Source organism: Plecotus auritus (assembly GCF_963455305.1).
Source record: "Plecotus auritus genome assembly, chromosome: 8".
Lineage (NCBI taxonomy): Eukaryota > Metazoa > Chordata > Mammalia > Chiroptera > Vespertilionidae > Plecotus > Plecotus auritus.
In genome coordinates, this window is record NC_137782.1 from 104,906,383 (window position 1) to 105,050,561 (window position 144,179).

The following is a 144,179-nucleotide window of genomic DNA, read 5'->3' on the forward strand; positions in this document are numbered from 1 at the left end:
CCTAACCACTCCCCTGCCAGCCTGATTGATGCCTAACTGCTCCCCTGCCAACCTGTTTGCCCCTAACTGCCCCCCCCCTGCTGGCCTGGTCACCCCTAATTGCCCTCCCCTGCAGGCCTGGTCCCCCCCCCAACTGCTCTCCCCAGCAGGCCTGGTCCCTCCCAACTGCCCTCCCCTTCTGGCCATCTTATAGCATCCATCTTGTGTCCACATGGGGGCAGCCATCTTTGACCACATGGGGGAAGACATCTTGTGTGTTAGAGTGTTGTCAATTTGCACATTACTCTTTTATTAGGTAGGATAGAGGCCTGGTGCATGGGTGGGGGCTGGCTGCTTTGCCCTGAAGGGTGTCCTGGATCAGGGTGGGAGTTCCCCTGAGGCATGGGGCACCCTGGGAGAGGGGCTTGTGGTGGTTTGCAGGCTGACAACACCCCCTGGCGACCCAAGCGGAGGCCCTGGTATCTGGGATTTATTTATCTTCTATAATTGAAACTTTGTAGCCTTGAGTGGAGGCCTGGGCCTGCCAGGGTGTGCGGAAAGCTTGACTTCCTCCATTGCTGGGGAAACCGAAGCTTCTTGCTGCAGCCATCTTGGTTGGGTTAATTTGCATACTCACTCCTGATTGGCTGGTGGGCGTGGCTTGTGGGTGTAGTGGAGTGATTGTTAATTAGCATATTACTCTCTTATTGGATAGTGTGTGTGTGTGTGTGTGTGTGTGTGTGTGTGTGTATTAGAACTAGAGGCCGGGTGCACAAAATTCGTGTACTGGGGGGGGGGTGTCCCTTTCCCAGCCTGCACCCTCTCCAATCTGGGACCCCTCAGAGGATGTCTGACTGCCGGTTTAGGCCCCTGTGGGATTCAGCCTAAACCGACAGTCAGACATCCCTCTCACAATCTGGGATGCTGGCTCCTAACCGCTTACCTGCCTGCCTGCCTGATTGCCCCTAACCGCTTCTACCTGTCAGCCTTAACACCCCCTAACTGCTCCCCTGCCAGCCTGATTAACATCGAACTGCTCCCCTGCCGGCCTGGTTGCCCCCAACTGCCCTCCCCTGCCAGCCTGATCTCGCCCCCAACTGCCCTCCTCTGTTGGCCAACTTGGTTCTGATTGGTCTGTTTCTATGCCAGTCAGCGTCAAAAGCTCCACCTCCTAGGCAGCCATTGGCTCCTCACAGTTCACTCAGATTTGGTTCTGATTGGTCAGTTTCTATGCCAGTCAGTGTCTCTGGGCCTATCAATAGGGCCTGATTTGAAAGGCCAGCCCCAGTGGAAGTCTGCAGAGAAATGGAGGCGCAGCTGCTGGAGAGAAAGAGAGAGGTAAGTGCTGATCAACACCTGCTGTCGAGGCTATGAATCAGAGCCTGCTTCTCTCTTCAGGCCTTTCTCCATTGATTTTTAGAGAGCGTACAAGAGAGAGGGAAAGACAGAGAGAAACATCAATGTGAGAGGGACACTTTGATTGGTTGCCTCATGCATGATCCCTGACCTGTGCCCTGGCCAGGGAGGAGCCTGCAACCTAGGTGCATGCCCTTGACCAGAATTGGACCTGGACCCTGTGGTCGGCAGGCTGAGGCTTTATCCACTGAGCCAAATAAGCTACGGCAGGATATGACATTTCTTAGACCCTCCAGCAGTGAACCTTCATTTTTTCCTCCAGGAGTGAGGTGGAAAAACCCTAGATCACCTTCTTAGATTCTTATTAGGCAAGTTACCAAGAACACTGCAAGTGGCGTACTGGGAGCTTAGCCAATGCGCTGTCAGAAAAGGTGTTTCCTCTGCAGCTCATGTGCAGAGGTGGGACTGCTGGCAAGGGCCTGTCCTCGGCTGTGGCGGCTGCGAGCAGTTCCTCTCCCCACTCCCCTCCCCTCTCTCCCCTCTCCCCTCATTTCTCTCCTGTCCCCTCCTGGCCTGTGCTCGGCCACAGTGGCTGCGGACAGGTGTGGGTGGGCCTGACCTCTCCTCTCTGGGCCTGCACTCAGCCACGGAGGCTGCAGGTGGGTGAGGGTGGGCCTGCCCTCTCCTCTTCAGGCCTGCCCTCAGCCGTGGCGGCTGCAGGCGGTCCCACCCACTCCTCTCTGGGCCTGCCCTCGGCCATGATGGCTTGGGCAGGACCCCCTGTCACTGTCTCCATTTCCACTCCGGGCCTCACCTGCACACACAGCCTCCTCCTGACCAGTTGTGACTGTTATGGCATCCCCGCTAATTTTCATATTACCTCTTTATATATATATATAGATGAGTGAAACCATCTGGTTCTTAGCTTTTTCTGCCTGACTTATTTCACTTAGAATAATATTCTCAAGATCCATCCATGTTGTCACAAATGGTAGCGTTTCATCTTTTCTTATGGCTGAGTAGTATTCAATTGCGATTATGTACCACATCTTCTTTACCCAGTCTTCTACTGAAGGACACCTTGGTTGTGTCCATGTCTTGAGCACTGTGAATAATGCTTCAGTGAACATAGGGGTGTATATATCTTTGCAAATGTATGCTTTATGATAGTTCTATTCTTAAATTTTTGAGGAATCACCAGACTGTTTTTAATAGTGGCTGCACTAGTCTACATTTCCACCAACAGTGAATGGGGGTTCTCTTTTCTGCACAACCCCTCCAACATTTGTTATTACTTGTCTTGTTGATTATAGCCATTCTAACATTGTGAGGTGGTAACTCATTGTAGTTTTGATTTGTATTTCCCTAATAGCTAGTTAGGTTGAACATCTTCTCATACATCTGTTAGCTGTTCATATGTCTTCTTGGGAGAGTGTCTGGTCAGGTCCTCTTCCCACTTTTTAATTGGGTTGTTTGTTTTTTTGGCGTTGAATTTTATGAGTTCTTTATATATTTTGGATATTAAACCTTTGTGGAACTATTGTTTGCAAATATCTCCCATTCAGTCTTACGCCTCTTTGTTTTGTTGTTGGTTTCATTTTAGTTTTATAGTCCCATTCATTTATTTTTGCCTTTACTTCCCTTGCCTTTGGAGTCAATTTCATAAATGTTCTCTATGATCAAGGTCAATATGTTTATTACCCATGCTTTCTTCTATGTAATTTATTGTTTCAGATTTTATATTTATGTCTTTGATCCATTGAGTTAATTTTTGTACATGGGGACAAACTGCAATCAAGTTTCATTCTCTTCATGTGGCTTTCCAATTTTCCAAGCACAAATTATTTAAGAGGTTATCTTTAATCCATTGTACGTTTCTGGCTACTTTGTAAAAAATTACTTGTGTTTTTATGTATGTGCTCATAGTTCTGTTCCATTGGTTTGTGTGTCTGTTTTTCTGCCAATACCATGCTATTTTGATTATCATAGCTCTGTAATATAATTTGAAATCAGGTAGTGTGATACCTCAGGCTTCATTCTTTTTTCTCAAGATTGCTTTGGCCATTTGGGGTCTTTTGTGGTTCTATATAAACCTGATAAGTTTTTGTTCTATTTCTTTAAACAGTGAAATTGGTATTTTGATGGCAATTGCATTAAATCTGTATATTGTCTTGGGTAATACGACTATTTTAACTATGTTGATTCTTTCAATTCATGAACACAGGATATTTTTCCATGTTGTTATGTCTTTTTCAATTTCTTTTTATACTGGTTTGTATTTTTCAGTATATAGGTCTTTCATGTTCTTTGTTAAGTTTATTCCTATTTTATTTTTTGTTGCATTTGCAAAAAGAATTGCTTTTTTTTTTCATTTCTTTTTCTGAAGATTAATTAGTATACAGGAAGACAGTAAATTTTTGTAGATTAATTTTTTATCTTGAAACTTTACTGTATTTGTTTATTGTTTCTAATAGTTTTTTGTGGCATCTTTAGAGTTTTCCATGTACAGAATAATGTTGTCTGTAAAAAGTGACACTTTTACATCTTCCTTCCCAATTTAGATGCCTTTTATTTCTTTCTCTTGCCTTATTGCTCCCAGTAGGACTCCCAGCACGAAGTTGAATAAGAGTGGTGAGAGTGGGCATCTTCTCTTGTTTCTGATTGTAGAGAAAAAACTTTCCGTTTTTCACTATTGGATATATTAATTAAGGGCTTATCATATGTGGCCTTTATTATGTTGATGTATGTTCCTTCTATTCCTATTTTACTGAGTGTTTTGATCTTAAATGAATGCTCTATCTTATCAATTGCTTTTTCTGTGTCTATTGATACAGTCATATGATTTTTATTCTTTCTTTTGTTGATGTAGTGTATTATATTGACTGATTTGTGTTATTGAACCATCCTCATGCCACTGGCATGAACAACATTTGTTTGTGATGTATTATTATTTTTTGATGTATTTCTGTATTTAATTTGCTAACATATTGTTTAGGATCTTTGCATCTGTATTCATCAGAGATATTGGTCTGTAGTTTTCTTTTTTGTGTTATCCTTGCCAGGTTTTGGTATCAGGACTATGTTGGCCTCATAAAATGTATTAGGCAGTATTAATAACCTCTTCTTAAATTTTTTGGAAGAGTTGAGAAGAATAGGTTTTAAATCTTCTTTGAACATTTGGTAGAATTCACTGGTGAAGCCATCTGGTCCTGAACTTTTATTTTTGGGGAGGTTTTTGATGGTTGTTTCAATTTCCTCACTGCTTATTGATCTATTTAGATTTTTCATTTCTACTAGATTATTTAATTTGGTGGCATATAGTCTTTAATAGTATGATCCTTTGTATATGTGTGAATTTGTACTGACTTCTCCTCTTTCATTTATGATTTTGTTTATATGGGTCTTTTCTCTTTTTTCCTTAGGGAGTCTCACCAGGGTTTTGTCAATTGTATTAATCTTTTCAAGTACCAGCTCTGAGCTGTATTAGTTTTTTATATAGTCTTTTCATTATTTATTTCATTTAATTCTGCTTTAATTTTTATTTTATTTCTTCTTCTGCTGACTTTGGATTGCTTTTGTTCTTCCTTTTCTAGTACTTTAACATGTATTGTTAGGTTGTTTCCTTTGATTTGTCTTGTTTCTTGAGAAATAGGCCTGTAATAATATAAAGTTCCCTCTAATTACTGTTTTGTTTGTTTTTTTTTGTTTGTTTTGATTTTTTTGCATCCCAGAAGTTTTGATATGTTGTATTGTCATTCTCATTTGTCTCTATATATCTCTTAATCTGGACATTTATTTCTTCTCTGACCCAGTTTGTTTAATCTCCAAATATTTGTGGGTTTCTTTACTTTCTTTTTTTGCAGTTGATTTCTAATTTTAAGGCATTGTGATCAGAGAATATGCCTGGTATAATTTCAAACTTCTTTAATGTGTTGAGTCTAGTTTTTTGACCCAACACATGGTCTATCCATGAGAATGTTCTGTGTTCTGGAGAAGAATGTATAATCTGATGTTCTGGGATGAAAGGCTCTGTAAATGTCAACATCCATTTGGTCTAGTGTCATTTAAGGCTGATATTTCATTATTGATTTTACATTTGGTTCATCTGTCTAGAGCTGTCAATAGAGTGTTAAGGTCCCCAACTATGATTGTGTTTTGATATGTTTGTCCCTTTAGTTCTGTGAGTTATTATTTATATATTTTGGAGCTCCCTGATTGGATGCATATGTTATGAAGTGTTATGGCTTCTTGATTTAGTGTCCCTTTTATGATTATAAAATATCCATCTTTGTCTTTTATTATCTTCATTTTCTTGAACTCTATTTTGTCAGACATACGTATTGCTACACTTGCTTTTCTGTGGATGTTATTTGCTTGGAGAATCATTTTCCACCTTTAACTTTGAATCTATCTTTGTTTTTGTGGCTTAGATGTGTCTTTTGAAGTCAACATATGGTTGAGTTTTGTTGCTCTTGTTGTGTGTGTATTTAATCCACTCTGCTACTCTGTGCCTCTTTTTTTGGTGAATTCAGTCCATTTACACTTAGGGTAATAGTTGGTGTATGAGGATTTCCTATATGAGGATAGCCATTTTATCATTTGTTTTCTGGCAGCCTTGTGCATCCTTTGGTTCTTTTCCTTTGTTTTCTGTCTGTTGTTTTATTTGGTGGTATTCCATACTTTTTTTTCTCTCAGTTCTCTTTTTCTAGGCTATGTTACTTAATTGTGTGTGTGTGTGTGTGTGTGTGTGTGTGTGTGTGGTTACCATTAGGATTATTAAAAATAAAGTTGCATATAAATAGTAGTTGTTAATTTTCTTTTGAGTGCATCTGATTCCATCCTCTTTTGCCAGTTCAAACCTTTACCCTTTTAAGTTTTTGTTGTCACAAATTATGCCTGTTTATGCTCTAAGTTTTTGGTTATGTGATTCATAGTATTGTGACCTTATGCTCTTTGTTTTGGGTAGAATAACGCCCTTGAATATTTTCTGCAATGGAAGCTTTCTGGTGATAAAATCCCTCAGCTTCTGTATGTCTGGGCAAGTCTTTATTTCTCCTTCATATTTAAAGGATAATTTTTCTGGATATCTTATTCTAGGGTGGTACTTTCTATCAGTCATTTAAATATTTAGTCCCAGTCTCTTCTGGCTTATAGAGCTTCTACTGAGAAGTCAGATGATATTCCAATGTTTTTTGTTTTTTTTTGTAGGTCACTTCCTTCTTTTCCCTAGCTGCTATGAGAATTTTTTTTTGGTCATTAATTTTTGACAGCTTTAACACAATGAGCCTTGGAGAGGGCCTGTTTAGATTGAGGTAACTAGATGTTCTCTTTGTGACTTGGATTTAAGGATCTAGTTCTCACCATAGGTTTGGGAAGTTCTTATTCATTATTTGTTTGAATAGGCTCTCTATCCCTTTCTCCCTCTCTTCTTCTTCTGGTATGCCTATTTGTCTCATATTATTTTCAAAGAGTTCTTATAAAGCTCTTTCCCTTTTACATGTGCTCAGTTTTCTCTCTACTTCCCTCTCATCATTTCTACATTCCTATCTTCAATGTCTCTAATCCATTCCTCCATCTGGTCTGCTATTTCCTATGCTCAGTAGTTCACTCATAATCTCCTAACTGCATGCTTCATTTACAAGATTTCTGATTGGTTCTTTATTAAAGCTTCAATCACTTGTGTAAAGTACTCACTTTGTTTATTATTGTTTTCATTGAATTGCCTGTCTGTTTTTTCTCACATCTCTTTGGATATTTTCAGAATTGCAGTCTTGAATTCTCTGTCATTTATATCACATATTTCCATGTGTCCCAGCCTACTTTCTGGATATTTTTCACTTTCTGAGCTTTCTCATTATGTGGTTATTCATGGCATTTACTGGTCTCCTTTGTCTAGGCTTTCTCTGAAGAGGTCTTTCTACTATTTTCCAGTTGGTGGCACTGAATCACAAGGTTGTTACCTCTGCAACCTCCCAGAGCTGCCTCCGTCTGCTTCCCTCAGACAATACAGACGTGCTGCTTGCAGGTGGGGTTTATTTTGCCTTCACTGTAATGGTGACTCTGGACCTTCACCAGGTCCCCCTCATATGCCTGACCTGGGGATCAGTCACAGAGAGAAATAGCAACTCTGCTGCAATATCTCTCAATTTACAGATAATGTAGTCCTTGACCACACACCAAGGACAATAGGGAGTGAGTTTTGGGAGTCCAAGGGGTAGCACGGCTCTGTGGTTTTGTTTCCTTGTCTGAAATACCACTGTCCTACAGTGGACAGCCACTGCAGAGCTCCTGCACCGTGTCCTTGCCCAGGCATCTCTGCCAGCTTAACCGCCATTCACACCACTCACCCTCCTGAAGAACCTACTAAGACTCTCTGTTCCTCCCAGCCCATGGCAATGCCTGCTACTGCTGGCTTCCTCCCTTCTATGGGCTGAGCTGGTTGCCAGCTCCTGGCTGCAGGCCTGAGTCCATGGCCTTCTGGGCTCTCCTCCCTTCTCACCTTCCTGTTTATTCTTGGTTGACCGCCTTTAGATGCTTCAATGTGCAGGTCTTTCCAGTGTGCCTCTATACTGAGCAGGGAACCTTTTGTTGAGTCACAATTGAATAACTTGTTGAAGTTTCAGGGGGGAAAGGCCAAGGGGATTTCTCACACTGCCATTCCTCTACATTTGACTCTTAAACAACACTGGTTTACAGGTTTAAACTGTGCCAATCCAATTATCCATATATATTTTCCCATGAATGATGAAAATACATTTTCTCTTTCTTATTATTTTATTAATAACATTATATTTTATCTAGTTTACTTTATAGTAAGAATAGAGTATATAATACATATAACCTACAAAATATATATTAATTGACTGTTTATGTTATCAATAAGGCTTCCAGTCAATAGCAGGTTATTAGTTAAGTTTTAGGAGAGTCAAAAAAGTATACACGCTATTTTTCCTTGGGGACTGTGGCACACCTAACCCCCACATTGTTCCAGGATCAACTGTAGATTTCTAAGCAAAAGGAGCCAATCTGAATGTTTATATGTAGTATGATTTTGTTTAAATGACAGTCTTAACAGGTAAAACTCTAGAACCAGTAAAAAGATAAGTGGTTGCCAGGCTTTTGGTGGGATGGGGAGAGAGGATGGAATGAAAAAAACACAGGGTTTTGTATTGTTTTTGCTTTTTCCAAATCCAGTTACCTCATCAGAATGTTTCTCTTATACTCCTTAGTCCCACCACTTGCTGCAGGTGGACTGTCCCAGCACTTTTATTAAATTTCCTTCCCTTTTGAATTACTTGTGTACCTATGTTGAACATTAATTAATTTATGTCTATACTTGCAACAACATAGTGCAAGTATGTTGCATAGGTTTGTTTAGGGTTTTTGTTTGTTCTTACAATGAAATGATTCTGTATGATACTATAATTATGGATACATGACCCTGTGTTTTTGACAAAATCAATTGAACTTTATAGCACCAAGTGTGAACCATAATGTGTTCAAATAAAACAATTATTTAGGAAGTCAAAGGAGCCCCACAAAGATATGCAGAATGTGTGAAAGCAGTTTAACAGTATTACAGATGTATGGAGCTATTTCAGAGAATGAGGCAGGGGAAAAGGTTCTGACCGAAGTACCTTTAAAAGTGGTTCACTCCAGAAAAGAAACAAAACAAACAAACAAAAAAACAACAACAGGGAGTGTGTAGCAGTAAAGGAAATGAAGACACATAAGCACTGCATTCAGTAAGGCCATAGCCAGCGAAAATCAGAAACTTGCCAGAGGTTTGATTTACCAGTATTATATGAATATGGGTTTAACTGTAACAAATGTAATGCAAGATTGTGATACTAGAGACACTGAGTGTGGGGTACATGGGAATTCTCTGTACTATCGTCATAATTTTTCTGTATATCTAAGGCTCTCCTCCAAAATGCAGGGAGCTAAGTTGAGTTTGAATTTGGATGATGAGTCATTTTTAGTATAAGTGTGACCTACACAATATTTGGGATGGACTTATCCTGGAAATTGTTGTTTGTCTGAAGTTTGTATTTAACTGTATAAGAATACGCTGCACATAACAGGCTCTCTCCATAAATATCCGCTGAATAGATGAATGAACTGTAAATAGCACAGCTCTCATTAACCCATTGACAAAACTGTCAGTTACTGATTATTTTAGAATAACATATTTCTGCTTGTCCAGCATCTCATCTTCCTAGTTCGATGCTACATCAAGTGTCCAGTTTGTCTTTGCTTTCCTGTAGCAATGGGAGTGAACAGGGTTGTTATAACTTGGAGCAGTTCCCAAATTCCCATGTGGGAGAAGCATAGAAACAACAATGGGAGAGGGGTTACCTAAGGAAAAGTTCATTTAGAGAAACCTAAGAAAAGTGAGAATTACAGATGAAAGCATAATTGGGGATTATATTTTGAAAAGTGAAGTGACCTTCACATTACACTGAGTGAACAAGTATACAAGGCTTTTAGCTGACAGGGATATAGTAAACCAGGATTGTTGTGGGGACAGGGAGGAGGCTGGGTTAGGGCATGGAGTCAGGGGGCATGTGGATAATGTTTCCATTACAGGACTAATTTATTTTAGAGGGAGAACATTAAGAAGTCAATGAGTTTCTATCTGGTTTTTCTTAGTTTGGAAATCTTCTCAACCCATAACAGATTTTATCATGACCTTAGTATATTTTTAAGTTAGCACTTGATAGAAAATAAACTTATACTCTAAATATTTATAAAATATATTTTAAGTAGTGCTAGAACATTTCCTTTGTCAGAAGGACATCTTACCAATCTGCATAGAAATACTAAAATTCTTGTAGTTTTGTCCATTTTGTTGAGGTTTCTACCATCTGCATATTGAATTTTGGTTACTAAGGTTGAGCAGCTTTGTGGCCTGCTGAGATTGCCAACATCTGCCTTATTTCTTTTAATGCTTTCTCTTTTCCTAATATCCAGCATGAATTGACTTTTAATGGATGGGGCTGATGTTAACTTTGCCTTCTATTAAAAAATAAACTTTTCTTATGCATCTAAATCTTTTCCTCTTGCTCCAAACACTTGCTGGACAATAAGCATTTTGCAGAATGTAATTATTACAGAGGAGCAGAACTATTCTTTATGTAGTACAATTTACCTATTGCAGAGCACAGCATCCCGTTCTACAATGCACAGTAGTCATAATGGCCTCCATAGACCCTCTCGGCTAGCTCTATTTTTGCATGTGATTCATTTTAATTTCAGAAGCACAAAGGGGATTATGTTTCTATTGGAAGGTCTTGAGTAAGCCCTACAGCAGGAGACCTGCTATGTCATTTGTTCTATGAAAAGCATGCATTCATGTATTGTGGACTGTGTCTAAAATCTATATATATAAAAGCCTAAGTGACCAGCTGACTGGCCAACTGGCTGTTAGATATGATGCACACTGACCACCAGGGGGCAGATGCTCAGTGCAGCAGCTGCCAAGCAACAACAACTTTGCAGGGTGCCCTCTCGCACTCTGGGACCCCTAGGGGGATGCCGGACTGCCAGTTTTGGCCCAATCCCCACAGGCCATGCCAAGGGACCCCACCAGTGCATGGATCCGTGCACCGGGCCTCTAGTATAAATATAAGATACTGAAGGTTCTCTTACTGAGTAACCAGTCATATGCATTTTTTTTCCCAGTTTAAAATCAGGACACTTTACTGTGAAAAACATTTATTTCATAAGTTCCAGCAGTTTACTCTCAAATTGGAAACTGATTTAAAATCATCATCCCCAAATTGCTTCTTTAGATATCTGGTAGCCAATTTGGGACAAAGAGGACAAGACAGTCTGTAGTCTTTGTTATTTACTTGTTAAAATTAGGCTATAAATATAGTTACTGTGCACAATTTCTAAAGAATTTTCTCAGTTTTATTGAAATTTTTGCTATTTGCTTCAGAAATTTGGTTATTAAGATAGTGACTAATAAGATAAATTATTAAATCACAACAATGACATTGATGTTTATAATATAGATTAACTTGGTATGAAGTTAGAACCACTAGACACATCAGAAGATGTGACTTGAAGTTCTAAGTTCACCATGTCCTAGCTGGTAGTTAGTACTGACCATTTCATATTTGAACAATTCTATTACTTGTCTTTTAAAGAACTGAGATCTACAACTAATAGTAATTGATGGAATTAGAGATACTTGATAAGAAAATGAGAATATGTTTGCAAGGACTAAAATGATGCAAAAATACATACCACACAAAATTTTATCAAAATATAGCTGTCACATCAATACTTTTATCATAAGATTACAATTTACAGCCAAACAAATTAAACTCCCAATATAAAAAGCAGAAAAATAACATTACAAAATAAATTAACAAATTCACAGTCAACATGAGAGATTTTAAAGCAGCTCTATCAATAACTTGTGTATCAAGCAGACAAATAACTTATGATAGCATAAAATGCTTGAAAAGCAAAATTAAAAAGTGTGACCTAATAAATAACTTATATAAAGACAAACCTACAATCAATAAATGGAGAACTATGTAGTTCATAGAAGTCACATGAAACATTTACAGAAGGTTTATGGAATGTTTTTTTTTTAATGTTTAAATTTTAGGTCACAAAGTCTAAAAAATTTCAGAGAATTGATGCAATGCAAATCAAGTTTTCTGACTACAATGCAATTAAAGTATAAAGTAACAGCAACAACAATAATAAATCCATCATGGTAGCCAGCTTTAGGGTGACTGGTGATCCTTGACTTCTGGAATTCAACTTTTGTGTATTACCCTTCCGTGTGGTCATAGTTGATCTCCTCACCAATAAATTGTGATGTAAGTCATGTCATGTCTGCCTAAGACTAGGTGATAAAGGACATCAGAACTTCCTTCTTGCTATGTCTTGGATTGCTTGTTTGAGAGGAACAGGAAGAAGCTCTGCAAGGAAATCTGCAAGGGAAGGAGCTCAGGCCTCTGACAAAAGCCTGACGAATAATGGGGTCTCCATACAAGAGCCACATGAGTAAACCACCTTGGACTGGATCCCCCAACCTCCTACAACCTTCAGAAACCTGAAGGCTTGGCAACATTTCCACTGAAACCCCATGGGACCTGGAGTAAGAACCACGTAGCCACATCTCTATTAAATTTCTGGCATCGGAAACAAAAGGACATAATAAACATTTGTGGTTTTAAGCTACCAAGTTTCAGGGTAATTTGTTAGACAGCAATGGATAATTAATAAATTTATAAACCTGGAAAATAAATATTTTATTCCCAAATAATTCCTTGTTCTGATTATTTTTTACTTATTTTGTGGATATTTTCAATATTACACTAGAGCAATAAAAAGAATAGCATGAACCTCCATTTCTCATTAGTCATACTTTTTTCTTTTTTTTAGCTATTGCTTTGATGATTAAGGCTGCCTTTTTTCCTTTTTTATTTTATTTTTTATTGTCTAAAGTATTACATATGTCTCCTTTTTCCCTGATCGGCCCCTCCCTGGCCACGCCCACCTTCAGGAGAAGCCCCCACAGGTCCAGTGTTCATGTCCACTGGTTATGCTAATATACATGCATACAAATCCTTTGGTTGATCTCTCAACCCTCCCTCCTGCCCCACCTTCCCTCTGAGGTTGGATGGTCTGTTCAGTGTTTCTTTGTCTCTGGATCTATTTTTGTTCATCAATTTATGTTGTTCATTATATTCCACAATATGATATCATGTGATATTTATCTTTCTCCTACTGGCTTATTACATTTAGCATAATTCTTTCCAGGTCCATCCATGCTGTTGTGAATGGTAAAAGTTCCATCTTTTTTATAGCAGCATAGTATTCCATTGTGTAGATGTACCACCGTTTTTTAATCCACTCATCTGCTGATGGGCACTTAGGTTGTTTCCAAATCTTAGCTATGGTGAATTGTGCTGCTATGAACATAGGGGTGCATATATCCTTTCTGATTGGTGTTTCTGGTTTCTTGGGATATAGTCCTAGAAGTAGAATCACTGGGTCAAATGGGAGTTCCATTTTCAACTTTCTAAGTCTTCCACAGTGGCTGACCAGTCTGCATTCCCACCAGCAGTGCACGAGGGTTCCTTTTCTTCCATATCCTTGCCAGCACCTGTCATTTGCTGATTTGTTGATGGTAGCCATTCTGACAGGTATGAGATGGTACCTCATTGTCATTTTGATTTGCATCTCTCGGATGATTAGTGACTTTGAGCATTTTTTTCTCATATGTCTCTTGGCCTTCCTTATGTCTTCTTTTGAAAAGTATCTATTTAGGTCCGTTGCCCATTTTTTGATTGGGTTGTTTATCTTCCTTTTGTTAAGTTTTATGAGTTCCCTGTAAATGTTGGAGATTAAACCCTTATTGGAGATTACATTGGCTAATATGTTCTCCCATGCAGTGGGCTTTCTTGTTGTTTTGTTGATGATTTCTTTTGCTGTGCAGAAGCTTTTTATTTTGATGTAGTCCCATTTGTTTATTTTCTCCTTAGTTTCCATTGTCCTAGGAGCTGTATCGGTAAAGACATTGTTACGACATATGTCTGATATTTTGCTGCCTGTGGATTCTTCTAAGATTTTTATGGTTTCCCATCTTGCGTTTAAGTCCTTTATCCATTTTGAGTTTATTTTTGTGTATGGTGTAAGTTGGTGCTCTAGTTTCATTTTCTTGCATATATCTGTCCAATTTTCCCAGCACCATTTATTGAAGAGACTGTCTTGACTCCATTATATGCTCTTGCTTCCTTTGTCAAATATTAATTGAGCATAATGGCTTGGGTTGATTTCTGGATTCTCTGTTCCATTGGTCTACATGTTTGTTCTTGTACTAGTACCAGGCAGTTTTGAGAATAGTGGCTTTGTAATATAGCTTGATATCTGGTATTGTGATCCCTCCGATTTTGTTCTTCTTTCTCAGGATTGCTGCGGCTATTCGGGGCCTTTTTTAATTTCATACTAGAGCAGCCGTGGGCAAACTATGGCCCGCGGGCCGGATCCGGCTGTTCTATCTGGTTCTCTTGCTCTCCTCTCCGCTCCTTTACTTTGAATTTATATTAGTTCACACAAACACTCCATCCATGCTTTTGTTCCGGCCCTCCGGTCCAGTTTAAGAACCCATTGTGGCCCTCGAGTCAAAAAGTTTGCCCACCCCTGTACTAGAGGCCTTATGCACGAAATTCATGCAAGGGCCTTGGCCCACGCAGCCCCGGCTTCATTTGGAAGGTCATCCAGAAGGATGTTTGGAAGGTCGTTCAGCTATCTGGTCTAATTATTATTATAGATAAAATTTGGAGAGTTTGGTCTAAGATTGTGAATATGCCATTAGTATTTTAATGGGGATTGCATTGAATCTATAGATTGCTTTGGGTAGTATGGGGATTTTAATGATGCTGATTCTACCAATCCATGAACACAGTATATTCTTCCATTTGTTTATGTCTCCCTATCTCTTTTTACAATGTCCTTAGTTTTCCGAGTACAGGTCTTTTACCTTCTTATTTAAGATTATCCATAGGTATCTTAATATTTTTGTTGCAGTGGTAAATTGGGATTTTTTTGTTTTGTTTCTCTTTCTGTAAGTTCATTATTGATGTATAAAAAAAGCCATAGATTTCTGGTTGTTAATTTTGTATCCTGCTATGTTGCTTAATTCATTTATTAAGTCTAGTAGTTTTTTGATGGAATCTATGGGATTTTCTATGTACAATATCATGTCATCTGCAAATAATGACAGTTTTATATCTTCTTTTCCAATTTGGATGCCTTTTATTTCTTCTTCTTGTCTGATCTCTATGGCTAGCATTTCCAGTGCTATGTTGAACAGGAGTGGTGAAAGTGTCTGGTTCCTGTTCTTAGGGGAAATTGTTTTAGTTTTTGCCCATTGAGTATGATGTTGGCTGTAGGTTTGTTATATAAGGCTTTTATTATGTTGAGGTATGATCCCTCTGTTCCCACTTTGCTGAGGTTCTTATCAAGAAAAGGTGTTGGATTTTGTAAAATGCTTTTTCTGCATCAATTGATATGATTATGTGATTTTTTGTCTCTCAATTTGTGTGATGTATAACGTTTATTGATTTGCAGATATTGTACCATCCTTCCATCCCAGGAATAAATCCCACTTGGAAATGGTGTATGATCTTTCTAATGTAATGCTGGATCTGATTTGCTAGAATTTTGTTGAGGATTTTAGCATCTATGTTCATCAGGGATATCGGTCTGTAGTTCTCTTTCTTTGTGATGTCTTTATCTGGTTTTGGAATTAGGGTAATGCTGGCTTTATAGAAAGAGCTTGGATTTTTCTTCCTCTTGAATTTTTTGGAGTAGTCTGAGGAAGATAAGTTTTAGTTCCTCTTTGATTGTTTGCAAGAACGTCCCCTGTAAAGTTGCCTGGACCAGAGATTTTGTTTGTTGGAAGATTTTTGATTACTGATTCAATTCCATTGCTAGTTATTGGCCTATTTGGGATTTTTTTTATCCTTCCTGATTGGTTTTTTGAAGCTTGTATTTTTCTAAGAATATGTCCCTTTAGTCTAGGTTGTCCAGTTTGTTAGTGTTGTTCATAGTATTTTTTTTACAGTCCTTTGTATTTCTGTGGGGTCGGTTGTTACTTTACGTCTTTCATTTCTGATTTTGTTTTTTTGGGTCCTCTCCCTTTGTTTCTTGGTCAGCCTGGCTAAAGGTTCATCAATCTTGTTTATCCTTTCAAAGAACCAGCTTTTGGTGTTATTGATCTTTTGTATTGATTTTCAGTCCCTGTGTCTTCTATTTCCACTCTGATCTTTATTATTCCCTTCCTTCCACTTACTCTGGACTTTTCTTGTTGCTCAATTTCTAATTCTTTATGTTGTAGGGTTAGATAATTTATTACAATTTTTTTTGAGGTAGGTCTGTAGAACTCTCAACTTCCCTCTCAGGACTTCTTTCACTGTGTCCCATAGATTTTGGATTGTTGTTTCCATTGTCATTTGTTACCAGGATGCCTTTATTTCTTCTTTGATCTATTTGGTAACCAGTCATTCTTTCACAGCATGCTATTTAGTGTCCAAGTATTTGATTTTTTTCATTGTTTTTATTATAGTTGATTTCTAATTTTATGCTTCTGTGATCTGAGAAGATGCTTGGTATGATTAATATCTTCTGTGTCCTAATATGTGGTCTATCTTTGAAAATGTCTCATGTGCACTTAGAAGAATGTATATTCTGTAGCTTTGGAGCCAATTGTTCTGAAGATGTCAATTAAATCCATCTGATCTACTGAGTCATTTAGGATTGATGTTTCTTTGCTAATTTATTATTTAGAAGTTTTATCCGGTGGTGTCAATGGTATATTAAAGTCCCCTACAATGGTTGTATTAATGTAAATCTCACCCTTGATACCTTTTATAAGTTTTTTTTTATGTATTTGGGTGCTCCTCTATTGTGTGCTTATATGTTTATCAGAGTTATATCCTCTTGATGAATTGCTCCCTTTAGTGTTGTGAAGTGGCCTTCTTTATCTCTTGTTATGACCTTCACTTTGAGGTCTATGTTGTCAGATATAAGTATTGCTACCCCAGGTTCTTTTTTGTTGTTGTTTTTTTTTTTTTTCATTTCCATTTGCCTGAAATTTTTTTTCCCATCCTTTCACTATCAGTCTGTATGAGTCCTTTGTTCTGCCGTGGGTGTCTTTTAGACAGCAGATATATGGGTCATGATTTCCTATCCATTCAGCTACCCTATGTCTTTTGATTGGAGCATTTAATCCATTTACGTTTAAGGTTATTATTTACTAGAGGCCCCATGCAAGAAATTCATGCATGGGGGGGGGGTCCCCTCAGACCAGCCTGCACCCTTTCTAATCCGAGACCACTTGGGGGATATCTGACTGCTAAAGCGGCAGTCGGACAACCCTCTCACAATCCAGGACCACTGGCTCCTAACTGCTCACCTCTCTGCCTGCCTGATCACCCCTTACTGTCCCCCCTGCTGGCCTAGTCATCTCCCAATGCCTCCCCACCGGCTTGGTCACCCCCAACTGCCCCCCTGCTGGCCTGACCTCCCCCAACTGCCCCATCCACCAGCCTGTTTGCCCTCAACTGCCCCCCCCCCCCCCCGCCAGCCTGGTCGCCCCACAGAGACTGCTGTTCAGTCGTTTGGTCATCCCTCACTAACCCCCCTGCCTGCCTTGTTGCCCCATGTAGCTTGCTGGTCGGTTGTCCTTCAGGTTGTTTCAGTCATGACAGCCCCTGGCTTTTTTTTATATATTTTATTGATTTTTTACAGAAAGGAAGAGGGAGGGATAGAGAGTTAGAAACATCAATGAGAGAGAAACATCAATCAGCTGCCTCCTGCACACCCCCTACTGGGGATGTGCCTGCAACCAAGGTACATGCCATTGACCGGAATCGAACCTGGGTCCCTTCAGTCCTCAGGCCAATGCTCTATCCACTGAGCCAAACCAGTTAGGGCCAGCTCCTGGCTTTTTATATATTAGGATAGGTATTTGTTTGCCACTATTTTTATTCTTTATGCCTGTGTTCCTTCTTTCCATCCTATTTCTTCTTTTTTATAGAAGTTTCTTTAGCATTTCTTGTATTGCTGGCTTGGTGGTAATAAGGTCCATTAGCCCTTTTTTGTCTGTGAAGCTCCTGGTTTCACCTTCAATTTTGAATGATAGCCTTGCTGGGTATAGTATTTTTGGATTCAGTCCCTTGTTTTGCACCCCTTTGTTTATTTAATTCCATTCCCTTCTGGACTGATGTGTTCCTGTTGAGAAATCAGTTGATAGTCTAAAGGGAGATCCCTTATAGGTAACTTTCTGTCTCTCTGGAAGCCTTTAAGATTCTTACTTTGTCATTGATGTTTGCCCATTTACTAGGTGTACCAGTTAATAATGCAGATTTTGTAATCAAAGAAAATATGATAATTTCAAGAGAAACACCAAAAGTGCTTTATTCAAAGTAATATCCATTGCTAGCTACATATTTCCCCCATCTTTCAGGTAATTTGTGGATACTGTCCCAATACAATTTTTCTTGTTTTGAGGCAAACCATTCAGAGACCCAATTTTCCATTTCTTTGTATGTTTTGAACTGCTGCTCAGAAAGGGTGTGTGCCATCCATCAGAACAAGTGGTAATCTGAAGGAGCAAGGTCTGGTGAATACAGTGGGTGGGTTAATACCTCCCAGGCAAGATCTTTTAATTTGTCTTTGGTGTGTGTGATGGTGTAAAATCATGAAGCAAAATTATTTTGCCGTGTCTTCTGGCACATTCTGGTTGCTTCATGATCAAAGCATGGTTCAAATTGATTATTTTTTGTCAGTAGTGATCAGTTTTAGTGGTTTCACCTGGTTTTAGAAGCTCATAATATACCACAGCTTCCTGATCCCACCAAATGCAGAGCATTGTCTTCTTTCCGAAGCGATTTGGCCTTGCAGTTGATGTTGATGGTTGACCTGGATCAACCCATGATTTTGTGCATTTGGGATTCTCAAAATAAATCCACTTTTCATCGTCAGTCACAATTTGATGCAAAAAAGACTTCTGTGTTGTTGAAGCAACATTTTACTGATAACTTTTCGGTTTTCCATTTGTCTTTTGTTCAGTTGATGTGGCACCCATTTTCCTTCCTTCAAAATCTTTCCCATTGCTTGTAAACGATCAGAAATTGTTTGCTGAGCAATGTTTAATCTTTCTGCAAGTTGTTTTTGAGTTTGACACACATCTTCATCCAATAGTGCTTGTAATTATTGGTCTTCAAACTTTTTTGGTTGACCTGGATATTCTTTGTCTTTCACATCAAAATCATCATTTTTAAAGAGTTTAAACCAGTGTTCACAAGTATTTTGAGATGGAGCATGTTCACCATAAGCTTCCCGAAGTATACAATAACTTTTTCTTCAAAATAAAGTAATGAATTAAAACTTCCCACAAATGCTCTTTTTTTGGCATGAAATTCAACATTTTTAAGCGTAAAAATATCTATGATGTTAACACCTTCAGCAAATTTGACATATGAAGTTTTGAAGCTTGCTGTCAATACAACAATATAGCATACATATCAAATTGCATATATATCTACATATGTGTAACTCCATCTATTGAAAAAAATCCACATTATTAACCAGTACACCTAGTAATTATGATGTGTGTTGGTGTCAGTCTTTGGGTTGATCTTGTTTGGGACTTGTGTCTTCTTGGATTTGTGTGATTTTTTTCCTCCCAATATCAGGGTAGTCGTTATTTCAAACAGGTATTCTATAACTTGCTCAGTTTCCTTTCCTTCTGGCACCCCTATTATGTGTATGTTCTTTCTTTTCATGTTGTCCCAAAGCTCTCTTAGGCTCTCCTCTTGGTTTTTAAGTGTGTTTTTTTTTCCAGTTGCTGCTCTGCTTGGGTGTTTTTTCTACCTTGTCTTCTAGCTTGCTGATGCAGTCCTCAGCTTCTTCTAGTCTTCTGTTGATACTTTCCATTGTGTTTTTTATTGCAGCTATGTCATTCTTCATTTCCTCCTGGTTCTTCTTCATTTCCTCTTGATTCTTACACATGTTTTTAAATTTATCTTCCACCTTTTTCAGAGTCCTTATGACCATTGCTCTGAATTCTTTTTCTGACAAATTGCTTGCCTCCATTTTGTTTACTTCCTTGTCTGGTGATGTCTCCTTTTCTTTCATATGGTGTTTGTTAACTTTGTCTCCTCATTTTTGCTGTTCCTTTGTGGTTGTTTCTATGTATTAGATCAAACCTCTATGTCACCCAGAATTTTTTGAGTTTGTCTTATATAGTAGATGTTTTGTGGGACCCAGTGGTGCAATCTCTCAGGTCTTCTGTGCTGGGTATTCCAGGGATGCTCCTTGGGATATTTGGGTTGTCTTGGTGTATTTGGGTCTTGAGTGATATTTCCCATTTATGGATGGAGTCTCCTCTCAGGGTGTCTGGTTATGTGACTCACTTTCTACCACATTGACTGAAAAGCACAAAATACAAGTTGACAAGACACAACACAGAGGGAACAAAACACAAATGTATTCACAAAGCTAATAACCCCGATAAAAGTGATCACCAGAGAAAAGAGAATTAGGAGACAGAAAAGAGAGCAAAAATGATATTGAGGAATGGAAAAAAGATAAAGGGGAAAAGAAGGGGGAAATATACATATATGGGGAGAAAAGTTTACCAAACAAACAAATAAACCAAAAAATCCAAACAACAAACACTCAGAAAGGGGGGGGGGGGGCATAATCTGTGGAGGCAGAGCTTATTTCCAGAAAGTAAGGTAAAGGAATTGAATGAATAGGGGAATGGCCATGGTTCAGTATAGAGGATGTATAAAGAGAATGAGTGGATAAAAAGAAAAGTTAAAAACAAAATAATAAATAATAAAAAGATTTATTTTTTTATTTTATGTTTTTTAATTTATCTACCTACATATTCATCTATTTTTGGAAAAGGAGAATAGAGGAGAGAGCAGATAGGCTTGAGTTTAGTGAGTGAAACTAATTAAGCAATTAGGAGAAGAAGAGAGCAAGAGAGGAGAGGAAAAACAAAAGCATAAAAATTTTTCCTAGTGAAGAAATTGAAAAGAGAATGGTGCATGGGGTTGGAGCAGGGGAGATGAAATTAGATATATGAGTAAGTCAACAGAGACTACAATAATAATAACATGTCAATAAAGCAGATAAAGAAGATCAATTTTTAATAAGCGATAAAAAAAGGAGAGAGAAAAACAAAAGCAGGAACAGGAGAATAGAATCAGGATGAAAAAAGGAGATGTTAGGAAGAAAAGGGTGGCAAAGAATAAAAAAAATAAAATAAAGTTAAATAATGATAAAAAAAAAATAAAAATGCAATGAAGGAAAATAATCCAAAAAAGTAAAAGATTAAAAAAAAAGTAAAATAAAATTAAAAAACACAACTTTTTTCTTAAGTAAAGTATACTATATAATAAAACCCTAATATGCAAATCTACTGGCAGAACAACTGGTCACTCTGACACACACTGACCACCAGGGGGCAGATGCTCAATGCAGGACACTCCTGCATTGAGCTTCTGCCCCCCAAGAGGGAGGCCACTGGTGGTGGCAATTGGGGGGTGGGGCTGGCCAGTGGGTGGTGCCAGGCCACCAACCTAGTTTGGGTGCCAGCAGCGGCCCTCTGATCTCCCTGTCCAGTGATCACCCAGCAGATCAGCCCTGATCCCTGGCCAGGCCCAGGGACCCTACCCTATATATTGGAAACAGTCTCTTATATTTAAAAATTAAAACCTGGCAAGGCTACTCTAATACTGAAAAAACAGGATTATGCAGTGATGACATGCATGGACTCTGTCTTGCACATTTTGTGGTCAGCCCTGATTCTGACACATAACTGTGTGACAAAGCCAATTACTTCTCTCTGCTTCAGTTTTTCCACTGATAAGGTGGGGAAAATGGCACTACTGCCTCGGAAGGATCATGTTATGTACTACATTTTATAATCAGGGCAAAAAAATGTAGCTGCCCATACAATAGCAAGATGCCTTTCACCTGCATGAAAAGTATGGTCATGGTGCATGCAGCATCCTGGATTGTGAGAGGGATCCCCAACTGCCGGTTTAGGCTGACAGTTCTGTTGTGTCTGCCACTTCTGTTTCCTGTTAGGTAGTCAGCACTATGTTGAAGTTCCCAGCGATCCACGACTCCTCTGTGTCTGTCTCCACTATCTTGGGCTTTCAGTCTTATTTACACCAGCGTCTATTTCTGACATAGGCTTTGGGTGGGGGTGTTGCTGTATTAGTTTCTGTGACCAAATGGTCCCTCAACCCAGTTACAGGAGGGCTCCCTGGGGCTATTCAGATTCTTCAATTCCTCTGCAAAGCTTGAGGCTGGGTGTAGCTGCGCTAGTTGCCCGCAGGTGCTGGGAGGGGTTGGCTCTTCAGGAGAAAAATGGCTGCTTAGGTTTGGAGGGTCCAGAATGTCCCAGTTACGTCTCCCTGTCCTGCCCCTCTTCACAGCCTCTCTCCTGCCTCCACAAAACTGCACCTCTACCTGCACCACAGCCTCAGTGAGTGTTTGTAATTGAAAGGTCCTGTGAACTAGGTTTAGGAGGAAAATATAAAGGGAAAAGAACCACACTGCTGCACGTTTCTCTCCCCCACCCCCAATACTGCGTGGCTAGGGCAGTTCTTCAGGCTGCCTTTCTGGGTGCCCTGGATTTAGATCTAGAATCCCCTGCTGCCAGCAGCCCTGTGGACCCCCTTCCACAGCCAAGTGTTACGCATGTCCCCAAGGGACTCAGACTTGGTGCAGCTCAGGTTCCTTCTGACCCTCTTGTCCTGGTAGTCAGGTGTCTCTCTCTCCAGCCCTGATCCTCGATCCTACTGTTCTCCAGGCATCCTCTGTCCTTGCCAGCCACAGATTGTCTCACCAGCTGTGTTAAATTTGCCAATTCCGGGTGGATGTTATTCAATGTAGTTGTTTCTTCTCTCTGTTCAGTGAGAAGGTGCCGGACAAGTCTGCCTATTCAGCCACCATTTTGTCTCTCATTCAAGCCTTCCTTTCTTAAACAAAATTTTTTATTCAATCATATTTCTCACTTCAATATTTTTAAAATTATTGCTATCAATAAATAAAATACTTTATGAGGCAAAACTTTATGATAAGGCAATGATTTATAATGCAAAACACATAAGCATATTGTCTAACCACAACACATGTATTTATCTTTAACACATAAGAAACTAAGGAGAAAAAAAACTACAAAACCATTAGATATTGCAACTTCTTGGATCACCTACAAAATCCTATCTAATAAAAGAGTAATATGCAAATTAACCATCACTCCCCTACACCCAGAAGCCATGCCCACAAGCCACGCCCCACACCAATCAGGAGCGAATATGCAAATAAACCCAACCAAGATGGCTACAGCCACAGAGAGCAGGAGGGAGGCTTGGGTTTCCCCGGCGATGGAGGAAGCCAAGCTTTCCACCTGCCCTTGATGGCCTAGGCCTCCACTCAAGGCTACAAAGTATCAATGATAGAAGATACATAAACCTAAACAGAAATGGCAGCAGCCACGGAGCTGGAAAGAGCAGGAGGCTAGGGTTGCCCCCTGCGATGGAGGAAGCCAAGCTTTCTGCACACCCTGGCTGGCCCAGGCCTCGCTTAAGGCTACAAAGTTTCAATTATAGAAGATACATAAATCCCAATAGAAATGGTGCCGCCACAGAGCAAGCAGAAGGCTTGGCTCCACTCCAGGCTACAAAGTTTCAATTGTAGAAGATAAATAAACCCCAGATACCAGGGCCTCCGCTTTGGTCGCCGGGGGGCGTGGCCTGCCTGAAAAGCACCACAGGCCCCTCACCCAGGCCGCCCCATGCCCCAAGGGAACCCCCACCCTGATCCTGGAAACCCTTCAGGGCAAACCAGCTGGCCCTCACCCATGCACCAGGCCTCTATCCTATCTAATAAAAGAGTAATATGCAGATTGACCATCACTCCAACACACAAGATGACTGCCCCCATGTGGTCAAAGATCCTGCCCCCATGTGGACACAAGATGGCCACCACAAGATGGCCAGCAGGGAAAGGCAGTTGGGAGGGACCCAGGACTGCAGGGGAGAGCAGTTGGGGGTGACCAGGCCTGCAGGGGAAGGCAGTTATGGGCAAACAGGCTGGCAGGGGAGCAGTTAGGCATCAATCAGGCTGGCAGGGGAGTGGTTAGGGGGTGATCAGGCTGGCAGGCAGAAGCAGTTAGGGGCAATCAGGAAGGCAGACAGGCAAGCAGTTGGGAGCCAGCAGTCCTGGATTGTGAGAGAGATCGGGCTTAAATGGGCAGTTGGACTTCCCTCCCTCAAGGGGTCCCAGATTGGAGAGGGTGCAGGCTGGGGTGAGGGACACCCCCTCTCCCCCGTGCACAAATTTCGTGCACTGGGCCTCTAGCATTTATATAAGGTAGGCATGTGTGAATTCAGATTAAAACAAAATGTACACAATGTATCTTCCTGAAATGTCTGTTAAATGTTCTTTACTTCACAATAGCTTTGCTCCCTCAATACCCTTTATCTTTTATATTTACTTTGGAGAAACTGAATTCTTTATCAGTTGATTATCTGTATTTGTCTGATTGCTTTCTTGTTAATGTCATTTTTCCTATTTTCATGTTCCTTCTATTTGATAATATGTTTGCGTCTTGACTTAGATTCTTATTCAACATGTGTGTGTATGGCAATGAGAGGTGGCTTACACTTTCCGTGCCATCAGGTCAGAGCCAATATAAGAGTTGGTGGCTCACATTTAGTGCTGCTAAGATTGGTCTATGGATTTAGGTACTATCAGGTGTTCATGGAGATGGTGCATTCCTTACCGAGTTTCCAAGCAAATAATAATCTAATAGTTTTGGCATCTGTGGATGATAACTATCTAGATTAGTTATACATTGAGAATAGCAAAATATCATTCAATTTGTATTTATTAGTTGGTGCTTGATTTAACATTTTTTGTTTACCCTACAATACATTTTCTTCTGAACAAGCAGAATAAATAATTAAACAAGAATTTCAGTTATTTACTATTTTTTAAAAAAATAATGATAAGTGACCAATGAGTGTCTATTTTCTTTTTGGCTATCATTTTGAAGACACAAATTTTTCTATATTGTTTTTTTTTAATTATTTGTTAATATGATTCTTTTTAATATTTAAATTGTTCCATCTTTGGCCAGTGTGTGTCTTTTCATAGAGTCTAATATATTTTTTGTTTACATGATACTTATTACCATCTGTGTTTTGAGGTATAACTACATGTTCTGGGATTGTTTATTTATTTATTTTTTAAAATATATTTTATTGATTTTTTACAGAGAGGAAGGAAGAGGGATAGAGAGTTAGAAACATCGATGAGAGAGACACATCGATCAGCTGCCTCTTGCACACCTCCTACTGGGGATGTGCCCGCAACCAAGTTACGTGCCCTTGACCGGAATCGAACCTGGGACCTTTCAGTCCACAGGCCGATGCTCCATCCACTGAGCCAAACCGGTTTTGGCTGGGATTGTTTATACATTGTTTATACCCAGGCCTGGAATCCTCATTCTCCTGGAAGTCCTGGACATGGGGAAGTTTTCAGTATTTCTATTTTTCTTTGCTAGGAAGTATGTATGTAAACACTATTTTTATTATGCAGATATTAAATATATTTATTACTAAAATCAGTCAAGAGAGACAACAGATACACACATGCAAAAACAGTACAAATCATCTCTCTTATTTTTGTTTCCCTACCTCAGAACTACCTGGCATTGAATCCAGGGAGTGGAAGGTTCATGAATATATCATGTCATGTGACATCAAGGTCCACCTGTATGGAATTATCACCTGCATGTTCATAATGGTCTTTATGAAAAAAAAAAAAAAAAGACAGTACAATATTTAACATTTTTAAATTATTTTGGTGTCATTTTTACATTTTTTCCTATAGAAATGGCATTTTACTATTTTCCATGCATAGAGAATTGTTAACTTATTTTTGCTAGGTCCTTGTAATTTGAAAACTAGTATTCAGTAGACATTTAAAATAATTGAATTCAAATTTTGTGTAACATTAATAAGCTGACTTCTACACATACTTTGAATAGTTCTTCCTTCTAATAAATGAAAACTTCATCAATTCAAATGCATATTATCCTACTTTGTTCATAAAACCTTATACAACTTTTGGATATTTTCCTGTTCAGAATTAAAAATTACTGAAGCTTGTGTAATAAGGACTTTGTTCTTCATAATTCATTTCCTGTTACTTGCTTATGCAATGAAGCATTATAATTTGTAGTATATTGCTTCACAGGACTTAAAACTTCATTGCTCATACAAAGAAAAGAACAAAGATGAGTCAGGAGTATAAAAAACATTTTCTAGGTAATGAGAAAGTAAATCAACTTTCATTTCTTGCAAATTGATAAGTAGAAAGATTTTACTAATGAGTTCTAGAATTCTGACAATGTAGTGTTTATTTATAGAGTTTTTTCCAAAGAAATATGTTCAAATAAAGTAATCATTATAACTGAGATTGGGTTCCAGGTAAATACAATCTGTGCTCAATTACTTACATAAGAATGAATATAAAATATCTAGCTATACTTTGAAATTGCCATATCTCAATAATTTTAAAACCACTAACACTTTTGACAGACCAGTTAAATAGTATTTGAAATGTACCATGTAGATTTATGTAAAAATTAATGAATCATTCTTACCTTTAAAATATTCAAACTGGCTTTGATTCAGGAATTACTAAGACAAGAGTAGCTGCTCAAAAAAGCCATCTCCATCTCAAAGTGCTCCCAAGCAAGGTTAGTCGAGTGGGTGCAAATCTTCCACATTATCCTTCATTCTCCTATTAGTGTTGGAGGGGTGGAAGATCAAGAAGTTGCATGGGGCTGAAAGCTGAATACCATTTTCCCCTTTAATCTATTTTAAGTCACTTATATAGTAACTAGAGGCCTGGTGCACGGATTTCTGCACGGGTGGGGTCCCTCGGCCTCACCGGCAATCAAGGCTGATCTGGGCCATCTTGACCAGTCTCGATTGGGGCCGATGGGGGCCAGCCAGGGAGGGACCATGGGAGGGCTCCAGGGCATGTCTGGCCCTCTCACCTAGTCCCGATCTGCTGGACCCCAGCAGCAAGGTAACCTACGTGTCAGAGCATCTGCCCCCTGTTGGTCACTGGGCGTCATAGCGACTGGTCCAGTGGTCGACCGAATGTCGACTGATCGGTCAGATACTTAGCATATTACGCTTTTACTATATAGGATAGAGCATCAACTACTTCATAGCATTACTTCAAATACTCTGCAAGTCACCAAAAAGTGTATATCTCCTACCAACGGATTACTGGGAAATACAGAAAATCTGCTCTACATACATAAATGAAGATTTATATGAAAAATCAATATGATTAGGAATGAAAAAGGAGTCACTATTAGAGAAGGCAGGGATTAAAGGGATAAATATCCTCAATAACTTCATGCCAATTAATTTAAAAACAAATAAAATGGCCCTGACCGGTTTGGCTCAGTGGATAGAGCGTCGGCCTGCGGACTGAGGGGTCCCAGGTTCGATTCCGGTCAAGGGCATGTACTTTGGTTGCGGGCACGTCCCCAGTGGGAGGTGTGCAGGAGGCAGCTGATCGATGTTTCTCTCCCATCGATGTTTCTAACTCTCTATCCCTCTTCCTTCCTCTCTGTAACAAATCAATAAAATATTAAAAAAAAATAAAAAATAAAAACAAATAAAATGGAAATATTTTTAGAAAAATACTTATATAAATGTAAAAAAATTTTAAGAAGAAACAGAAAACACATATAATCTATGATCCATTAACACATGTTAGTAAATAAATATCTCCAACCAAGATAACCCCAGGCTCAGATGGGTTTACAAGCAAATCATACCAATCATTCAAAGAAGAGATAATTTCTATTCTTTCTGATATTAAAAGAGAAGTCATATGAACAAAATCACTTTTTACTTAAATATAATACTGATAGCAAAACCAGATAAAAAGAATAAAATAGAGAATAAGAGAACTTAGACAAAATTATTCTGAATAGAAACTACTGAATCTGCGAAGTATAAATGAGAATCATTAGAAATCTTAAAAAGTACCACATTCATTGATAAAAGTAGAAAAAACATTTATTCATCTCAAAGAGGCTGAAAAATAATTCAGTGCAATCTGAAAACACGATAAAACCCTCAGTAAAATAGAAATGGAAGCTTTCTTAATCTAAAAAAAAAGGACCTAGCAAATATGTTATAGTTCAAATCATACTTAATAAGAGAAACATTTAAAACATTCCCTTAAAACTCTATTGAAACTCAAGGCAATTCCCTCACAAAGATAGAGCAACTACTATAGGCAACTTTAAATATATAAATATATATCATAAGAGTGTAATATGCTAATTAGACCACCGTCCTTCGGATGACCTTCCGGACGAAACTGGGGCTGTGAAGGAAGCCCAGGTCCCAGGTGCCAGAGGGAAGCCGGGTCCCACATGCCAGAGGGAAGCCGGTGCTGGCAGCCGGGAGAAGGAAGGCCTACTCTTGCACGAATTTTGTGCATCAGGCCTCTGGTATATAAATGTCTACTGAAGAATTATTGCTCTAAACTCTATAGTAGCAATTCTTGGAGTCAAATCATAGCCTCAAGAGCTGCAAGGGGACAGTCAATGTGGAAAGGATGGAGGACAGATTTCAAAAGGTCCTAGGTTCTAAGGACCACAAAATTCTCCAAGAGCTCTTACTCAAAATAGACCTCAATGGGACAGAAAGGCTCAGCTGGCAGATTTGAGAACCACAGTCAAAACAAGGAGAGGACTTTGCACTTGGTAATCTGCCAGTGAGTGCAAGTGCCTGTGGCAAGACCTAAGGCAGCTGGGTGGTCTAGGGGCAGCGATTTCCACATTTCTCTGGAAAGACTGTGCCTGGCACTGCTTAGAAACTCATGGCAATAAAAATGGAATTATTCAGGGCCCCTACTCTGGGAGAAAAGGACAGAGCCGAACAAGATACAAAAGGAGGGGACGATAAAAGAGACAGTTCTAGAAAGGTGACTAGATGTAGAGGTCATATTTTTAATAATTAATCATAACAGCACAATGGGAGTACAAGAACCCTCAGCTGAGACTGCTGTCCTGATTCACACCTACCCTCAAACTCTTAACACCACGGAGAAGCCTTAAACACAAAAGAAAGGACTTGAGTTGAATCTCAATATAAATATATGATTTTTTTTCAAAAGAAAAAAGAAAACCTGAAAAGCCTGCATACAGAAAATGAGAATGTCACATATACACACATATATACATATTCACAAAGTATAGCGGCACTGAAATCTAATGATACTAAAAGAGAACATTCAGAAGATGACAAAAACTATGAAACACACATATTATATTTCACAACAAAGATTCTGAATACAAAAATCAATGTATCACTTGGATTCCTTAACACTACAGTTTGAAAAATGGACTGATTATGACATTCTCTTCCAAAGTATTCAGTATTCCTCTAATGGGCTTTTTATATTTTAGAGTACAGGTAGAAAAATGCTTCCTAAAAGTCTCATTCAGCCTTCAGCCTTTAAAGTTTTCTCTAATTCTTAGAATGTTTTTCTTCATTTCTCTTACTTTGTTCTTACTTTCCTTTTCTTTGTTCTGACCAATACTTACTTCTTGGATTTCTAATAATAGCAATAACGTAATCGAGCACAACTAAGTAAATTATTTGAAACATGTGAAAATGTAAAATTGTGAAGATTTTGTTTAAATAGTAACTATGCCAATTCTGCCCCTGCTGATGCAAATGGCTAGCTGCCTGAATGTCAGGCCTCCTATGAACTTCCCTGCAGGATATGCATTCCCCTGGGTAATTGCAGAAAGACTTGTACATAGCACCAACGATGAGCTCAGAACAAAGATACATGGCATATTTTATGAAATTCAGGGAAAATAGCCCTTATTATTTTTTAATAATTGATTTAGGATTTTTTTGTTTAATTTGGATATGAGCTTTTTGTTTGATATCTAAATTGAAAATATTTTTTCCTATAGTTTGCATTTTTTAAATTCTTCATAGGTATCTTTTGAGGGTCATACATTTTTATTTTTCTAAAGTCCTATTTATGATTTTTTTTTCCATGATTGGTGTGTGTGTCCTAAGAAACCTTTGCCTATCTCAAGATCATGAATATGCTCCTATGTTTTCTTTTAAGCAAGAGACATCCAACATTTTCTGTAAAGCGGTAGGTGGTATATTTTAGGCTCTGTGGGCCTTATCTTTATAGTAAATTTCAATTCAGTCATTCTCTCATGGGAAACTACAGATAATACTTAGTAAGTATGTGCATGGTTAAGCTTCAATAAAACTTTATTTACAAAAACAAATGGAAAGACTTTCTGTTCAGGAACAAGAATGCATAGACTCAATTTTCCCTGTTCCTTCTTCCTAATTACAACTTTATACTGAAAAATCTTTCAGCAAACAGTCGTAAAAGAACTCTAAAGTTGGAAGCAAGATGGAGTAGCCCGGGAACTCAGGAGCTGAAGGATGACACCACCTGGAGTTCCTTGGGTTTTCTCTCTGTCTCTCAGAGGTCCCCAATTGGGCACCAGAGAGGCTCTTTTTGGTCAGAACTAGTAAGGAAAGTCCAATAGGGACTTACCTAATGGCAGTGGTGGGAGCACCCCAGCAGAGGGAGGGGTGTGGGGGCAACCCATTACCATCTACCTTCTGACAGCAGTGGCAGCCAAGGAACCTAGAAGGCTGACCCACCCCCACCCCACACTAGGTAACAGCAGAATGGTTTCTCTGTCCATGGGTGGCACCCATAGGCCCTAATGTGTCCAAGATCTCCAACCAGTGGCAGAAGATGACCCCTGCCTCACAATTCTCCTCTACCCAGGAAAAGCAGATGTGAAGATGGTGGGTAAGGCTGAAAAGTGGAAAAATGAGAAACCTTTACGATGATGGAACCATTCTGTAATGTGACGGTGTTGGCAGATGATAAATTGTATAAGAATTAATACGCACACACGCTCTCTCTCTCTCTCGCGCGCGCACACACACACACACACACACACACACACACACACACTAGAAAAATCCAACCAAGATCAGTGGATTATGTCAGTGTCAATATCCCAGATGTGATATTGGCTAATATGAATGGTGGTAAAACCTGTGTAGAGGTTTTTGTAAGAACATAGTTTCAGTTCTCTTAGATGTTTACCTAGGAGCAAAATTACTGGGTCATAAGACAACTTAAAATTTTTGTGCAACTATTAAACTGTTTTCCAAAGTGAATCCATTTTACATGCCCTCCCACAATGTACAAGCATTCCAATATCTCCACATCCTTACCAACACTTGCTCTTAATTATCCTTCTTTGTAATTATATCCACCTAGTGGTTATGAAGTGGTATCTCATTTTGTTTTATTTTAGATTTACAACTTTCTAATGTCTAATGATGATGAGCATTTATGTGGTTATTAGATATTTGTGTATCTTCTTTAAAGAAATATCTATACAAATATTTTGCCCATTTTTTGTTTTCTTTTCATTTTTGATTTTTAAGAGTTTTGAATATTATAGTTATAAACATAAGTGATTTACAAATATTTCCCTAATTCTGTGAGTATTTTATTTAATTTATTGATAAATTACTTTAAAGTAAACAAGTTTTTAATTCTGTTAAGTACAATCCATTTTTTAATTTTATTGCTTGTGAGTTGGTATCTTATCTAAGAAACTATTGCCTAATCTAAGATCATAAACAGGCCTATGTTTTCTTCTAATAATTTAGTATTTCAGCTCCTACATTTATGCATTCATTCATTTTAATTTAATTTTGATCTTAATTTCAGTCAAATATAGTCTGAAGTAGGAATCCCACTTCATATTTTGTATGTGGATATTCTTTTGTTCCAGCACTATTTTTGAAAAGATTATTCTTTCCCCCACTGAGTTCTCTTGAACCTTGTTGAAAATCATTGACCAAAAATCTTAGAGGTTTTTTTTTCAGGATTCTCAATTATATTGCATTGATCTAAATGTCTATCGTTATGTTACTACCGTATAGTCTTGGTCATAGTGGCTTTGCTGTGTGTTTTGTAATCAGGAAGTGTGTGTCCTCCAGAATAGATCTTCTCTTCAGGTTTTGGTTTTCTGGACCCTTTGAATTACCACATGAGCCAACTTGTCAATTTCTGCAGGAAAGCTAGCTAGGATTTTGAGAGGGCTTGCATTGAAAGTGCTGACCCATTTGAGCAGTGTTGCCATCTTAGTAATGTCAAGTCTTCCAATGAATAATAAAGATATGTGTGTTTTTTAAATTTAATTAGGTCTTCTTTAATTTTTTTCAACTGTGTTTTTGTAGTTTTCAGTGTACAAATCCTTTATATCTTTTGTTAAATGTATTTCTAAGTATTTTTGATGCAATTATACATGAAATTTTCTTAATTTTTTTTCAAATTTTAAATCTTAATGTATACATATACACTTGACTCTTGAGCAATGAGAGGGTTAAGTACACCAATCCCCCATGCAGTTGAAAATTCAGATATAACTTTTGTCTCCCCAAAAAACTTAACTAGTAATAGTCTACTATTTATTGGAAGCCTTATTGATAAGATGAATTGTCAATTAACACATATTTTTATGTTATATGTGTTACATACTGTATTCTTACAATAAAGTAAGCTAGAGAAAAATTTTATTAAAAAATCATAAGAAAGAGAAAATGCATTTACAGCACTATTGCATTCATTGATAATGTACATTTACAAGATGAATTGTTTACCAGTAACTACTATATCATTATTGTCTTATAAGACATAAAACACTGTATATTTTATATGTATTACTATCACTAGGTATCAGAAATGAAAGATAATGTGTAAAAGAAATTAATATTTATTTACAGGTGCAATGATTCATGCACTGATAATGAAAAAGCAGCAATATGATTGCTTTATGGTAGCCTAGTGTAATTGATACATTTGTTACATGGTATAGCATAGCAATACCTCTACACTAATGAATGAATCATAAAATTTTATAACATACAGTATTACAGTCATATTCATAAGATAGTATTAGAAACAGAATTATACTTTTTAAAAACCTGTAATGATAGGCTGATACAAAGTTTCTTCAATAATGAGAGAGGCATATAGTGTGGTAATTTAAAAGTAAATTTATAAAACTAAGAAAATTAAACTAGCATTTATTTTATCTGAAATATCACTCAGCTTCTACCTGTAGGATAGGTTAGACTTCAATACAAGTTTTGCACATGATGTGCTACACAATGAACACTTAGGCGATGATAATGACCAAAATGTCTCATACAATTCTTGCTGTACAGTTATTAGAGTTTCATACAAAGACATACGCACATTCACAACAGGTAAGTTTATTAACTGGCATGATAGATATTTACTATCTATTAAGTGGAAGTGGATCATCATAAAGTTCTTCATCTAATCATCTAATCAACTTCATATTGAGTAGGACAATGATGAGGAGGAGGGATTAGCCTTGCTTTTTTAGGGGTGGCAGAGGAGGAAGAGGTGAAGGAGGTGGAAGGGGAGGCAACAGAGGCAGGCACACTCAGTTGGACTTGACAAAAATACATCATAATTTTTGTCTGACTCTTTGCTTTTTCATTTCTCTAAAAATATGTCTGTGTGGCACTAATGGCTCCTCTACTATTTGCTATAGTTTTGGTGCCCATATCACAGAAAGGTCCATGTCATGGAATAATGCCAAAGCAGTCTTTGAAGAATAGGACGCCTTCTGCCAGATGGTTGAATGTCCATTTGTTTTCTGGCACCGCTTCTTCTCCATCTTCTTTCTTGTCATCCAGCATCAGTTCAGAAGCACTCGTCTTCATTACCGTCCTCTTCTGTCAATTAATTCCTCTGGTGTGGTGCCTATTAGCTTTTGATTTTTCCCAAGATCCATTATCTTGAAACACTTGACCGCCCACCTTTTTGTCACATCCACAATCTGTTATGATGTCCTTGATTGGTTTTGTCATCAATCCTCTGAACTTGTGCACAGCATCTAGACAGTTTTTCCAGCAGGAATTTGTTGTTTTAGGTTTGATGGCTTCCATGGCTCTTTCTATAACAATGACGGCCTTTTCGATTGATCGTGTCATCCTTCCAGACTTTCATGATGTTCTATTGGGGTTCTCTTCCATAGTGTTGACAATCCTTTCCACAAGTCTTAAAAGTCCTTATAGCCCTCTGATCTAGAAACTGAATTAGAAACATTGTGTTTGGGGGCAAGTAGCCTACCCTGATGCCTCTGTGGAACTTATGGGGTTCTGGGCAGCCAAGGCCATTGTTCCATATCAAAAGACTGTTAAAGGGCAGTCTCTTACTTGCAAGGTATTTCCTGACTTTAGGAACAAAGCATTGACAGAATCAATCCAGGAAAAAAGTTCTCATCCTGGTTGATGTAGCTCAGTTGGTTGGGCATTATCCTGTGCACCTAAAGGTTGTGGGTTTGATTACCGGTCAGGGCACATGCACGAGGCAGCCAATCAATGTTTTGTTCTCACATTGACATTTCTATGTCTCTCTCCCTCTCCCTTTCTCTATCTCTAAAAATTAATTAAAATGTATATTAAAAAACAACACAAGTACTCATTGTCCAAGCTTTCTTGTTGTTCAACCCAGTGACTGGCAGCTGTGTTCATCTTTTCCTTTCTAGGCTCAGAGGTGAGCAGTTCTATAGATAAGGGAGGTTCTGGTCATAAACTGCATTTGCATAAAATAATAGCATTACCATATCCCTTCCTGCCTTAAATCCTGGTGCTCACTCATAAATGTCCATTGGGGAATTTTTTTCCCCCTAGAATATTCATCTAGAATATTCTGAATTAAAAACCTGTTATAGACTGAAAGCAAGCTGACAGCTGTTGGGGGAAGGTTGGAGGGAGAATATGGTGTATTGAAAAATAAAGAAAAAAATCTCGTGGCCATGGACAACAGTGTAGAGATTACAGAGAGAGGGGGATTGAGGGAGGTATAATAGGGTATAGGGAGACAAATGGTGATAGATGGAGACTTGACTTGGGGTGGTGAACCCAAAATCTAGTGTGCAGATGATGTGTTGTGGAACTGTGCACCTGAAACCTGTATAATTGTGTTAACCTGTGTCACCCCAATAAATTAAAAACAAACAAAAAACAAGCAAACAAAACCAACCCACTCAGACACACATCTTTAATAGTATCTGGGAACTCGTCTGCTGCCTCTTGGTAACAGGAACTGCTTCTCCTGTTATCTGGACAATTTTAAAGCCAAACCACTTTCTAAAGTTATAAAACCATCCTTTGCTGCATTAAATTCTCCAGCTTTAGATCTTTCACCCTCCTTTTGCTTTAAGTTACCATATGATGATGGTTTTTTCTCGAATCATAAGAGTGTGCCTTTCTTATAGTAATCTTGCACCCACATAAATGCTGCATCTTCAATACAACATGGAAAGTATTTCACAAAAAGTGCAAGGTTTTCACACATGCTAGCCTAGCTGCAGAGATGGCTGCACAAAGTTTATTTTCTATTTTTATAATGGTCCTTAGGCTGGATTCATATCTTGAAGTGGCTGGCAACCACTGCTGCAGACTTCAGTCTACCACTCATTCAAGAAGTTCAGCTATTTCTTGTAATGTCACAACTTTTCTCAACTTCTCAGGAACACGTCCAGCATCCATCACTAGTGCCATTGTGTGTGGGTCACATGGTGTTATTCAGGGTTTAAGTTATTGCACTGAACACGATGAAAAATACAAGAGCATCATGAAATATCACCTTTTACTGTAATACACAACTTACTAGATAGACAACTGCTTACGTGGAAATAATTAGTACAATGCTGCCTTTTAAGCAGATACTTGCAACACTTGAGCTACCACAATAACAACAGGAGGTGATTACAAATTACTACAGTGTGTACCACAGTTAATTTTATGCAATTATAATTTAATACTGTCTCTTTGTTTGTTTACATTTCTCTTGACTTGGAATGATGCCATGTAAGATTCGTAACTGTGTACATAAGTTCCGATATACTTTAACTTTTTATAATAGTTTTGTATATATTTCATGGTAGTAAGTGATAATATAGAGTAGTATCTACTACAATTTATGCAATCATGACATACCTACATTTTATCTTAATTTTTCATGTATTTCTAGTCCATGAAGTTCATCTGAGATTTTTTTTTTCAAATTGTGGCAAATCTTTAACAAAATTTTCAATATGTTCATTGGAAAAAACAAAAACATGTATAAGTACACTTACACAGTTCAAATCTGTGTTATTTAAATGCCAACTGTAAAATTGATTTTTGTATATTGATATTACATTATTTATTAGTTGCAGTAGTTTTTCATAAATTCCATAAGTTACTCAATAAATAAAATCATGTTATCTACAAATGATGTAGTTATAATTGTTCTTTATCAGTCTAGATGCATTCTATTATTTTAATTTTTACTAGAGGCCTGGTGCATGAAATTCATGCACTGGGTGGGGGTCCCTCAGCCCGGCCTGCACCCTCTCATAGTCTGGGACCCCTCGCTCCTTACTGCCTGCCTGCTTGCTGCTCCTTACCACTCAGCTCACTGCTCCTTAGCACTGCTATGGAGGTAGGAGAGGCTCCCGCCACTGCTGCAGCTCTCGCCAGCTGTGAGCCCGGCTTCTGGCTGAGTGGTGCTCCCCTTGTGGGAGTGCACTGACCACGAGGGGGGCAGCTCTTGCATTGAGCGCCTGCCCCCCTGGTGGTCAGTGCACATCATAGTGACCAGTTGTTCTGGTTGTTCCACCGTAACAGTTGATTAGGCTTTATTATATAGATTTTTTTTCCTGAGTGCCTTGATTGGAATCTCCAGTAAACTCTTTAATAATAATGGTAAGAACAGGTATTGTTTTGTTCCTGGTCTTGGGGGAAGCTTGGAGTTTTCACCCTTAAATATAATATTAGTTGTAGGTTTTTAAAAATTTAGTTGAGGTGCTTATCAAAATAAGGAAGTCCAAGGTTCCAAATGGCAGTGGATTAAGTGGAAGCTATGCTGACATTTTCCTGGGAGCAATCTGGAATTGCAACTAAAATATAGAGAAATGATCCTGAATAATCAACTGAAGACTAGCTGGAGAGAACCCTGATAACCAAGGACAGAAAGTGGAGAATGCATAGAAAGTGGTAGGAATTGGAGAGGCATGAGAGAGCTGGCTGGGTTCCCACAGACAGCAGCTGAAGTTCTGGAGGGATATCTCAGCTGTGGAGTGTTGCCACTGAGAACTCTGGAGGCTAAGCTGCAAGCTGGGATCCCTAGCCCAGATCATACAAAACTGAGAAAGGTGCCCACATAACATCTGGCTTTGAAAAGCAGCAGGGTTGCTGTGTGCCAGGGAGAGATGGTTGGAAATGCAGGCACCCTCTTAAAGGGCCAACACAGAAAATTTAGTGTGCAGCCACTCACCTTGCACTCTCCTCTTTGGAAGGGCAGAGTGGACTAGAGCTGTGTGAGGAGAATCCAGGATTAAGAGCTCTGAGGCTAGAGCTCAGAAGGCAGCCACTCCAGATCCCAGTGCTGAGTCATTCCCTTATACTGCAGAGGATATCTCTCTCAGGCAGATGTTTGTCATTCAGACAGCTTTTGCCTGGGGGAAGCAATTGCCCCATCCAATTGCCCCATCTTGTGGAGTCCTTCCCCTGCTATGGTCTGTAGCCTGAGGCTCATTACAAGACTGAGAATAACCAATTGCAGGCAGAGCCAGAACTCTGGATACATTGATCTGCTTATGGACCTGGGGCTAAGAAAAGCAAACTTTGTTGCACATCTTGGTCCTCTCCAAAGGCACCAAGCCCCAACAGAGGAAGCCACAAACCATGGATTGCTGATACCTCCAAACAGAGTACTCAGGGGTAGTCACAAACAGCACCTAACATTGTTCTGCACCAGAGAGCCTCCAAAAACCTGGGGGTCCTAGCAAATCTACCTAATATGTAGAAACAAACCCAAACAGGAAGCCAAAATGGAGAGACACAAAACAATCTCCAAACAAAAGAACAAGAGACTTCTCCAGGAGAAGAACTATATGAAATGGAGATAAGAAATTTATGAAATATAGAGCTCTAAATAATGATTATAAGGATGTTCGATGGCATGAGAAAAGGCCAGCCAGAAATGAAGAATGATATAGCAGTAATGAACACATTGGAAGGAATAAACAGCAGATTATGGGAAGCTGAGGATCGAATCAGAGAATTGGAACACAGGGTAGAAAATATCACTCAATCAGAGAACAAAAAAACAAAACAAAACAAAACAAAAACAATTAAAAAACAGGAGGACTGCTTAAGGGAGCTGTGGGACTACATTAAACATAACAATATTCATATTATAGAAGTACCAGAAGGTGAAGAAAGTGAGCAAAGAATAGATAAGAAATAGAGAAGAAATTCTTCCAGTCAAAAAATCAACATGGAAAAAGTGACTATAAATGGCACACTAGGTTAGATGGATTTAATTGACATTTATAAGACATTTCACCCAAAAGTTGCAGAATATACATTTTTCTCAAGTGCATGTGGGTCATTCTCAAAAATAAACATGTTAGGACACAGAGCAAGTCTCTACACTTTTAAGAAGTTTGAAATCATATAAAGCATCATCTTGGATCACAATGGCATAAAATTAGAAATCAACTACAGTAAAAACACTCAAAAACATTCAAACACATGGAAGCTAAATAGCATATTGTTAAACAATGAATAGGTTAACAATGAAATAAAAAAGGAAATGAAAAACTTCCTGGAAATAAATGAAAATGAACACAAAACAACACATAATCTCTGGGACACCACAAAAGCAGTCCTGAGAGGGAAGTTCATAAGCACTGCATGCCTATCTAAAAAAAAAAGCAAGAAATATTATTAATAAACTATCTACCTCTACAAAAAAGAAAAGACTAGAGTAAGTAGAAGGAAGAAAATAATAAAGACCAGAGCAGAAATAAATGACATAGAGACTAAAAACAAAAGATCAATGAAATCAAGAGTTGATTCTTTGAAAAGACAAACAAGGTTGATGAAACTTTAGCCAGATTCATCAAGAAACAGAGAGCCCTAACTGGTTTGGATCAGTGGATAGAGCATCGGCCTGTGAACTCAAGGGTCCCAGCTTTGATTCTGGTCAAGGGCATGTACCTTGGTTGCTGGCACATCCCCAGTAGAGGGTGTGCAGGAGACAGCTGATTGATGTTTCTCTCTCATCAATGTTTCTAACTCTCTCTCCCTCTCCTTTCCTCTCTGTAAAAAATCAATAAAATATATTGAAGAAAAAAAAAAGAAACAGAGAGGACCCAAATAAATAAAATTAAAAAAACACAAAAGTGACAAAGTAACAACTGACACCACAGAAATACAAACGATTGTAAATATATATATATACTATGAACAACCATATGCCAACAAGCTGGACAATGTGGACGAAATGGAAAAATGCTTAGAAAAATACAATATTCCAAATATCAGAAATTATTCTTGAATAGGACCATAGCAACTGATGAAATTGCAGCAGAAATAATAATAATAAACTTCCAGCAAACAAAAGCCCTGGTCCAGATGGCTTCACAGGGGAGTTTTACCAAATATTCAAAGAACTAACACCCATCTTCAAACTATTCCAAAAAAATCCAAGAGGAATGAGCACTTCCAAGATATTTTTATCCTAATTCCAAAACCAGATAAAGACACTACAAAGAAAGAGAAGGTCAATATCCCTGATGAAATATATGTTAAAATCCTCAAAATATTATTAGCAACTAAGATCCAGAGATATATTAAAAAGATCATATACCACAACAAAGTGGGATTTAATCCCAGGATGAAAGGCTGGCACAATATTCACAAATCAATAAATCTGATTCATGATATAAATTGAAATACCAAAAATCACATGAACATATCAATAGACACAGAAAAAGCATTTGACAAAATCCAACACACATTTTTGATAAAAAACTCTCAGCAAAGTGGGACTTGAGGAATCATACCTCAACATAATAAAGGCCATATATTACAAACCTACAGCCAACATCATACTCAATGGGCAAAAACTAAAATAATTTCCCTTAAGAACAGGAATAGACAGGGATGTCTGCTTTCATCACTGTTATTCAACACTAGAGGCCCAGTGCATGAATTTGTTCATGGGTGAGGTCAGGCAGGCCCAGCCCAACCCTATCAGGCAGGGACAGCTTGTGGGAGGGTCCCCAGGCAGTTGGCAGGCCGGCCCTGCCCCCTGATCAAACTCTGGTCGAACTCCAAGTCGAGGGGACAATTTGCATGTTACCCTTTTATTATATATGATAATACTAGAAGTCTTAGCCATAGCGATTAGACAAGAAGAAAACATAAAAGGCATCAAAATTGGAAAGGAGGAAATAAAACTCATTATTTGCAGATGACATGATATTGTACATAGAAAATCCTAAAGACTCCACCAAAAAAATACTAGATTTAATAATTGAATTCAGCAATGTATTAGGATATAAAATTAACACTCAGAAATCAATGGCATTTTTATACACCAATAATGAATTCGGAGAAACTAAAAACAATTACATTTACCATTGCAACAAAATAATATAGATACTTAGGAATAAACCTAACCAAAGAGGTAAGGGACCTGTACTCAGAAAACTACAGGACATTGAGAAAAGATAGAGGAAGATATAAACAAATGAAAGAATATAGCATCTAGTTAGTTATTAACAAACTATCCACCCCTACAACAAGATTGGTGTAACTAACATCATGAAAACGTCTGTATTACCCAAAGCAATCTATAGAATCAATGCAATACCAATGGCCTATTTCACAGTTTTAGAACCAATACTCTCAAAATATATACACAGCCAAAAAAAGACCCCAAATAACAGCATTAATCTTGAGAAAGAATAACAAAGTTGGAGGGATCACAATACCAGATATCAAGTTATACTACATGGCCACTGTAATAAAAATATTCTTGTACTACACAAGAACAGGCAGATAGACCAATAGAAAAGAAAAAAGAATCCAGAAATTGACCCAGGCCATTACGCTCAATTAATATTTGACAAAGGAATCACACTGGAGAATGACAGTGTCTTCAATAAATGGTGTTGGGAAACTGAGCTGGCATGGCTCAGTGGTTGAGTGTCAACCTAGGAACCAGGAGACCACAGTTCCATTCCTTGTCAGGGTACATGCCAAGCTTGAGAGCTCGATCCCCAGTGTGGGTCATGCCAGAGACAGCTGATCAATGATTCTCTCTCATCACTGATGTTTCTTTCTCTCTCTCTGAAATCAATAAAAAAGATAAATATCACAAGATCTGACTCATTTGTAGAATATAATGAATGACATAAATTGATGACCAAAAATAGAACCAGAGTCATAGAAACATTGAACAGACAGTCCAATCTATGAGGGAAGAGGGGGTGAGGGTGTAAGAGCTCAACCAAAGGACTTGTATGCATGCATTTGAGCATAACCAATGGACACAGACAGTGTGTGTGTGTGGGGGGGGGGGTGGGTGAGGGCATGTGCTGGAGGGTGGAGGCAGCTGGGGAGAGGTCAATGGGAGGAAAAGGAGACTTACGTAATACTTTAAACAATAAAGAATTTAAACAATAAGTATAAAAAATAAAATAAGTGGTGCTGGACAAATTGGACAGAAACATTAAAAATGCAACTACACCACAAAGTTACACCATACATAAGAATAAATTCAAAATGGATAATATACTTAAATGAAGTTGTGAAACCAAACCTACAGCCAACATCATACTCAAAAATCGTAGAAGAAATCATAGGCAGCAAAATCTCAGACATTTCATGTAGCAGTAGTTTTACTGATACATTTCCTTGAGGAAGGGAAACTATGGTGAAAATAAACAAGGTAGGACTGCATCACAATAAAAAGCTTCTGCACAGCAAAAGAGACCATTAAAAATTGAAAAGGGAGCACACTATATGAAAGAAGATATTTGCCAATGATACATCTGATAAGGGGTTAAAATGCAAAATATATAAGGAACTCACTCATCTTAACAAAAGAAAGACAAACAATCCACTTAAAAAATGGACAATGGACCTAAATGGACAATTCTCCAAAGTGGTCATATAGATGGCCAAGAGACATGAAAAAATGATCAAAGTCACTAATCATCATAAAAATGCAAATTAAAATAACAATGATGTATCACCTCAACACTGTCAGAATGGTTACCATAAAAAAAAAATCAACAAATGACAAGTGCTGGTGGGTATGTGGAACAATGGGAACCCTCGTGCACTGCTGGTGGGAATGCAAACTGGTGCAGCCACTATGAAAAACAGTATGGCCCTAACCGGTTTGGCTCAGTGGATAGAGCGTCGGCCTGCGGACTCAAGGGTCCCAGGTTCGATTCCGGTCAAGGGCATGTACCTTGGTTGCGGGCACATATCCTGTGGGGAGTGTGCAGGATGCAGCTGATCGATGTTTCTCTCTCATCGATGTTTCTAGCTCTCTATCCCTCTCCCTTCCTCTCTGTAAAAAATCAGTAAAATATATTAAAAAAAAATCTGAAAAACAGTATGGAGTTTCCTCAAAAAAATAAATATGGAACAGCCATTTGACCCAGTGATCCCACTTCTAGGAATATATCCTAAAAATCCAAAGCACCAATCAGAAAGAATGTATGCACCGTATGTTCATAGGAGCACAGTTTATAATAGCTAAGATCTGGAAACAGCCCAAGTGCCCATCCTATAGAATAAAGAGGTAATATGTAAATTGATCATCACTCCAACACACAAGATGGCCACCCCCATATGGTCAAAGATAGCCACCCCTATGTGGACACAAGATGGCTGCCACAAGATGGCCAACAGGGGAGGGCAGTTGTGGGCAATCAGGCCAGCAGGGAGGGCAGTTGGGAGAAACCAGGCCTGCAGGGGAGGGCAGTTAGGGGTAACCAGGCCTGCAGAGGAGGACAGTTGGGGAGGACCAGGCCAGCAGGGGAGAGAAGTTAGGGGCAACCAGGCCTGTAGTGGAGGGCAGTTAGGGGTGACCAGGCCTGCAGGGGAGGGCAGTTGGAATTGACAAGGCCTTCAGGGGAGGGCAGTTGGGGGGGACCAGAAATGCAGAGGAGGGAAGTTGGGGGTGACCAGGCCTATAGGGGAGGGCAGTTGCGGAGGATAAGGCCTGCAGGGGAGGACAGTTAGGGAGACCAGGCTGACAGGGGAGGGCAGTTGCGGAGGATAAGGCCTGCAGGGGAGGACAGTTAAGGAGACCAAGCTGACAGGGGAGGGCAGTTAGGGGTGACCAGGCCTGCAGGGGAGGGCAGTAAGGGACAATCTTCTGGCCAGCAGGGGAGCAGTTAGGCATCAATCAGGCTGGCAGGGGTGTGATTAGGGGGTGATCAGGCTGGCATGCAGAAGCAGTTAGGGGAAATCAGGCAGGCAGGCAAGTGAGCAGTTGGCAGCCAGCAGTCCTGGATTGTGAGAGGGATGTCCCAGATTGGAGAGGGTGCAGGCTGGGCTGAGGGACACTCCCCACCCCGTGCATGTATTTCATGCAACAGGCCTCTAGTTAGTGAATAAAAATGCTGAGGTACATTTAAACCATGAAATACTATGCAACTATAAAAAAGGATCTCATACCCTTTGAAACAGCATGGAGGGACCTGGATACTATTATGCTAAGCGAAATAAGCCAGTCAGAGAAAGACAAGTATCACATGATCTCACTCATATGTTGAATCTAAAGAACAAAATAAACTGATGCACAAAATAGACCCAAAGACATAGAAGCATGGAACAGAGTGACGAATTTCAGAGAGAAGGTGGGGGTGGGTATGTGGGAAGAGATTAACTAAAGAACCTTTATGCATATGTTCATAACCCATGGACACAGACAATAGTGTGGTGAAAACCTTGGTTGGGTGGTGGGTGTGGGCTAGAAGGGGTCAATGGGGAAAAAAGAGGACATCTGTAATACTTTCAATAATAAAGATAAATTTTTAAAAGACAAGGAAGTTATTTCTATTACTAGTGCATTGAGTATATATTTTTCTCATGGAAGTATCTATATCATTCCTACTACCACTTATGAATCAACAAGCACTTCAACATTAAATCATTAAAATAAATAAAAAGACAGGTTCTGGAAGTTTACTATTTTAACTTATGCTTTTATATTTATGGCCCATCTCATTTTTTTCATAAATTTTAATGAATTGTGTGAGGTAAAATTGTCCAGATTTAACAAAATATTACAGCACCATGTATGCACAAAGATTTCTTTTGTAAAGAAGGTATACAAATGTCCTTGGAAAATATCATATGAAAATTTGACATAAATCATAAGACATGAGAAAAATGCAAATTAAAACTACCACCATGAGTCATTGCCACATATTCCCAGAATAGAAAATCTAAAATATTAGTGTGGGTATGAAGTGAGTGAATTCTTGGTATGATTGTAAAATGGTACCATGACATTGTAAGAAAGAGTGACAATTTCAAACAACATTAAACACATCCATCTCTATGTCCTACCAGTACACTCAGATACATACTCAAGAGAAAAGAGTAAAAGTGTTTAGTAAAAGACTTGAATGGGATGTCCTTAATAACCCAAACTGGATACAGACTAAATGCCCTTAAAATGAGAATGGATAAGCAAATTTTAATGTATTTATACAACAAAATGCTCTGCAGCAATGAAAAAGAACAACTTACTTTTTTGTATGTATATTATGTATACATAGTATTTGTATGACATAAACATGATAGATATACTAGAGGCCCAGAGCATAAATTCATGCACCAGTGAGGTCCCTCAGCCTAGCCTGTGGGATCAGGCTGAAACCAGCTCTCCAACATCCCCTGAGGGGTCCCGGATTATGAGAGGGTGCAGGCCAGACCGAGGGACCCCATGGATGCATGATCAGGGCTGGGAGGGATGCGGGAGGTTGGCCAGCCAGGGAGGGACCACAGGAGGGCTTCAGTGTGTGTCCAGCCCCACTTGCTCAGTCCCAATCGGCCAGACCCCAGCAGCAAGCTAACCTACTGGTTGGAGCGTCTGCCCCCTGGTGGTCAATGCACATCATAGCGAGCAGTTGAGCAGCCTTAGCATATCATTAGCATATTGCGCTTTGATTGGTTGAACAGACAACTGGACTACCAGACTTAGCATATTAGGCTTTTATTATATAGGATACATGACAACATGCATATATGCATATGTATGACATATATGACATTGGGAATTATTGAACAATGTATCACTTTCCCCTGGTTTTAACACTTAAGTAAAAATTTTTATTAAATTTTGTAAACACATATCTTAACAAGTAAATGTTTTCAATTTTGGGGGGTAGATATGCAGAAGAGGGATTGCATAGTCATATGGTAGCTCCATTCTTAATTTTTTGAGGAACCTCCAGACTGTTTTCCATAGTGGCTGTACCAATTTACATTCCCACCAGTAGTGAATGAGGTTTCCTTTTTCTGCACATTCTCTCCAACATTTGATATTTCTATTATTGATAATAGTCATTGTGACAAGAGTGAGGGGGTATCTCATTGTAGTTTCAATTTGTATTTCCCTAATAGCAAGTAAAGTTAAGCATCTTTTCCTATATCTGTTGGCCATTTGTTTGTCTGCTTGGGACACATGTCTATTCCAGTCCTCTGCCCATGTTTTAATTGGATTGTTTGGGTTTTTTTGTTGTTGTTGAGTTGTATGAGTTCTTTATATGTTGTGGATATTAATACCTTATCAGAGGTGTTTTCTGCACGTCCATGTTCATTGCAACATTGTTCACGATGGCCAAAACATGGAAACAAAGTATCCTTTGATATATGATTGTATAAAGAAGATGTGGTACATATATACAATTAAATACTGCTCATAAAAAAAGATGAAATACTGCAATTTGTGACAAACTAGACAGATCTTACGAGTACCATGCTAGTAAAATATGTCAGAAGGAAAAGGTCAAGAACCATATGATTTCACTCATGTGGGATATAAAACTGAAAGCAACAAATGAACAAACATACAAGGGAACAAAAATTCATAGACACAGACAACAGTATGGTGGTTACCAGAGAGAAAGAGAGTAGAGAGTCATGAAGGTTAAAGGGGCTCAAATATATGGTGATGGAAGGAGATTTGACTTTCGGTGATAAGCATACAATGCAATGTACAGGTGATACATTATAGAATTGTACACTTGAAAAACATATCATTTCATTAATCAATGTCACTTTAATAAACTTAATAAAAAATAAAAAATAAATGTTAAAAAATTCTAAACACATATTCCAGATTTAAGGTCTAGCATCCTGGATATTTCTAGTTCCAACCTGTTACGTAATTTTTTAATAACTTCAAACACATTCCCATTTTTCTCATTTTTTTCTAATAGCTTCATTTCCCTAGTTTTAGCCTTTAGTCAGAATTCCTCCTTTTTTTTCAGGTTCAGTATCATTTATTTTTCAATTTTAATCTCACCATCTTCATGATTTTGTATATTCTTTGCTATTTTATATAAACTAGATACTCCCTCTCTCAGACACACAAATGTAAATTACAATAGGCATAGAAAATGTAGTATCATAATCTAAGCCATTTTTTTCTCAAGTTTAAAACACTTTTATATTGTCAGTAAAATTTAAAATACAACCCTAGTTAAATAATGGTATCTATTAAGCAGTAAATGACAGATGGGACCACCTTTTCCTTTTGTCCTTATATACTTTTTACTTATTTGTTTCATTTGGTTGATCTGTGTATAGCTCAGACCAGAAGACAAAATCTATGATTCATCTCCAGTCTGAAGCCTCATTTAAATGACACTTTATTTATATTAGCATTCCTAATTACTTAATGACCAATCAGATATGGTTCATTGCTGGTAAGTGTAGAAACATGTTGTCTGAAGGATGTAGTTTAATTAGTATATCTTAAGAACATGTCCCTCGAGAACATTTGATGTCATCATTATTTTATGTATTTAACTGTAAAATTCATATTTATGAATCAGGCTAGAGAAGAGATCTTTAGTTCTCAAATATTGTTAATAGAGCATAGTTAGATTTTTAAAGGAGCCTGAAAAATCTTAACAAAAGCAGATTACTTTTTAAAACAACCATCATTCCAATAATATAGTTATTACACCTAAATACTAATATCATATCCATAAAACAGGAAAGAGGGAATACGCTTATTGTAATTATGTCTTTAATAATTTAGGTTTAGGAAGTTCACATTATGCTAGACCACTGTTGGTGTTTTTACAATTGACTAATGATTTTGAAAATGACCTCATTTCAAGGGTAACTGGTGATTTCTATTTTTCATCCTAATGCTTATTTGTTAAACTACCAAAATTAGATATATTTTATAGCCAGAAAACACAATGTATAAAACTTGAACTCAGCCTTGGTGGGACAGAGATCAACAATTCTCCTTTCAAACAGTGTTTTTTTCCTGATAACTTCCATGGATTGTCATTTGTAGTTAACTTCTGAGAAGCACCCTATTTCTTAATAGGGGTTGTCACTTGTTATAGCTTATATATATATATCTTATACACATACATACATACATACATACATACATCTATATATAAAGGCTAAGCTACTGTCTCATCCAAAACAACTGAACGAATGACCAAACAGGCTGTGTGGGATGACCACGCTGGCAGAGGGGTTAGTGAAGGATGACCAAATGACTGAGCAGTAGGCTGCGTGGGGCAACCAGGCCCGCAGGGGGGAAGTTGGGGGTGACCAGGCTGGCAGCTGCGGGGGGGGGGGGTGCTGTCGGGCAGTGAGGGGCAACCAAACAACTGAGCAGCAGGCTGTGTGGGGCGACCAGGCTGGCAGGGGGTTAGTGAGGGATGACCAAATGACCAAGCAGCAGGCTGCATGGGGCAACCAGGTTGGCAGGGGGGGGCATTTGGGGCAACCAGGCCAGTGGGGGGGGGCAGTTGGGGGCAACCAGACAGGCAGTGGGGCAGGAAGGGGCAACCAGGCCAACGAGGGGGCAGTTAAGGGTGACCAGGCCGACAGGGTGGGCAGTTGGGGGTGACCAGGCAGGCAGGCAGGTGAGCAGTTAGCAGCCAGTGGTCCCCAGGATTGGGCCTAAACTGGCAGTCAGACATCCCCCAAGGGGTCCTGGATTTGAGAGGGTGCAGGCTGGGCTGAGGGGACCCCCCCATGCATGAATTTCATGCACCAGGCCTCTATACATATATAAATATTCAAGAAAATTAGTTTGCAAGGATTTAAAGCAATAAAGAGTATACTGAGCATAACCTTTGGGTAGAACTTCCTAGAATGTCTTCATGAGCTCCCTGATCATTCTTGTTCTTGATTCTCATTAGAGTATGAATCATACAGAAGCCTTGGGCTGCTTTATTTGCTTTATATTCAGGAGTGGGTCAATAGTTCAGCAACTGATTCTAGCATTCTGACGCTTTTATTCTCTGGGAGATGTTGTCCTCCTCAGCCTCTTTACACACTCTTTCAGACGTACATGGGCAGCATCTTTACAGCTGCCTTCCATCTGTGGTACTGACAGCAACAGTAATAATAATAGGAGCTTGATATTGTCAATGTTATGAGTCAAGCACAATATTAGAAATATTATTTTAGTCTTCTTATATATTAGACATCTTTATAATCATTTACTTCTTTAATTTTATTCCTCAGAGCCATCTACTGATTTAAGCATTATTGTTATTATTCCCATTTTAGAGATGATGAAATTGAAATACTGAAATGTTTAATACCTGTCTGAAGGTAATATACAAGTATTAACAAGAGGCACCTTGATTTCATAAATACCTTTAGAAGTTAAAAATTAAAAAAAATGTTGTAACTTTGAAGAATTAAGGCTGCTACTGATTTGTATGGTTACAAGTTATATTCAAATTTCACAGTATCAGAAACATATAAGAATAATTTTCGGATAAATTATTGAAATACTTGTGGAAACTTCTTTCAGTACTTCTTCCACAAGTAAATAATGAGTTCATTTTTAGTCTTTTCCTTATAACACAATGATTTGAGGTTTATTAGTGGTTGTGTGGCACTTGTCTTTCCAACAACCATTTCCTGAGCAGATATGAAGGAGGGCCCTGGCCTCCACTTGGATGTCACAGAGCCAGGTGTCTAAGAGCCACCTCCATATGCTGAACTCTCGCTGTGACTATAGGGTTTAATGTTGTCCTGCTAAATATTCCCTACTCCCCCTCTTTCCCCTCAATATGAAGTTGCATCCAGACATACAGATTGGAAGACTTATTTATGTAGATTTCGGGAAGTATTTTCTGCATTAAAATCTATCATTTTTTTTCTGCTGATGAGCAAAGGTTACTAAAGTAGGCTTCATTTTTAAAGTTGACTTTAACACATAAACAGTTTTATATAACACAGACCTCCACCAGGATTCATGTAATGATTAAAGTGACCTCAATCCTTAAGAGTCAGACAAACTTGGACTCAATTTCTAGTCACACCCATTACTCTATGCAAGATTTGGGGTTAAATTTTTCATCCTACCTTAACCTACAAGGGTGGAATCTTTAATATCCCCATTTTATTTATGCAGAAATTGAGGCTGAGATGGTAAGTAACTTGCTCCAAGTCATACAGAATAATGGAGCTGAAATATAAACTCAGGTACTTGACTGCAAAGCACACCCTCTTAACTGCTACAACAGGCATTTGAGGTTACCTGACTCCCAGAGACATCTTCTCTCCACTATCACAGATACTCAGAATACGGAACAGCTGCCTATCAGGGCCCAGCAAGAAACATAGATCTGCATCAGTTGGATCTGCATGTACATATATGTGTCATTCAAGATTCATAATTGCGTGCAACAGAGATGGTTGGAAGTAATTAAGCTGAACTGTATTTCACTGGAAAGATATAGAAGAAAATATGTGATAAAGACCTACCAACAAAAGACATAAGGCACAGGCAAAGCCTCAGTCAAGGTCATGGGGCAGGAATAACTTGCTGTCAGATATTGCCATTGGTAACACCTCCTTTGTCATAGCAAAATGTCCAATCTACTGGGTGCTGCACAATACATGAATGCTAAACTCAAGATTAAAAGTTCTAAGAAGGAATATATAAATGGCCAACGATGAGTCAATTGATTGCATTTTTACCTTCCAAGGTATGAGAAGAGAAGGTTTCTGTCCCTGACTTCTGCCATTGATTATTCTTCCAATAAAAACTTTGGTTGCACTTATAAGTGAAACCATAGAGTATCTTTATCTGCCTGATTTATTTCACTTATAAGTGGGATCTAACCACACACACACACACACACACACACACACACACAAATTTTTAAATCACAAATGAACCCGGCCAGTGTGGCTCAGTGGTTGAGTGTTGACCTATGAACCAGGAAGTCGTGGTTCGATTCCAGGTCAGGGCACATGTCCGGGTTGCAGGCTCGATCCCCAGTGTAGAGTGTGCAGGAGGCAGCCCATGGATGATTCTCTCTCATCATTGTTTTCTATCTCTCTCTCCCTCTTCCTGCCTCTCTGAAATTAATAAAAAATATATATTTTTAAAAATAATAAACAAAGCAAAATAGAAACAGACTCATAAAAACAGATTTCAAACAGATGGTTGCCAGAGGGGAGACTGGTGAGGGATGGATGAAAAAGCAGAATGGGAATATAGTCAATAATACTGTGGTAAGTTTGCATGTTGACAGATAATGATTAGAATTAACATGGTGATCACATTATAACGTATATAAATGTCAAATAACTCTATTTCACCTGAAACTAATGTAATTTTGTATACTAACTATATTTAAATTTAAGTAAAATGTGGTTGAATTTTGGGAAGTCAAAGAGAACAAATTTCCAGCAGAAATACATAAACAAACATCTATTTAGGAATATCCAATAAAGTGCTTTTTAAAAAATATGTTTTTATTTATTTCAGAGAGAAGAAGGGTGAGGGAGAAAGAAATAGAAATAGCAGTGATGAGAGAAAATCATTGATTGGCTGCCCTGCCCCCTATTGGGAATTGAGCCCACAACCTGGTCATGTGCCCTGACTAGGAAAATTCACTGGTCTACATTCAACCACTGAGCTACACCAGCCAGGCAAAAGTGCTTTTTGACATTAGCTAATACACTGAGAGAGTTGATTCCAGATCACCAAAAGAGCATTAAAATAGTTGGAATGAAATGCAATGAAAAATACTAACAACATATATTTATAAAATTTTAAAATTTGAGACAATAGTTATAATAAAACATAACTAAGATGGAAATGTTAAAGCATTAAGTCAAAATGTATCTGAAATGACATTATGTTTGTAGATTTAGATTATATGTATAAGTAGGTCACTATAGTTAAAGTGATAACTTAAACTTTTTGAAGCTCTGGATGGAAGAAGAGAGACAAAAATGCATTGTGCTGATCCCAGACTATTCCAGTCTTTTTGATGCCTCACATGGGGTCTTAGAAATGAATAACCAAGATAATAGAGAATATTCTGATGTTGAATAATGGTTTGATTTTCTTTTGAGGGACATAGGAGCAGAGCACATCTCTATAGTTGAGGGCAGGCTTTTCCTTGAAGCAAATCAAACGTGCCATGTCAGGCATTATGAGATACCATGGGGAAAGGCTCTGACTTTAAGGAGGGAAAATCTTTTGTCTCTTGGGCTTGGGGAAGTTGGCTCAGAAACCCTAGTATAAAGTCACTTGTGGTTATTTTTTTAACAGCTTTATCGAGGTATAATTAGTATAATTAATTGCACCTATTTACATATATAATTTTGATATATGTATATACCCATGAGAGCATCACCACAGTTAAGATAATGAACATATCTGTCACCTCCACAAGATTCCATGAAGTCTTTGTAATGTATCTCACTCCCCAGTCACTCACCTGGTCCCAGGCAACCACTGATATGTTTTTTGTCCAATTCATGACATTTGTTAGTTTTATACAAATGAAATTATACAATATGTATTTGTCTCTTTCTGGCTTCTTTCACTAAACATGCATTTTAAGACTCATCCATCTTCCTGTGTGAACAAATAAAACATATTTAATTTATATTAATTCCTGAGGAGTATTCCATTTTATTGATATACCATGATTGATCTTTTATTTGTTTATGGACATTTTGATTGTTATAAATAAAGGTGCTATGAACATTTGAGTACAGTATTTTGTGTGAGCCTTTGCTTTAATCAAGGAGCTGTATGCTGTTTCATTTAGAAGGTTTAAGTTAAACTTTCAAAGAAACAAACTATTTTCCAAACTGTTTGTACCATGTTATATTTTCACCACCAATCTATTAAACTTCTATATCCCCTCCAAAACTCTTTATTGTCATCCTATGGTATATTTTTCATAGCTAAGGAACTATATCAACAGATTACTGTTAACTAACATCCACTTGTTCAGATTTCACTAATTTTTTCTCAATATCCCTTTTGCTTCTTTTTTTCCAGGACACCACCTTGACTTAGGCATGCTGTCACCTTTGTTTCCTTGGGTCTGTGGCAGCTTCTCAGAGTACCAGTCATATATTTTGTAAAATACCCCTCAATCTGGGCTTGTCTGATGTTTTTCTTGTGGTTCAGCAGGGTCTGGATTAGGGGGAGGAAATCACAGAGGTGAACTGTCATTCTCAGCACATCATATCGGAATGCATGCCATCACATGACCTACCACTAGTGTTACTGACCTAGCCTGACGGAGGTGGTGGTTGCGGGTCTCTCCACTGTACAGCTGCTGCCCCTTCTTCCCCACTCTACTATTTGGAAGCAAGACACTAACAGCAACACACACTTGAGGGGTTGGGAGTTATGCTCCACCTCCTGAGAGGGGCTATCTATATAATTCATTTGCACAAAGATTAGTCTCTTCTTTGTTATTTATTTAATCACTTATTTATATCAATATGGACTTGGGTGTTTATTTTCTATTTTGGGTTGTAATCCAATTCTATGTCATTTACTTTGCTGCTCAAATTGTTATACCCTTGGCTATCGGAAGCTATGTAAGATTAATCTCTGTGTTGTTTTTGAAATGCCCTCATCTTTTTTTGTTTATTTGCTCGCCTGTTTGTTTAAGCAGTTCATTTCATTCCGGAACTACAGGATGCTCCAGAATCAGTGTCCTACCAGCTTCAGCTCTTGAATTCACTATTTCTGCATGCAGCCTGATTGCATTTATTGGGGAAATATAGTACAAACTAAGATCTAAGTGTGTATTGGCTAAAAGGATGTTATTGCTCCTAGTCACTCTCAGTAGAAGGAACAAGAAAATATATCTATACTGACTTATGTAATCTCATAATCATTTTTAAAATTTAATCCTCACCTGAAGATATGTTTTCATTGAATTTTGGAGAGAGATGAATGGAGAGAAAGCCAGAGAGAGAAACATCCATTAGTTGCCTCCCATATGTGGGATCCATCCCACAACCCTTTGGTGCACAGAACAAAGCTCCAACCACCCGATCAGGGCTACTCACATAATCATTTTTAATTAATCTCTCCATATCTATATTAAGCCAAATATAAGTCACTACAGTCTCTGACTCTAAAACAATAATGTATGTTTCATTGTAGTGTTCCCTTGCTTATAGGTAACCTCTCACTATTGAAACTGAGAATCCTGGTTCCCACCATTTGGCCCCCATTTATTTGGTTGACCAGTCTCAATACCAGGCACATCAGTGTAAGAAGTGTTAACCTGCATCTTCATAAAAATCAACTTTAGCAACCAGGATACACGGCCATGTACACTTACATAAGGTCTCCCCTCACCCCCTTTAGTGACATTATTTCATACCTTTGTAATACATTTAAATTATTTTGTCAAGTCTGCATTACATCCTGAACTACCCCTTAACTTCTGCTTTAAAAAAATAGCTTTTTAAAAAGTTTTGTTCTTTGTGCAGTAACATTCCAGGGTTTTGACAAAAGCATCAATACCCTGCAGCACCACACTTTACCATACTGATTATATTTAGTACTCCCCCCAAATCTCCTACTCTTCCCCAAGTCACACACCCTGAAACACACTCCCTAAACATCTGGAAAACAACAATCTATCTTTTTCTGTCTCCAGAGTTTTGCTTTTTCTAGAATCCTATATAATAAAAGCATAGTATGCAAATTGTCCCCTCGACTGGAAGTTGTCCTGGAGTTCAACCAGGGGGTGGGGCCGGCCAGGGGAAGGGAGGGAGGCCCTGGCTGGTGGTGGTGGTGGTGGCGGCAGCAACAGTGGCAGCTGACTAGGGGAAAGGAGGTAGTACCCAGCTGGCAGCCGGCAGCCACTAGGGACCCTACCAGTGCACGAAATTTGTTCACTGGGAGCCTAGTATTATATGAATGGAATCATATGGCAGGTTGCCTTTTAAAAGCTACATCTTTTACTGAGAGAAACACTTTTAAAAGTAATCTATGTTGGTACAGAAGTCAATAACTCATTTTCTTTTATTGTTGGACTAGAGGACCGATGCACGAAATTCATGCAAGAGTAGGCTTTCCTTCCCCCAGCTGCTGGCACCAGCTTCCTTCTGGCACCTGGGACCCGGGCTTCCCTCGCAACCCTGGCTTTGTCCAGAAGGTCATCTGGTCTAATTAGCATATTATGCTTTTATTATTATAGATAGTGTTCCATTGTATGGATATTATTTACTTTTCTACTTGTTATTTGGGAAACACATTTTGTTTATTCATACCTATTGAAGGACAAATTAGTTGCCTCTAGTTTGGGGCAATTATAAATAAAACTGCTATGAACATCCATGTGCAAATTATATATTTTTATGGACATAAATTTTCTTCTTAAATTTTATTTTAAAATTATAGTTGACATTCAATATTATTATATACTAGAGGCCTGGTGCATGAAATTCATGCATAGGGGGGTGTCCCTCAGCCTAGCTTGAACCCTCTCCAATCTGGAACCCCTTGAGGGATGTCCGGGCAGTTGGACATCCCTCTCACAATCCAGGACTGCTGGCTCCCAACTGCCCTCCCCTGCAGGCCTGGTCCCCCCCCCAACTGCCCTCCCCTGCAGGCCTGGTCCCCCCCAACTGCCCTCCCCTGCAGGCCTGGTCCCCCCCGCAACTGCCCTCCCCTGCAGGCCTGGTCCTCCCCAACTGCTCTCCCCTGCAGGCTTGATTGTCCCTAACTGCCCTCCCTTGCAGGCCTGGTCCCTCCCAACTGCCCTTCCCTGCTGGCCATCTTGTGGTGGCCATCTTGTGTCCCATGGGGGCAGCCATCTTTGACCACATAAGAGCAGCCATCTTGTGTATTGGAGTGATGGTCAATTTGCATATTACTCATTTATTAGATAGGATTAGTTTCAGGTGTACAGCAGAGGGTTAGACATGTACAGTATATAATTTATAAAGTGGTTGCCCTGGTAGTTTAAGTAACCACCTGACACCATACATAGTTAATTACAATTTTTTTTACCATATTTCCTATGCTGCATTGCAGTTCAAAGTATGTAATACATAGTTTGCTTTTTCACTCCCTCATCCTAGCAACTAGAATGGGGCCTGGTAAATTAAGTAGAAGGTGCTCATTAAATATTTTTTAATACAAAAAATAGTCATGGGGGATCTAAAGTTCAGCATATGGACACACGTTTTCAAGTTAGTTGAGTAGGGCCTAGGAGTCTGACTGCTTGGCTTATGATAAGACTATGCTCAGTCTGTGGGAAATTGCCCAACAGTCTTCTGAAGAATCTACACCACCTTGCATGTTCACCAGCAATAAGAGCAACATTCTCCCCAACAGTGGTGTTACCAGGTTTGTGAATCTCTGCCATTCTGATAGTAGTATCTTATTATTTTAATTGTTGACTAGTCTTTTAATTTGGGCAATTCCACCAAGCATGCAGTATTACAACAGTATGGCTTTAATTTGCAGTTCCCTAGAGACTAAAGTTGTTGAGCATGCCATTATGTGTTTTATCCCACCCATATGTCTTCTTTAAGGGTGTGGCAAACCTTCTGTCTACTTTTAAAAATTAAACTCTTTTTATTTTGAGTTAATTATAGATTCAAATGTAATTATAAGAAAAATACAGAAAAATTCTATGTACCTTTGACCCTTCCTCCCAATAGTAACATCTCATGATCAATAATGACATCTTACAACCATGACATGGCAATGAAAGAAGACACAGCGCTGTCGCTGCAGGGTCTCTGTCAGTGCCCTTTCAAAGCCACATCCAGCCCTCTTCTCACTGCTCTCTGACAGCCAGCCATGTCTTCTATTCCCACAATGTTATTTCAAAAACATAAAAGGATTTATACAGTATGTGGCTTTTGGCAATTTTTTTTTCATTCAGTATAATTCTCTGGAGATTCAACTTGGTTGATGAGTATATTATACTTTATTCTTTTTTTATTGATTAGCATTTAAAGGTGAAGATAGCCCTAGTTGGTTTGGCTCCGGATAGAGCATTGGCCTGCAGACTGAAAGGTCCCAGGTTCGATTTAAGTCAAGGGCACATGCCCAGGTTGCAGGCTCGATCCCCAGTAGGGGGCATGCAGGAGGCAGCCCATCAATGATTCTCTCTCATCATTGATGTTTCTCTCTCTCTCTCTCTCCCTCTCCCTTCCTCTCTGAAATCAATAAAAATATATTTAAAAAAATAAAGGTGAAGATATACTAAAGTTTTTGTGTTTTCTGAAGAATATCAGAGTTGTTTCCAGCTTAAGGCTATTGTGAATACACTGATATAAACAGTTACATAGGTTTTTGTGTAAACTTAAGTTTTCATTTCTCTAGAATAAATGCTCAGGAGATAAATTTCTGGGTCTTACATATTTGGCAAGTTTCAGCTCTTATTTATTTAAGTAGTTTTTCAGCCCCACCTTCTTTCTCCACTCTTTCTGGAAGTAAATATTTTGTTGTAGTTCCAAAAGTCCTTGAGGCCATGTCCCTTGTTTTCTGCTCTACTTTCTCTCTCTGTTGTCCAGACTGGGCAATTTCTAGCATATATTCTCGTTCACTTATTCCTTTCTCTGTCCCTTCTATTATGCTATTGAGACCAACCACTGAGATTTTAACTTTAGTTGTATTTTTCGGTTTTAAATACATTTGGTTCTTCTATTTCTTTGCTGAGACTTTTTATTTCTTAGCTAATATTTTCCAATTTATTGATAGCATGTTTGAACTTGCTTTTTGAAGCATTTTTATAATCACTGGCAAAAAAAAAACCTCTAACATATCTATCATCTTACGTTAACATTTATTATTGCCTTTTTAAATTCAGTTTGAGCAGAAAATATTTTCTCCTCTTGTTTTTGTTTGTTTCTGTAAAAAATAATTTTCAATTGAAACTTGGACATTTTCACACTTTTAGATACTGGATTTTATTGAAACCTCCTGTTTAACTACCTCATTACTACCAGGTAAAGGTAGAAAAGCAGGTTTAGTTTTTTAAAAAATATATATTTTTATTGATTTCAGAGAGGAAAGGAGAGGGAGAGAGAGATAGAAACATCAGTAATGAGATAAAATCATTGATTGGTTGCCTCCTGCACACCCCCTACTGGGGATGAGCCCACAACCCAGGCATGTACCCTTGACCCGAATCGAACCTGGGACTCTTCAGTCCGCAGGCTGGCACTCTATCTACTGAGCCAAACTGGCTCGGGCCAGGTTTAGTTTTTCATTCAGCCTCTATTGACTCCCAGAGTAGGGTTCCTTAATAGTGCAGAATGGGAGTGGGGTTCCCAGCTCTGCATGCGATCTCCATCGACAGACACCATGGCAGATCATTACTGGTTGGTAGCAATGACAGGCGTGTGGTTCTCTGCTTGGTTCTCTCTGACACCATTCAGGTATGGGTGTTAAAATCTCATAAAAGTGAGAAGCAGCCTTGGCTTTTTTCTCAGCTTTAACAGGTGTGGGTATGTTGAGGCCACAGTTTTTTTGTTTTGTTTTGTTTTTATGATGTTTGGCTGACATAGAGACACAACTGTCTTTGGCCTTCCTTTCTTGCTAGTCATTACATTTTTGTCCTTTGCTGAGGGAGACCAAGGTTTTCTGAAGCTTTTTTGTAACAACTCATTAGTGCTTCTGGGTAGGTGGCTTCATCAATTCCAAATTAGGTATGTAAGAGGTACAAAGGAAACCCAGAAACTCAACTGTCTTGTTTCTCTGGTCCCAACATCTCTAGGCAATAAGCCTTCCTCTCTCCATCTTTCAAAGTCTTCTTACAGTTATTTTAGAAATAGAGGAACATAGGTCTACTCCTTGTTTCAAGAAATGGATTTTTTACACCCACTTTCTATTGTTGTTGTTTATTGTTTTGGATTAAATTGTGTCCCACCTAAATTAATATATTGATGTCCTAATCATCAATGTAAGTACTTGGAGATGGGATCTTAAAGAGATAATTTGGTATATCTAGAAAAATCATTATTTCCTTTTATATTTTTGAAGATACAGGATAAAGCAAAAGTAGGTGTACAGGTGTGAGTACATGAAACACACTTTATTCTTGCATTATTATTTATTATTATATTATTTTCCATACAAACAACTATAAACCTACTTTTTCCCCATCCTGTGTATTCACTGGTTTTAAAATTCTAGGTGTTTATGGGAACCACGCCAAAGGCGCCTGGTAGTCAAGACGAATTAAAGCACAGAGGCCTGTTGTCAATACACCAAACTGTCCAAGGCCACTCTGCGCCCAGGCTAAGATGCCATAAGCAGATGCAAGAACACGGAACACTGGGCCCCTCTTTAGCCAAATGATTGATGTCACTGTTGGCAACTAGCCTTCTTTGTCTCTTGAGTAATATGCACATTACTGACCAGCCAGTGTAAAGAAAAAGCAGAGACAGTAGGCACAGAGACTGTAGCTCCTATGGTGCAGGAGAGGCTAGAGCGCTCAGACGGAGCTGAGAGCTGGTACTGCTGCAATGCAAGGCTAAGAGCTCATAGAAAGCTCAGATATAGCTGCCATGTTAACCAGCTAGAGTGTGCTGGAGAGACGGAGCTGGAGAGAAGCTAGAAGGTAATTCCTACGTGAGGCTACAGAGACCAGCCAGTATGCTGGGCAGGGGAGACAGGACAATTGCTGAGCCAGAGAGCCTAGAGAAGCTGCTGAGCCAGAGAACTTAGGTACTGCTATGATGTGAGGCAGCATGGATAATAGCTGTGGGAAAGATGTATCTGTTCACCAGCAGGTGTGCGTCTGCCTGCCTGTATGGACTTTGCTGTGAAGGACTGCTTTGTCTGTATAGGACTGTTGTGCCACTGGCTTCTGCAATAAAGACTCATTCTTATACACCCACAACTTTTCATGGCTCCTCCATCTAAGACCCGGAGTCCTAGGAGGTCCAGCCCCAGGCAGTGGGGCTAGGACTCAACACCTGTAACTAGTGAGCAGAGGATAAGGAAGGAACTTGGACTAAGTTCCCAAGAGTTAGTACAATGGGCAGGGTCTGAGGAAGAACCAGCCCTGGTGTAGTCAAAAAGAATCGAGAAGAATACATGGATTCAGAACACCTCAGAGCAGCAGTGCTGAGCAGTGCTCTTGCTGTCTCTCACAGTGTTCATATTTTTCTTTTAGTGCATTAAATATAGTGCCTTGCCACCTTCTGGTTTGAATTGTAGCTAATGGAAAGTCAGTTCCCGTTCTTATATTTGTCTTTTTTTTCTGGTTCCTTCTAGGATTTTTCTTTATTATTGGTTTTAAACAATTTGTGTACAGTATGTTATATTATATTTCTTTACATTTTCTTTGTTGTTGCGGTTTACTAAGATTCTTCAACCTATGAGTTTATATTTTTAAATAAATAGTTAATACTTTGGGGCACTGTTATTTAAAATATCTTTATGGCCTTATCTTTCTCTTTTCTGTTTTAGAGGCTAAAATAAATTTTATTTTAGGCATTTTTAAACTGTCCTGTAGTTCACTGAAAAAGTACCAGTACTTTTTATTTTCTGTGCTTTATTTGATTTTATTTTCATTAAATTTACTGGGGTGACATTGGTTAATAGGGTCATCAAGGTTTCAAGTGTACAGTTGATACATGATCTATATATTGCATTGTTTGCCCACCACCCAAAGTAAAATCATCTTCCATCACCATATATTTGCCCCCCTTTACCTTTTAATGATCCCTCACCCTCTTCTCTCTGGTAACCACCATACTGTTGTCTGTGTCTATGAATTTCAGTTTTATAGCCCACATATTAGTGAAATCATATGGTTCTTAGCTTTTTCTGTCTGGCTTATTTCACTTAGCATAATATTCTCAAGATCCATCCATGTTGTTGCAAATTGCAGTATTTCATCTTTTCTTATGGCTGAGTAGTATTCCATTTGTATGTATTACATCTTTTTTTTTCAGAAACATTAAAACAATGAAATTTTATTTTGATGAAAAACTCAAGTTTACAATTATTTAGTAAATGAAGAGCAAACACTTCATTTTTCTATTCCATAACTCTTATGAAAAATCATTAGTAAATAAATATCTGTGAACAGATTAAGGGTAAGGCAGACTGGATAATAAACCACCCCTGATGTTCACACTCATGCTTGTGACTCACTCTAAAAGGGTGAAACCAGCACTTGAGATAACTGAACTCTTAAAATATGGGCATTGAGTCTCATTCTAATCATTCAAATAAGCCCAATGACAAGACTTTTTGCCATTCAGGGGCAGTAAATTATACACATTTTACTGAAGGTATACTTTGATAGAAGTGGCATCTGGCACCTGTTGGTCAGCTGAGCAGCACTCCCACTGTAGGAGGGCACTGACCACCAGTGCATTGAGCATCTGCCACCTGGTGATCAGTGCACATCATAGCGACTGGTCGACTGGTCGACTGGTCGACTGATCATTTGTTCACTTAGGCTTTCATATATGTAGATTATAAAACAATACACATCTACAATTCAAGTTGAAGAAAGCAAGTATCAACTGATGAAATTAAAAACAGATTTCTTTAGTCTATAAATTATGATGCAGTAAATAGCAGGTATTGTAGAGAAGTATTGATGTAAAATATAAACATGTGAGTATTGACATAAGTTACCTGGATTCATTGTATAATTTCCTTTGATATGCTAAAAACAGTTAGGAATAGAAAATATAAAGAAATCAAAATTAAATTTATTAATTGAAAAATTAATAAATAAAATAAATCAATATTAGAAAGACCTCCAAAGCTTTGAGTTACCTTTGAAAAAGGTTCCTGTTAGTGTAACCTGATTTTTCAGGAAAATAGCATAATGAACAAAGATTACCTTCATTACAGGCACTACCTCTATTTAACTTTGGGCAGATTATAAAAGGTATGAAAAAATTTTAGACTACTAGCTCTAATTAAATAAAAAATACCTTTTAGACCTGATTTTAAAAGTTAACATAATGAAATACAATAATATTTATTTTAACAGTGGCAAATCACAGAGTAAAATTTCATTAATTGCTATGCAGTTTTAAATGCAGACTGGGCCTTTTGGACCCATAATTTTCAAGAATTAAATGATTCCTGAAAAGTGTTCTGGATGGGCCATGCTGAATGAGTGCCTGGAGAATAATAAAAAGGGCAAGAGAAGTCAGGGCAAGGAAAAAAGATCACAGGTGACCCATCTGGAGACCTGGGCTGCTTGTCAGGATATCAACAAGGCAGAGTTGAGGTGTGAGGTATTTATGAACCAGAGCCGTGAGGTAACCAACGGCCATGCCATGTGGTCTTTACATTTGTAAAAACAGCACTAAATGCAATGACCAGACAGAAGAATAAAATAACTGGTTTTTGTAATGAGCTCTTTCTAGGAGACAGGTATTGTAAAATGTGCAATGCACATTACTTCATTTATTTTTTGCAACAAGGATATGATATATATTAGCTAATATTCTCATTTCTACCAATATGGAGCTGTGATCTTGTTAGTGGAAGTGGGGTTCTTGGGGTACCACTGGGATAAGCATTTCTGGAGGCCCCCACAAGAGGATGAGATATGGAAGAATTTTCATGGAATTACATCCCTGGGTTTCTGAAGTCCCATTTCCCGTAGTCCAGTCATAGAAGTGTAACTGGGGTTTCAATAAAGTTAAAAGCAAAGCCAGTTTCCAGAATGGCCCTTCCATGTTGGAGCCAGGTCCAGTCCAGCATCAGGCTTGTTAGAGTCCACTAGTCCTTTGGGTGTGGGGTCCACGTGGTCGTGGCCACGCAAGCAAATGCCAGGAAGCCAAGCATGAGCCGCGAAAAAGTGTGCCCAGAGGAACCAAGAGAGCCAACTTCTTTGTTCAGGGAATTAATTCCAAATTTCCTTGTGCTTGTAGTGACCACACCCATTCCTGCCAACCATCTCTGTCCCTGGGTGTGACTGCCAGAAAGCACCTTTGCTGGTCCCCACTTTGCTGAGCATGCGTCTATCTCCCCTTATTGGACCCTGGGGTGTGTGACTTTGCAGCTTCCTGGAGAAGCTGCCCAAAGGGCGTGCCCATGATGATTACCTCCCCTTTTTTCCCGTCCTGTCATTAATAACTAGGTTAATTACAACAATGTCCACCTGAGACCTAAATTAACTTGCCTTAAAGCAGAGAACTGATGTGGGCAAGACTCCAGATCCAAACCAGAGCTAGAGTTTGCAAAAGCAGCACTAAATGACTTTATTTGTATCCGTGAAAAATTATTTTATGCATTAAAATGGTGTCCTTTCCATGTGGATTCCTGTGAACAATTCCTGTGAATCTCTTTAAAACATGCCCAACTGTTTCCTCTTTTGTAGTTTTCTTGATTTACTATGAGATTTCTTCCCAACTTCCATTCCTGGTATTGAAATTATACTTGAAGCATAGCACTTACCATTAAAAATAATCTTTCCCTTTCAATATCTTCTTGCCAAATCCTGAGCTTCTAGAAGAAATGATTTCTTATGCTTTTCTTGTCAGCTCTGTTCCTAAAATAATGATCAGCAGAGACTAAGCACTAAACACATATTTTGCATTGATTGAATAAATAATTATTTGAGAATGTGAGAATAAACAAGTAATCTTTTCTGTCAAAGAAGGGAGTTTAGGCAACCACCATTTTTTTCTCCCAAGACTTTAAAATTATTAATTGGTTCTATTTGCTCCCAGAATCTCTTTGTGGCCCTAATATGTGGAATGCATGCGAATGATAGAATTGAGGCACTAGTAACGTGCTTGTGTGTATGTTTCATCCTTTCTTTTTTTTCCTGAGATGAGAGCAAGATAATTACACAAGACTCAGTGTTAATAATATTTAAAAAGTTGTAAAGTTTTGCAGAATGGAAGATTATTTTAAAACTCTTACCAACTTCCAGTTGTACTCTTGTTTTAGTCTAAATAGCTTTCACCCATACAGTAAAAATTACATAAAAAGGAGCTGTTGAAAACACACTCCAAATTTTTTTTTTTGCAATTTCTGAGCTAAGTGTTTCTTTCCCAAATACTTGTACTATCTTCTTGTGGATTCAGCACTGATTGAAGTATTTCTTTTTTTCCTACCATCAACTTTAAAGTTTACTTTTTAATTGAGATTTATTTCCCATGCAATTGCAGAGCTTTATCATAGTGTGAAGGTTTGAACTTGACTTTCAATTTATTTCCTTTAAAACCTTGAGATGTCTCCCATTTGCAAAGCTATCTCCTTAAGTGATGAACTCTATAGATGACATTCACAAACTGTTAATTCCCTTTATCTTTGTTCTGTAGCCAATAGCTACTCTAAGGAAAGAGTAGGAACAAATCACTGCTGAACGTTTATCAATTGATGGGCATTGTGTACAGCTGGTTAAATTGTATTAGTGAGGTACCATTATGCAACTACTTTGGAAAATCTGAAAAACAATTGAGTTGCTGGCAGTGATGGCGGGAAGGGTTACATCTGAAAGTTTGGTCTCAAATCTTTTGGGATTCATGTTGCCCATCATTATTATTTTTTTCTGCTGTATGCATTGCCTTCTCCCTTCTTTGAAAGGAAGATATAATTTTGCTTGATGACTCACTAATTAAAATAGGGACTTTGTTTCTTAACTTCTTTTGTAAGTAGGACTGGATACGTTTATTATCTCTCTCAGAAATGCTGTGAGCCAGCTCCTAAGAATAAACATTGCTTTATAAAGTGTCTATGTTTGCCTTTTGCTCTTCTTCTTCCATGTTGTTTGGAATGTGGATGACACCTACTTGGAACATGAAGCTAAGATGGAAAAGGGTGTAATAATAAGGAGGAAGATGGGGTCGCAGACACGATCTTTAGCCAACCACTGCCAAGCATCTACAAGAGAAAGACATGAAGGGTTCTGGTTCTAGTACCTTCTGGGCTTTCTAATACCTTTTGTAGCTAAATCATATTGCTGTCTATTTCTTCATCCAATAAAAATGTCATGCTTCTCACAGCCTTAAAGGAGTATAAATGGAGCAGTTTTCCTTCCTGCCTAGTACAACTCCCTTTAGCATTACCTTACAACACAACAACTGCAGTACCAATAACTTAAATACCAACACAGCTATTGTATTATTCCTTTCTTTTTCTCCTTTTTCAAGATTTTGAATTTTGCTAATATTATTAGTCAAAAATAGTGATCAACTGAAATCTGTTTAATGGGATGGAAGACAGATCCATGGGCCAGAGACTAAGATGGATGCTTGTCCATCCCAGTCTGAAGGAGGGAGGAGGCCTCCCCTTCCCTGTCTCATGGAGGACTGTTGGTTCTCCTCTAGCCCTGCAAGAGGTTGCATTCAGCAGATCTGCTCTGCTTCTGGTCTGTGGAGATAGTTATCTCATATTTGAGGTAAGCTGTATTTTTGTTTTGCTTTTTTAAAAATATTCTGTTGTTATATGTTTAAGAAAAGTTTTTCAAACTATGCATTCTTCATGTTTCTTGAATCAGAAGTGGCTCTGACACTTTCTAACTGCATGATTCTTAGCAACTTACTTTATATGCCTGAGCCTGGTATAGGACAGTATGGACGAAAGGGGCCACATGCTGACCTGACAAGCTCAGGGGAGGCCTGCATGGCGGTCTTGCAAACTCAGAGACCTAAAGGAACCACAAAGGATGGTCTGAAATTAAACTTTAACTGAAAGTAGTTATGGTGGGTAGTCACCTCCTAGGCCAGTATCTTCACTGACAAGGTCAACCTTTACCTTAACTGAGCCTATTGTCTTTTTGCATCTATGATAACATACCCTTGAAATGTCTGAGTAACTTATAACTTTGTTTTTTCTGGAGCCCCTGGGGCATAAGCAAATGTGGTGGGCGCCAGGACAGATACCACAAATTCCTTCATTATCATGTTAATTGTTCCTGCACCCACCTAAGTATGTGTCCATCATTTTACTTTTTATCCCAGGGGTTTCCCCCACTTTGCTTTATCCCACCTCCTTAATCTATCACCAATGAATTTCATGTTATTGTCTCAGCTGTATGCAGCTCCCTTAGGCCCCCCAGCACTCTTTTATAATTACTTCCTTTGGTCAGACTTCAGAGCCCCTGACACTTGGTATAACCAGGTACTTTAATTTTAGACATTCAAATATGTATTTAATGGTATTTTATTTTGGTTTCAATGTTGAGCATTTTCATATGTACAGATCATTTTTGGTAAAATATCTGTCTAAATACTATATTTTTTGTTGAGTCGTGTGTTTTATTTTTATGTGTAGAGGGTTTTTTAGGTATTTGGTATATAAGTTTTTCATCAGATATGTGATGTGCAAATACCTTCCTCTGCTCTGTGGCTTCATTTGCATTGAACAGAGAGCCTTTTGAAGAGATAATGTTTTTAGTTTTGGTGAAGAGTAACATAAATTTCTGTTGAATGGCTCTACTTTAGAAAATAATTTACCAAAGAATGAGAATCTCATGTGTATGCATGTGTTTAAATAGTAACAATAACACTTTCTTTGTTCTAATTTCATTGTCTGTAAACAAAATCATGTTTTGCATAAGTCTATATCAATGAGCACACAGAAACACTTCCTCATAGTCAGACCTAGGGAAAGGTGAAGAAATAGAAGGGAAGGGAAGGGAAAGGAAGGAGAGGGGAGGGGAGGGAAGGGAAGGGGAGGGGAGGGAAGGGGAGGGGAGGGGAGGGAAGGGGAGAGGAGGGGAAGGGATAAGCTAGTGTTTCTGAAGAACATATTGTGCATTAGGTGCCAATTATTTTCCTGAAACCTCAAAAGCACCTGGTGATGCAGGTGCAGCCACTCCCGCTATACAGTTGTACCAGCTCTAGTTTAAGTAGCTCATCCCAGGTCAATGTGATAACACATTAAACCCCAGGGATGGAAAGTCAAACCTAAGTCTCTGACACTGACTATTTTTTAAGGTGTCAATATCCTCCTATTTAGAACACTATTGAGTAAATAAAACAATCTTGAGGGAATAGACATGATGCATTGCATGTGAGACTTTTATCTACTCAACTGCACTACATTACAAGTTAAGAAGCTAAAAGTTTCTTGAAATAAAATTTTAAAATTTCTTTTTAAAGCATCTTGATTTATTATCTTTTACAAAGGATTTGTATCAAGTCATTCCTATCAAATATAAAAATTTTATCAACTCTAATTTTATGCATAATTTAATTAAAATATTACATTTTAAAATTAATACTTAGAAAATGTACTTTTTAATTAAATTTATGGGGATGACATTGATGAAAAAGATCATATACCTAGGTCTCAAGTGTAGATTTCTATGATACATGATCTGTATATTACATTGTGTGCCCATCACTCAAACTCAAATCATCTTCCATTACCATATATTTGGCCCCCTTTATCCTTTATTACCTTCCACCCCCTTTCCTCTGATAACCAACATACTGGTGTCTGTGTCTATGAGTTTCAGTTTTATATTAAACATCTGAGTGAAATCATATGGTTCCTAGCTTTTTCTGATTTATTTCACTTAGCATAATATTCTCAAGGTTATGTACTATATATGTATCACAACTTTTTAATCCAATCTTCTATCAAAGGACACTTTGGCTGTCTTGGTCACCATGAATAATGCTGGAAAGAACATAGGGATGCATACATCTTTGTGAATAAATGTTTTTAAGTTTTTCAGAAGAGAGATTGCTGGGTCATATGGTAACTCTCTTCTTAATGATTTGAGGAACAACCATACTGTTTTCCAAAGTGGCTATACCAGTCTACATTCACATCAGCAGTGAATGAGGCTTCCTTTTTTCCCCACAACACTTGTTAGTACCTGTCCTGTTGATAATAGCCATTCTAACAGGTGTGCAATGGTATCATTATAGTTTTAACTTGCATTTCCCTAATAGCTAACGAAGTTGAATATCTTTACATATATCTCTTGGCCATTTTAATGTCTCTTTGAAAGAGGTGTCTGCTTATCAACCGTGGGCAAACTACGGCCTGCGGGCCGGATCTGGCCCATTCGGCTGTTCTATCCGGCCCGCGGAGCCAAAAGAGCGGAGGGTTCTCTTGCTCTCCCCTCTGCTCCTTTACTTTGAATTTATATTAGTTCACACAAACACTCCATCCATGCTTTTGTTCTGGCCCTCCGGTCCAATTTAAGAACCCATTGTGGCCCTTGAGTCAAAAAGTTTGCCCACCCCTGGTAGATCCTCTGCCCATTTTTTAATTGGATTGTTCATTTGTTTGGTGTTGAGTTGTAGAGTTCTTAATATATTTTGGATATTAATTCCTTGTTGGAGCTGTTTTTTGCAAATATGATCTCCCATTTGAATGGTTGCCTTTTGTTTTGTTGGTGGTTTCTTTTGCTGTGTAGAAGCTTTTTAGTTTGATATAGTCCCATTCATTTATTTTTGCTTTTACTTCCCTTGAGAGTCAAGTTCATAAAATGTTCTCTAAGACTCAGGTCCATAAGTTTAGTATCTATGCATTCTTCTATGCAATTTATGGTGTCAGATGTTATATTTAGATTTTTCATGTATTTTGAATTATTTTTTGTGTATGGGGACAAACTATCATGTGGCTGTCCAATATTCCTAGCATCATTTATTGAAAATTCTTTGTTTTCTCTGTTGTGTGTTTCAGGCATTTTTGTCAAAAATTATTTACCCATGCACACGTGATTTTATTTCTGGGCTCTCTATTCTGTTCCACTGATCTACATGTCTGTTTCTCTGCCAATAACATGCTGTTTTAATTATTGTAGCTCTGTAGTAATTTGAAGTCAGGTAATGTGATACCTCCAGTTTCAACCCCACACCCCCTTCAGGATTTCTTTGACTATTTGGGGCTTTTTTGGTTGTATATAAATCTGATGATTTTTTGTTCTCTCTCTATTTTTTATTTTTTTATTTTAATGACATTAGACCCTATCCAGGTAGCTTAGTTGGTTTGAGCTTCATCCAATTACACCAAGTTTGAAGATTTGATCTCTGGTAAGGGCACATACAAGAATCAACCAATGGAACAACAAATTAATATCTATCATCTAGCTATCTAGCTATCTATCATCTATCTATATCTCCCTTTCTCTCTGGCTAATATGGCCATTTTAATAATTCTTCCAATCTATAAACACATTATATCTTTTCATTTCATTATGTTTTAGCAATTTCTTTTAATAATGCTTCATAGTTTTCAGAATATAGGTCTTTCACATCCTTTCTAAGTTTACCCCTACATGTTTTGTTCCCTTTATTGCAATTGCAAAATGAATTTTTTTTCATTTATTTTTCTGAAGTTTCATTGCTAGTCTATAGAAAAGCACTACATTTTTGAATGTTGATTTTATATCCTGCAAGTTTACAGTACTTGTTTTTTCTAATAGTTTTTAGTGGAGTCTTTAGGATTTTCTATGTACAGAATCATGTCATCTGCAAAAAATGTCATTTTACTTTTTCATTCCCTTTTTAGATGTCTTTTATTTCTTTCAGTAGCCTGATTGCTTTGGCTGGGACTTTCAGATCTATGTTGAATAAGAGTGGTGAGAGTGGGCATGCTTGTTATTTTCCTGATTTTAGAGGAAAAGCATTTTGTTTTTCACCATTGAGTGTGATATTAGTGAGGGTTTGTCATATATGGCCTTTATTACATTTAAGTACTTTCCTTCTATACCCATTTTTTGAGTGCTTTAATCATAAATTGATATTGTATCTTATCAAATGCTTTTTGTGCATTATTGATAAGATCATGTGATTTTTATCATATATTTTGTTAATGTGGTGTATTGCATTTATTGATTTGTGTATGTTGAAACATTCTTGTGTTCCTGGAATGAACCCCACTTGAATGTGACATATTTTTTAATGTATTGCTGAATTTGATTTGCTAGTATTTTATTTAGTATTTTTGCAATTCTATTCATCAGATATACTAGTCTGTAGTTTTCTTTTTTTTGTATTATCCTTGCCAAGTTTTGGTATCAGGGTTATGTTGGTCTCATATATTATATATTTTATAAATTATATAATTATGTAATTATATAATTTGTTAGGAAGTATTGCATCTTCTTTATTTTTTGGAAGAAATTGAGGACAGGTATCAAATCTTTAAATGTCTGGTAGAACTCACTAGTGAAGCCCACTTATTCGGGACTTACTTGGGGAGGGTGTGGGTAATGTTGTTTTCTATTTCTTTACTGTTAATCAACCTGTTTAAGTTTTCCAGTTTATGATTCAGTCTAGGAAGTTTATATATTTCTAGGAAGTTATCCATTTCTTCTATGTTATTGAGTTTGATGGCATATAGTCTTCCATAATATTCTCATATGATCCTTTATAGGTATATCTGTGATGTCTGTAGTGATTTCTCCTCTTTCATTTCTGATTTTGTTTATATGAGTCCTTTCTTTTTTTTCCTTAGTGAGTCTAACCAGAGGTTTGTCAATTTTATTAATCTTTTCAAAGAACCAGCTCTTTGTTTATGTTAATTTTTGTATAGTCTTTTTCTTCTCTATTTCACTCTTCTATTTAATTTATTATTTCCGTTATTCTGCTGACTTTGGGTTGCTTTTGTTTTTTCCTGGTTCTTTAAGATATAATGTTAGGTGTTTACTTGGGTTCCTCTTGCTTCTTGAGCTAGGCCTGTAATGATATAAACTTCCCTCTTAGTATTGTCATTTTCATTTGTCTCCATATACCTTTTGATCTCATCTTTCATTTCTTCTTTGACCCACTCATTTTTTAGTAGTATGTTGTCTAACTTTCACATATTTGTAGGTTTCTTTTCTTCCTTTTTTTGCAGTTGATTTCTAATTTCAAAGTATTGTGGTCAGAGAATATGCTTGGTATAGTTTCAAACTTGTTGAGTTTGTTGAGGCTACTTTTGTGATCCAACATATGGTCTATTCTTGAGAATATTCCATGTATACTGGAGAAGATTGTACAATCTGACATTCTAGGATGAAAGACTTCGTAAATGTCAAGTATGTCCATTTGGTGTAATGTGTCCTTTAAGGCCGATATTTATTGATTTTCTGTTTGACTGATCTACTTAGACCTGTAAATAGAGTATTAAGGTCCACAACTATGATTTTGTTTTTGTCTCTTTCACCTTTTAGTTCTGTGAGTAGTTGCTTTATACTATACTAGAGGACTGTTGCAGAAAGATTCCTGCAAGAATAGGGCTTCCTCGGGCCTATTCCTGCAAGAATATGGCTTCCTGCATCCTGAGCAAAGCAGAGAAGGGAGTGAAGCCCACCGAGGCAGGCTTCGCTCCCGTCTCTGCTGCCTTGTTCCCTCCTGTCTCTGCTGCCTCGCTCCCTCCTGTTTCTGCTGCCTCGCTCCCTCCTGTCTCCACTGCCTCGCTCCCTCCTGACTCCTCTGCCTCACTCCCTTCTCTGCTGCTTCACTCCCTTCTGCAGCACTTGGCTTCCTTCTATGCTGTCTTCAGTCTTCGCTCCTTGCCTGTGTATGCAAATTAACTGCCATCTTTGTTGGGTTAATTTTCATACTTGCTCCTGATTGGCTGGTGGGCATAGTGGAGGGATGGTTAATTTGCATGTTTCTCTTTTATTAGTGTGGATTATGGTGCTCCCTGAATGGGTGCATATATATATTAAGAAGTAGTTGGTTTTCTTGATGTAGTGTCTCCTTTATCATTATAAAATGTCCATCTTTGTCTCTTATTACTGTTGTTATCTTGAAGTCTATTTTGTCAGCTATAAGTATGGCTGCTCCTGTTTCCTATGGATGCTATTTGCTTGGAGAATCATTTTCCACCCTTTTACTTTGAATCTACCTTTGTCTTTGCAGCTTAGATGTGTTTCCTGAAGGCAGCATATCATTGGGTATTGTTTCTTAATCTACTCTTCTACTTTGTGCCTCTTTATTGGTGGATTCAGATCATTTACATTTAGGGTAATTATTGATGTAAGAGGATCTCCTATGGCCAGTTTATATTTTGTTTTCCTTGCCTCTGTTATTTATTTTCCTTTGTATTTCTGTCTATTGTTTTTATTTGGTGGTATTCCATACTTCTTTAGTCTGTTTCCTATTTCCCCCCTCTTTCTTTTAAGTTATGTGTCTTAGATTTTGTTTTGTGTGGTCAGTATTAGGTTTATGAAAAAAAGTTTCATATATATGGTAGTCTTTTCTCTTTTGAATGTGTCTGATCTTCTGATCTCCATCCTCCTTTGCAAATTCAGACCTTTACTCTTCCTCCTTTAATGTGTTTGTTGTCACAAATTATTCCGTTTATGCTGTAAGTTTTTTCTGATCTTTTTTTTTTATTTTTTATTTCAGGTAGAAAAACCTTCTTGCGCATTCCCTGCAATAGCGATCTTCTGGTGATAAATTCCCTCAGCTCTGTATGTCTGGAACAGTCTTTATTCCTCCTTCATATCTAAAGAATAACTTTTAATTGGCTAGTAATTTCTCTTTTGCAGCTGTTTGAATATTTGGTTCTACTTTCTTCTAGCTTGTACAGTTTCTGCTGAGAAGTCCAATGATAATCTAATGGGCTTAAATTTATCTTTCTTCTTTTCCTTGGCTGCCTTGAGAATCCTTTCTCTGTCATTAATTTTTGACAGTTTTAATACAATGTGCCTTGGAGAAGTTTTTTTGGGGGGTTGAGGTAATTAGGTGTTTTCTTTACTTCTTGTATACTAGTACAAGGATCTTGCTCTTTCCATAGGTTTAGGACTTTCTCAGCAACTACTTGCTTAAATAGGCTCTCTGGTCCCTTCTCCCTCTCTTAGTCTTCTGGTATGTCTATTATTTTTATACCAGAGGCCTGGTGCACTGATTCATGTGCATTGAAAGGAAATTAATTAGAATGTGGCCAACAGGGCAGGACTGAGGGAGACGGGCCAGATACGCCCTGGAACCAACCTCCCATGGTCCCTCCCCTGCTGACTGCACCTGGGGCAGCGCTGGGGCTTGAAGGTTGTCTGTGGAGTGCTCAGGGTCCCTCCAGCAAGTAGAGTCCCTTGGCCTAGCCTGCAGGGATTGGGCCAAAACCAGTAGTCTGATATCCCCTGAGGGCTCCCGGAGTGCGAGAGGGCACTCTGCAAAGTTGCTTTCACTTGGCAACTCCTGCACTGAGTGTCTGCCCCATGGTGGTCAGTGCACATCATAACTACCAGCCTGTCGGTCAGCTGGTCGCTTAGCCTTTTATATATATAGATTGCTCTTTGTGATGGAGTCAGATAGTTCTCATAGATTTATTTCCCTTTTTTCTCACTTATTCTGCATTATTTCTAGATTTTTTTATCTTCAGTGTCACTAATTCTTTCCACTATCTGTTCACATCTGTTTTCTTTTATGCTCACAAGTTCATTCTTGGTCTCTTATATTGAGTTGTTCATCTCCAGAATTTCTGTTTGGTTCTTTAATGAGTTTCAATCTTTTTATTAAAGTGTTTATTTTGTCTGTTTATTTGTTTTCTGAGCTCATTAAACTGCCTGACTGTATTCTCTTGCATCTCATTGAGTTTTTCAGAAATGCAATCTTGAATTATCTGTCATGTATATCACATATTTCCATTTCTTTGAGTTTATTTTCTGGAGATTTAAAAATTTTCTTTCTAGGCAGCCTCACTATCTTGGTTGTTCCTGGTATTTGATGGATTCCTTATCTGTCTAGGCATCTATGTATGACTGACACTTCAGCCGATTTTTAGAAAGAGGTCTTTCTGGTATATCTATTATTTTTCCAGTAGGTGGTACTGAATCATAAGTTCTTTCCACTCTCTAGCACTCCTTGGCTTTTCAAATCTCCCTGGGGTGATGTTCCCTGATAGTTGCCCCCTGGTCCCTGGAGACCAACACAGGGAGGGGAATGCAGTGGACAATTTCAAATTTGTGAAATCCCAGTCCCTGCAGCCTGATGCTGCCTTCAGTGTAGCTACAACACGTGGTGTGGTGTGGGCTGGGGGAACCCAGCAGCCTTCTGTGTTGCTTTGCTTTCCTAGTAATGGTGACCTCGTACCTTCGCAGGCCCATCTCTCACCCACCCCCACCAGTGCCTTGACTCCAGGACCAGTCACATAGTGAACCCTTTGCTCAGGGAAAAAAAAAAAAAAGAAAAAAAAAAAGGTGATTCTGTAGTACCAGTTCTCAGGTTGACAGATAAGGTGCTCCACAACCTGACACCAAGAGCGAAGGGAGGCAAGCTCTGAGAGGTTACATGAGAATTAGGCTCCATGGCTTTGTTTCTCTGTGTGGAATGCTGACTACCTGACAATCCGGGTGGCACTTTTGTGCTGTGTCTTTGCCCAGGCCTCTAAGCTCAGCCACAGCTCCTACTGCTGACTCCTGCAGGAATGCTCACCATTTCTCTTTGCTCCACCCAGCCCACACAGCCTGATTCCTCCCCTCTTTGGGCTGAGCCCCACAGTGAGTTCCTGACCGCAGGGTGGCATACTTGGCTCCTCTCATCTTTTCTCCCTTCTTGCCTCCCCAGTTTGTCCACTTTTAGATGTTTCAATGCAAGGATTTCTCGTGTGTGTTTGTGCAGGGAATCTTTATTGAGTTATAGCTCTTCAAATTGTTCCAACGTCAAGGGGAGAAACCAGGGGGGCCTCTTCCCCCACCATTCCTTTGACATCACTCCAGAAAATGTATATTTTTGTTCACTTATATAAAGCCAAATTTAAAAGCTAAATGAAAACTTTGTTCATCTGCATAATTTATGCAAAAGAGCCATTTATACATTTTTAGGTGACTTCATAGGTGTAGCAATATAACTTAGGACACACTTCTGAAACTAGTGTTTTTAAATTTGCCTACATGAGACTTATCTTTCACTAAGCACACTGAATATTTAACCTGTAATATATAGGTTAATTTTAACCTATAATATAAACTAATCACTAAACATATATTTTTAAAATATTTATATTTTGATAGTTCTTATTCAAAAACATACATAGCTTCTAAAGATCCAAAGAAAATCGGTTTCTTCATGTTCTCCTTCCAATTGAACTTTTGTGTAAGATAATACTTTCATTCTCTTCAGCTTAAGCATTTTATGAGTATCAGCTACAAAAATGCTCCTGTCCTATTAACCCTCCATTGTATAACATGAAAAAGTCAGGGAGAGTGTACATCTGATGATCTGTTCTTCCAAACTTCTACAACATTAGTAAATTATATGTGTACATGTTATACTAGTTAATTCTGATACATCTATAGATGACAGGAAATTAACTCAGAGTTGATTTAGCAAAACATTAAGTACATCATCATGGCAATTTCATAATAATGGACTTGTTTTTACATGCATGTTTAAAACAGGAATAAGATATTGCTGCTTAGAGTATTGAGTTACATAAAGACAGTAAGCAGACCTCAAGCAATATGCCTCTGTGTTTATTAATCTTTTTCATATGCATTGAAATTTTACTGTGTAAATATGAAACTAAGGATTCTGATGTCTTATCAAAGTGTTATTTGTGTAAAAATATTAAAAGGCCTGCTATGAAAAATGCAGTAGTTAGGGTTGTTAATTTTCATTCAGCTTCATTTCACCATAAAAATGCAATTAAAGACACCCATTAGCTGTTAATTTGAAATACCCCAGACAAGGATGCCTAAACCTCTGTTGATATCTTTCCCACAGCCTCCTAGTCTCATGAGTTTTTGGCAAGTGCAAAACTGTTTCATCAATCCTTCCTTTCAGTGTTTGAGCTAACGCAGATGATCTACCTGCAGGTGCTTGAAGGACAGGTAGAGCATGAAGATGTGACAGAGAAACACACTTTATAAACTAACTTCATGAGCTGACCTCCTCTGATGTGTTTATGTCATATCAGAAAGACACTCAAATATTAGCTGTGCTTTTATATGATAAAGAGCTCATGGTGTGCTTCACATGCATGCTCAATGTCATGTCTAAACTGCTAGACATAAAGATTCTAAGCTTCACAACTACTTCAATTTCCATTAATTATTTACAAGGGGATGGGCCAAGGAAACATGACATAATCAGTTTTCAAAATATCTGGTAACAGCCCTGACCGGTTTGGCTCAGTGGATAGAGTGTCGGCCTGTGGACTGAAGGGTCCCAGGTTCGATTCTGATCAAGGGCATGTACCTTGGTTGCAGGCACATCCCCAGTAGGGGGCGTGAAGGAGGCAGCTGATCGATGTTTCTCTCTCATCGATGTTTCTAACTCTCTATCCCTCTCCCTTCTTCTCTGTAAAAAATCAATAAAATATATTTTTAAAAAAATATCTGGTAACAACTGAACCTGAAAATTTTTACTTTATGTGTTATTTTTTTAAATTTTATTTTTCCCTTTATTGATTAAAGTATTACAAATGTGTCTGTATCCTCCCATTGCCCCTCACCCCCTAATCTTACCCTCACCCTAACCCCCTGTTGTTTGTGTCCATTGGTTAGGCTTATATGCATGCATACAAGTCCTTTGGTTGATCTCTCACCCTTAACCCTCCCCTCCCCTACCTTCCCTCTGAGGTTTGAGCATCTGATCAATGCTTCTCTGTCTCTGATGTGTTAATTTTTAAAGCTGTTGAATCATATGATTTTGTATTCCTTACCTATCATGAGTTAGATAAAATACAGCTATTGGTTTGTTGAAACTATGACTGCATCCTAGAGGTCTTGCTTATATAAAATTACATACATATCCTAGCATTAAAATATTACACAAAGGATTAAGAAAATATAAATTTTAAAAAAGCCACTAAGTAAGAAATACAGTAAATATATAAGGGTAATTGATATTTTCTTTTGAAAGGCTATATTATGAATATAGATTCCCAAGCACCATTCCCAAGTTACAAAATCAGAATGACCTGTGGAAGGCCAGAGAAACTGTATTTTACTATGTTTCTCATGTAATTTTGATGCTCACTTATATTCAGTAAAAACTGTCTGAAACTGAGAATAACTTTTGAAAGAAAAATATTATTTACTCTTTGGTGCTATTTAAATGAAAATTAAAAAAATAATTTTGATAGGAGCTTATGTTATGCTATTTTCCTATGAATGCATACCTTCATGAATTCCTACTTTCAAATTATTGAGAACATGAGGAAGGGAACACTTTTAAAATACAATATTTGATAAATTAAAACACTGGTAGCTTGGACATCCAAAATTTTAATTTATATTCTAAATATTTAATGCCCCAGGGAAAAACATTAAGAGCTATCCCAAATTATTTAAAACAGTTTTTATAAATACATAAAATTTTAGAAACAAACATTAATATTATGTAAAGATAAAAAGGAGACTTTTAAAAAGACCTAAACTTAGAGAGAAGAAGAACATAATACCTAAAATTAAGATTTCATTGAATGGTGTTCAGAGCAAATTAGACATACTACAAAGGAAAATGTCAGTAAAAATAAAGACAGAAATATAAACATGAGGAAAAGGGAAGCAGAGAGGAAAAATATTTAAAAATTGATACATTAAGCCTCAATTATCTGAGATATTAATATGTCTAATATGTGTGTAGTCATAAAGAGTGGAGTCAGAAAACTATTGCAAGAAATAATAGCCAAAGGTACCCCCAAATCAATAAAAACTAAAACCAACAAACAAAAGAAACTTAATGAACTCAAAACATGATAAATACATATATGCATGAGTGTATGTATGCCCACATGCACACAAACACCACACACATGTACCCACCAAGGCATATACATATTAAAATTTCTGAAAAGTAGTGAGTGAGAAATGGAGTGGGGGGAAAGGCACATTACATTCATAAAAAATAAATAATAAACAAATAAATAAATAAAGACAATATAATGGTATAAAGACAGAAGTCATTTTAATGACATCGTTAATATGACAAGAGAACTTTAACCTATAATTTTATATCAATTGAATTTTTTTTCAGAAAAGAAAATGAGGAATGACCAATAGGCCACTTTAAGCTCTCATTTTCCTATGCAAGTATTGAACACTAGCAAGAACAGTCAGAACCAACCTTTACTGAACTCTGGAAAATCGCTGAAGGATTAAACAACCAAGAAAAAACAAACAAAACAACAACAACAAAAACACAAACACAGAACTTGAGAATGGTAGGAGGGCTTTATGTCATGTTTACTTGGCCCATCTCCTTGCATGGTGACAGTATTGATGAGAGGAGTGTAAGGGGTACCCTGGTGGGACCTGTTTCCTTGCTCTGGAAGAAGCAGATCTGACCTTATTTATAAGTGTGTATGCCTTCACTAAACTATTTGGGAGCTACTTTAAAGGCTGCCACCAGGTATTCTCCGCCTTTGCTAACTAGGAACTCGGGAAGGCATCAGGCATTGCTTGAGCACACTGATGGGAAACTAACAACCCAATGGTGCCTCAGGCAAAGATTCCAGTCAGGCACAGAATAGACTGCCTCAGACCTGGGAAGGAAAGCTGGGGTGTTGTTTGTAGTTGTTTGGGAACATTCAAAACACCCATACATGAGACATTTTATTTTATTTATTTATTTTTTAATATATTTTTATTGATTTCAGAGAGGAAAGGAAAAGGAGATAGAAACATCAATGATAAGAGAGAATCATTGATTGTCTGCCTCCCCAGGGGATTGAGCCCGCAACCTGGGCATGTGCCCTTAACCGGAATAGAACCCAGGACCCTTCAGTCCACAGGCCGATGCTCTATCCACTGAGGCAAGCCAATCAGGCTACATAAGACATTTTAAATGTTATAAACATGCCAAGGATAAGACTATGTTCAGAAAAAAACCTGAGAAGATCTTTCCCCTCAAGCCAATATTTAGAAGCCCGGCTAAATGCTTTAGCACAGGGTCAACCAGCAAAGACTAGGAAAGGTGTTTTATTGTTTGTTTTTGGCTTTGTTTATGCCTTTTTTTTTTAAAAGCACCTGACATTCAAAGAAATCTCTGTAAAATCACAAATGAACAAAGACTTTAGAGATGACACATGGCAAGGAATAAAACCTTTCCAAAATTGTTTGGGAAAGTCACTAAACAGACTACTCTGACCTTCAACGACAACAAAACATATTCTAAAATATTAAACCCTGGGGAAGGGGGAGTTGATGTCTAAAGTTACCACATTGTAATATCTAAATATCTAATTTTCAAGAAAAAAATCACAAAGCATACAAAGAAACAGGGAAGTACGGCCCATTGAAAGAACAAAATAAATTGAGAGAAACGATCCCTGAGGAATCCTAAACATTGTATTTAGTTGAATCTGCAGATGGGAAAATTGGGGATACAAAGGGTCAACTGTATATTTATTGACATGAAATTTGCTTTTAAGTAGACCCATGCAGTTCAAACCTGTGTTGTGCGAGTGTCAACTGTACACACGGTCACAGTGGACCAAAATATATGAAGCAAACAATGACACATTTGCAAGGTGAAATAAAGAGTTCTACAATAAGATTTGGATACTTTAATACACCACTTTTAATGATGACAGAACATATAGAAAGAACAGCAATAAGAACAAAGAGTATTTTAAAGAACTATCATACAACTCTGAGAGATACATATAGAACCCTCACAATAGAATACCCAATTTTCTCAAGAGTGCATGGAATGTTCTCCAAATTTGACCCTATTTTAGGCCATAATAAATTTTAAAAGAATGAAGTCATACACAGTATATAAAAATTAATAATAAAAGCAAAACAGGAATATTCACAAATATATTGAAACTAGTGGCCTGCTGCACGAATTTGTGCACATTGAAAGGAAATTAATTAGAAGAACTATTTTAATATCATCTTTCACCCTTTCTCTATAATAGAAGTGTCAGAGATAAAAGAAAATTAGTAAAATGTACAAGGAAATAATATATGTTGATTAATAAATAAACAATAACAACATGATATAACAACAAATATTTTCAATGAAATTTTTACTGTCAGAATCTTCGTTTATCATTAATTTTTTAAAAATATTCTGGGTATTCTGGAAAATTTATATCATTTGGACAAACTTTGGCTTTGCTACAACATTGAATAAATTTTTCATCAGATGGTTTTTCATTGGAGAAATTTAGAGACAGACAAAATTGACCTAACAATCATTCCACCACAACTGTTTTAGATAATTGCATCCTCATTTACTTCATTTTCGCTATTAAGGAAGTTCCTACCTGTATTGGTAGTACTTGTCAATGTCTGTTCTTCAGACATATTCTGTCAATGACACTGCTTTCTTTCAGCTTCAGAATGTCAACAAAAACAACCAAATTTACGATCGACAGTGATAGATCGAAACACACATATGCGATTGGTGCCAGCAAGAGCTTTATATGTCTCGCGCATGTGCGAGTCAAATAGTCTTTTATATATAGAGAATAAACTTGCTTAATTAGACCTGCTTTCTGATGTAGCTACACTTTTTGTAGCCCAGTGAAGCACCCCAACTTCTCTTTCAGGTAATTGTCAGCAACACAGCAGTAAATATTAACATGAAATAGATTATTATTGTAGATCATGCAGGGAGAACAAAGGGTAAAATATTTAACTGTAGCAGTGTTTGACTATATTCTGCGCAGTGACAAAACCTGAAGTCATTTACAAGGTCCACCATTTCTTACTTCTTTTCAGTTGGGTCAAGTTTGTAAGCTTTCTAAATCTCCATTTTCCAGCCAATGAAAAGAAAATGGGATTCCACCGAGTCTCCTATCTACCTACTCTAGGACTTCTGTGAGGATCAAATAAGATGAGGCATGGGAAAACACTTCACAGACATTTAGTTAAAGTGTAAATTGTTTCCACCTGGGTATAAAGCAATTTGTGTTCCTGGGCTGAAGAAACTCCCAGGAGGCTAGTCGCTAGGGAGAGGAAACTGGGCGTTGCTACATGACATCATTCCCTGGTGCCCATACCATAGCCACTGTTTCCAGGCTGGGCTGGGCTGTGGGCCACATTTTGTGCCATGGGGTCTCGACAGCTCTGGCTGAGATTTGGTGGGCTGTTACTCTGGGGTGGTGGCAGAGCCTGTATCCCACTTAGGGGAAACCAAGTGTTGGTTTGTCAGTGCCAGGTCCGCGGTGCCATTTCTCTGTAAATGGCTAGTGCCGTGGTCGGCAAACTGCGGCTCACGAGCCACATGCAGCTCTTTGGCCCCTTGAGTGTGGCTCTTCCACAAAATACCATGGCCAGGGCGAGTCTATTTTGAAGAAGTGGCGTTAGAAGAAGTTTAAGTTTAAAAAATTTTGCTCTCAAAAGAAATTTCAATCGTTGTACTGTTGATATTTGGCTCTGTTGACTAATGAGTTTGCGGACCACTGGGCTAGTGCATGTCAGCTCCTGCATTGAGCGTCTGCCCCCTGGTGGTCAGTGCACACCATAGCAACCAGTCAGACTGTTGGACACTTAGCATATTAGCCATATATATATATATATATATATATATATATATATATATATACACACACACACACACACACACACACACACACACAAAGACAGAACATACCTAAACTTATGAGATTCAATAAAGGCACTCTTGAGAGGTAAATTTAAACAAGTATATTCTTACATAAAAAAAGGAATCAAATTAAAAAATCTCATATGTATCATAAGGATCTAGAAAAAGAATAGCAAACTAAATCTATAGCTAGCTCAAGGAAATAAAGAATAAAGGTTTGACTTTGGATAAGTAAACTAGAGAATAGAAAAGCAATAGAGAAAATCAATGAAACCAATAATGGAGTACTTTTAAAGATCAACAAAATTGACTGACTTTTAGTTACTCTGACAAAGTGAGTCAGAGAGAAGACCATTAAAATCATAAATAAAAGTGAGGTTATACCACCTACAAAGGAATAAAAAGAAATATAAGATAATACTACGGATAATTATACACCAAGAAATAAGATAATCTAGATGAAATGGACAAGGTACTACAAACAAACCAATGACCAAAACTGTCTTAAGAAAGAATAGAAGATCTGAAAAGATCCATACAAAATAAAAAGATTGAATCAGTAATAAAAATTCTTCTAACAAAACACAGAACCAGATGGTTTCACTGGTGAATTCTATCAGACATTTAAAGAAGAAATAACACCCATCCTTAACTCTCTCTTCCAGAAAATAGAAGAGGATAAAACATTTCCTAACCTATGTTATGATGTCAGCATTACTCTTATATTAAAGCTATGTAAAACATCACGGGGGGCGGGGGGGAAGGATATAGAGGCAAAAGTCTCCAACAGAACACTAGAAAACCAAATTCAACAGCATATTAAAGAATTTTACACAATGGCAAATTGAAATTTGTCCCAGTAGTACAAAGGTGGTTTAACATTTAGAAAATATTATTACCACATTATATAAATGAGGAAAAAATAACATATGATCTTCCATATTTTCTCAATTGATGAAGAAAATTTATGTGACAAAATTTAACAACCTTTCATGATACAACTGTCTGAAATCTAAAAATTAAAGAATACTTACTTAAGATGATAATGGGAAATTGTGAAAAGCCTACAGATAACTTTATACTCAATATTGCTTAGATGATCTAAAAGCTTTTCCCCAGGATCAGGAAAAAGACAAGGGTGCCTGCATTTACCAATGCTTTTCAGTACTCTGCTGGCATTTCTAGCCAGGCAATTATGCAGGAGAAATAAATAAATGACATCCAAATTAAAAAGGAAGACATTCAATTATATTTATTCACAAATGACATAATCCTACATGTAGAAAATACCAAAGAATCCATAAGAAGGCTACTACAGCTAATAAAAAGATTCAGCAGGTTTGTAAGATATAAAATCAGTTTTAGGGTACAAAATAAGTTGTATTTCTATGTACCAACAGTAAATAATCTGAAACAGTAATTAAGAAAACATTTCATTTAAAATAACATTCAAATATCATATACTTAGGAATAAATATAGCCATGTATATGAGAGACGTGTACTTTGAAAATTTTAAATTTTGGTAAATTAATTGACTGAAATTAATGGAAAGATATCTTGTCTGTATTCACAAATTAGAATATAATATTTTTAATATACCAATGCTACTCAAAGCAATCCACAGATTAGATGTGATCTTAGCAACATTTAAATGGCCTTTTATATAGAAATGAAAAAGCCTATTTTCAAATACATCTATAATTCCAAGTTATCCTGGATAGCCAGAACAATCTTGAAGAAGAACAATATTAGAGATTTTATACTTTTTGTTTTTAAAACGTTCTACAAAGCAACAGTAATCAAAACATAAGGATAGAAATATAAGCCAATGGAACAGAATTTAGAGCCCAGAAATAAACCCATGCATCTATGGCTAATTGATTTTTGACAAGGGTGCCAAGCCCATTCAATTAGGAAAGAATAGTCTCTTCAACATATGGTGTTGACACAACTGAACACAAGCAAAAGAATGAACAGAGACCCCTTCCTCTTACCAAATGCAAAAATTACCTCAAAATGGATCAATGATCTAAATATAAGGCTAAAGCCTTCAAACTCTTACAATAAAATATAGAAGTGATGACCTCCAATTTGGCAAATAATTCTTAGTTATGACACAGAATAAAACATGAGTGAAAACATAAGCACATCATGAGTAAAAAAATAAATTAGTCTTTATAAAATTAAAAACTGGGATCAAAGACATTATGAAAAGATAAAGAAAGTGAAAACAACCCTAGAACATTGTACACTTCATCTGAAAATCTGTATCTCATCTATAATAATAAAAGGGTAATGTGTTAATTAGACCAGACGTCATTCTGGACATCATTTCAGATGTCCTTCCAGAAGAAGCCGGGCCAGAGGAAAGCCCAGGTCCTGGGTGCCAGAGGGAAGCTGGTGCTGGCAGCTGGGGGAAGGAAGGCCTAGTCTTGCACGAATTTCTTGCATTGGGCCTCTAGTAAAGTTATAATATCCAGATAACTGGGTAATTAACTCTTAATTCAACTACAATAAAAACAAAAGCCTGATTTTTTAAAATGTGAAAATGACAAACATTTCTCTAAAGAAACTATACAAACAGCCTATAAGCACATGAAAAGGTGCTCAACATCATTATCCATTAGCTGTATTGTGTTCCTAGCTCTGCTGTCATAAAAGATCACAAACTGCGGGGCTTAAATAACAGAAGTGATTGTCTCACGGTTAGGAGACAAGAAGTTCGAGATGAAGCTTGCAGAGGGCGGTTCCTTCTGAGGGCCAATACGGTTCACCTGTCTCCTAGTCCAAAGGTTCGGCATTCTTAGGGCTGTAAAATGGTTTCTCCTGTGCCTTCACATCTTCCCTCTGCACATGTCAGTCTCTTTGTCCAAATTTTCCCTTTTTATAAGGATATCGTCATATTGGGTCTACTCTCATTAATGGCTTCATTTTGCCTTGATCATTCACAATAATCTAAATAAAATAATATCTTATTTATAATCCAGTGAAGATCACATACACAGGTGCTGGGGTTAGGACTTCAAATCAACATCTTTTGGAAAGACAAAATTAGCTAAAATAAGTGGTGTACAAATTAAAACCATACTGAGATTTCACTTATGTCGACTAAGATGGCTATTAAAAAAACAAAACAAAAAACAAAAAACAGAAAATAACAAATATTGGTAAAAATGTGGAGAAATTAGAACCCAGCCGGCCTGGTCCCACAGTGGGGGCACAGGCAGGGACTGCGTTGTCTGAGGGGTTACAGTGGAAACCAGGCAGCCCTGAGGAAGGTGTTGGGGAAGATGAATACTCACGGCCTATGTGCTGCCTTGGGGGACAGCTGAGAAGAAGGGGACAGTGACACCAGCCTTCTTCCCCAGGTTGGTCCCCAGAATGGCCCTCATCTGCCCTGCCAAATCCAGGATCCAGGTGCTCACAGCAGACAGAGGCGACTGCCTGGCAGGCACAAGGGGACGTGGGACATGATTGCCCCTGAGGCTGTGAAGGGCAAGGCCCGATCACCCCTGTGGACCTGTGAGGCTGACCTGCTCCCTGGAGAGAAGGGGCTGTGCACAGGGTGGGGAGGAGCTCTAAAGATATGGCACTGAGGACTGAGGTGACAAAGCCTCCACCAGGTCTGAAGAGGGACAGGTGTTCCTGCTGCGGGGGGCAGGGGAGCTACAGAGCATGGCACATTTGCTTCTGTTGTTACAAAGCCAGTAAAACTCTCTGGCTTCCTTTCTAATCTTCCTGCCACTAACACTGAAGTAGCATGCTAAGTGCGCTCAGACGGGCCCAGAGAAAAATCGGGGTACCTGGAGCAGTACAGTGACCTTATAAATCCGAAGCCTGAAGAGCAGGTCAGTTCACCACTGAACTTTTCAGAGGAAGATGTGAGGGCCCAGATTATTTGGGACCCAACTGTATTTTACCAGTTAAGCAGAATGATGATGTCATCGAGCAAAAGCCTTCACACTGAGGAGTGGGTGAGCAAGAAGCCAGGTGAGCCCGCTTGGCAGCTGTGTGGTCACAGCCAGGGGATGGGAGCCCCTGGACTCCCTGGAAGCAACACCAGGCGAGTGAACATGCGATGAGGTGTCATCTGGCCACCAGAGGCCGAAGGGCTGGCGTTGGGGGACAGCGGACAGGAGGCCAATCCTAGTGTGGACCTGGTCTGCGGTCAGGACCCTCTCCCTCCCCGAGGCAGCTCCCAAAGCAGCTACTGCATTTCTGAACAAAAATGAGACACAGGTTTGACAAAAAAATAAAAAGATTTTTTCATTCCTAAATTTCTTTATTTGGGATCTACTAAAGAGGTATAAGAAGTCATATGTATTTGTATGTTAACGAATCAGCTTTATTACAAAAATAAAATTCTATGAAATCAGAAAAGAGCCCTTCAGTCCCGAACTCATCGCACACATGTGCTCCTCTGTGGCCTCCCTGGACCTGGGTCCCGGGGTCGGAGCCTTCACAGGTCACCTTTCAGGAGCTGAGAGGCCTGGGAGACAGACAGGAGGACAAGAACCCCTTTATGTCAGCAGCTACTCAGAGCCACGGAGCAAACAGGGTCAGGTGCTGTGACGCGGGAGAACAGGGACTGCACTGGTTTCCTATTGCTGCCCTAACCAATGGCCTCCAGGGGCCTCCGCTGCCAAGCGTGAGATCCATTGCAGGTGCTGCGGGTCAGAAACCCAGGCGGATTCACTGGCTGCGCTCCTCCCGAGGCTCCCATGGACGGTCCCTGCCCTGCTTGTGGGATGCTGGCAGAATCCACTCCTTATGGGACAGTTCCCTTCCGTGTCCCTGCCAAAGTCACTGCCAGTTTCCAGGGGCCTCCAGAAAACCTTGGCTGTGTCCCTTCCTCCAGCCTCAAAGCCAGCGAGGGGGGCTGAGTCCCTCCCAGAGCATCTGTGACCCACCCTCCTGCCCCCTTCCCGCTTTCAAGAACACCTCGTTGCTGAGGGCCAGGACCTCGGGGTGGGGCCGCACTGTCTATGCGACTGGTACAGGGCCTGGGGTTTGTTGGTGCTCAATAAATGTTCTGTCACTGATTTCAAAACAAAACAAAAGAAGAACACCTGGTTAACTTCGTCCATCTGGATGACCTGGGACTGTTGCCAGGTTACCTCTATGATCTGTCTTACCATTGTGGCCTGTCTTAGTTCTGTGACCTATTGGTCACCTGATACCCCACAGGGCTGGGTTGGGGCTTCTGTGGGGTGACTTCCCAGCAGGCTCAGGAAAGGGCTCCCCAAGATCTTGTCATACTTAAACTCAGACTTGGCTGTTGAAATAGAACTGGCCACATGGAGAACTGGGGAAGCCACCACCATAGCGACAGCAAGTGCCCTTAGGGCAGGGAGAGCCAGGCTGGCTGGGGTGAGGAGAGGGCTGGGGGCCAATGAAGGGTCCTTGAGTGGTTGACAATGGCTTTTAAGCAAGAGAATGAATTGATTGGATTTACATTTTTTAAAGATCATTCTGTGATTTGGCATTTGAAATTATATTTGCGAGTGTAGGATTGAAACAGGTGAAGACAGTGAGTTGTGCTTCAGGTACATGGAGTGGAAACGCAGCCTGGAGTCAGGAGAGATGAGCAGGGTGGACCTCAGCACACACCTCTCAGTCAGAGGCCTGTGAGTGATGGGGCAGGGCATAGGGGACAGGGAGTCCTCCAGGAGGTGAGAGGGGAGAGAGCACAGGGCACTCTCCATGGAAGGGAATGGACAGAGGGTCAGGGAAACCCCCCTTTGAGGATGCAGGCTAGGGGACAGGGTAACCCTTTTGAAGTTGTAGGGCAGGGAGTAAGGGGACCCTCTATGGAGGGAACAGAGTAGGAGGACAGGAGACCCTCCATGGGGGGAATGGGCAGGGGGACCAGGAACTCCACTTTGAGGGGCCAGGGAATGGGGGACATGGTACCCTCCGTTCAGGTAGCAGGGCAGGTATAAAGGGAACCCTCCTGTGCCGTGATAGGGAAAAAGGGACAGGGGACCCTCCATGGAGGACAATGGGAAGGGGGGCAGGAAACTCTCCTTTGAGGATTGATACACTTTTAAAAGAGACTCCATACTAGACTTATTTGGGGGATCATTTTGTAAGTTATATACATGTCTAACCATTATGCGGCACACCTAAAACTAATATTGAATGTCAACTCAAATTGAAAAAAAATTATTAAAAATAAAATTAGGCTGGCAGGCATGGCTCAAGTGGTTGAGCACTGACCTATGAACCAGGAGGTCACAGTTCAATTCCTGGTCAGGGCACATGCCCAGGTTATGGGCTTGATTCCCAGTGTGAGGTGTGCAGGAGGCAGCCAATCAATGATTCTCTCTCATTGATGTTTCAATCTCTCTCTCCCTCTTGCTTCCTCTCTGAAATCAATAAAAAATATATTTAAAAAATATCATCTGAGGAATATTCTACAAAATACACTACTGTACTCCTCAAAAATGTCAAGGCCTTCAAAAATTAGTAAAGTCTGGGAAAATGCCACCACCAACAGGAGTCAAGGAAACAAGGTAACTAAATATAATGCAACTTGGATGAGATCTTTGAACAGAAAAATGGCATTAGGTAAAAGCCAAGGAAATCTAAATAAAATATGGACTTCAGTTAATAATGATATGTCAATATTGGTTTATTAATTGTGAAAAATGTATCATACTATTATATGATTTTAATAGGGGAGAGTGTATAGTATATGAGAACTTTCTATACAATCTTCTCAACATTTTGTAAATCTAAAATTATTCTAAAGTAAGTTTACTAATCAAATTTTTGTGCATATAAAGACAAAAATAGGAGTGATGTTAAATTATATTTTACACATCTACCTCACTATCATCTTGGATTTAGTAACAGGTTGAAAGCATAAATTTTGAATGCTTATATATTTCTCAATTATTTTGGATAAAACATTTAAGCTACCAGTGTAATTATAGAATTTCTATTAGTATGGAAGTGTGTGTGTGTGTTCCTAATAATATGACAGGCAAGTAGCACAATTGTTTGAACTTCTCTGACACATTCACAAAGCCACGCAGAGGATATTCATGCAAGCCAAAAAATATCCATCTAAGCTACACACTAAGAAAATACACTAAAATAGATTTTACAAACTAAAAAGGATTTAGTACCCATTATTATAATGAACCCTCCTGATTCAATTACTACATTGTAAGTGAAGGAATGTATAATAATGTAAAAATCATTTGTATTTGCTACCCATGTGTTCCCTTTCAAGTGGCTGTTAATAACTGCTATCTTTTCAGTGAGATGAAATGTTATACTCCCTTACAACTTACGTTTTTAAATTTATTTTTCCATACTCTTCTAAGATAACAGCTTTCATCCAAACATTAAGTTAAACTTTAACTCATGGAAGCTTTTGTGAGATAAATCTGCATTCAACTTCATTCTTCTACTGTATTACTACATGTCATGGTGTCATAATCTCTCTATAAACTGAGATATACTGTGCAACTCAGCTATCTGTTTATTGATGAATCACATAATCATTTAACCACAATTAGAAACAGAATAAATTGTAGCTGCTTCAAATTCTGTTAGCTCATGAAGATGTACTTGAATGTCAAAATATATTTGTAGGAAAGGGGAAAATAGCATAAGTAATTTAATTGAGTTGGATTTTTATATTTCACTAATGGGTATAATCACCGCTCCACTGACAGCATAAGTCATTTTTGTGCATAGTGAGAAACCACTGGGAAATGTATTTTTCCATTACATGCCATGGTAATCAGAATTTGTTCATTCCATCCACCTTCTATGAGCTAACCCTTTTGGAAAACTATTTGTATTCAGATCAATTTAAAAATGTGAATCACTATACTCTAAAAATTAACTTGCCTGGCACAAAACTTTATTCCCTTTAATATAGCTGGTACATAATTCTACCTGACTGACCTTCTGGAAATGTATATAATAAAGTATTTTTCCTAATTTTTTTCTAGGAGACTTAAGCCTCAATTTCTTAGTTTGAAGACAATGAAATAACACAATCTGGCCTCAATCTATTTTTCTGAAATATCATAAACTGTGGGTTAGTGATTGAGATCACAGGCTCTGGAACAGCCTGTGTGTGTGTGTGTTGTTGTTGTTGTTGTTTTTTTGTGTGTGTGGTTTTGTGTGTGTGTGTGCATGTGTGTGTGTGTGTGTTTTAATCTTTATTGTTGAAAGTATTACATAGGTCTTCCTTCCTCACCCCTCCATTAACCTCTTCCAGCCCAATCCCATCTGTGAGCCTCCCAGGTCCTCACCACCCCATTACCTGTGTCCACAGGTTATGCATATATGCATACAATTTCATTGGTTGGCCTCTTCCCACCTTCCCTTCCCTGCCTTCCCTCTGAGGTTCAACAGTGTGTTCATGCCTCTATGACTCTGGGTCTACTTTTGATCATCAGTTTATTTGGTTCATTAGATTCCACATATGAGTGAGAACATGTGCTACTTATCTTTCTCTGACTGGCTTATTTCGCTCAGCATAATGCTCTCCAGGTCCATCCATGCTGTTGCAAATAATAAGAGTTCTTTCTTTTGTATTGCCGCTTAGTATTCCATTGTGTAGAAGTACCACAGTGTTTTTATCCACTCATCAGCTAATGGGCACTTAGGCTGTTTCCAAATCTTAGCTATTGTTATAGCTGCTCTGAACACAGGAGTGCATACATTCTTTCTGATGAGTTTTTTTTCAGTTTCTTAGGATATATTCCTAGAGGTGGAATCACTGGGTCAAATGGGAGTTCCATTTTTACTTTTTAGAGGAAACTCCATACTGTTTTTCAAAGTGGTTGCACCAGTCTGCATTCCTACCAGCAGTGCATGAGGGTTCCCTTTTCTCTACAACCTTGGTAACACTTGTCATTTGTTTATTTTGATGATAGCCATTCTGACAGGTGTGAGGTGATAGCTCATTGTCATTTTGATTTACATCTCTCATATGATTAGTGACTTTAAGCATTTGTTCATATGTCTCTTGGCTTTCTGTATGTCCACTTTGGTCCTTTGCCCATTTTTTAATTGGATTGTTTGTCTTCCTTTTGTTACATTTTTTGAGTTCCCTATATGTTTTGGAGTTTAAACCCTTATGGGATGTATCATTGGCAAATATGTTCTCCTATTCAGTGGGCTCTCTTATTATTTTGTTGATGGTTTCTTTTGTGGTGCAGAAGCTTTTTATTTTGATGTAGTCCCATTTGTTTATTTTCTCCATAGTTTCCATTGGAAAACATATTGCTACAAGAAATGTCTGAGATTTGGGTACCTATGGTTTCTTCTAGGTTTCAAGTCTTCCATCCATTTTGAGTTTATTCTTGTGTATGGTGTAAGTTGGTGGTCTAGTTTTATTTTTTTGCATGTACATATCCCATTTTCCCAACACCAATTATTGAAGAGACTGTCTCTAGTCCAATGCATGCTCTTGCCTCCTTTGTCAAATATTAATTTGAGCATAATGACTTGGATTGATTTCTGGGTTCTCTGTTCTGTTCCATTAATCTTTATGCTGTTATTACATCAGTACCAGGCTGTTTTGATTACCCTGGCTTTGCAGTATAACTTGATATCTTGTATTGTGATTCCTGCAACTTTGTTCTTCTTTCTCAAGATTGTTGTGGCTATTCATGGTCTTTTTTTGTTCCATAAAAGTTTTTGGAGTATTTCTTCTAGGTCTGTGAAATATGTCATTGGTATTTTAACAGGGATTGCATTGAATCTGTAGATTGCTTTGGGTAATATAGACATATTAATAACATTGATTCTACCAACCCATGTACATGGTATATTCTTCCACTTGTTTATATCTTCCTCTGTCCTTTTTGTTTGTTTGTTTGTTTTTTCAATATCCTATAGTTTTCAGAGTATAGGTCTTTTACCTCATTGGTTAAGTTTATTCCTAAGTATCTTAATGTTTTTTGTTGTAGTCTAAATGGGATTGTTTTTCTTCAGTTTATCTATCTGAGAGTTCACTATTGGTGTGTAAAAATGCTATGGATTTTTGGGTGTTAATTTTGTATCCTGCTACATTTCCCAATTCATTTATTAAATCTAGTAGTTTTTTGATGGAGTCTCTAGGGTTTTTCTATGCACAGTACTATGTCATCTGTTAATAATGAGAGTTTTACTTCCTCCTTTCCAATTTTGATGCCTTTTATATCTTCTTCTTGTCTGATTGCTATGGCCAGGACTTCCAATACTATGTTGAACAGGAGTGGTGGGCATCCCTGTCTTGTTCTTGTTCTTAGGGGAAATGATTTTAGATTTTGCCCATTGAGTATAATGTTAGCTATAGGTTTGTTATATTTTGTTGAGGTATGATCACTCTATTCCCACTTTGCTGAGAAATTTTTTGTTTGTTTTTGTTTTTTTTGTTTTGTTTTGTTTTGTTTAATCAAGAAAGGGTGTTGGATTTTTATTTGAGTGCTTTTTCTGCATTGATTGGTATGATCATGTAATTTTTGTCTTTCATTTGTTTATGTGATGTATTGATTTCCAAACACTGTATCAGCCTTGCATCCCTGGAATAAATTGTATTTAGTCATGGTGTATGATCTTTTTATTATATTGCTGGATCCAATTTGCCAACATTTTGTTGAGGATTTTGTCATCTGTATTCATCAGGGATATTGGATGTAATTCTCTTTCTTTGCAGTATCTTTATCTGGTTTTGGAATTAGGGTAATTCTGGCCTCATAAAAAAAGCTTGGAAGTATTCCTTCCTCTTGGAATTTTTAGAGTAGTTTGAGGAGGATAGTTGTTCTTTGATTGTTTGGTAAAACTCCCCTATGAAGCCATCCAGATAAGGGCTTTTATTTGCTGAGAGGTTTTTTGTTTGTTTGTTTTCCTTCAATTTCCTCAATTGTTATTTGCCTATTCAGGTTTTTTGATTATTCTTGATTCAGTTTTGGAAGATTGTATTTTTCTAGGAATGAGTCCATTTCATCCCCATTGTCCAGCTTTTTGGCATATACTTGCTCATAGTATTTTCTTAAAATCCTTTGTATTTCTGTGATGTCAGTTGTTACTTCTCTGCTTTCATTTTTTATTTTAATTATTTTTTTTCCTTGATGAATCTGGCTAAAGGTCATCAATCTTGTTTATCTTTTCAGAGAATCAGCTCTTGGTTTCATTGGTCTTTTTTTTTTTGTCTCTATGCAGTTTACTTCTGCTCAAATCTTTATTATTTCCTTCAACTTATCCTTGGCTTTCCTTGTTTTTGTCTTTCAAATTCTTTAAATTATAAGGTTAAATAGTCCATTATTTATCTTTTTTTTTTTTTTTTTTTTTTTTTTTTTTTTTTTTTTGAGGTAGGCCTGTAATGCTATGAACTTCCTTCTCACAGGACTGCTTTTGCTGTGTCCCAGAGATTTGGGCTTGTTGTGTGTTCATTTTCATTTGTTTCCAGGAAGTTTTTTTTTTTATTTATTTATTGATCTCATTGGTAACCCATTCATTGTTTAGAAACATGCTATTTAGCCTCCATGTGTTTCAATGTTGTTGAGTGTTTTTACTGTAGTTGATCTCTAATTTCCTTCCATTATGATCTGAAAAGATGCTTGATATGATTTCAAACTTCTTGCACTTGCAGAGACTTGTTTTTTGTCCTAACATGTAGTCTATCTTTGAGAATGACCCATGTCCATTTGGGAATAATGTATGCTCTGCAACTTTGGGTTGAAATGTCTTATGTCAATTAAATTCATTTCATCATTTAGAGTCACTGTTTCCTTTTTAATTTTTTTGTCTGGAATACCTATCCAGTGATGTCAATGGGGTGTTAAAGTCCCCTACTATGACTGTATTACTGTCTAGCTTTCCCTTAGAATCCTCTAGAATTTATATATATAAATTTATATATATATAAATTCTAGAGGCCCGTTGCAGGAAGATTCCTGCAAGAATAGGGCTTCCTTGGGACTATTCCTGCAAGTATAGGGCTTCCTGCGGCCTGAGCAAAGCAGAAAAGGGAGCAAAGCCTGCCAAGGCAGGCTTCCCTCTCACTGCCACTGCCACCACCACACACTTTCCCTCCCACCGCTGCCACCGCCCCGCTTTCTGCTTTCCCTCCCTCTTCCTTCTACACTGTCTTCAGTCTTCATTCCGTGTCTGCGTATGCAAATTAACTGCCATTTTTTGGGTTAATTTGCATAGTCACTCTGATTAGCTGGTGGGCGTAGCAGAGTGATGGTCAATTTGCATGTTTCTCTTTTATTAGTGTAGATATATTCCAAATATATAAAAAGTGCTTCTATCTTGGGTGCATATAGGTTTACCAAGGTTATATCCTTGTGTTGGATCCATCACTTTAGTATTATGTAATGACCTTTGTTGTCTCTTGTGATGGTCTTCATTTTGAAGTCTATTTTGTCAGACATGAGTATTGCCATCCAGGTTTTTCTTCCATTTCCATTTGCATGGAAAAATATTTTTCCATTCCTTCACTCTCATCCTATGTGAGTCTTTTGTTCTAAGGTTGATCTCTTGTAGACAACATATAATTGGGTCATGTTTTCATATCCATTAAGCTACTCTATGTCTTTTGATTGGAGCATTTAATCCTTTTAACTTTAAGGTTATTATTGACTAGAGGCCCGATGCACAAGATTTGTGCACTTGGGGGGGGGGTGGTCCCTCAGCCCGGCCTGTGCCCTCTCACACTCTGGGAACCCTTGGGAGATGTCTGACTGATGGCTTAGGCCCACTCACCATGGGCAACAGGCCCAAGCCTTAAGTTGGATATCCTTAGTGCTGCCACAGAGTCAGGAGAGGCTCCCGCCACAGCTGCTGCACTCCCCAGCAGCCATAAGCCATGAGCCCAGCTACTGGCTGAGCAAAGCTCCGCCTGTGGGAGCACCCTGACCACCAGGGGGCAGCTCCTGCATTGAGTGTCTGACCCCTGGTGGTCAGTGCACGTCATACCAACCAGTGGTTCCACTGTTCGATCAATTTGCATATTACCCTTTTATTATATAGGATAGGTACTTATTTATTGACATTTTAATTCTTTATGCCTATGTTTCCCTCTCTATATATTTCTTCTCAGTACAGCATTCCCTTTAGCATTTCTTGCAGTGCTTGTTTGGTGGTGACAATCTCCTTTAGCTTTTTTTTCTATTTTGGTCTGGGAAGCTCTTTATTTCACCCTCTATTTTGAACAATAGCTTTGCTGAATAGAGTAATCTTGGTTTCAGATCTTTATTTTCATTACTTTGTACATTTTATGCCATTCCCTTCTGTTCTGTAGAGTTTCTGATGAAAAATCAGCTGACAGATCCTTTGTAAGTAACAAATTACTTTTCTCTTCCTGCCCTTAAGCTTTCTCTATATTTAATTTTTGTAATTTTAGTTATGATGTTTCTGGGCATGGACCTATTTGAGTTCTGCTTGCTTGGCACTCTCTATGACTCCTGAATTTGTGTAACTTTTTCCTTCACCAGGTTAAGGAGGTTTTCTATCATTATTTCTTCACACATATTGTCTGTCCCTTACTCATTTTCTTTTTCTTCAGGAACTCCTATTATGTGAATATTGTTCCATTTCATGTTATCCCACAGCTCCCTTAAGCTGTCCTCCTTTTTTTCTTTTCTTTTTTCTCTTTTGGTTCTCTTATTGAATTATTATTTTTTTTCTGCCCTGTCTGATCTGATCCTTGGCTTGCCTAATCTTCTGTCTATTCCTTCCACTGTGTTCTTTATTAGTGCTATGTCATTCTTCATAGTTACTATATCTTTTCTCATGCTATTGAACATCTTTACCATCATTATTCTGAACTCTATGTCTAATAAATTTTTTATCTCCATTTCAATTACCTCTTCTTCTTGATAATTATCTTGTTCTTTCATTTAGGGCTTTTTTGTTTTGTTTTGTTTTGTTTTGTTTTCTTCATATTGGCTGCCTGTTTGGGTTTGTGACTGTGTATTAGGTAGATCTGCTACACCTCCCAATCTCTGGTGCAGAACACTGCCAGATGGTGTTTGTGACTGGCCCTGAGTACCTTGTTTGGAGCTATTAGTAATCCACAGCTTGTGGCTCCCTCTGCTGAGGCTGGACTCCTTTAGAAAGGACTGAGATGTGCACCGAGGTCTGCTTTTCCTAGCCCCAGGCCCAAATTGGATCAGGCAAAGACTCAAAGTGTCCAGAGACCCATCTCTGCCTGCAGTCTGATTGTACTCAGTCTTGATTAGCATTAGGCTATCAACCCCAGGGGGAGGGAGAGAGCATTGTGAGAGGTTTTCCAACAAGGTGGGACAATTACTTCTGCCTGTAGGCTTATTATTCTTCTCAGTCTCTTAATGGGCCTCAGAAACTCCACAGGGTGGGGCAAGAGGGTTTCCAATAAGGTGGGGCAACTGCCTTCACTCCAGGCAAAAACCATCTGTTATAGGAAAGGTCCACTAGATAAAGATGTCCTCTGCAGCATAAGGGAATGACTCAGCACAGGAAACCTGGGTGTCTGCCTTTCATGCTCTTAACACCAGAGCCCTCAACCCTGGATTCTGCTCACACAGCTCTAGTCCACTCTGCCCTCCCTCTGCCAGAGCCCAAGGTGAGTGGTTGCACACAAAATTTTGTATGTTGGCCCTTTAAAAGGGTGCCTGCATTTCTAGCCATCTTTCCCCGGTGCACAGCAACCTTGCTGCTTTTCACAGCCAGTTTTTTTGTTTGTTTTGTGCGTTGTTGTTTTTTTTGTGTGTATGTGTGTGTTTTGTGTATGTGTTTGTTTTTTTTTGTGGACACCTTCCTCAGTTTTGGTGCTCTGGGCTCAGTAGCCCACCTTGGGGTTTAGACCCCAGAGTTTTCAGTGGGAACCCCCCACATCTGAGATATCGCTCCTAAACTTCATCTGCTCTCTGTGGGTGCCCAGCCAGTTCTTGCATGCTTCTACCCTTCCTACCAGTCTTTCAGTCTCCACTTTCTGTCCTTGGTCATCAGAGTTCTCTCCAGCTAGTCTTCAGTTGATCATTCAGGATGATTTTTCTGTATTTTAGTTGTAATTCCATTTTGCTTCTGGGGAAGTATCAATGTATCATCCACTAACTCCCCCACCTTTTTGGAATTCAACTCTGTCCTTTCTAATTAAAGCTAATAAAATTCCTTTAGAAACTTTGTCAGCTTTCTGTGTATCAAATCATAATTCTCTCTACTTGACAAAAGTCAATGACCTCACTGTTCCTTTTCAAGACAGGATTTTCTATGCCTTGGGCTGAGTGTTGGGTGCTTAGATGCATTTTATCTGGTTGAAAGTGTTGCCATAGGTAGTTACAAGTTATCAAAAGAGAAGAGAGTTAGACTGGCTGAGCCCGATTAACTCTGGAAGGTACAGCTTCAGACACCCTAGGGGAAGGCCATGTCCTGCACATCCTCCACCAAAGATGACTGAATCCCTGGATCAATTTTCCAATCTCCATGGCTGAGAAAATTGGCCATTAGCTGGGATTCCAAGGGAGGGACAGGTGAAATTCCTCTGCTACGCATATGCACAGTAGGAGCCAAGATGGGGATCATAAGGGACAGAGTTTAGCCTGGAAAAAATGGGATTGGATACAGGGAGGATCCAGCACAAACCATGAAGGATTAGGAAAGAGATTGGTTGTTTGAAAGAAAGCCTCTCTTTCCCAGTCTTGGGATAATATAATCAAAGCTATACCAAGGCTCCTTTTTGTAGCACAAATTTGTTAGTTCATTCACCCATTTGCACATTCTCTATTGCAGTCACACAGGATCAAGTTAGGGTGGGCTGTCAGTGAGAGCCTGGTTGCAGCACTGTGCTGCTGGCAGGAGCACAGCTGGGAGCACAGGCTGAGCTAGACAGTAGGGAAAGAGGCTGAGCTGGACTAAACTTTGCCATGGACTGAACTGAACTACAAAATCTTCGGATGCCCTGCCCACACTGGGCAAATGGCACAGGTTCTCTGGACCCTGGTCCTCCAGGACTTGGTGAGGACAAGTGCAAACTGATGGCCCCAGATGCTGGACTTGTTCTATGGCAGGACATAGCTGAGCCACCTGGTCCTGAATGTGACACTGGACAATCAGAGACAGTCCTTTGTTTCTACTCCAATAAGACCTACCACTGCACCTCATCCTTCTATGAGCGGTCCCAGAAATGCTTTTCTCATGACTCTGTGAAAGAGCCCTATTTCCACCTGCAATCAAAGGATCTACAAAGTGTACCCATTAAGATTCAGAGAGATCTTTTTGTATAGTAGAAGGAACCAAGAAGCACACCCTTTATCATCTTGCAGTTTCCACTAGGAAAGTACACATATTTTTCTGAAGTCTTAAAAAAGAATGGCCTGGCCCTCATGGCTCAGCGGTTGAGCATTGACCTATGATCCAGAAGGTCATGGTTCGATTCCCAGTCAGGGCACATGCCTGGGTGTGGGCATGGTCCTCACTGGGGGGCATGCAGGAGGCAGCCAATCAATGATTCTCTCTCATCATTGATGTCCTTATCCCTCTCTCCCTTTTCTTTCCTCTCTGAAATAAATGAAAATATATTTAAAAATAAATAAATAAAGAGCGGTAAGACACACTACTGAGAGCTTTGCCCTGTGACATGCTTTTACCAGTAGGTCATGGATTAGGCATTTTCTCAGAGAATTTCACCAATACAAAAAATAAATGAGGATGGAAAGGGTTATATTTTTAAATCTAGCAAGTCCTTCTTCTTTGTATTTTCTGCAGATTCTGCTTGAAAACTAAAAAAATATTTTTGCTCACTTCTTTTTATCCATATTTTATCATATGTAGATAAAAAGAGCAATTTGACTCTTTTACTACCTGAAAATGTCCTTAGCCAAATACTCAAGTCCACTAGGTTTATTTTCTATTTACTTCATTTCCACAAACAATATTGTTACAAAACTTTTTCAATTATATTAGGGGATTATATTTTCCCAGATTTTTTAAAAATATATTTTTATTGATTTCAGAGAGGAAACGAGAGGGAGAGAGAGATAGAAACATCAATGATGAGAGAGAATCATTGATTGACTGCCTCCTCCATGCCACCCACTAGGGATCGAGCCCATAGCCCGGGCATGTGCCCTGACCTGGAATTGAATCATAACCTCCTGGTCATAGGTTAATGTTCAGCCTCTAAGCCATACTGATCAAGCTATTATTCCAGATTACAGTACCAGGTTCTTTTCTGCCCTTCAAGCTCTCACAACTTTTCACTAACAGCAAGGACAGTTTTGGGGGAAAGTGTTCAAATGAAGCAATTGGTTCATTTAGTTATTCACCAATTAGTTTTTGAAAGTTTATCATCTACAAAGCCCTATAAGAAGTGCAATAGGGAGTATAATATACACCTACATTAACATAACCAGAAGTAGAAAGTATGAAGTGCTGAATAAATAAAATGTACAAGCAAACTTCTAAGGTATTTCAGAGAAAAAATAATGCGTTTGTTTGTTTTCTGGATGAATTTAAGATGTATCAGGGAGTAAACATTGCAAGACAGCAGGAATTCGTTTGAAAAGAGACACAGACATGTGTTTGGGAAACACTGAATCTGTTACTTTAGGTGAATCATAGGAATGGGAAGTAGGAATGGGGAATAATGCAGGAAAGAAATTCAGCCAGGGCTATGAATATCAGGATAATGAGTTTAAGATATTTTTCTTATAGAAAATGGAATGGCATTGCTGTGATTTTTAAGTTGGCTTTATAAAGATTAGCCTGGAAGTACAATGAGGGTCTATCATCATTTAGGGGATCTGGATTTATTTCAGAAGCAATGTGTGAGGGCCTGTAGAGTAATGGCAGTGGAATGACAAGAATGAAGCTGATCAGATAGAGTATAAATCAAGTTTCACTGTAATTCATTATCTCTTTTTCTCACACTATTACCATCTCTCTAGCCATGTAAATTAGTAATTTCTCATTATGTATAATTTTCCTAGAACTAATCACAAAAATCTCAAGATTATCACATGTATTTTATAAATTCAATGACCTGTGGTAAAAATGTAAATATCAGAGTTAGTTTCTGATTACTTCTTGGATCTGGAAAGCTGCTTAAAAGAATGTATCAGCCGGTCTCCAGTTACTCAGTTGTTAATGTGTTTCTGAGGAGAGCAGCACTCAGATCAAGGAATGGTGCTTTAAGTCTTCCAGAAAACACTGCTGCTTGCTCTTGACTAAAATCAAGATACAATTAATCATGCTCTTGACTTCTTCCTCAAAGCCACTGTCACTCCCAGTGACTTACATGTAAGTAATGTAAGGCCAACTCATTTTGAAGTTCAATTGCTTTTGCTATTGGATATATCCAAAGGCTAAAAGCATCATAATTTATTTTTAAATGTGTTTTATAAAAAAATGCACTTTTTCAAATGGTTTCTTTAATTTCTAATTCTTTTCTACATGTAATTTTTTCATGTGAAGGAAGGGGACTTTAATATATATATTCCAGAGAGAAAAGAATAGGGAGAGCGAGATAGAAACATCCTATCTAATAAAATGATAATATGCAAATAGACCATCACTCCAACACACAAGATGGCTGCCCCGATGTGGACACAAGATATGGCCACCACAAGAAGGCCAGCAGGGGAGGGCAGTTGGGAGGGACCAGGCCTGCAAGGGAGAGCAGTTGGGGGCGACCAGGCCTGCAGGGGAGGGCAGTTGGGGGTGATGGGTCGGCAGGGGAGGGCAGTTAGGTTGGACCAGGCCTGCAAGGGAGGGCAGTTAGTGGGGACCAGGCCTGCAAGGGAGGGCAGTTATGGGGGACCAAGCCTGCAAGGGAGAGCAGTTGGGGGGGACCAGGCCAGCAGGGGAAGGCAGTTGGGGATAACCAGGCTGGCAGGGGAGGGCAATTAAGGGTGACCAGGCCAGCAAGGGAGGGCAGTTAGGGGCAATCAGGCTGGCAGGGGAACAGTTAGGCATCGATCAGTCTGGAAGGGGAGTGGTTAGGGCAGGGTTGGGCAAACTTTTTGACTTGAGGGCCACAATGGGTTCTTAAACTGGACAGGAGGGCCGGAACAAAAGCATGGATGGAGTGTTTGTGTGAACTAATATAAATTCAAAGTAAAGGAGCAGAGGGGAGAGCAAGAGAACCCTCCGCTCTTTTGACTCCGCGGGCCGGATAGTACAGCCGAACGGGCCGGATCCGGCCCGGGGGGCGTAGTTTGCCCACGGCTGGGTTAGGGGGTGATCAGGCCTGCAGGCAGAAGCAGTTAGGGGCAACCATGCAGGCAGGCAGGGAAGCAGTTGGGAGCCAGCAGTCCTCGATTGTGAGATGGTGCAGGCTGGGCTGAGAGACACAACCCTCCCCACCCCTGCACTAATTTTGTGCACTGGGCCTCTAGTTTTATATAATAAAAGCATAGTATGCAAATTGTCCTCTCCACAGGGAGTTCTTCAGGGAGTTCAACCAGGGGGTGGGGCCAGCTGGAGGAAGGGAGGGAAACCCTGGCCAGCTGCCACCAGCTGCTAGGGACCCTACCAGTGCACATATTTCATTCACTGGGCCTCTAATCAATAAGAATCATTGACTGGCTGCCTCCTGAACACCCCACACTGGGAATCAAGCTCACAATCTGGGCATGTGGCTTGACCAGGAATTGAACCATAACCTCCCAGTTCATAGGTCTACATTCAACCATTGAGCCACATCAAGTGGGCACAAAAGGGACTTTTAATTTTGGTTACCATATCTAGGGATAAAGAACTCTATTAATTTATTGGCTTTACCCCTTGATTAAAATTAATACCTGAAAAATTGGCCATTCATCTTTTTTGTTTGTTTGTTGATCCTCACCCAAGGCTATCTCTCCATTGATTTTTTAGAGAGAGTGGAAGGGAAGGGGGGAAGACACACAGAGAGAAACATCGATGTGAGAGAGAGACATTGATTGGGTGCTTCCCAAAAGTGCCCTGACTGGGCCAGGATGGGGCCTGCAATGGAGGTATGTGCCCTTTACTGGAATTGAACCTGGAAACCTTCAGTCCATGGGCTGATAATCTATCCACTGAGCCAAACTAGGACTGGCCATTCATCTGGAGGTTGATCTAAAGCTTTATTTTTAACATTCTGCCATAAAACCTGATGTACTTAACTTCTAAGTGTAGCAGACTATCTCCCCAATATTTGATCTGACACTAAAATAGAAATAACAATAGACTTAGTATAAATTATACAAATAACATATTACAGCAATTAAATCATATAATACAAAAGGGATTAAACACTTGTTTTTCTAATGGGTTGGCATGAATTAAATGATTTTAAAGAGATAGGAACATTTTCTTTTGAGTATATAAGATCCGATTTTTTAAAAAATAATTTGGCCCTGGCCATTTTGGCTCAGTAATAGAGCATCGGCCTGCGGACTGAAGGGTCCCAGGTTTGATTCCGGTCAAAGGCATATGCCTGGGTTGTGGGCTCAATCCCCAGTAGGAGGCATGCAGGAGGCAACCGATCAATGATGTTCTCTCATCGTTGATGTTTCTATCTCTCTCTCCCTCTCCCTTCCTCTCTGAAATCAAGAAAAAAATGTTTGAAAATAATAATTTGGTTTCCTTTGGAAAAATAATTATGTTTAAAATATTTTATTTTTCCCCGAACTATTTAAGAATTGATGATGTTTACTAACCTGATGGGTGATATTAAAATATTTCTTTAAAAATCTTCTTTTATCTCTTTTTTTAAAGTGTGCTGTATAAAAAATATTCTATATTCTCTTCTTTCCCTAGACATATTATTATGTGATATGAGATTTTATGTATAAGTCATTGAATATATATTTGAAATTAAAAACTATGTGGGCATACAGTATCACTATTCTGAGTAAAAAACAAAGGGATCATTATGAAAAGCAATGAAATACTGGAAATCATCCTAAATGATATTTAAAGAATGATAGAATTTGAAAAATTGAGTCTGTACTGATGCTTACTTGGCTAAGTATCTGAAGCTTGGAAATAATAAATAAAAATAATCAAGCCAAGTCACAAAGTATCTAAAGCTAAATGAAACAATATGAGCATGTGTGACATTTTTTTAAAAAGTAGACATGCACACTCTCTGTAAAACAGTGAGATAGATAAAATGTGTAAAGTTTAATTGTTCTTTGGTAGTTCAGGGCATACCCAGTCACCCTGACTTGCCCTAAGACCATACATGATTTTATTTTCTCATCGCTCAGTTAAGCGATGATAAATGAAATCCACAGATTTTATGGTTAAGAGAGCTTGAGATGAGATGCTGGTTGCCTGCACTTAATCCTGCCACTTCTTATCAGACCATCTGCTGTCACCTCAAAAAGCCAAGACTGTATAATCTCTGTAAACATATGAACCATTTCTGCATTTAATTTCAGTTGAAAGGAGGACCCTCTTATGTGTATTGATTTTGTAGTGTCACTACCTTCTTTTGATGAATTCTCAGTACCTCATAGCTACTGACTGCCATTCCATGTTGTCTTAAAAATGTTTACTCCAATCTTCCTCCCTAAATGTTTAGTATAGCTCATCATTTTAGAAGTTAATATAGTTTGCGTGAAAGTCTGCCTCTGGGTTTTATTCACCTTCTAGATTTAAGTAACATTTGTTATTGATGGACCCAAATGTGCTTGAGCTGGCACAGTTACTGATAAGCAGAAACAAGAATCTCTAGTTACTGATGAGACCAGCGGTGCTAGCTCAGAACTACTGAAAACTCTCTTGGCTAAAGTCTGTATGTACCTGACCAGTGGCACCAGTATGTTTCCTTGAAGTTGTATCTATGTGTGTGCTCTGGCATGCTGGGGACCTGTTGGGTAAGAAAAGCCAAAAGAGGTAAAGTAATCACAGCTGTGAGAAAACATAGATAGAGGTGGTACCTTTGCCCAAATCTGTAGCCTCATGTTCTGTTGTACTCCAGTCTGTCTTAGAGCTTGATACATCTATAATGAATACCGTATCCATACTGAAGGAGCTCACCAACCTCACATTGCATCAAGCTAGTGAAAATGAAAAAATATAGTCAAACCCCAGTTCTCAAATATCTCCCATCTCAAATAACTTGGTTCTCAACCAAGTTCTTCATGGAAAAATATCTCATGGTTGAACCAAACTTCAGTTCTTGATCTGACAACCCTTTCAACAAAAAGTGTCTCTGGGGTCACAAAGAGAGAATTCGAATCAGTTTACTGCTAAACCTCCCATGGTGTTAACATCTCAGGAAATTGTGCTGTGGATATTTTTTTATTTTTTATTTTTATTTTTTGCTTTTGTTGCTGGCAAATTGACAATTGGCACTATTTTAAAACATTAAGAGGCCATCAAGAGTGCTACTGTTGTTAAGGGTGTGAAAAAACAATGATCACAGGCAATTGAAGAGGTAGAAAAACTATTGATTTGGATAAACAAAAAGCAATTAGCTGAAGGCAGTGATATGTGAAAAAGTATGTATATACTGACCTCCTGAATATACCCCTGGAATAAGTGCTGAAAGTGATAGTTTAAGGCTAGTAGGGGGCAGTTTGATAAATTTAAGAAAAGAAGTGTTTGTTTATAGATTAAATAGTACATTAGACATGTTCTGTATATTAGAAAGGTTAAAACAGGAAATCATTTGGAGTCTAGAATTAATTAATTATCGAATTATTCATTATTTCTAATGGGAAAAATGATTTGTTTTTTGAACCAATTGCTTATTGAATAGCCTCCTGGAACAAATTAAGTTTGAGAACCTAGATTGCACTGTAAAGAGAAAATTTTGAAAGATTTTAGAGAAAAAACACATCATTTTAAAAGCAAAAATAGTTCTAAATATGGCAATCTTTGCTATTAGAAACCATGGAGGCCAAAGATAATGTAAAGCCATTTTTTAAAATTCTGAAAGAAAAAGAAAAATTACCAACCTAGACCATGCCAACAATAGCTAGTAAAACGATATTTCCAGAATACAAGAGAAAAAGAGACATTTTTTTTTAATTCAAGGAAACTAAGAGAATTCATGGCCAGCTTACCATAAATAAAAGATATTGCTAAAGGAAGTTCTTCAGAATGAAAAGAAATGAGACCAGTGAAAAATTTAAATCTTTGGGAATGAATAAAATAGTAAATGCCATAAAGATTATTTTTCTATTAATTCTTTTAAAATACACATAAATTGTTTAAAACAAAAATTATCACATTGTCTTATGGAGTTTTTTATGTATAACATTTTTAGCATAGAGGATGACAGGCTGGGAGTAAATAAAAATATATTGCTAATGATTCTACATTTTAAAGAAATAACACAATATAAATTCTAAGTAATATATAAGGTAGTTTATAGTAATCATCAGAGCAGCCAGATCAATAACGCAAAGAGATAAAACAAATAAAACAGAATAGGTAAAGTAAAATGAAATTCTAAAAATAATTTTTACTTATACAAAAGAAAGTATCAAAGGTGAAAAAGGAATAAAGAGTGGACAGTAGGAAAACAAATAGTAAAATGAAAGCTCTAAATAGAACCAGATCAGTAACTAAATTAGATGTTAATAGATTAAAAACTCCTGTTAAATTGAAGATGTTTTCAAAATGGATTTAAAAAAATAAGGCCCAAAATAACAATATTGTACCTATAAAATATGCCCTTTAAACATAAAGAAATTGATATTCTGGAAATCAATGCATGGAAAATGATACGAAGTGTAACTGTGAGTATAAGAAGGCTAGAAAGTATACTGGGTGGGGCAAAAGTAGCTTTACAGTTGTGAGTACATGAAACAGAGTGTATTCTTGTATTATTATTTATTATTATTGTGTTATTTTCCATACAAACAACTGCATGTCTACTTTTGCCCTGCCTGTATATTAGTGTCAGATAAGACACACTCAGAGACAAAGCACATTGCCAGAGATTAAAAAAAGCTATTTCATAAGAGAATCAATGAATGAGTAAGACATAACAATCATAAGTATGTATGCACTTTACAGATTCCCAAAATAAATAAGGAAAACTTGAAAAAATTATAATTATAGTAGCAGATAATAACCACACTATTGACTAAAAAAGGCAAAAATATCAGCAAGAAAGTAGAGAATCTGGACACTATCTCTAAGTTTGACCTAAGCAATATCTTTACATCATATGTGATAACTGCAGAACATGTATTGACAGGCTATATATCAGACTACTAACAAAACTCATTAAATTTTAAATAATGCAAATCATATTGAGTATGTTGTGCAACTACAATAAAATTAAAATATAAATTGATAAAAATCATATATTTAGAAAAACTCCAAATATTTGAAAATTAAGCAGCATGTCTCAAAATAACATATCTGTTGAAGAAGGAATTACAAGGAATATTTTAAAACTAGAGGCCTGGTACATGAATTCATGCATGGGTGGGGGGGCTGATTGGAGGCGGGGCCAGCCATGGGGAGGGGCTACAGGCTGTTGGCCAGCCAGCCCCACCCCCCATTTGAACTCCTGGTCAAACTCCTGGTTGAGGGGACAATTTGCATATTAGCTTTTTATTATATACAATATTATAAAATTAATAAACATGAAAAGATAGCATTTTAAGATGGAGATGCAGGTAATGCAGTTTAATGAGAAAACCTATAGATTGATAATTAGATACCTAATTAATATTAGGAAACAAAAGAATCTAAAGTTAATTAACTAAATTTTCACTTTAAGAAGCTGAGACAAAAAGAGTTAATTAAATGCACAATAACTGGAAAAGAATAAAGATCAGCGCAGCAATCAATAAAGTATAAAATTGTCACCAATAGAGATTATCAAAGAAATCAAAAGCTAGTTATTTAAAAAGATTAATTAAACTAATGAAAATTTAGCTTAAAGTCAAAAGTAGCAAATTTTCACTGTTAGAAGTGATTGGAGCAACATTGCCCCAAATTTACAAATTAAAAAGATACTGATGTTATGACACCAAATTTGGCAATTTGGGTAAAATTAAATGAATTCTTTCAAAGACACAGATTACTAAGATTGAATAGAACTACATGTATTCATTTCTAAAAAATTAAAAGTCTACCCATGAAGAAAAGGCTAAGTTTCTATAAATTCTGGTTTTCTGGTAAGTTATATAAAATACTAAGGTTGCAAGCAATACTAAGAAAACATGACATTTTTATGAGGTGGGCATAAGTTGTATACCAAAACCTGAGAAGTATTGTACAACACAAAATAATTAGAGACCAATATTCCTCATAAACAAGAATGATTTCTTAATACATTTTCAATAGATCAAAAGCAATAATGTATAAAATATATCATGACTACAAAGCAGTTGACCCAGGAATCCAAGTGCTCTAAGGCAACTTTGAGCTGGCTCCTAATAATCACATACCCTGGTATTCATGTTCTTATCACATCCTCTTTTTTAAAAAATATGTTTTATTTATTTTTTACAGAGAGGAAGGGAGAGGGGTAGAGAGTTAGAAACATCAATGAGAGAGAAACATTGATCAGCTGTCTCCTGCACACCCCCTACTGGGGATGTGCCCATAACCAAGGCACATGCCCTTGACCGGAATTGAACCTGGGACCCTTGAGTCCGCAGGCTGATGCTCTATCCACTGAACCAAACCAGTTAGGGCTTATCATGTCCTCTTGAGTGTGAGTTAGAGTTAACGACTCACTTCTAGCTTCTAATATTAGGTAACTAAGATGACAGCTTTGTCTTTCTGCTCTCTCTTGGACTGCTCACACTTGGAGAACCATCAATAAGTCATGAGGCAGCCCACTTGCTGAAACAGCCAGAAAAAAAGTGTGGCAGTTCATGAGGAGTTGAGGCCCACTAGTGAGCTTAAAAGAAAATCTTCCTCCAGAGGAGACCACAATCCCCAACAAAAGCTTTACTGAATATTCATTACAGATCTTGAGTCAAAAACACCTACCGCACAAAAATTGTGAGGTAACAAATATTCGTTGTTTTAATATGCTAACTTTCGGGATCATTTGTTATGGTTTAACTTTAACATAACTAGTAAATTCACCAAATTTAAAATGCATAGAAAACTACCATATTATAATTTAAGTTGATTTAGAGCAAGCATTTGACAAGTTCAATACCAATTGATGAATAAAAAGCAAACAAGCTCATCAGACTTGGAATACAAGGAAACATCTGTATTGATGAAGAACACCTAAAAGAATCTACAACTTATATCAGGCACAGTGGTAAAAGAACGAAACTTTTTCTCTGACTTTGGAATCTAAGATGTGCTCTCTCACCATTTCTATTTAATATTTTTATTGGAGTCTTGGTGCAGTAAAGTGAGAGAATAATTGAAAGAGACACAGATGAGGAAATGAAATAAAGACATCTCTAGTTGTAGATGACATGTTGTTTAGGTAGAAAGCCTTATTTCAACTCCAGAACTAAGAATGACAATTTTAAAAGAATGTGAAATAAGAAGTTAGTATAAATCAAGTGTATTTTCATATAATAGCGAATATTTGGAAAAATTAAACTTAAAAAGGAGTAATATTTACAATGCTGTGAAAAAAAAATGGAAACAGAATGAATAAGAAAAGTTGTACAAGGTTTTGTCACTGAAGACTATAAACATTACTGGAAGAAGTTAATGGAATAATAAACCATGTTTATCGATTTATAGGTTTATTATTGTTAAGGTACTTGTTTTCCCAAATTCATTTATACATTTAATGCTGTCATATTTAAACTATCACTATGCATTTTATAGAAATCAATGAGCTGATTCTAAAATTTATATGACATAAAAATGATCCAGAATAGATAATTTATTAAAATAAATTTAAAGAACTTGATTGACTACCTGATCTCTAACTACTATGATGTTCCTGCAATTAAGGTGGTGTAGATATATAGATTAATGAAACAGAATTGAGATTCTAGAAGTAGATATACTTATATGTGATCAATTGATTTTGACAAAGATGATAAGGCAATTGAATGAGGAAAGACTTCAATAAATGGTGCAGGAACAACTGAATATCTATATAGTAAAAAAGAGAATCTTATCGCTTATTTCAAAGAATACACAGATATTAACTCAAAATATACCATGTAATGTAGAATTTAAACCCATAATACTTATAATAAAAGGGAAATGAGAAATCTTTATTAACTTGTAAAGAAGAAAAGATTTCTTAGATAGGACATAAAAACATCAATTAAAAAGATTACATTAGATTTTATCACAATGAATAATTTTTGCTATTCAAAAGAAACCACTAAAGAAGGAAAAGGTCAAGTTAGGGAATGAGATAAAATATTTGCAACACATAATCAGACAAAATGCTTATATTCACAATGTATAGCTTATAACTTAATAGAAGGGTAAATAATACTTAGACATAAAAGGAAATGGACAACTGTTACATATGATAATAAAGACCAATTTCAAAATCATTTTGTGAAGTGATATAATTCCACTTCTATGAGGAGCCTAGAGTTGACAAATTAATAGGGGCAGAAAGTAGGATGGTGGGGGAAGTGATGAGTTGTTTAATGGGGACAGAGTTTTAGTTTTACAAGATGAAGAGTTCTGGAGATGGCTAGTGGGGTGTTGCACAACACTGTGAATGTATTTAATGCCTGGAACTGTACACTTTAAAATGGTTAAAATATGTGTATCAATTGCATTTGTGTGTTTTTTAAATAGGAATTATTATTTTTCTAAATAAACTTTTTATTGTTGAAATACATATACACACATACGCATATACTGTTGTATGCTTTTTCAAATAAATGCAACATATTTATTGTTCTTTGCTAGTGGCCTTTCTGCAGTTTGTTTATTATTGACTAGAGGCCTGGTACACGAAATTTGTGCATGGGGTGGGGGGGTGGGTCCCTCAGCCCAGCCTGCATCCTCTCCAATCTGGGACCCCTCGAGGGATGTCGGACTGCCCGTTTAGGCCCAATCCACAGGGATTGGACTTAAATGGGCAGTCGGACATCCCTCTCACAATCCAGGACTGCTGGCTCCCAACTGCTCACCTGCCTGCCTTCCTGATTGCCCCTAACCACTTCTGCTGCCAGCCTGATCACACCCAACCACTCTGATAGATGTCTAACTGCTCCCCTCCCAGACTGATTGCCCCTAACTGCCCTCCCCTGCAGGCCTGGTCAACCCTAACTGCCCTCCCCTGCAGGCCTGGGTCCCCCCCAACTACCCTTCCCTGTTGGCTTGATCACCCACAACTGCCCTCTCCTGCTGGCCATCTTATGGTGGCCATCTTGTGTCCACATGAGGGCAGGATCTTTGACCACATGGGGGCAGTCATCTTGTGTGTTGGAGTGATGGTCAATTTGCATATTACTCTTTTATTAGATAGGATAGAGCCTGGTGCATGGGTAGGGACTGGCTGGTTTGCCCTGAAGGGTGACCCAGATCAGGGTGGGTGTTCCCTTGGGGCATGGGGTGGCCTGGGCGAGGGGCCTGTGGTGGTTTGCAGGCCAGCCATGCCCCCAGCAACCCAAGTGGAGGCCCTGGTATCTGGGATTTATTTATCTTCTATAATTGAAACTTTGTAGCCTTAAGCGGAGGCCAAGGCAGGCGAGGGCTGTGGAAGCTTGGCTTCCTCCATTGCCTGGGGGAACTCAAGCCTCCTGCTCTCTCCAGCTCTGTGGCTGTTGCCATTTTTGTTGGGATTTATTTTTCATCTATAATTGAAATTTTGTAGTCTTGAGTGGAGGCCTGGGCTGGCCAGGGTGTGTGGAAAGCTTGGCTCCCTCCATTGCCAGAGAAACCCAAGCCTCCTGCTTGCTCTGTGGCCGCAGCCATCTTGGTTGGGTTAATTTGCATACTCGCTCCTGATTGGCTGGTGGGCATGGCTTGTGGGTGTGGGAGAGTGATGCTTAATTTGCATATTACTCTTTTATTAGATAGGATTTGCAAGAGCTTTTTGTATATTAATCAAATGTGCTTTTTTCATGTGTTTAAAAAATGGTTAAAATAGTAGATTTATGTTATGAGCTTGACCACAATCTATATATATATATATAAAAGCCAAGCAACCAGAACAACTGGAAAGACCAAAATGCTTAGTCGCTATGATGTGCACTGCTGTTGGTCAACTGGCCCTATTGGGGGTGGGGCCAACTGGCCAACCTTTCATGGCCCCTCCCACTGGCCGGCCCCAGCCCTGATCAGCCCCACTCCCCCATCTGGGGCCGAGCGAGCCAACCTCCCACAACCCCTCCCCTGCCAGCTTGGCCCCGATTGGCCACCCTCAATTCGATCGGGGGCAGGGACAGCTGGCCACTCTCCCACATCCCCTCCCCACAGCTGGCCTGGCCCCAATTAGCCCCAATTATGGTGGACCAGCCAGACCCCACCTGTGCACAAATTCATGCACTGGGACCCTAGTTAAAAATTAGAAAAAATAAAAATAAAGAACATGAGCATGTTAGTTCTCTTGACCTTGACTAAAGAATTCCCCCTCTGAGGGAAAAAATCCCTCTCTCTCTCTCTTTCTCTCTCTCTCTTTTTCCAAAGGCAGAACCATTTTATGGGCAATCTCCTCTAGCTGCAAATCTGGGAGTTGGAAAGAGTAGAAGGGAGGTGTGTGCAAGAAAGAGGTAAGATTCCCTTTGACAAGCATTTGGTGGCCCAATTGCAGGCACCCAAGTTGGTGACAGCAGACCAGGACCTAGTAAAACCCATTATTCGGATGGAAAAGACACCAAAAATCATAGTCATTTCTGAAATTTGCACAGTTGACATTTTTTTTTCATAACAGAAAGGACTTGAATGGGAATCACGAAACTTGAGGAACACTTATAATTTCTTCAGGATTTAAAAAATGATGGCTTAGAGAAACCAAGATGGCGGCATAAGTAAGCACCTAAACTGCTGCCTCACACAACAATTTCAAAACTGCAACTAAAAAACAGAACAGATATCATCCAGAACCACAGGAAGGCTCACTGAGTGGAAATTCTACAACTAGAAGTAAAGAGGAAAGCTCACGGAGAATCAGAGGAGTGGCAAAGGGCTGAGGTACTGAGACACGTGCAGAGAGGAAGGGCAACTGAGTGCCTGGCTGACTTTCTCTGGCGAGAGGGGGAAGGAAGACCCTGACTGCACTGAACCCCAGTTCCGACTGCACTGAAACCCAGTTCTGGGTGAAACCCCATGGACCCAGGCTCATACAGGGGGAGTATGGACTGTCAGGTAGAGAGAAAGGCACACGGAGACTCGGAGACCCGGGGGAGCCACGACGGGTCAGGAGGCACACGCACATGCACATAGTGCTCGCAGAGAAAGCTGAATGCGGAGGTTGCCACAGGCATTCCCTAGCGGAAGGGAGTCAGAAGCTCCTGACTGCACTGAACCCTAGTTCCGACTGCACTGAACCCCAGTTCCGGGCGAGCCCCTGGGGACCCATGCTCTTACAGGGGGAATCTGGATTGTCAGGCGTAAACTCAGGAGAGTCATGGAAGGCAGAGGTCTGGAGGTGCGCGCACAAGGGCAGGGCAGACGGGAAGCCAAGACTGTCTGCTCCTCCCTGAGACTCTGCCCCATCCAAGCTGAGCACAGAGGCTTTTGCAGTTTTGCAAGTCTGATCCTATAAGGCTGTCTCCAGCACTGAACTTCTCCCAGCATAGACACAGCTGATCCTCACAGCCAACTGGCCTGGAGGTCTATCCCTCCCAGTTATACCAACAACAATCAAGACTTAACTACAACAAGGCTGTACACACAGTCCACAAAGGGGTGCACCAAGAGTGTCCACCTCAGGTTAATTGGGGAGGCCAACCCACTGGGCCATATAGGAAACCTAGCACACAAAGCCACCCTACCAACTCAGGGAAGCAGCAAAAATGTGGAGGCAAAGAAACAGATCACAAATGAAAGAAATGGAGGAAAACAAACCACTGGATATAGAATTCAAAACCATGGTTATAAGGCTTTTCAAGAATATCCTAGGAAAGGCCGATAAATTTAGCGAGACCCTCGAGGATATGAAAAAGGACCAACTAGAAATTAAACATACACTGACTGAAATAAAAAATATTATACAGAGACCCAACAGCAGACTAGAGGAACGCAAGAATCAAGTCAAAGATTTGAAATACAAAGAAGCAAAAAATACCCAACCAGAAAAGCAAAAAGAAAAAAGGGTCCAAAAAGTTGAAGATAGTATAAGGAGCCTCTGGGACAACTTCAAGGGTACCAACATCAGAATTATGGGGGTGCCAGAAGAAGACAGAGAGCAAGATACTGAAAAACTATTTGAAGAAATAATGACTGAAAACTTCCCCTACCTCGTGAAAGAAATAGACTTACAAGTCCAGGAAGCGCACAGAACCCCAAACAAGAGGAATCCAAAGAGGACCACACGAAGACACATCATAATTAAAATGCCAAGGGCAAAAGACAAAGAGAGAATATTAAAAGCAGCAAGAGAAAAACAGTTAATTACCTACAAGGGAGCACCCATACGATTGTCAGCTGATTTCTCAACAGAAACTATGCAGGCCAGACGGGAGTGGCAAGAAATATTCAAAGTGATGAATGGCAAGAACCTACAACCAAGATTACTCTACCCAGCAAAGTTATCACTCAGAATGGAAGGTCAGATAAAGACCTTCACAGATAAGAAAAAGCTAAAGGAGTTCATCACCACCAAACCAGTATTATATGAAATGCTGAAAGGTATTCTTTAAGAAGAGGAAGAAGAAAAAAGTAAAGATAAAAATTATGGACAACAAATACATATCTATCAACAAGTGAACCTAAAAATCAAGTGAATTAAAAATCTGAGGATCAAAATAAACTGGTGAATATAATAGAATTAGTGGCATAGAAAGGGAGTGGACTGGTAATTCTCAGTAGGAAAGGGTATGGGGGAGTTCAGGAAGAGACTGGACAAAAATTGTACAACTATGGATGAGGACAGTGAGGGGGAGGTAAGGGCAGAGGGTGGGGCGGGAACCGGGTGGAGGGGAGCTATGGGGAGAAAAAGGAGAAACAATTGTAATAATCTGAACAATAAATATTAAATTTAAAAAAATTAAAATAAAATAAAAAATGGTGTCTTGTACAGAAAGACTACCTTCAGTGTGGGTCAGGTCCACCAGTGTTTGCTTGGATGCAGTTGTTGAGCACAGCCAGCACAGGGAGGAAAATTTCCTGAGCAGAGTGGCTGGTGGGCCGGCCAGAGGCCACTCCTTCATTGGTCCCCAAGTCAGAAGCCCTGTCCCCAATTGTGTCTTCCACCTCCACCATTCTGATCAACTGCTCACCTCTCACTAGCAGGGAGCACGCCAAATCCAGACACCCCTCCTCTCCTACTGGGCAGCCAGTGGTACAAAAACTGGAGTGTGGATAGAAAATTTCTTCCTCCTAGGTCCATTGGTTATCTGAACATTAGGAAGAAATAAAGATGTCCAACCAGATTTCCAATGATCTCATTGATTACCAATGATATAGTAAAATCCAAGGATAATCCAAGGTAAGTAACAGGCCTTAATTCGTGTTCTGAATCAAAATGACATGTCTGTTCAACTGAGCCTGGGCATAAAGCATGGACATGATCTGAGGAATCATCAGCAACTGCATGTCCATTGCTAAGCCAGTAATGACAATGCAAATCCAGTTTAAGAGGAGCATGATTAAATAGTCTGCTGGCCTCCCATCAAAAGCTCTTGTTTTGAGTCATGTAGAATACTGATATAAGAAATATAAATTGACCAAATAAAGAAATCCATTTCCTGGATCCACAGGGAAAAAAAGGTGGCAGTGATGGGTCTCCAAATTTGGAAACAGCAGAGAAAGGCTTCGGGCCAGAGGATGAAAAGTCTGGGCTGATGAGACCTAGTTTGCTAACCAGGGCACCTCCATGGTGATGAGGAACCAATAGTGTGTGATGGCCAGGATGCTCCTGAACCAGTCCCCAGTGTCCAACATCTTCACCTCTTAGGTGGCCAGGATGAGCACAGCCACCCGACTCCCCATCCCAGCTATCCAGCTTTGAGCATGGAAGATGTCCAGGCAGAAGCCGCCCAGGTCGTGGTGAAGAAGGCAGAGACCGACGGACATGGTGCCAACGAATTCGGATGAGTGAGCAAAAAGATCATTTTATTAAGTATATAGAAAAAAGCAAAACAGAAAAGACTACATGCAGTATAATTTATATAAAATTTTAGAGAATTCAAATTGATTTGAAGTGATGGAAAGCAGATCAGAGATTGCCTGGATGTGGAATGGTTGAAGTCACACATTTTTAAAGAGAAAAAAACAAACAAACTTACAGGTGATAAAACTATACTGTATCTTGATATGGGTGTATATTTCTGATGAAAGTATTTAAATTATATACTTTAGATGGCTGCAATATAAATTTATATAGTATATAAATCATACTATAATAAAATTGATTATACAAAAAATTGAAAAATTTAGTCTAAACCTTTCTCATAGAAGAAAACCAAGTAAACCATGTAACTGTAAAAATAATGCCAGGGTGGCATGAAAGCATTGCATTATTATTATTAAATATACTGTAAATGAGGCACATACAGCATGTGACATCCTGTGCTCTACACTGTGGTGGAACAAGGTTCAAACAGAAACTCTGAAAGCACTTTCTAGAAACTCCACATTAGATCCAACCATGACCTCCTGATTCATAGGTTGATGCTCAATCACTGAGCCACAGCCAGGCAACAGCAGCACTCTTGAGGATTAAAAATGGCGGCAGAGTAAGTGGATGCTGCACAGTCATGCTCCCAGAAACAAACTGGAATTACAACTAAAATACTGAAAAACTTCCTGAATAATCAATGGAAAACTCGCAGGAGAGAACCCTGACACCTGAGGACCAAAAATGGAGACTGCATAGAGTGTGGTTGGAGGGACAGAGATGAGAAAGGTCTGGACAGGCACCCACAGACACTAATTGAAGTCCTGGAGAGATATCTCAGCTTGGGGGTGGGAATGCCACTGAGAACTCTGGGATCTAATGCCCACGTTGAGCCCTCAGCAGAGAGCACCAGAACTGTGAAAAGCAGCAGGATTACTGTCTGCCAGGGAGTGACAGCTGAAAATGCAGACACCCTCTTAAAGGGCCAGTGCACAAAATTCCCTATGAAGCCACCCGTACCTTGAGCTCTGGCAGAGGGAGGATGAAGTGTACTCAAGCTGTGAGAGCAGAAGCCAGGACTTGGGACTCAGGGGACAGAGCTCAGAAGGCAGACACCCCAAGAGTCCTGGGCTGAGTCATTCCCTCATAGAGCAAAGGACATCTTTCCCACATAGACATTTGCCTTGCCTGTGGGGAAGACAATCAACACACCCTATTGGAAAACACCTTGCCCTGAGGCCACTTAACAGACTAAAAACAACTATTAGCCTCCAGGCAGAACTGTCCCACCCTGTTGAAATAAACTCTCGCCACACCTCAGGACAATTACCTGGGGCGCAATTCAAGTGGGAATTCTATCAGTCTGTAGGCAGAGGTGGTCTCAGGAGGCTTTGAGTCTTTGCCTGATCTAATTAGTCAGAAACAGCCTTTAACACTGTCCTGCACTAGAGATTGAGAGGTGTAGAGCAGTGGTTCTCAACCTTTTTAATGCCGCAACCCTTTAATACAGTTCTTCATGTTGTGGTGACCCCCAACCATAAAATTATTTTCTTGCTACTTCATAACTGTAATTTTGCTACTGTTATGAATCATAATATAAATATCTGTGTTTTCCGATGGTCTTAGGCAACCCTGCTAGTGGTTCTCAACCTGTGGGTAGTGAGCCACAGGTTGAGAACTGCTGCTGTAAGTGCCTAAGACCATCAGAAAACAAAGATATTTATATTACGATTCATAACAGTAACAAAATTACAGTTATGAAGTAGTAATGAAAATAATTTTATGGTTGGGGGTCACCCCAACATGAGGAACTCTATTAAAGGGTTGCGGCATTAAAAAGGTTGAGAACCACTGATGTAGAGGATCTACCTAATACTTAGTCACAAACTCAGACAGCCAAAATGAGGAGACAAACACACAATCTTCAAATAAAAGAACTAGAGAATTCTCTAGAAGAAGAGATAAACGAAGCAGAGATAAATTTATATGAAACAGTTCAGAATAATGATGGTAAAGATGCTCAACAGCATGAAAAAAGATATAGTAACTATGAAAAAAACAGTCTTCAACAAAGAATGACATAACACAAATAAAGAACACATTGGAAGGAATACACAGCAGATTAGGGGAAGCTGAGGATCAAATCAGTGAGTTAGAAGACAGAGTTGAAAATATCACTCAATCAGAGAACCAAAAAGAAAAAAACAATTAAAAAACAGGAGGACAGCTTAAGGGAGCTGTGGGACAATGTGAAAGATAATATTAGAATAGCAGGTGTGCCAGAAGAAGCAGAAATGGAGAAAGGAATAATGGCAGAAAATTTCCCTAACCTGGTAAAGGAAAAAGACACACAAGTTCAGGAGGTACAGAGAACCCCAAGCAAGAAGAACCCAAACAGGCCCATGCCCAGAGACATCACAGAAACTCCACATTAGTGACTTTTATGAATCACAATCCCCTATCCTTTTCCTTAAATCCTGTCTACCTATGGGACACTGGAAACGAATAATTGTGCCACAAATGAATACACACTCTGTAAGTGAAAGAGGTGGAAGCAAAGCCTCATGGGAGTCTAGAGGAAGATGCATTCCCAACTGAACTAACCAGAGTAGAGGTCACAGAAGAGCAGCACAATATGCAGCTCTTCACAAGGTACCAGGCAGCTTGAGGCAGAGCAGCCAGACAAGGAAGCCCTGGCCTGGTCAGAGGGAGGGGTGAGGAGCCAAGAGCCTGCAGGGAAGTGGCCGCTAAGGGAGAAGGACTTCTAGTAGACAGCATCCTAGCTTCTGTTTGCTTCATCTGTGCCGTGCTAATGTCTTGTGTTATCCTATATTATAAAAGCCTAATATGAAAATCAACCAAACAGCAGAATGTCTGGTTGCTATGATGCACACTGACCACCAGGGGGCAGACAATCAATGCACGAACTGCCCCCTGGTGGTCAGTGTGCTCCCACAAGGGGATGCCACTCAGCCAGAGGCAGGGTTCAGGGCTGGCAAGCGCAGCGGCAGCAGCGGGAGTCTCTCCTGCCTCTGAGGCAGTGCTAAGGAGGGGTGAGCCAAGCTTTAAGGAGCAGTGAGCAGGCAGACAGTAAGAAGTGAGGGCTCCTGGACTGTGAGAGGGTGCAGGCTGGGCTGAGGCCGCCCCCCCAGCTCCGAGTGCACCGGACCTGTAGTCTATATATATAAAAAGCCAGTGACAGTAACACCATAACGACCATAACAACCAGAGACCAAAACACCATGGTCCCTTGCAGGCTGGACCTGCCCTCCAGAGAGTGGTTAGGGGTGCCCCTAGGCAACATGATAGGTGTGAGTTTGATGGGGGAAAGTCAAAGAAATAGGGGGAAGGTCTTAAGGGTCTGCGGGGTTGGGTGGTCGGCCCATGTTGGAAGCCACCCATTGCCTTCATTAGCAGAGAGGTGTGGACAAGGAACCCTGGAAGGCTGGTCAACCTTGAAGCTCTGAAAGGTCAGAGCCAACCCCCCAATGTTTAGTTGAGACAATGGTAGCTAAAGCAACTTCCACCTTTTAGTTTTATGTAAATTCTTGCTGATTGGCTATTATTGGAATTGCCTGCCTAAAGGCTATGGGTGTATCCCATAGTCTTAATAAAAGGGATAGCAAGACCAGAGTGGGGTGGACTCCTTCCCCTTGAGTTGGGCTCCCGCCTGGCCCCCAATATTTCCAAATTAATATTTTCTAGTCTCTTTCATTTGTGTGAGGCCTCCTCCAGAGCCTTAACCCTGAACCTGAACCCTGAACCACATGGGACGTGGGGGGGACACACACAACTGGTGCCCAACATGGGGTACTCACAACTGGCAGCCCAACGAGGGACACTCGCAACTGGTGCCTTCCACATGGGACCTCTGGAGGGGTTGATATTTTTGCCTAGAGCAAAGAAAGGAAGTTTTCACTGAAAAGGTGGGGAAGATTAAGAATTCACTGAAAAGGTGGTGAAAAGATCACCATATAGGTGAGGGAAATTCACTGCACACAAAGCCCATGATCAGCTAGCTGCAGAAGTCACGATCTGTAAGTAGGATGGGAACGTCTTTTTTCAGCCAGGCTAATGGGGCAGAATTAGGTTATAAAGTAAACTTTATTATAAACTTTTGGTTTGCACATTTAAGGACTGTGGTTTCTTCAAATTAAAATCTTAATTTGTATTTGGAATCTAAAATCTGTAATAAGAAATGAAACCCCACTGCTGAAACCGCCTCTGGTGCGGAGTAATTCAAAGGTGACAGTAGAGGGAAGGGCTATCTGCTCTCCCACAATGAGATTACTTAAAGTTTTGTTTAAAAATTATAGAAGAACTCACAGGGAAATGCAAATTTTGGCAAAGATAAGCTTTGGTGCTAGTAATTACTTCGGAAAGTGAAAAAGAAAGAAAAAAAATTAAGATCTGTCTTTATCTATTAAGCATGAAAAGATATGCATCCAGATTTGTTACTGAATCTCCCCCCAGAGCAAGCAGGAGATGGGGGAAGGGAGACAAGTGGAAATCCAATATGGAAGCCCACTCTCCCAGTATGCTAATTTAAGGTCTCTTTTCTCACCATGAAAAAGTTTTAAAGCTACACCCTTTGTTAATGGAGGAAAGGTTGGTCACCCTTCCCCCAGCAGAAAGGTAAATCAGTTCCTGCCAGCAGCCATCTTTAAGGAAGAATGTGGTAATTTATATTTGAATAGACCAAACCTGTTTTGCCATCTTTAAGAAAAGTAGGTTTGGCGGCTTAAAAATTTTTAAAGTTTGCTTAATTATATAAATAATAAAATTGATTAAATATTTAGATATTTTGAAATGACAAAATATTAAAATATTAATCTAAATTTTCCTGAAGAAAAACCTAGAGGACAGAATTGAAGCTATTGATTGATTATGTCTTGTATTTTTGAAATTTATTCTTAGAAATGTAAAGTGTTATTAATCTAGGAACTGCTAAATATTTGACTTGCCAGCTCTAAAAGTTTAAAGATTCAAATTAAATTAAATTGGGAGAAATTATATAATTGTGGTAATTAAATGCCTAAAGTATAGAAATTTAAAATGTGTTTTCTCTAATAATTAGAAATTCAAAATATGTTGTTTATTGGTCTAATTAAATAAGAAAGATTAATTCTGTGAACCCAACCAAATTTTTAATGCAATAACCAGTTTAGAATTTAATTGATATCTTAAGATAAATATAAAAAAGTAATATAATCTTTAAATCATATATAGATATTTGTTTGATGTTTTTTTCCATGTTAAAATTTCAAGGCTTTAACCAAGAGATGATTCTTGGAGAGCTCCAAGGGCGCCTGGAGTAATTCAAGAAATGTGTACTCTCTTCTTAAAGGAAATATTTTTGAAATTTAACCAATCCAATATACTTGAAATTGCATGCAAAGCTTTATCAAATAAAAAATAATAACTATATTTTACTTATAAATGTTATGAAAGTTTTGGCCTCTAAGGAGGGCAAAACAAAATTTCTAAATAAAGTCAAATTTTTAACAGCAGAATTTTAAAACAATTTAAAATAATAACAAGCCCACAGCCGCCTGCATTTTTAATTAGGCTGAAGGTGGGGCCACTTTTGCACCTTGTGAATCAGACATAAACATTTACTAAGTTTGCTTTGCTTTTTTAATTAAAGATACCTACTTAAATTATAAACAATTAAATTCTAATAAAGCCACCAGAAACCACTAGTAAGATTTTTGTCTGCAGTACAGTTTTGGCTTTAACAGATTAGAAGTCACCATTTTTGGACTGCTTGACTTGGCAGCCGCCATGTTGGTCTCATGGCTTGCCTCTCCCCTGGGGGCCGCCATTTTGAAACAGCAAAGGCCAACCCTTCCCTTTGAATAAGCCAATGTCTTTGTAAGCAATTTGATTTAGTCTTCTAAGAGAGTTACTGAAGGCCTCCCATGATCCCTCTGTATAAGCTAATGAGCCAAAGGGGATACTCTTTAAAAATAAAATTCTAGCTTAATAAAAAGGAGAAATTTGAAATCTCTTTCACTGATATTTACAGGGTAAACTAAGATTGTTGTTAGAGTATTAAATCTGACAGTAAAATAGTAGTCAAGTTTACTGTAATGCGATTTCTTGTGACATGGCTATTCGGATGCACGAGCAAATATTAAGCAACAGCCCTTTAGGTTGCTTGTTATATAAAGAGACAAAGATTCTTAAGTGAAACTCTTTGTAGCCTGAAAGTTATTTTGGAAGGAAATAAAGAGGTTTTCTTCAAATATCTGAAGAACTGTAATTAAAAGTCAGTAATTTTGGCCTCATAAACTGACGTAAATAATTTGTGTTTTTGCCTCCATGAATATAGCTAATGTAAAGTTATTCAAAGATTAATTATAGAAATTTAATTAATATCATTTGTTATCCATAATCTAGGACAAGTGAAGTTAAAAAATAAATCTTATTTCAGATTAATTTAAATTGGCTAATTGAAATAAGTAAATATTAATAAAAACTTAATTGTGCTGGACAAAAAACCTGTTCCTAAAGTATTAAATAAAAACTGTTATTGATAGTTCATCTCATAGTAAAATTGCCAAACATACTATGAATCAAAAGCAGTCATATTTTTGTGCAAAAAAATAAAATTAAAAGTTATCAAGACTGCATTAAAATTTTTCCAAAATCATCCTAATATTTAAATCAAAAAAGGGGGGATAGTAGAGTAATATCCTGTAAGAAATAATATTCTGTAAGTAAATTACATCAAGAAAATTTTTTACTTTGAAAGTTATTTTTCATTTGTAATGCTAACAGCAAGATACCCATGAAAAATCACATGGTGTCAAAATAAGCCAAAGGAAAATTGTTTGGGCAAAAATTAAAAAGGATCCCAAGTCTAATTTATAGAAAAGTTTCCTTTATTAATCTTTGGTTGAGAATATGTTTGTATATTTCCAGAAAACAGTAACTACAAGCTCATGTGGATTCCTTGCAACAACGGATCCCAGAGAGGAACTGACAGGACTGCTCCAGCCATGAAGACAAGAGGAGAAACAGTCCAGAAATGGAAGACGCTGAAGATGTCTTGCCATACTAGCAGTCAGCAGCTGTGCGTCACTGCAGGTTGCCCAGCACCAAGCCAGAGAAGGTTGGACCTGCATTGCCACCATTTGTCCACCATCCAGAACTGAAATATCATTGCTGACATGTACACATAAGGAACTGTTGGACATTGAAATTGGGACTCAAAAAACTGTTGGCCCAGAAAGAAACTTACTACAGACTGATGCATTTGCCTCTCAGCATAACTACTATTGCTTGTCTCATTTTTGTTCTTATATGTTTATTTCTAGTCTGCAGATGCAAGATTTTTTAAGGAAAAAGAAATGGGGGAGATGTTGGAAGTGGCCCATTGCCTTCACTAGCAGAGAGGTGTGGACAAGGAAACTGGAAGGCTGGTCAACCTTGAAGCTCTGAAAGCCAACCACCCACTGTTTAGTTGAGACAATGGTAGCTAAAGTAACTTCCACCTTTTAGTTTTATGTAAATTCTTGCCGATTGGCTATTATTGGAATTGCCTGCCTAAAGGCTATGGGTGTATCCCATAGTCTTAATAAAAGGGATAGCAAGGCCAGAGTGGGATGGAGTCCTTCCCCTTGAGTTGGGCTCCCGCCTGGCCCCCAATATTCCCAAATTTATACTTTCTTGTCTAGTCTCTTTCATTTGTGTGTGGCCTCCTCCAGAACCTGAACCCTGAACTGAACCCTGAACCAATGGGACGTGAAAGGGGTTTACTATAGGCCCAGTTTGGAGTGTGCTGGGGAAGGAAGAGGAAGACCCTTTTGGAAAATGGCTCAGTACAATACCTTTCTCATTGTGAACCAGGACAGCACCAGCAGTGGACTGAATGGGTGGTTGTTTCATGAGTGAGCTTGGGTTCAACATGTTCATGGCAGTGGCAGTATTCCCAAAACTTCATTGATTCCAAATAGTAAACAGCTATCAATGTCAAAGAACAGAAAAAATCCTCTCTAACTAGAGGCCCTGGACATTGCAATTTGACTGAAGAAAACACCACTTAAGGAGGAGCTAGAAAAGCTGGAAGTATGTGACCAGAGGATTGTGGGATTGTGGAGGACGCCTAGGCACCTAGTGCTAGAATGTGAGCCTGTTATTGCACATTTACATAGTCAGCCTTATAGTCCTCAGTCTATCAGTATTTGGACGTGACTTCTGGTGGGGGATTATTTCAATTGAGGTTTGCTGTTCCCTTGCAGCAAGAAAGATCAGAATTAAAGATTTCATTTGTTACTTTGGTTTGAAGCAGAGGGAAATTGGATAGTGACAAATAAGAAACTTTGGAGATAGTGAAGGGTGGTTTGTCCAGATTGTTGAGAGCTCAGAATTAGAGTTTAATTGGGATAGAAATCCTACTAATAACACCTGATTCCTGAAATCTGAGCACTCTACTTTTAGGTTTTCCAGTTCAAGTTTTTGGAGATTGCCTAGTAAAACATTCCTGGTTGGAAAGTATTTGTATAGAAGCCCATAAGTATTAAGTATTTGCTGTGTTTACCATGCTCAGCTCTCTGTAAGGAATATGGAATAATGTTAAATGCTTCATGTTCTCAAGAAGCTTGAATTTTAAAATAAAAAATAAAGAAGAAATATAAATATTAAAAATAAAAAAAGAAGAAGCTTGAGTTTTAAGGGCGATCAGGCAGGCAGTCAAACCGTTAGGAGTCAGTGGTCCTGGATTGCGAGAGGGATGTCTGACTGCCGGTTTAGACCCAATCTGTGGGATTGGGCCTAAACTGGCAGTCGGACATCCCTTGAAAGGTCCCAGATTGCAAGGGGTGCAGGCCGGGGTGAGGGACACCCCCCCATGCACGATTTCATGCACTGGGCCTCTATTGTATACTAATAAAAGGTTAATATGCTAATTAGACCAGATAGACTGGACGTCTTCCAGACATCTTTCTGGACAAAGCCACAATGAAGGGGCCAAGGCAAAGGTTTTTAAGGGGCAATCAGGCCAGCAGGGGAGAGTGGTTAGGGGTGATCAGGCCAGCAGGGGAGCAGTTAGGGGCATCAAGCAGGCAGGCAGAGCCAGTTAGGGGCAATTAGGCAGGAAGACAGAGTGGTTAGGGGTGATCAGGCAGGCAAGTAGGAGAGCAGTTAGGAGCCAGCAGTCCCAAATTGTGAGAGGGATGTCTGACTGCCTGTTTAGGCCAGATCCCAGTGGGCCTAAACCGACAGTTGGACATCCCTCGAGGGGTCCCAGATTGGAGAGGGTGCAGGCCGGGCTGAGGGACACCCCCCCCAATGCACGAATTTTGTGCACCGGGCCTCTAGTTTATTTATAAATTTAATATATCCCCAAATGTGTATTAACAATGCCATTTTCAATTTAAAAGGGGTATATGGGCCCTGAATAGTGATTCTGTTATGCTCAACTGGGAAGCCTGGTAAAGTGAGATTTCACACAGACATTGTCCTATGGCCAATAATGCCCACTCATCAATTAAACAAATTCACTGAGGCAGAAAGCAACCAAGCAGCAATGATGTGGGTCATTTTTACAGTGTTTTCAAAGAGCAAAAGGCCCACAGAAGTCCTGTGGTCCACTAAACTTGGATTAATCTCATCAGCCCTCCCCTGGGCCCTCAGTGCTCTCAGCCCTCCATGCACTTGGCAGCTCCATTCTGTTCCTATTCACTACTACAAGGCTTCCAAGTTTCCCCCAGGCACCTCCCACACACTCACCAGATGTCTCTTCTTCCTGCTTCACACTCAAAACAATGGAGCTCAGCAGTCCTGGATTTGCTAAATAAACTTGCCCACTCTACCTCACAATGATCTTTTTTTGAGAATTATCTTCCCTTGCTCAAGGTTAATCTGTTCCTCCCATTTTTACTTAGTATTTCTGTTTCTTGCTCACTATCAAGATCACTACATCTGATGTAGAGCCCCATTATGACTTGAAAGTGATGTAAGGGTCCAGGATAAGTTCCTAATGCATCCCAGCATTCTCACTGCTGTTGCTCACAGCCCCTGGCTTCATTCAGATGTTTGTCCACTTTTGTCAGAATATTTAAATTGCCCCATAAGTGTCCTCATGCTTCCAGATTCAACCCTGAAAACCATACACCTGTCTTACCTAGCATTCTAAGGTACACATCTCATGTCACTCCTCATTGCTTACATAACAGGGCAGAAAACACACTCAGACATCTCACAAAGTAACTTTATAGTCTTTTTTTATGTTATCCCTGCCCTTTACCCTTCAACATATTTCCTACACTTTACCTCAAATTATTTAAGAACTCATATTCTCCTTGTTGCCTTTGTAGCCATGGTTAGCTTTGCCTGGAAAACCATTCAGTGCCCTACCACCACCACTACCTGCTCCCATTGCACTTACCAGTATGATAGACTGTGCTGATGGCTCCAGCTCTTCATTTTCCCCATCATGTGGGAGGTTCTGTCCCACACATTGGCCCTGGGATTAGCCATATCATGCAGTGGGGAGCACAGGGGATACAATGGGACCCCCAGCTGACCTAAGGACCTGAGAAAAAATAAACGGCTGCTGTTCTAAGCTACTAATCTCTACCGTGGTTTGTTACACAGCAATGAATAACTAAAACTGTTAATCATCTTTGTTTCAAGTATATAACAGAAAGAGCATAGTTGCTAAAAATTTGTTAGATGAATCAATAAACTGAAATAGTATATATTTACTAACACCCACTCCTCTTTCCTACACTTTTATCAATTTTTAATGTATGATTTCAGCACTTATTAAACATTTAGAAATCACATACATATTACTGCAACGTATTCATACTAATAAAAGCCTAGGTGGCCCTCACACCCTCATGCCCTCACATCATCACAAGATGGCTGCCCCCAAGTCATCACAAAATGGCCGCCCCCCACATTGTCACAAGATGACCACCACAAGATGGCCACCACAAGATGGCCACCACAAGATGGCCAGCTGGGGATGGCAGTTGGGGGCAAACAGGCCTGCAGGGGAGGCAGGTGGGGGCGACCAGGCTGGCCAACAGGGGTGGGTAGTTGAGGGTGACCAGGCTGGCAGGGGAGGGCAGTTTGGGGCCATCAGGCTGGCAGGGGAAGGCAGTTGGGGGCAACCAGGCCTGCAGGGGAGGGCAGTTGGGGGTGACCAGGCTGGCAGGGGAGGGCAGTTGGGAGTAATCAGGCTAGCAGGGGAAGGCAGTTGGGGGCCATTGGGCTGGCAGGGGAGTATTTAGGCATCAATCAGGCCAGCAGGGGAGCAGTTACAGGGCAATCAGGCTTGCAGGCAGAAGTGGTTAGGGGCAATCAGGCAGGCAGGCAGGGGCCATCAGGCTGGCAGGCAGAAGTGGTTGGGGTAATCAGGCAGGCAGGCTGGTGAGTGGTTAGAAGCCAGCAGTCCCAGATTGTGAGAGGGATGTCTGACTGCTGGTTTAGGCCCAATCCTGCATCAGGCCTAAACCAGCAGTCAGACACCCCCGAGGGGTCCCAGATTGGAGAGGGTGCAGGCTGGGCTGAGGGACACTCCCCTGCCCCAATGCATGCATTTCATGCACCGGGTCTCTAGTAAACTATAGTAAAATAAACATGTTATCATAAAAATAAGGCTTAAAAAGTATGGAATATCCTGATTGCTAATTCTTTTCAGGCCCAAGGATATAATAAAATGTGTAATCTGTGCTTATTAGAATGCTTGATTTGATGATTATGATGACACTACACATAATACAATTATAAAATTCAAGTAATATTACCACTTGTGAAATGGCAATACTGTGTAAAATGAGACATGAATTGACTTGAATCTGCATGGATGTGAGCTCCAGAGCCAGTCCATTCTCAACTCTAATATCAGTTCATTTTATGGAAATTAGAAGGGGAAATATTGAGGGGCTTCCTTGTAGCTCTCTTTACAAATTAACTTGTAATGATTCTTAAGCAGTTGCCCTCAACATAATCTCTCTTCTACATCAGTTATTCAAACATTAGCCTCTCTAATTTTAATGAAATTACAATAGCATCTTGAGCCCTTGTTGCCACATGCCATAAGATTACTAATGACACATTTTAGGTTATCCAACCAGTCAAGCATTCTGTCATCTGCAAATTTGGCTATGTTATTAATGAAGCTTCACAAACTCAAGGGCATTGTCATGCATTTAATTTCTCAAATATTGTAATAATAGAAACAACATACAAGAAAAATAACTTTATGAATACATATAAAATTAAGTTTTTTGCCTGACATGCATTAATTCATACATATATTAATTAATATATATATAATATGTATATAAAATATACATATACATATTTTTAGGGCTAAATGAAATCAAAGACAGCAAATGGATAGGTTTATCGGAAAAGAGAAATCTATAATAATAAAAGCATAATATGCTAATTAGACCAGACATCCTTCCGAATGTTCTTCTAGAATGAAGCCGGGGCTGCAGCAGCTGTGGCTGTGAGGGAGGGACCCAGGCAGCTATGGCTGGGAAGGCCTACTCTTGCATGAATTTTGTGCATTGGGCCTCTAGTATTTAAATAATTACAATTTCATGAGTACTGTCATTGGTTTATGTATAAAATCTTGGGGGAAATAGAGGAATGGGATGTCTCTTTTTCTGAGGAAGTCTGCAAAACAGAGATGGTTTTAAAAGTGGGTATTGAAGACTAAGTATGACCTCAGAGGTGGACACCCTTAGACAATAAATGGCCTGATGGAAGTCAAAGGCACTGGGAAGTACTTACTGCTCCTGAGAAGAGCCTCTTTGGCTCCCTCTTGCAGCATTAGACAAAGTGCAGCACCTGGACCAGCAACAGTAGCATCACCAGAGTGCTTGCGAGGAATGCAAATTTTCAAGCCCACTTTCCGTCCTGATGAGTTAGTCTCTGGTGGTGGGGCAGAGGAACCTCTATTTAATAATTCTCCAGGTGGTTCTTATCCTTCTTAAAGTTTGACAAGTCTGATACAGGAAAGTGGTTATTAAAGTTCAGGGTATCAAAATCACCTATAGGGCTTGCTAAAATGACAACTTTGGACTCCACTCCAGTTCCTGATGCAGGTCAAAGGTGGGCTTCAGAATTGCGTTTCTTACAAGTTCTCAGATGATGCCAATGCTGTAGGTCTAAGGACCACACTTTGAGAACCACTGACTTAGGGGTGTGAGTAATTCATAGTAAATTTTCAAATTTAAGTTGGGGCCAGATTATGAAAGGACAAAGTGATAGGCAGAATTTTAAAATGGCCCCCAAGATTCCTGACTCTTGGTACAGATATACTGTTTTTTAAACAATTTATCTTTGTTGTTGAAAGAATTACAGATGCTCCCTTTGTGTCCCCCCACTCCACATTGAGCCCATCAGCCCCACACCTGCCCCTCCCAGGCCTTCACCACACTATTGTCTGTGTCCATGGGCTGTGCATATATGCATATAAATTCCCTGTTAGTCTCTTCCCTCCACCCTGCCTTCTCTCTGAGATTCAAAAGTCTGTTCCATGCTTTAGGACTCTGGATCTAGTTTGTTCATAAGTTAATTTTGTTCATTAGGTTCCACATATGAGTGAGATAATGTGATACTTGTCTTTCTCTGACTGGCTTATTTCGCTTAGCATAATATCACATATACCTTCTTCATGTTATTCAAACATCTGCTATTATAAGTACTATTGCTTTGATGGGATTTTGCAGATGTAATTAAGGTCCCAATTACTTTACTTTCAAATAAGTAGATTATTCATGTGGTACTAACTAGTCATTTGGACACTTTAAATCTAGGTTAAATATCAAAGATGGAGTAAGTCAGAGATTCAAAGGAGAGAAGGATTTGACATGTCACTGGAGGGCTCCTGTGTTCAGGCATGCCAGCAGGTGCTAGGAGCTGAGTGTGGCTCTAGGCTGACATGCGGGGAATGAAACCCCAGTCCTATAACAGCAAGAAACTGATTTTCTGCTAAGAACACGGATGAGCATGGAAGTATGTTACTTTTTCCCTAGCACCTCCAAGTGATAACCTAATCTGCTTGGCTCCTGATTGCATGTGTGTGATAGTCTGAACAGAGAAGCTGACCAATGACAGGCCACACTGCTGGTCTAGAGAACTGTTGATGCTGACTTAAGCCACTAAGTGTGTGGTAATTTGTTATGAGCAATGGAAAACGAATTAAATATAAAGGTCATCCTAACATAAAACAAAAACAAAATAGATACTCATAAACACTGAGAGCAGGTTGACAGATGGGAAGCTGGGGAACTGGGGAAAAAGTGAAGGGATTAAGAGTACAAATTGGTAGTTACACAATAGTCACAGGGATGTTAAACACAGCATAGGGAATATAGTCAATATTATTGCAATAACTATGCATGGAGCCAGATGGGTGTTTGAAATATCAGGGGGGCCACTCTCTGAATGTATGGCTGCCTAATCACGATGCTGTACATTGATGGGCATCAAGAAGTCTGAAGGGTACACATCAATGATCAGAGAAGAAGGTATTCAAATTTAAGATTTCCAAGGTTGAGCAATCCCATGGGTTTGCATGTCCATTATGTGGCGATGGTATGAGCAACTTCCTGTGTTTAGAATATTTATCTTCTCTTTTGGTTTCTATGATAAGAGATGCTCCCTAAGTATCTCTGATCATGTGTAGGTCCTTACTCCACCTCTTGGAGTAAGTAACCTATCTGATGACTTTGGAATGAGGTGGACATATATGATGCACTCTTTTCTCTTTATGATTCACGGCTTGTGGTGAGCACACACTGGTCTGCTCATCAAGCTGTACATTTTCTAGATGCAAGTCCTGCTCCTGTCCTGCACTAGCTGGCACTGGGGCCAGGAAATCTGTCTTTTTTCTGGGGCTATTAGAAAGCTCGTTGTTTTTCATATATCTAAGCCACATCCTCCAAAGTATTCCTTATTAGTAACTAGTGGCCTGGGGCACAAAATTCGTGCAAGGGGCGGGGGGTGAGGGAGGCGGGTCCCTCAGCCCAGCCTACACCCTCTCCAATCAGGGACCCCTTGGGGGATGTCCAAATGCTAGTTGAGGCCTGATCTATCAGACATCCCTCTCCCAATCTGGGACCACTGGCTCCTAACTGCTCACCTGCCTGTCTGATGACCCCTAACCCCTATGCCTGACTGATCGCCTCTAACCTCCCTGCTTGCCTGACTGATCATCCCTAACTGCCTCTGCCTGCCTGCCTGATCACCCCTAACTTCCCTCCTTTGCCGGCCTGATCTCACCCCCAACTGCCCTCCCCTGCTGGCCTGGTTGCTCCCAACTCCCCTCCTCTGCCAGCCTGATCTTGCCCCCAACTTCCCTCCCCTGGCAGACTGATCTCACCCCCAACTGCCCTCCCCACTGGCCTGATCACCCCTAGTGGCCTCTGCCTCAGCCCCCACCACCATGGCTTTGCTTGGAAGGAAGTCAGACATCTGGAAGATTGCTGGTTGACCCGGTCTAATTAGCATATTACCCTTTTAGTAGTATAGATAGATTATATAGGATAGGATTGCTTAAATGGGTGGGGAAAAGCCTTTTTAAGCAGGAGGAGATGCTCTTGGCAGACAAAAATACATAATCCCTATATCTGGACTGACAGCCAGTCATATGAGCTATAGTGCCAAACTGGTCATTAAAAAATTGAACCTTGAAAAAAAAATGGCGGCTGAATAGACAGATGGGTCCCTAGCCTTGTCCTGGAGCAGAAAGAAAAAACAGCTGAGGGTCTCACGGGGTGTATTTGTTGGCGAGTGAAGGGACGGCTAAACTCCAGGAGAAGGTGGGGGACTGCTGACCAGGGTTAGCCTGACTGGGCAGCCCCCACTTCGTCTGGGTTCCCTCTCAGAGAGACTGGCTAGGACGTGGAGACTGCTCCATCTTGAAGGGGAAAGTGGATCTTATCAGAAGCTTAAAAATCTACAACTGCGGCAACCACTGAACAGCTGCGAGCCCCAGAACACCGGTCCCCAATTGGCGCAAACACGCTGTTTCAGAGGAGGTCTACACTCCACTACGGAAAGGTCAGATTTCGCCTGGGATAAGGTGAGGTCTCTGGTCCCAGTGGGAGAGGAAAACATGTGCACTGTGGGAGCTGGAGGACCGGGGAAAGTCTGTGCCTAAAAAAAATCCATGGCTGTTGGGGCTGGCGTGATCCGTGAATGTGAAAGGGGGTCCTCAGAGCTGCTAACAGAAGGGATATCTAAAAAGCAACACATTTTGTTCTGATGTAAAAGAAAAGCCTAGAAATCCTGAAAGTGTGCTGGCTGCTTAGACCCAAGGGGGAAAGGAGGACTACGCAGACTTGCCTGCAGCCCCGTTGTTCGCACACTTGGGATTTTTCCTCTTCAAATCCTTGCTTCTGATTACTAAGCCCAATACAGAGGATCACCCAGTTGGGGACACCCTGGGAGACTGAAGGGGAAAGTTGTTTTTCTGGAACCTGGGGGTCGGAGCGGGGAGTGACCGTCGGAGAGCCAGCTCTGAGGCAGCCCACTCCCACAAACTGGTAGTGAGTGCCACAGGGAAAGAAGGCTCTAACACTAGCTAGAGAGGCCGTAGATAGACCCGGAAGTCAATCCAGAAACACTGCCACCCAGGGGCTGAATCACAAATCGACTTTTGTGTAATCAAAAATAAAGGAATACGAGGAATTAAGACACCGCCTACTTAAAAATCAGGACTGGCTTACAACACTGAGGAGCAGTGGAAAGTAGAGATCTGCAACACTGTCCTGACCTGGAAACAGGCATGCCAAACAGAACAACAGAGGAAGTGAATGACCTTCACTACTGCACATTTTATTTTTTTACTTTTTTTATTTTTTATTGTTTTTTATTTTTATTTTCTTCATCTTTTACTTAAGAAACTACTTTTTTCTTTCTTCCTCACTTGATTTTACATTTTTAATTATTACATTTTTATTTTTAATCAGTATTATTACTACTACTATTTTACCTTTTTTTTAAAGTGTCATTTTATTTTCTCTTTACTTTGGGATTAGTGTTCTACATTCTATTTTCATCTTTCCTTTTGCATCGTTTTACTCTATCTCAACACTATCTTTATGCCATCACTCTCTTCCTAACTTTTCCCATTTTGGTGACCTGTTTCTCTTACTCTTTTCCTGCTTTAGATTTTCCCTATTCTTTCTGTTTACACCCTGTTAAAATTTCACCCTACTTATATATCTATCTTCCAATCCCCTGCTCCAAGTCCATACACACCGCTCTCTTCTCTGTCTTAACTATACAAAAAATTGTTTTTTTCTCTGTCCTTAAGCTGTTGGTTGATTGAATGTTGACAATATAGATTCTTTATGCTTTTTTGTGAGATTGTTTTAATTATTCTTTTTTTTTTGCTTTGTTTTTGTTTGTTTTTTGCTTCTGTTTTCCCTCACCTCGCTTGATATTAGTTGTTGTTTGTAGTTTGTATTAATCTCCAGGTACTTGTTGCTGGCATTTGCTGGGATTAGTGGCTGTTCTCTTGGAGTTTTCTCCCCATATATATAGTTTGTTCCACTTTTCTTTCTTAGTCTCTTTCTTTTCTCTCTTACTTTTTTTTCATTTTCACAATTACATTTTGCACGCCTGTTTTTTTTTCTTTTTCTTTTTGCTCTTCTACTTTCTCTCCTATCCCCTAAGTTGCCTTTCTCTGTTGGTCACCTTTATTGGGGGTTATTAATATCGTGAATACATTTCTGTTCAGTGCTTTGTGTTTTGTACCTGGTTGTGTTGTATTTTGTGCCTTTAAATCAACGCAGGAGAGAGAGAACTACATAACCAGACATCCGGAGAAGAGAGACCATGGGGAGACAAAGACACAGCCCGCATATGAAAGAAAAGCAGGAATCACCAGAAAAGGAAGTAAACAAAATAGAGGCTAGCAACATGTCAGAGAAAGAATTCAGAGAAATGGTCATAAGGTGGCTGAAAAGAATGAAAGACAAATTCGACAATATGAGCAAGAACCAAGAGGAAATGAAGAAGAACCAAGAAGAAATGAAAAATGACCTCGCTGCTGTAAAGAACTCAATAGAAAGCATCAAGAGTAGACTAGAAGAAGCAGAGGACCACATCAGTGAACTAGAAGACAAGGTGGGAAAAAATACCCAATTAGAGCAGCTTCTAGAAAAAAATAATTAAAAAGCAGGAGGAGGGCCTAAGGGAACTTTGGGACAACACGAAACAAAACAATATCTGCATTATCGGGGTTCCAGAAGGAGAGGAAACTAAGTAAGGAATAGAAAACCTGTTTGAAGAAATAATGACAGAAAACTTCCCTGATATAGGGAAGAAAAAACCCAGACAAATCCAAGAAGCTCACAGAGTCCTGAGCAAAATGAACCCCAAAAGATGGACACCAAGGCATATTATAATTAAATTGGCAAACACCAATGACAAAGTAAGAATCTTAAAAGCGGCCAGAGAGAGCCAGAAAGTTACATACAAAGGAACCCCCATCAGACTAGCAACTGATTTCTCAACAGAAACTCATCAGGCCAGAAGGGAATGGAGTGAAATATACAAGGTCATGCAAAGGAAGGGTCTGAATCCAAGAATACTGTACCCAGCAAGGCTATCAATCAAAATTGAAGATGAAATCAGGAGCTTCACAGACAAAAAAGGACTAAGGGAATTTATCACCACCAAACCAGCAATGCAAGAAATGCTAAAGGGTCTGATGTAAAAAAAAAAAAAAAAAAAAAAAAAATGAAGTGAAGAAGGAACACAGGGGTAAAGAATAAGAATGGTGACAAATAAGTACTTATCAATAATAACTTTAAATGTGAATGGATTAAATGCCCCAATCAAAAGACACAGTGTAACTGATTGGATAAGAAAACAAGACCCATATATCCGCTGTCTACAAGAAACCCACCTCAGAAAAAAAGATGCACACAGACTGAGGGTGAAGGGATGGAAAAAGGTTTTCCAGGCGAATGGAAATAAAAAAAAAAAAAGCTGGGGTAGCAATACTTATATCTGACAAATTAGATCTCAAAGTGAAGGACATAACAAGAGATAAAGAAGGTCATTTCATAATACTAAAGGGAGCAATCCATCAAGAAGAAATAACTCTGGTAAACATATACGTACCCAACACAGGAGCACCCAAATTCATAAAAAAACTCCTGGAGGATATCAAGGGAGAGATTGAGAGCAATACAATCATAGTAGGAGACTTTAATACCCCACTATCACCATTGGACAAATCCTCTAAACAAAAAATCAGCAAAGAAACATCAATCCTAAATGACTCATTACACTAGATGGAATTAATTGACATATTCAGAACATTTCACCCAAAAGCCACAGAATATACATTCTTCTCAAGTGCACATGGGTCATTTTCAAAGATAGACCATATGCTGGGACATAGGCAAAGTCTCTTCAAATTCAAGAAGATAGAAATCGTACCAAGTATCTTCTCAGATCACAGTGGCATAAAACTGGAAATCAACTACAATAAAAACAATCCAAAAAAATCTAACACATGGAGACCAAACAGCATGCTATTAAACAATGACTGGGTTATCAGAGAGATCAAGGAAGAAATAAAAAAAAACAAAACATCATGGCAACAAATGACAATGAAAACACAACAATCCAAAATCTATGGGACATAGCGAAAGCAGTCTTGAGAGGGAAGTTCATAGCTCTACAAGCCTACTGCAAAAAAACAAGAAAAAATGGAAATAAATTACCTAACCCTACAACTCAAAGAGTTAGAAAGAGAGCAACAAGAAAAGCCCAATGTAAGCAGAAGTAAGGAAATAATAAAGATCAGAGCAGAGATAAACGACATAGAGACCAAAGAAACAATACAAAAGATCAACAAAACCAAGAGCTGGTTCTTTGGAAGGATAAACAAGATTGATGAACCTCTAGCCAGGCTCACCAAGAAGCAAGGAGAGAGGACCCAAATAAACAAAATCAGAAATGAAAGAGGTGAAATAACAACAGACCCCACAGAAATACAAAGGATTGTTAAAAAATACTATGAAAAACTTTATTTCAACAAACTGGACAACCTGGAGGAAATGGACATATTCCTAGAAAAATATAACCTTCCAAAACTCAGTAAGGAAGAATCTAAACAGCTCAATAGGCCAATAACTATGGAAGAACTTGAAGCAGTCATCAAAAAGTTTCTGGCAAACAAAATCCTGGGGCCAGACGGCTTCACAGGGGAGTTTTACCAAACATTCAAGGAAGAACTAAAACCTATCCTCCTCAGACTATTCCAAAAAATTCAAGAGGAAGGAACACTTCAAATCTCCTTCTTTGAAGCCAGCATCACCCTAATACCAAAACCAGAAAAAGCCAACCAATGAAAGAGAATTACAGGCCAATATCCCTCTTGAACATAGATGCCAAAATCCTCAACAAAATTCCAGCAAATCGGATTCAGCAGTACATCAGAAAGATCATACACCATGACGAAGTAGGATTTATCCCAGGAATGCAAGGATGGTACAATATCCACAAAACAATAAACGTGATACATCACATAAACAAATTGAGAGATAAAAATCACATAGTCATATCAATTGATGCAGAAAAAGCATTTGACAAAATCCAACACCCTTTCTTGATAAAAAAATCTCAACAAGGTGGGAATAGAAGGATCATACCTCAACATAATAAAAGCTATATATGATAAACCCACAGCTAACATCATACTCAATGGGCAAAAACTAAAACCATTTTCCCTAAGAACAGGAACAAGACAGGGATGCCCACTCTCACCACTCCTGTTTGACATAGTACTGGAAGTATTAGCCATTGCAATTAGACAAGAAGAAGAAATAAAAGGCATCCAAATTGGAAAAGAAAAAGTAAAGCTGTCCTTATTTGCAGATGACACAATATTGTACATAAAAAAACCGAAAGACTCCATCAGAAAACTAACAGACTTAATAAATGAATTCGGCAATGTAGCAGGATACAAAATTAACGCCAAGAAATCTATGGCATTTCTATACACCAATAGTGAACTTACAGAAAGAGAGACTAAAAAAGCAATCCCATTTACCATTGTACCAAAAAAAGTAAGATACCTAGGAATAAAGTTAACCAAGGAGGTAAAAGACCTATACCTGGAAAACTACAGGACACTGAAAAAAGAGATAGAGGAAGACGTAAACAGATGGAAGAACATACCATGTTCATGGATTGGTAGAATCAACATCATTAAAATGTCCATACTACCCAAAGCAATCTATAGATTCAATGAACTCCCCATTAAAATACCAATTGCATATTTCACAGACCTAGAAAGAACTTTCCAAAAATTCATCTGGAATAAACAAAGACCCCAAATAGCCACAGCAATCCTGAGAAAGAAGAATAAAGTAGGAGGGATCTCAATACCAGATTTCAAGCTTTATTACAAAGCCACTCTTCTCAAAACAGCCTGGTACTGGCACAAGAACAGACATATAGACCAATGAAATAGAATAGAGAATCCAGATATCGACCAAAACCACTATGCTCAATTAATATTTGACAAAGGAGGCATGAACCTACAATGGAGTCAAGACAGTCTCTTTAATAAATGGTGTTGGGAAAATTGGACAGATACATGCAAAAAAAATGAAACTAGATCTCCAACTTATACCATACACAAAAATAAACTCACAATGGATACAGGACTTAAACATAAGATGGGAAATCATAAAAATACTAGAGGACTCCTCAGGCAGCAAAATCTCAGACATATGGCGAATGAACTTCTTCACTGATACTGCTCCTAGGGCAATGGAAGCTAAAGAGAAAATAAACAAATGGGACTACATCAAAATAAATAGCTTTTTCACAGCAAAAGAAACCTGCAACAAAGCAACAAGAAAACCCACTGTATGGGAGAACATATTTGCAAATGTTATCACTGATAAAGGTTTAATCTCCAACATCTACAGTCAGATTATACAATTTAATAAAAGGAAGATAAATGATCCAATAAAAAAATGGGCAACAGACCTAAATAGAATCTTTTTGAAAGAAGACAGAAGGAAGGCCAAGAGACACATGAAAACATGCTCAAAGTCACTAATTATCTGAGAGATGCAAATCAAAACGACAATGCACTACCATCTCACACCTGTCAGAATGGCTATTATCAACAAATCAACAAATGTCTAATGTTGGCAAGGATGTGGAGAAAAAGGAACCCTTGTGCACTGCTGGTGGGAATGCAGACTGGTGCAGTCACTGTGGAGAACAGTATGTAGTTTTCTCAAAAAACTAAAAATGGAACTCCCATTTGACCCAGTAATTCCACTCCTACGAATATATCCTAAGAAACTGGAAACACCAATCAGAAAGGATATATGCACCCCTATGTTCATAGCAGCACAATTCACCATAGCTAAGATTTGGAAACAGCCTAGGTGCCCATCAGCAGATGACTGGATCAGTAAACTATGGTACATCTATACAATGGAATACTATGCTGCCATAACAAAGAAAGAATTCTTACCATTTGCAGCAACCTGGATGGAACTGGAGAACATTATGCTAAGTGAAATAAGCCAGTCAATGAAAGAAAAATACCACATGCACTCACACATTTATGGATAATAAAGAAAATTATAAACTGATGAACAAAAAGATAGATACAGAGACAGTAAAGCATCAAACAGACTGTCAAATTACAGTGGGAAGGCTAGGGAGAGGTGGGGGAGATAAGAGATCAACTGAAGGACTTATATGCATGGATATAAGCATAACCAATGGATGCAAATCACTGGGGGGTGAGGGCATGTATGGGAGTGGGGTGGGGGAGGGCAATGGTAAGATATGTACACATATAATACCTTAATAAAAAAATGAAAAAAAAATTGATCCTCTTTCTTATACCTTACACCAAATAGCTGTTGCCCTTAAAACCCCTCCTCAGCAGCCACCTTAGGTTCTGCCTTCGCAGTTCACCCAGATTATGTTCTGATTGGTCGGTTTCTATGCCAGTCAGTGTCCAACGCTCCACCTCCTAGGCACCCAATGGCTCCTCGCACTTCACCCAGATTTGGTTCTGATTGGTCGGTTTCTATGCCAATCAGCGTCTCTGGGCCTATCAACAGTCCTGATCAGAGAAACGGGTCTGATCGCAGTCCCAGGGGAGGCAAGACAGAAAGAGAGGCGCAGCTGCTGGCCAGGCCCGGTGTGAAAGAGAGAGGTAAGTGCTGATAAACAGCTGCCATAGAGGCTAAGGATCAGACCCTGCTTCTCTCTCCTCAGGCCTCTCTCCGGGCCTGATCTGCAGCCCCCTCGGCAGTCACTGCTGGGTCTGGGCTCCCGCAGCCTAGGCAGTCAGTGCTGGGTTTGTCCTCTCCTCTCACCTATCCATGAAGCTCATTTGTTCCTTTTTCTTTTCTTTTTCTTGTTCTGATTCTAAGTGTGAATCTGCTGCTGTGTAATGCCATTCCCCACCTTACTCAGGATGAAGAAGCCTGACAACTAGTGTTCCTGAGGCCCTGTGCCTGAGGACGAGGGCAGGAGGCTCCTCCATGCAAGAGCCATGTTACTTGTCTTTGTGTGGATTAACCTCAGGAGTCCCAGAGAAGTTCAGAGTGTGTTATCAGATCTCATAAAGTATGTTTTTGATAATCATTTAAAAATAGCTCAGATTTCAAGAAATATTTTAAATATAGTAGTTTGCATATATCCCATACCCATATGACAGTTATCACAATTGATGAAGTAATATTGATACATTATTATTTACTGGCCATACATTCTGATTTCATTAGTGGTTTTTCAAAATATATTTTTACTGATTTCAAAGAGGAAGGGAGAGGGAGATATAGAAACATCAATGATGAGAGAGAAGCATTTTTTGGCTGCCTCCTACACACCCCCTACTGGGGACCGAGCTAGCAACCCAGGCATGTGCCCTTGACCAGAATGGAACCCAGCATACTCAGTCCACAGGCCGACGCTCTATCCACCGAGCCAAACCAGCTAGGGCTTAGTGTTTTTTTAAATGTCCTTTTTCCTTTCCAGATTCCATCTAGGATAATACATTACATTTAGTCATCATATTTTCTTAGACTTCTTTTGGCTGTGACAGTTTCTCGGACTTTTTTCATTTTTAAAGAGACTTAAGAGTTTTGAGAAGAACTAGTTGGGAATTATGCAGAATGTCCCTCCATTGGGATTTGTGTGATGTTTTTTTTTTTTTTTTTTATCATAAATAAACTGGGGTTATGAAATGTTAGGAGAAAAACCACAGAGGTAAAGTGCCAATCTCGTCACAGCTTATCAAGTGTACATATACCAACAAGAAATCACTGTTAATGTTAGTCTTGATCCCTTGGCTGAAGTAGTGTTTATCAGGTTTCTCCACTGCCCCCACCCCCACTTTACTCTTTAGAAGGAAGACACTATGCAGGGATCACATTGAACAAGTCGGAATTACGCTTTACCTCCTTACACATAGACAATTGAAGTGAATTCTTCTGCATCAAAGACATTTTTCTTTTTTCTACTTGCTAGTATTTACTTATTTAATCACTTTGTTTTATCAGTATTATTTCCTGAACATTTACTTGGAATTTGGGCTGTAATCTAATGCCACTTTACGTTGTTACTCAAATTGTTCAATCTGTGGCCAATAGTGGCTTTTCAGGTGCTCATGTGTCCCTTTGTCATCACCCTGTCACAATGGGTTCTTTTTGTTGTTTTGCTTTTTTGTTTCTGGAATTATAGGATGTCCTAGGATCATTCTGTACATGTCCTGCCTCAGTCCTATAATCACTCAGTCAGGGTGAAAAATGTAAAGGGATTTAAAAAAGCCCTCATAAACCCAGACAACAGTATGGTGATTACCACAGGGAAGGTGCTTGGGGGAGCTCAAAGAGGGTAAAGGAGGGATAAATGATTGTACAGCTGAAACCTGTATAATTTTATTAACCAATGTCACTCCAATAAATTCAATAATTTTTAAAAAGTTGACCTGAATCAGAGAAAGAAATATATGATTTAAAACTTTGATGTGAAGATATAAAGTTATTTCTTTAAAAAGAAACTTGGGATTTTGTATTAAAATGGCATTAGAAATCATGATCTGAGCACCGGATATATTCATAGCTACTGTAATGTTGTGAGCTCTTGGCCCTCTTAGCTGATAGTATTTGGAAATCTATGTGTGTATATAGTTATCCCTTGGCATTTTGGGAGATTGGTTCTAGGACCCCTGTGGACACCAAAATTTGGGGATACTCAAGCTCCTCAGAAAATTGCATAAAACAATTCATAGAGTCAATCCTTCGTATCTGTAGATTCCCAACTTGAAATTGAAAATACTATTTTTATCTATGAACTGGTGTTTCAGCAGATTCAAAAATATTTGGATAGGGAGGGCCACTTGTATACATACTATAAATATTTCTATATGTAACCATCCATATCAATATTAAACTAAGCATGAATTCATGCAGATCTCTGACTAACACTGATACTTTACCACATGGACCATTCTAGTCTTCTCATTTTTATATTTAGATTTCCACATAACAGTGAGAAAATTGGCTGTAATCTTCCATATCATTTATATAATTATTCAAATCCAGTAAGCATGTACAGAGAATTCAAAATCATTAATCTGTATTCCTGATAAGAAACTACTTCATCAATTAAAATATAGCTCTTAGGTACAATTTCTCTTTCCTTTTTTTCTTGTAAACTCTACTAATTTTAATGAATACTTAAAAATCTTCTTTTATCTCTTTCATTGATGTTTTTCATACACTTTTAAAATAGATTTTTTTATTGTAGTATTCTACATTATATCTTGGGATCCTCTTATTATTAAATATATTATATATTAAATTTCATCATCATGCTGTAAAATTACAAGGGTTAATGTCATACATAGTGTCACCTATCTACCATTACAGTATTATGCACTTAAAAAAAATAAAAACTATGCTCCCTATTGAAACAGTATTCAGATTTGTCTGCATGCTTCAAGGAAAGTGAAACTTGTAAAATAGGTTCTGGTAAAAAGGAAAGAGGTTTATTCAAGTGCTGGGGACCTGAAAGATGTCGGAGTCCTGTTCTAAAAACTATCTTAACATCTCTTGTCAAGCCAGATTGTTTTATAAGAGGAGAGTGAAAGTGCAGTTGTGCAGGAAATGAGGTAGATGGGCCCTCAGAGTTCTGGTCAGTTTCTATAAGGATCTTAGCATCAGCCAAGTTCTTTTTTTAAAAAATGTATTTTATTGATTTTTTTACAGAGAGGAAGGGAGAGGGATAGAGAGTTAGAAATATCGATGAGAGAGAAACATCGATCAGCTGCATCCTGCACACTCTCCACTGGGGATGTGCCCACAACCAAGGTACATGCCCTTGACTGGAATCGAACCTGGAACTCTTGAGTTCGCAGGCCAATGCTCTATCCACTGAGCCAAACCAGTTAGGGCGCACCAGCCAAGTTCTTGTGGTCACTCCAGGCCCAGGCAGGATCTAGAAGAGCTGGTCTATGTAATATGCAAAAAAAAAAAAAAAAAAAAAAAAAGAAGCTGTTAGCAATTTATGGCAGAAATGACAAACTGGCCCTCTTATTTCCTGATCTGAGGAAAAAGCACTGTTTATTTTATTTTATGTTATTTAATCAAGAATGTTATTTTGTTGGTTAGTATAAGATTTTACATAACCTCATAACACTATCTCTAAAACTAGCAACCACAAATATTTTTACTGCCTATATGGTTTTATATTTTCCAAAATGTCATGTAATAAGAGTTACATATTACATAACCTTTCAGAATGGCTTCTTGCACTCAGAAATATGCATTTAATATTTATGTCTTTGCATGGCTTGATAGCTCATTTCCTTTTATTGCTGAACTAGAGGCCCAGGGCATGAAATTCCTCTAGTTTGGTGGCTTCTCATTGGTTGAGTTGTCTCTGGGCAAGAAGAAAATATTTCATGTTTTCTAGAGAGTAGAGCTGGGGAGCATGCTTTTACAGAGAAAGGGAGGAAGTCAGGACAGACAGTTCTGAACAAATGTTTATTGGAAGTGAATGCAATTTTAGAGTTTTGGTGGCTTCTCATTGGTTGAGTTGTCTCTGGGCAAGAAGAAAATATTTCATGCTGGGTTGTGTAAAGTAAACTTCATTCCAGGGTGTGTAAACTAAACCTCCTTCCAGGGTGTGTAAAATAAGCTTCTCCCTGCTTGGATATGTAAAGTAAGCTGCAATGAGTGGTGTGTGCATGAGAGCCAATCCTCATACCCCTCTAACTTCATCCTATATAATAATAGAGGAATATGAAAATTAGCCTGGATGCTGTAACATCATGACTGATCAGCAGGAGGCATGAGCAGCATAAGCTGGTGGGCAGGGACTGCCATCACCAGGAGGGTCTCTGCATAGCCCAGGGCGAGCCCCCAGTGGAGGTGACCCCCACATGGCCCAGTCTGGAGGCCACCCGGCCTGGGGGCTGCCCAGAGGCCTGCCGTGCTGCCTGGCCTGGAGGTTGCCTGGCCCAGGAGTGGGACCTGGCAGAGGTGGCCACCAGTGGAGATGCGCACAGGTCTGCTGTGATGCCTGGCTAGGAGGCCGCCTGGCCTGGGAGCAGCCCCCAGCTCTGCTATCTTGAGTTTGTGGTTTCCAAGGAAACAGCCAGAAGGGATGATAAACCCTCTGCAAATGGCTCAGCTGGTGCCTATCTAAGAGGTGGCTTCGTTTAAATTGAGCCTTTCCCACAGTGAATGACCCCAACCCTCCCTGGATCAGGCAAGTTCCTGTGGAGTGCAATCCACCACGCAATACAGTGGGGGCCCCAGTTTCATCCCTGGTGATCTCATGTGCATTAGCTCAGGGCAGCGGGGAAGGAAGGGAAAAAGCATCAAATGGAGAGTTAGAAACATCGATGAGAGAGAAACATCGATCAGCTGTTTCTGAAACATCAATCTGGTGAGCAAGCAGAAGGAAACCATGTCTGGAAGACACTCCTCTTCCACCCTCTTAAACATGTAAGAAGAATCAAATAAGCCAATACAAATACCCCTCCCCTGCCCAGGGAGAGATCCGGGACTGAGGGGCATCCTGCCCAGGCATTGCTACCTGGTTCCCACCCCGTTCATCCAAATGGACAGGTTAGGGGGTTAATGGAAGGAGGAGGAGCTCACAGGAAGGGGATCGTCAGAACCGCAACCCTTGCTTCCCTCTGGACCTGACCTCTCAGAGCACAGGGCCTGACCCCACCCCCATCAGATTGCATATCCCAGACCCTCTGTTGCTTCCAGTCACTGGGCATTCCCGCATCTTCCCTGCCTCCCAGCTGCTGACCCTCACTGTCCCTTACCCCAGAAGCACTCTGTCCTCTTCAACTTTTGGTCTTTTTAGCTTAAATGTATGGTGGGCATAGTTGCTTCTCCACAGATTTTGATAAGAATCCAGCAAAGTTGCTTAGCAACTGAGCTGCTCAGACTTCATCAGGGACAATGAATGACACACCTTACTTGGCTTTGATAACAAAGCAATCTTACTCTTTTATTTTTTTTAAATAGATTTTTATTGATTTCATGGAGGAAGGGAGAGGGAGAGAGATAGAAACATCAATGATGAGAGAGAATCATTGATTGGCTGCTTCCTGCAAGCGCCCTACTTGGGATTGAACCCACAAACCAGGCATGTGCCCTTGACCAGAATTGAACCTGGGACCCGTCAGTCCTCAGGCTGAAGCTCAAAGCACTGAGCAAAAACCAGCTAGGGCAGTGGTCGGCAAACTGAGGCTCGCGAGCCACATGAGGCTCTTTGGCCCCTTGAGTGTGGCTCTTTCACAAAATACCATGGCCTGGGTGAGTCTATTTTAAAGAAGTGGCGTTAGAAGAAGTTTAAGTTTAAAAAATTTGGCTCTCTAAAGAAATTTCAATGATTGTACTATTGATATTTGGCTCTGTTGACTAATGAGTTTGCAGACCACTGAGCTAGGGCAAGCAATCCTATTCTTAAAGACTTGATTTTTGTCATAAACAAGTGGATTTGAATCATATCAAACCAATATACATTTTTTATGAAATGTCTCTTCATTTCTACTAATGCAATTCTACCTTAAAGCTTATGTTGTATAATCTATACTAATAAAAGGGTAATATGCTAATTAGACCATATGTCTTCTGGACATCCATTCAGACGTCCTTCCGCACAAAGCCACGGTGGCAGGGGCTGAGGCACAGGTGGTTAGGGGTGACCAAGCTGGCAGGGGAGGGCAGTTAGGGGTAGTTAGGTCAGCAGGCAGGTGAGCAGTTAGAAGCCAGCAGTCCCAGATTGTGAGAGGGATATCCGACTGCCGGTTTAGGCCCGATCCCACAAACTGGCAGTCAAACATCCCCCGAGGGGTCTCAGATTGGAGAAGGTGCAGGCTGGGCTGAGGGACACCCTCTCCCGTGCACAAATTTCATGCACTGGGCCTCTAGTTTTAAATAAGGTCTTATTTTATATTTTTTCAAAGGATATACCACAGTTTGTTTTTTTCATTTACCTATTGACAGAGATACTTCTTGCTCTATGTTTTTGAGACTGTGCATAGAATTGCAGGTTTCTCATGGAGGTTTTTGTGTAAACATGTTTTCAAATTAGTTGGGTAACTATAGCACAATTGCATAGTAAGACTATGTTTATTTAGCCTTTTGAAACTGTCAAACTACCTTCCAATGTCACTATACTATTTTGTATTCCCACCAGCAAAAAATGAGAGTTTCTGTCCTTCCACATCCTGGTTAGCATTTGGTATTGCAACTTTTTTTTTTTTTAAATATATTTTATTGATTTTTCACAGAGAGGAAAGGAGAGGGATAGAGAGTTAGAAACATCGATGGGAGAGAAACATCGATCAGCTGCCTCCTGCACACCTCCTACTGGGGTTGTGCCCGCAACCAAGGTACATGCCCTTGACCGGAATCGAACCCGGGACCCTTCAGTCTGCAGGCCGACGCTCTATCCACTGAGCCAAACCGGTTTCGGCGTGGTATTGCAACTTTTTTGAATTGGAAGTTTAATAGATCTGTAGAGACATAATCTTATTATGTTCATTTGAAATTTCATAAAAACAAATAATGTTGAGGACCTTTCCTCATATTTGTTTGCCATTTTGTATCTTCTTTGCTGAAGTTTCTATTTAAATTTTTTTTGTGTATTTTTTAAGTTGGGCTGTTTATTTTTACTTTAAGAAATCTTTGTATAATTTGGATATAACTCCTTTATTAGATATGTATTTTGCAGATATTTTCTCTCAGTGGTTTTTTCATTCTTTTACATATTTTTAAAGAGGAAAATTTTTAAATTCTAATGAAGTTCAACTTATCAAATATTGCTTTTCAGGTATTGT

General features: G+C 39.0%; 1 pseudogene across 1 annotated transcript; it reads right to left on the reverse strand.

The window, feature by feature from the left end:
- Window positions 1-112,915: 112,915 nt before the first annotated feature.
- On the reverse strand, window positions 112,916-113,652 carry LOC308255723 (derlin-1-like; annotated as a pseudogene). The gene is made up of 2 exons: window positions 113,165-113,652; window positions 112,916-113,105 (listed from the first exon to the last, which is right to left on the reverse strand). The product of its transcript is annotated as a derlin-1-like (transcript).
- Between the last annotated feature and the right edge of the window lie 30,527 nt (window positions 113,653-144,179).